The sequence below is a fragment of the Procambarus clarkii genome, chromosome 8 (assembly GCF_040958095.1).
Source record: "Procambarus clarkii isolate CNS0578487 chromosome 8, FALCON_Pclarkii_2.0, whole genome shotgun sequence".
Classification (NCBI taxonomy): domain Eukaryota; kingdom Metazoa; phylum Arthropoda; class Malacostraca; order Decapoda; family Cambaridae; genus Procambarus; species Procambarus clarkii.
In genome coordinates, this window is record NC_091157.1 from 16,917,242 (window position 1) to 17,048,191 (window position 130,950).

The 130,950-nt window shown below is 42.9% G+C and overlaps 4 protein-coding genes across 5 annotated transcripts; 1 reads left to right on the top strand and 3 right to left on the bottom strand.

Annotated features, from left to right (window-relative positions):
• Positions 1-23,405: 23,405 nt before the first annotated feature.
• On the bottom strand, positions 23,406-30,334 carry LOC138358916 (uncharacterized). 2 transcript variants are annotated; one of them, XR_011225625.1, is made up of 2 exons: positions 24,518-30,334; positions 23,406-24,128 (listed from the first exon to the last, which is right to left on the bottom strand). XR_011225625.1 is itself a non-coding variant. In XM_069317329.1 (2 exons), exon 2 carries the CDS (start codon positions 28,222-28,224, stop codon positions 25,261-25,263), a length of 2,964 nt encoding a protein of 987 aa, XP_069173430.1. In that variant the 5' UTR covers positions 28,225-29,452; positions 29,842-30,334; the 3' UTR covers positions 23,406-25,260. The 2 variants fall into 2 exon arrangements, 1 of the variants encoding a protein (XP_069173430.1); XM_069317329.1 differs by having other exon boundaries at positions 23,406-29,452; positions 29,842-30,334.
• A 4,270-nt stretch (positions 30,335-34,604) lies between these two features.
• Positions 34,605-37,648, bottom strand: LOC138359755 (nipped-B-like protein). The gene is made up of 2 exons (XM_069319413.1): positions 37,556-37,648; positions 34,605-34,925 (listed from the first exon to the last, which is right to left on the bottom strand). Exons 1-2 carry the CDS (start codon positions 37,646-37,648, stop codon positions 34,605-34,607), a joined length of 414 nt encoding a protein of 137 aa, XP_069175514.1.
• A 30,332-nt stretch (positions 37,649-67,980) lies between these two features.
• Positions 67,981-115,278, top strand: LOC123753186 (uncharacterized). The gene is made up of 7 exons (XM_069319417.1): positions 67,981-68,080; positions 71,662-71,885; positions 72,498-72,633; positions 75,425-75,567; positions 106,763-106,985; positions 113,511-113,810; positions 115,208-115,278. The coding sequence occupies exons 1-7, from the start codon at positions 67,981-67,983 to the stop codon at positions 115,276-115,278; spliced, it is 1,197 nt and encodes a 398-aa protein (XP_069175518.1).
• A 3,148-nt stretch (positions 115,279-118,426) lies between these two features.
• Positions 118,427-120,122, bottom strand: LOC123759231 (baculoviral IAP repeat-containing protein 8-like). Its single transcript, XM_045744106.2, has 2 exons — positions 119,777-120,122; positions 118,427-119,351 (listed from the first exon to the last, which is right to left on the bottom strand). The coding sequence occupies exons 1-2, from the start codon at positions 119,940-119,942 to the stop codon at positions 118,486-118,488; spliced, it is 1,032 nt and encodes a 343-aa protein (XP_045600062.2). The 5' UTR covers positions 119,943-120,122; the 3' UTR covers positions 118,427-118,485.
• Between the last annotated feature and the right edge of the window lie 10,828 nt (positions 120,123-130,950).

Below are 130,950 nucleotides of genomic sequence, written 5' to 3' on the forward strand. Positions count from 1 at the left end.
GTGTTAAGGCAAGAGTTATGAGGATGAATTAAGGAAATATCACGAGAAAAAAATCATTATTTCCCTAGAAAATAATGATAATATTACGACAATTTTTTATTAATATCATACAAAAATGAGGATGTTGAACCAAAGAATAAATTCAATATTTTAACAAATCAAAAATTAACATGATGATGTCAAGGAAAGTATAATAACAGCAGAAATTACTTTCACAAAAGAGACAAACAGTATGATTGAAATAATAAGAAATATGGTCAAAAATTAATACAAATACAGATATCAATTGGGTGGGACACATTCAGAAAATGTGTCTTGGTTAGATGAGGTGGATATGAGAGGGGTTTGGCGTCATCACTATGAGTGTCTAACTAACCATTTGAAGGAGTGACCTCGACTTGGATACTCACCCCCCCTTCCTTTCCCCCCACCCCACCCCACGAATGAACATTAACCCATTTCTTCCATCTCCACTCCCTATCTCTCTCTTCTCCCATTTATTACCCATTATCGCTATCCTATTCGTCCCGTCTATTCTTTATCACATCTCTCTGGCCTTCATGCGTTCTTCACTTACCATTTTTTCCCTGTTGGATGTCCCATGAATCCCCCATTTCGCTAAGTTCCCCTCATCCCCTAACCTTACTCTCCCCCTCTCTAATCTTTATCTCTCCTTCCTCTATCCCTCCTTCCCTTCCCCTATCCCAAGTGTCGGCCCAACCAATCACATCGCTTAAGTGGAGCAGATTCTCTTTTTCAGGTGAATTCCAAAAGAGAGATTCAGTTGGTCTTCCATTTTCCGTTGTAAGAAAGTTTATTGGCACAAGAGCGCTCGAGAGATGCACTAAGGGTGTATATTAGGGGAGGTTTAATCAGTGTGAATGTGCCTCAGGGCGATATAATATGGGGGCTACTGATTACACAACGATTTTTTGGAGGTTACGTCAAGTTGCTTTAGAATTTGCTTTAGAAGTATTTGATAATCTACTTAATGCTACTTAATTATAATGGATGAGTATCACGGGGAAGATCTTCGCCTCTCCTGATATTATGAATGATTTATGCAATGGATTTCGGTATGATATTCTTCTTATCTATTTATTGTTATCTTATAGAAGTAAAATTATCTTGATATATACGTTAACAAGGTTCCCTGGAGGAGACTGATTTAGTTCATTCATCTCTAGAAGATGTGTGCTTTTTGTGTGTGTATTCACCTAGTTGCATTCACCTAGTTGTGTGTGCGTGTGTGTGTGTGTGTACTCACTTAGTTGTGCTTGCAGGGGTTGAGCTCTGGCTCTTTGGTCCCGCCTCTCAACCGTCAATCAATAGGTGTACAGGTTCCTGAGCCTATTGGGCTCTATCATATCTACACTTGAAACTCTTTATCACAGGTGTGTGTGTGTGTGTGTGCTCGTAACTTTCTTTGCAGCCAACTTCCGTGTCTACAGTAACCAACAAACTTAGTCAAAGTTACTGACGGTCACGAAAGGTATAGCAAGAAAACGGTAGAGAATTGAACACCGATATCCTTGGTCTAAGAAGTTTGACAAAAACTTTGAAGAAAAACAAAAAGGGAGTAACATTGTGTTGAAACACAGTGGAACCACCTCCATTAGACTTGTTTATTAAGAAGCAAACAATTTGGTTGTAGAGATGATAGAAGCATAACAGATCAGACGGTGCAGAAAACTCCGCAATGAAACAAGTCTGAATTATGTAGAGGATCACATCATTGCCTTAAATAATGCTGGAATATTTGATAGGATTTGGCACTAAGGATTTGATAGGATTAGGCACTAAGGTCTATTCACCAATACTTCGATACGTCATTAGACAGGTAGACTATACCGTAAGTCATTAGGCGAAACTGAAGACAGTTTCACACATCTAAGACAATCTAATCCACCTGACAGCCAGGGTTACTTGAAGGATCTACGAAACCTATTTATCTTTCCACATACATGGAGGCTTTAAATTTATTAAATACTTTATGAACTCTACGGTATTAGGAGATTGTTTATAACGATAAGGACCTTGGAATGTGAATTTACAGGGATCGTAAAGTGTTTAATAACTGTAAACAAAGCCGCCATGATTATGGAAAGATGAACAGGCTTCGTAAGTGGTTGAGTAAATACTTGATGAATCCCGATCTTTTCTACAACTGTTCAAAGATAAAAAACAGCAAGAAATACCACATGTTATTATTACGTTATCTTGTATCTAGCATGCAGATGTTATCAAGCAATTACTAGATAGACGTTATCTTGTATCTAGCATACAGATGTTATCAAGTAACTACTAGATAGATATAACCGCATATCAACTAGTTATACATGTTATCTTTGCAAACACACACTAAGATACACACACACACTAAGCGATTTCAAAGCTCATTCAAAATTAGACCCAATTATGTACCCAATTCGGCAACAGGTCGACGCTCAAACCACAGTCACTTCAGCAGTTCAATCATCAGATAAATGAACGCTAATTACTCAAATGCTTTTCCTTCCAACCGGACACCAATACCGGCCCTGTTATCAGCTCCAGGACGGACCGAAACGCTGTGTCAATTCTTCATTTTCAGCTTCAAGTAATCAACAATAATAACAATAACAAAGTTAAACAACAACACCAAAATAAACTCATCAAAAATATTGAAAATTATAACTTTGTCAAAAACTAACGACACAACTGATTAAAACTTAGTGTAAAAGGTTGGCGTTGTAACTTTAAACAAACTCCTCAACTGGGCTTAACAGTGAACTGTTAATCAGTTGCCAAAGTGGCCACCTAGCTGGGGAGGGAAGAAAGCTATACTCTCTCGACGAGCTTAAGCTTAGCTGTGGGTTTAGCGGTCATTTTCCTGTCTTGAACTCGTTCTGAACGCACCCGGTATTTCAATATTGCTAAGATGTTGTCTGTTTGTTGATGGGTGGGCGAGTTTAAAGTTCTTTATGATAACCTCTTGGTGTATATGACTCCTTGTTGTGGTGGTTACAGATAGCTTGTTGATGTGGTAGTTCATTCTGGTTTATTGTTGTGGTCGTACCAGGTGGCTTGTTGATGTGGTAGTTCATGCTGGTTCATTGTTGTGGTGGTACCAGGTGGCTTGTTGATATAGAAGACCCAGCTAGTTGTCTACTGTGGTAGAAACTCACTGCTGTGGTAAATCCATCTACTCACTGCTGTGGTAGAACCATCTACTCACTGCTGTAGTACACCAGCTGATCTACCACCACCATATATCCATTTGTCGAGATTAAAAGCATTGACCCGACAACAGGAATATATAAATGAATAAATAACCAAATACTAGTGACGTTAACATGATATCGGAGGAATGATAGCACCTCTAGTATTTAATATATGATATCGGAGACAAGACAACTCCTGTATTATTTAATATGACTTCGTAGATAACACCCATATTATTTAATATAACACAGTTAAGATATGATATCAGATGTAAGATAACCATCATATTATGTAATACATAGAAGGTAAGATAACACTCGTATAATTCAATATACCGGAGACAAGTTAAGATGATATCGAATGTAAGATAACACCCGGAAATTTTATCATGATATCGCAGACAATGTAACAAGATATTTAACAAAATATTATATATAAGAACTCCCCGAATTATTTGTTAAGATAGCGCAGATATGATAACCGCCGTATTATTTATTAAGAAATACCGCAGTTAAGACTCCGTGTTATTAAGATATCACAGGTAAGATAACACCCACGTCTTTATTAACATTTCCCATCTGTGCTATTTAGATATATATCAGGTGAGATAACACCAGTTATTGAATTAGATATCGCAGATAATATTTACAGGGCTAGATATCCCTCAGACGATATCGCCATTTTGGAAACAGAATCAATATGCAATCAGAAAGATAACCTCACGGACGATAACACGAGTTAAATGACGCAATAAAAACATTTGCAAGATAACAAAGGAAAAGTAATACCAGGAAGATATTACCACTATGATAACAGTACTAATATAACATCAGTATTTTAAAATTCATTATGATCACTCAAGATAACATACCGGTGAGTATGATTACACCAGAATGATATCACCCCAGTAAGATAATACCAGCATATTCAACTACACAAAAAAGAGAACGGCAAAGTAAAAGAAGATAACAGAGAAATTCAACATGATAACAATAAAATACATGAAGATAACCGTAAAATACAACATGAAAACATTGTAATACAACAAGACGTTCAAAATTGCACCACGACGATAACAGTCAAATACAACAAGAGAAAACAAATACAAGATAACTAGGAAATATAACAAGATAATAGTGAAATGCAGCAAGATAACAGCAAATGCAACAAAGTAACAATAAAATAAAACACGAAATAACAAATACAAGATAACTAGGAAATATAACAAGATAACTAGTAAATATACCAAGATAACAGTGAAATATACCAAGATAACAGTGAAATTTCCAAGATAACAGTGAAATATACCAAGATAACAGTGAAATATACCAAGACAACAGTGAAATATACCAAGATAACAGTGAAATATACCAAGATAACAGTGAAATATACCAAGGTAACAGTGAAATATACCAAGATAACAGGGAAATATACTAAGATAACAGTGAAATATAACAAGATAACAGTGAAATATACCAAGATAACAGTGAAATATACCAAGATAACACCGAAAACAAGCACTGAGAAATGCGACAGAGCTAACTACTGAATTAAATTGTCAAGTTGGAGAAGTTACCGGGAAGTGGGTCGAGCTGCAACTCAGGTCTGGAGGAGTACCCGCTCCCTCAGTCTGCGGCGTGAAAGAAAACGGGAAGTAGTCTTGTTCACTGCAGCGTTCTCAGCGTGGAAGAAAACGGGAAGTAGCTTTGGTCGCTGCAGCGTTCTCGGCGTCAAAGAACACGGGAAGTAGCTCTGGTCCCTGCAGCGTTCTCGGCGTGGAAGAAAACGGGAAGTAGCTTTGGTCGCTGCAGCGTTCTCGGCGTCAAAGAACACGGGAAGTAGCTCTGGTCCCTGCAGCGTTCTCGGCGTGGAAGAAAACGGGAAGTAGCTTTGGTCCCTGCAGCGTGCTCGGCGTGGATGAAAACGGGAAGTAGCTTTGCTTCTTGACTAGATAACATTTACTATACAACATCAAGTCATTAAACACCTGACTAAGCAATGTTAAGTAAACAAATTGAAGCTATTAAACACCTGCCCTCATCTAAAGTTCCGTTATCATATCTACTATATAAGGATAACATAGCAGCAGCCATATGATAACTCCTATTAAGTCTATTAGATCAATCCTAGTAGGATAACTCCCGGTTTGTACCTCATTAAGATAACTCACGGTAGAGTTGGTTATCCAAATAATTTATCTTCCGGTTTGAGTATTTCCAGGCAAGATAATTCCCACAGAAAGTTATCCTGCAAGAAAACAGGAAGTTATCTTTCAATAAAACAGGAAGTTATCTTTCAATAAAACAGGAAGTTATCTTGCAATAAAACAGGAAGTTATTTTGAGACCGAAGGGTTGATTCCACCTCATTTTTTCTAATAGGTTAAAAAATCAAGTCATTTTGATATTGTGCAAGATAACGCCACGTAAGATAACTACCCAATATTTCAAGTAACTATAATAACTAAAATTCTAGCAGGATAATACGTAGTAGCATAACACCCAGTAAGATAACACCCAACAGAATAAACCAGTAGGATAACACCCAGTATAATAACCAATCAGGATAACTCCCACTAGGATACCTCCCAGTTAGATAACACCCAGTAGAATAAATCAGTAGGGTAACTCCCACTAGGATAACTCCCAGTAAGATAACAATAAGAATAAATCAGTAGGATAACAGCCATTAGGATAGTACCAAGTAGAATAAACCTGTAGGATAACACCCAGCAGGAAAACAGCTAGTAAGATAACACCCGGTGTAAGGTGTTATAGAGCTCATCCTTAAGGTACAGTTGAGCTCTGCGGCACAGAACTGAAAGATGAATTTTTGATGTGGATTCTGTGACCGATGAGGGACTGCAGTGTGGATTTACAGGGCGTGGATTAATTAATGGGGTCGGGATTTGAGATGCGAAAATTTTTGGGTTGGGGTTTTGTGGTGGGGTGGGGGGATTTATTAGACGAAGTTTCATGGGGTTAGGGTCTATGGGGGTGAGGGATTAGTGACTGACAGTCTATAGGATGAGGATTTGAGAGTTGTGGGAAAAACCTGCTGGGATTGATATAAGAGGAGACTACCAGGGACTTGTACTGAACTAAATTAAAAATTTACTGTCTGCAAATTAATTCAACTAAAATCTCTAGCTAGGGTTGTAAATCCTAGATCCTCTTTTCCTAATGACAAACTGTGGGCTGTAAGGGACAGGTGGGGTGAATGACTATGTTGATAGAAGTTCCAATCCACCTGTAGACAGGGATCTCACATCAGCTTGTATTTTATACAAGGATAAGATTTGATAAATTCAGTTATCTGACTGAACACTGGCTCTGTTTAAATCAGAGATTTAAACATACATAGTCTAACCTAGCACCATAACTTACAGCCAATAGATTCTTATACTATAAACAACAAATTAAATTGTAAAAGTATAATAAATGACCTTAAATGTAGTCTAAACACTTAACTAAGTACTAGATATTATATTCAATTAAATGAACTTATATGATAACTTAAAAATAACTAAGCAAGCAATTGATAACTTAATTTATATATTCAAATATATATGCAGACATATTCAATTTATATGATACAGTTAGCTTGACTGAATCTTTTCCAACAATATGGACACTTATGAGGTTTTTACTTATTGAGGCTGAATTCTTTTCTGACAGAATGGACACTCATGAGGTTCAGTGCTTGGATAAGATTCACAGCTACACTACAATTTTAATAAACTTACTGAAATGTGAGGCTTAGCCTCGCTTTTTGACCAACAGACAGATTTATAGGATATTAAAGTTACACAAGCATACAATTGGCCAATCATACACCAAATAACCTTCAATATACTTCTCTGCCAGTCGGGGTGCCTGTCTGACAAGTTTGCCAGACTGATTAACTCTCTTGTCGAGTTTAGGCACGATATTTTGCTACAGCGTTGCTGTATGATGATCTGGTAGCGTTGCTACGTGATTATCCTGCAGTTGCAGAAGAATGATTCGAGATAAAAGTTTATGAAGGAAGGTGGAGGAAACCGTGTCACTGATCTCCACTATACACTCTATTTTATGAATGTTCTAGGATTTTCCTTGTAGATATTGTCCAGGTACTCCCCCAGTTCTAGAGAGTATTCACTGGCGATAAAAAATATTAGATAAGGAGTCCTTGAGCTGGTAATGTTCGCTAAGGATCAGTCACTTGTTCACTCATTTGTAAACAAACGCGGAGTCCGCGAGGCATCGTCGTGGGCGCTTCTCGCCCCCCGAGATGCTCCTCTCTCTCCCTTGAGAGGTAACTTTCAATGAATATTGATTGATTATTTTTACAGTCTAGACTTATGATTAAGATAAGATGTGATTATAATATAATTAGATATAAGATTTAAAGATTATAAGTAGTATTTGTAAGTACCACTGAATCTTATTAAGGATTCGATTTTTAATCCTACCGGATGTTGAATCAATGTTCCAATAGTTTTTTAATTAAGAAGTCCTTCTAGAAGCTTCTGGATCCTTGAAAGATCATGTACAAAGTCACGTAGGCATCAAAAGGGCCCCTGTTGAGTACGTGTTCATGGTGCCATTGTCATCCAGGATCAAGCTATATAATGAATCTTTAAAGATTCATTATATGATTTTGATACATTTTAGATATGATTTTGATATGATTTAGATATGATATAGAAATTATACATTTCTTAGATGATTATTAGATATGGTGGGTACAAATTTCCCACATCTTCCAGAGGGAGAGAACTGGCACAGAGTCCAATACTTAGGACAATAGTAACCATATGTATTTATTTACTCTCCATTGGATTGATAATACAAGTGCAAATTTTGCTTGCACTTTTGTGCTGCTGTCCGTTGTGGACGATTGTGTCTGTTAGGAGTCTGTGGGTCTTGTGGAGTTAGAGTGTCTTGAGGTCTCTCAGGATCTAACTGCAGCTGGCTCACTGATTCCATGTGGATGAGTTTGTCCAATGTCTTCAGGGAAGTTGTTCCTTTAGACAGGATTTTGACTATTCTCAAAATCCCCTGACTATCTGGATGGACTGAGACAACTTTACCTAATGGCCAGTCAGCCCTAGGGCCATCACTGTCTACCAAGACAATATCGCCAGGTTGGAGATTAGCTATATTATGTGGGACGTTGGCCCCATAGTGATGTTCTCGTAGAGATGTAAGATATTCTTTTGTCCAAACATCATTCCATTTTTGGATTATGCTGGACAGATGCTTATACCCCTGAACCAACTCGCTCTGACCCACATATGAGGGATCTCTGATCTCATCATCCACTAGAGATGGTACTGGAGTCAGAAGTCTTCCATACATTAGGTGGGCAGGACTTAATGGCTCATGTTGAGTAGGATCCTCAGACAAGTAAGTCAACGGCCGGTTATTCACCCTTGATTCTATTTCCGTGATTACTGTCTGGAGTTCTTGAAGATTGATTTTCTGACGGTGTAGAGATTTTCTCAAGGATCTTTTTACAGTTCCTATTAACCGTTCATAAAATCCTCCATGCCATGGGGCTCTCGGAGGGATAAATTTCCATCTGCAATGACGCTGTTCCAGTGTGGAAGTAACTGCAGGATGGGAACAGATTTCCCGTAGACATGCTTCTCCAGCTACCAAGTTTGCTCCGTTATCTGAAATCATCAGCTTAGGGCATGATCGGCGTGCTGCGAATCTGCGGAAAGCTTGAATAAATGATTGAGCAGTCATATCGGGTGTTACCTCTAGATGTACTGCCCTGGTGGTAGCACAGGTGAACAGACAGATGTATGCCTTGATAGGTTGCTTATCTGCAGTCCCTGTTAGATATATTGCTCCTGTATAATCTACTCCTGTCGTTTCGAAAGGTTGTAGATGGACCACTCGTTCCTTTGGCAGGGGTGGTGGCCCTGGATAAGAGCAAGTTGTTGCATCGTACCTTCGGCATATCATGCAATTCTTCAAGATTGATTTGACTGACTGTCTTCCCTGAGGAATCCAGTACTGCTGTCTGATTTGTGTGAGTGTGTCTAACACTCCTCCATGTTTGATGATTTGTTGATGTGTATGCAACACAATCAACCTTGTGATCCAATGATTTTTTGGTAAAAGCCATGGATGCACGGTATCTAGATTGATATCTGCGTGTTTAAGTCTCCCTCCACAACGCAGAATGTTGTGATTTTCTTGGTCTATCCACAGACCGAGATTGTGTTTTAACTTATGTGGAAGATTTTCATAGTTATTCCCATAAGTTTCTCTCTGGGCTTGTCTTACCCAATAGATAAGTGCATCAGGAAAAGTGTATTTTATACCTTTTTTCCTGAGATAATGAAACACGTTCTGTGTTACATTGATTAATTTGATGAGCGAGGAGTAACGAGTACAATCCAAGACTGATATTTGAGCTCGCTGCCTGGTGGTAGTTATGGTTTGTGTCGTAATGACGTGTGGCTTTTGTTCAGGCCAACTACCATTCACTAACCATCGAGGCCCATGAAACCAAATATCTGCCTTTGCAAATTGTTTAAATGTCATACCTCTTGATAAGAGATCAGCTGGATTATCCTTTGTTGGTACATGCAACAATTGAAAGCCTGCGGAAATTTCTTTAATTTCCGAGACACGATTTTTTACATATGGAGTTGGACAGTTGTCGTTTCGTACCCATTGTAAGACAGCTTCATTGTCAGACCATATAATGACATCTTTGATGTTCATGGTAGACAAGACTTGTTTGATATGCACTGCTAAGCGTGTTCCAGTTAGCAGTGCTGTTAGTTCCATCTGAGGCAAAGTCCTCTTTTTTAATGGAGCGACTCTGGCCTTAGAGGTGATAAGATATGATTGATTAGAAGTCACTAAGTAAGCACAAGCTCCAAAAGCTTTGGCTGACGAGTCTGCGAATACATGTAGTGATACTTCCTCATTTTCCTCGACTATGTGTCTCGGAAAGATTATCTTTTCAACTAAAGTTTGTTCTTGAGCCACTTCCATCCAAGCTTTTTGTAACTGGATTGGTAGTGGATCATCCCAACCAACCTTAGCCTTCCATGCTTGTTGCACCAATAAACGCCACTTGATAGTCAAAGGATTTAGTAGACCAAGTGGGTCAAATACTTTGCTAACTTGTGAAAGCAAATCCCTTTTTGTAGTGATGTTGTAATTTACTGGCACAGATTTGATCGATATTGTGTCCGAGATTAAATCCCAATCCATACCTAACACCTTTTGTGATTCTGGTACGTGATATTCATGGTAATCTCTTGCTATTTGATTATTCAATGTTGCATTATTAGAGGCCCAAGATTGTAGTGGCATGTTGGCACCTTGTAGCTCCTTGTTAGCCTCTTGATATAATTGTAACAGTTCAGTAGTACTGTTAACTGTCCCTTGAAAATTATCTACATATAGATTTTGACTGATTTCAGTCTTACAGGGACTTGATGATTTCTTCAGATGAGTATCTAGAGTTGCTTGCAACAGAAATGGACTGCTTGTCGCGCCGAAAAGAACTGAAGAGAATCTGAAAGTCACTACAGGACTATTGACATCTTCTGGGTTCTCTACCCATAGAAACTTAGTGAAGTCTCTATCTTCTTCCTGCAAGCCAACTCTTAGAAAGGCCTTACTTATATCTGCTGAATACGCATATTTGTTAAGTCTAAACTTCAACAGTATGTCATACAATTTCTGAGTTAGACTTGGACCTGTTTGCAAACAATCATTTAGACTGGTTCCTTGGGGTCCAGATTTAGAGCTACAATTAAAAACTATCCGTAAAGGAGTTGTTTTTGATTCTCTCTTTACAGCCATGTGAGGTAAAAAATGGCCTGTTTGCGTATTGTCATGTTTCACGACTTCGATGAATTTATTCTTTAATTGTTGAGCAATAATCTCATGATAGAGTTTTAAATGCTCAGGCCTTTTTCTTAGCTTTGCTAGTTGTGCTTTAAATTGACTATAAGCCATGTGATAATTGGTAGGTAAGGTTTTATGGTTGATTTTCCATGGTAGCCTTACCCAGTACTGTCCATCATAGTACTGTACAGTTTCTAAGTATTGATTATATGCACAGACATCATCAGGACTTGGTTGTTCAGGAATTATTCCTATGGCATCAAGTTCCCACAATTGAGGTACAGATTCTAATCCATCATCAATCATGTGGGGGATTTTAAGTGGTGACTGTTCTTTGCCTAGTCATGCCACTATTACAGTTTCTGTATGATGTGATTTTTCAGGAGTTGAAGGTTCAAGATCTAGTATAGGTCCTGTCATCAATATGCCTCCTGCTGATTTGAGTATATTCATACCCATAGATTCTTCTGATCCCAGAATGAATCGATGATAGTAGTCAGCTCCAATCAGGATTCCGATATCCCCTATGAGGTCAGAATCGAGTAGAGGATCTGCTAATTGGATTCCTTTTTCTTTTAGGAATTTAATAGTTGCTGTCAGACCAGTCACTTCCATTTCAGTAGGAATTTTATCAACTACTATGGCTTCTACTGTCCTTTGGGATGTACCTAGACAGACATTGAGTTTTACTACTGGAAAGGTTCTACGACCAGAATTAGTAAAAAACCCTGATATAGATGTAGATACTTGCTTTGAAGATTTAAGTTGTAAATCTTCTGCCATCTTTTTACTGATAAAGGTTTTCTGTGACCCTTGATCAAAAAAGCCTCTAGTTGGAATACAAATTCCTTGATTGCATAGTCCTAGCTGTGCAGTAGGCAATATGGCTGTTGTAACAATTTCTGTATCCAAGTCGTTGACATTGCTCATTACTGTACAGAATTGTACGGCTGTTGTGGTATTATCATCTTTGGGCTTTGCCTGAGATGCAGGTTGATTATTGGAAGTCTGTGATCTGGATTGAGTGTTAATATCACCACAGAGTGCTGTGTGATGTACACTTTTATGACAATATTGGCAGTTTTGCAATGGAGTGTTACACTCACTAGTATCGTGCTTCCGTAGACAACGGATGCACCTGTTCAGAGATTTCAGTCGATCGATTCGACTGGCTCGGCCTTCATAAACTGTGCATTGATAAATGGTATGTGCTTCTTGATAGAATAAACATTTTGGGGCACTTGTAGCTCCTTTTGTCTTATCTGTCTTAGGAGCTTGGTTTCCTACAGTTCTGTTAACTGTGGGGGATATAGCATAAGAGCCAACATTATTCTGTTTCCACTTTGCAGAAGAGGAGTTTTGTTGCCTTGATTTTTGACTGCCATTCTGGACATTTTTGCTTTTGTCCGTGGATTCACCTTTGGGGATTTTTTCTTGAGATCTAAGTTTTCCTCGGCTTCGTAATCTTTGTACGTAAGCTCGAAGTCCATCAAAGATTTGGCTTTGTGATAAGATGTTGTTACAAGTATGTAACACTTGTAGGTAAGTAATTACATGCAAGTAGGTCATACAAGCATGTAACACTTGTACTCCTCCAAGGATTTCCTTAAAGGATGAATTGTATCTGTAATAATGTGTATCTACATTATTCATGATGTGATGAAGCATTTTGCTTTTGCTTTTTTTTTCTCGGCTTTGCCTTTTCTATTAAGTAAGTCTCTTTGAGATGCTTGATTAACTTCAGATTTTCTGAGGCTGCTTTCACTCCAGTGAAAGCATGAGATTAGGTGATCAAGACTATATTCTTGGATTAAGATAGTTATCTTAGATGGATGATAATATTTGTATTGACATTGTCAATGTGTTGTTAGCCTTTCAGATTGTGATGTGAGATTAAGATTGGTCTTAATCCCCAATTGTAGACTATTGTAGCCAAGTGATGATGACATTTGTCTATCACCTGATTTAAATGGTCTGTAGGCTGTAGATTCAAGTGATTTTTTAGACACTTTGTGTCCTTTTCTTTTCTGTTTCAGCTGCAGGTGGAATACTGTTAGTCATTTTGACCTTTTCCGAGTTTTGGAGATTCCGAGATTTTTCTCTTTTTTCTGATAAATATGTATGATGTTAATGTATTTTGATAAATGAGCTTTCCTGTCTACTTAGGTAATGATTCCAAAGATCGTCCTTCATTTCCTCCCTGGAATCTGGTTGTAGCAGGTGTTCAATTATCAAAAGTACTGTAATAATTTGATTTGTGACCCGAATGCACGAATGCACCAAGTTGGTAAATCTTGTAATAATTTTTTAAAAATAGTAAATGGCACTATTTTTGCAAAGTTATTACAAAATCTGTTACCATAATAATAGTTAGATAAAATACAGTAGAATGTCTACTGGTTTTACCTGTAATATAGGGTATGATATAGTTGATTATAGTTAGATTGTAATGAATGCTCTTACAGTGATGATAACACTTTTTTAAAGAATATTATGTAATGAGCAGCTCTGAAAATCAGTAGATTAGAGATAATGCTAGATAATACACTTAAATATATATGTAATGTTACCACAATGAGGTAGATAATGGTATTCTATGATTAAGATGCAGTGCAGTGTCTTTGACACTGATATAATTAAGTACTGTGGTTTCTTAACACAAAACAGTATCAGTTTGTTATGAATGCTTACTAGTTAATGGATATGGTGGCTTAAGCCACTGCAAACTATTTGTTTACTTAGATATATAGCTATGATAAATATTGGCTGATAGCTAGGTTAGGCTAGAATATGTAAGAATTATTCCAATGCAAAATCAAGAAGTTTCTTATGTATTTGGCACTGAAATATTCGGTAAACGAATGATCATAAATATCTAGGTATAAAAGACCATTATTATCTAGGTTCGAAGGACCATTAATGTGGGAAAAACCTGCTGGGATTGATATAAGAGGAGACTACCAGGGACTTGTACTGAACTAAATTAAAAATTTACTGTCTGCAAATTAATTCAACTAAAATCTCTAGCTAGGGTTGTAAATCCTAGATCCTCTTTTCCTAATGACAAACTGTGGGCTGTAAGGGACAGGTGGGGTGAATGACTATGTTGATAGAAGTTCCAATCCACCTGTAGACAGGGATCTCACATCAGCTTGTATTTTATACAAGGATAAGATTTGATAAATTCAGTTATCTGACTGAACACTGGCTCTGTTTAAATCAGAGATTTAAACATACATAGTCTAACCTAGCACCATAACTTACAGCCAATAGATTCTTATACTATAAACAACAAATTAAATTGTAAAAGTATAATAAATGACCTTAAATGTAGTCTAAACACTTAACTAAGTACTAGATATTATATTCAATTAAATGAACTTATATGATAACTTAAAAATAACTAAGCAAGCAATTGATAACTTAATTTATATATTCAAATATATATGCAGACATATTCAATTTATATGATACAGTTAGCTTGACTGAATCTTTTCCAACAATATGGACACTTATGAGGTTTTTACTTATTGAGGCTGAATTCTTTTCTGACAGAATGGACACTCATGAGGTTCAGTGCTTGGATAAGATTCACAGCTACACTACAATTTTAATAAACTTACTGAAATGTGAGGCTTAGCCTCGCTTTTTGACCAACAGACAGATTTATAGGATATTAAAGTTACACAAGCATACAATTGGCCAATCATACACCAAATAACCTTCAATATACTTCTCTGCCAGTCGGGGTGCCTGTCTGACAAGTTTGCCAGACTGATTAACTCTCTTGTCGAGTTTAGGCACGATATTTTGCTACAGCGTTGCTGTATGATGATCTGGTAGCGTTGCTACGTGATTATCCTGCAGTTGCAGAAGAATGATTCGAGATAAAAGTTTATGAAGGAAGGTGGAGGAAACCGTGTCACTGATCTCCACTATACACTCTATTTTATGAATGTTCTAGGATTTTCCTTGTAGATATTGTCCAGGTACTCCCCCAGTTCTAGAGAGTATTCACTGGCGATAAAAAATATTAGATAAGGAGTCCTTGAGCTGGTAATGTTCGCTAAGGATCAGTCACTTGTTCACTCATTTGTAAACAAACGCGGAGTCCGCGAGGCATCGTCGTGGGCGCTTCTCGCCCCCCGAGATGCTCCTCTCTCTCCCTTGAGAGGTAACTTTCAATGAATATTGATTGATTATTTTTACAGTCTAGACTTATGATTAAGATAAGATGTGATTATAATATAATTAGATATAAGATTTAAAGATTATAAGTAGTATTTGTAAGTACCACTGAATCTTATTAAGGATTCGATTTTTAATCCTACCGGATGTTGAATCAATGTTCCAATAGTTTTTTAATTAAGAAGTCCTTCTAGAAGCTTCTGGATCCTTGAAAGATCATGTACAAAGTCACGTAGGCATCAAAAGGGCCCCTGTTGAGTACGTGTTCATGGTGCCATTGTCATCCAGGATCAAGCTATATAATGAATCTTTAAAGATTCATTATATGATTTTGATACATTTTAGATATGATTTTGATATGATTTAGATATGATATAGAAATTATACATTTCTTAGATGATTATTAGATATGGTGGGTACAAATTTCCCACAAGAGTTAGGATTTATGCGATGTAAATTTATGAAGAGAGGATTTGTGGGGAGGGGGGTGAAGGTTTTATGGGTTTAAGAATTATGTAGTGATGAGGTAGTGAGGATTTGCATAGTTGGGTTTTTCAGAGTGAGAATTTTGAGACTAGAATCTGAATAGGGATTTACGGATAAGAATTTGCATGGTAGAATTTCCGGAGTGGATTTTTTAATACTTGAGATTTATAATATATGGATTTATAAAATGATGGGGATTTGCTTGCTGTATCTGCCAGGCGGTGATAAAGGAAGTCAGTGGGGGAATCTGTGAGGATTAACTGAAAAAATCCAGGGAAATTCAGCATCCTAACTGGGAAAGGATAAGTCTTCAAAATTACTGGAATTATTGACAGGTGTGAATACAACTACTGGTAGTAGAACGGTAATTTAAAATATGTTGACCAGACCACACACTAGAAGGTGAAAGGACGACGACGTTTCAGTCCGTCCTGGACCAATCTCAAGTCAATTGTGGCATTCTCACAATCCACTTGAGAATGGTCCAGGACGGACCGAAACGTCGTCGTCCCTTCACCTTCTAGTGTGTGGTCTGGTCACCATATTTTAGCCACGGTATTGTGACTCATCGCCTGCAATTTAAAATATATTTGGGAATTTTTTGCTGCCTATTCTTTCGCTGGAATTTTGAGCTGTAGGAGAACTTTGAATTGGGAGATTATATGACTGTTTAAGTTTATATGACTGTAATAGTTTAAGTGGCATTTTCGAATTGACCAGTTTTGTAAACTTTAGCCTGTGGAGTGAGAATTTTGAGCTGGATTAGAAATAAATTTGATATGGCATTTTTAGTATGTGACCGCGGAGTGCAGATCTCTCTTGAATTATGGCGACCCCGACCAGTTTATAACCGTTCAAACCCCAGACTCTTCCCCCTGCACAGCTGGGTGAGGTTAACCCAAAACATCTGGCCTCAAACCTTAAGAAGACAGATTACCAGACGTTCTTTCTTATAGAGTGGATCTTAATAGGGGCAAGGAAACCATTGGGTCTTCCCCGAGGGCAAAGGTAGGGAATCACCGGGTCACCAAGGGGGACGAAACCGCTAGATCTCAGGGGAAAGGGGATGAGGTGTGGGCCCCCAAAGGAAACAAGAACATGTTGAGGAAATAAGTCCGTGTTTTGGTTAGCGTTGTAATTCACTTATGGTTCTCTCCCACTTTACAACTTTCTCAAGTTTAGAAGACGTGATGGTGGTGGTGGAGCAGTTGGCGGGGGATTGGTGGAGATGGAGGGAGGGGGGGGGGAGGGAGGGAGGGTGAAGATGTGTTGGTGATGTTGATGCGGCAACGGGAGCGTTGTCAGAGCAGGTGTGAGTGAAGGAGTGCTGGTGATATAATTATTTACAAGACAAAACACTTCAGTAATAAGATACAAGCCACTTGCCTGACTGGCTATCATAGGTCACTTGACTGACAGGTTGTTATAAGACTCTTGACTGACAGTTTGTCAAAAGCTCTTTGACTAGCAGACTGTCATAGGCTCCTTGACTGATAGGCTCGCAAAAGCACTTGGACTGACACGCTGTCATAAGCCACTTGACAGCCTGTCATAAATCACTTGACTGACAGACTTTCATTAGCTATTTTAAATATTTTCAAAACATAATTTCACCTTTTATCCTGTTACAATTTCACTAAAAAAAACTGGGGAACGCCTTGTAGTACAAACTCGAAAATTCCAGCACAAATGAGTGTTTATAACACTTCTTATTGGAAATAGGCAGGATATATAGGCAGGATATAGGCTCCCTGTGGCCGTTTTGTTCTCCAGAGAGTTTTCAACAAAATCTTAGCTTTTTACAATATATATTTTACAACCTCTTTGTTTATTTTTTCAAAGAAAAAATATAGTAAATTATTGTTTTGTTGTTGTTGTTTGCTGGATATATATTGGGAAATTCTAAGAAAGATAAATAGATAGATAGATAGATAGAGAGAGAGAGAGAGAGAGAGAGAGAGAGAGAGAGAGAGAGAGAGAGAGAGAGAGAGAGAGAGAGAGAGAGAGAAAGAGAGAGAGAGAGAGAGAGAGAGAGAGAGAGAGAGAGAGAGAGAGAGAGAGAGAGAGAGAGAGAGAGAGAGAGAAAGAGAGAGAGAGAGAGAGAGAGAGAGAGAGAGAGAGAGAGAGAGAGAGAGAGAGAGAGAGAGAGAGAGAGAGAAAGAGAGAGAGAGAGAGAGAGAGAGAGAGAGAGAGAGAGAGAGAGAGAGAGAGAGAGAGAGAGAGAGAGAGAGAGAGAGAGAGAGAAGAGAGAGAGAGAGAGAGAGAGAGAGAGAGAGAGAGAGAGAGAGAGAGAGAGAGAGAAGAGAGAGAGAGAGAGAGAGAGAGAGAGAAGAGAGAGAGAGAGAGAGAGAGAGAGAGAGAGAGAGAGAGAGAGAGAGAGAGAGAGAGAGAGAGAGAGAGAGAGAGAAAGAGAGAGAGAGAGAGAGAGAGAGAGAGAGAGAGAGAGAGAGAGAGAGAGAGAGAGAGAGAGAGAGAGAGAGAGAGAGAGAAAGAGAGAGAGAGAGAGAGAGAGAGAGAGAGAGAGAGAGAGAGAGAGAGAGAGAGAGAGAGAGAGAGAGAGAGAGAGAGAGAGAGAGAGAGAGACAGAGAGAGAAGGAGAGGGGGGGAGTGGGACATGCATAGGAGAGGGACTGAGGAGGGGAGTGGAGGATAAGGAGAAAGAGTGGGATAGAAGAGACTCATCCTCATCAACATGACCTCAGGCTCATCCTGTTCTTTATATGATAATTACCTAATGCTGTTAATGAATAAAGTTTTATTCCTATTGATGCACATAACAGGCTCATGAAATAAACGGATCTTTAGGAGCAGGTTTCAAGTGAGCTAAGATAGGATTACAGCTCTTGCTTGCAGTTTCACCAGGTTCCTTATATGATAGTTCCCTAAGTGATAGTTTCAAAACGCATTCTCATGAAATAAGTCTCTAGGAGCAGGTTTCAGATGAGTTGAGGTAGGATAACACCTCTTGCTTGCAGTTTCACTAGGTACGTAAATAAACAGCCCTTATGAGCCCTAGTCTCAGTTTAAATAAAATAAAAAAGAGGGAGAGGTGGTGAAAGGAGGAGGGGGAACTAGAAATGGAGAGAGGTTAATGATTAAAAGACAGAAGTAGTGAGGGAGAGAAAGGGAGGGAAATAGAAACAGACAGATAAAGAAAGTGACACACAGAGAAAAAGACATACAGGCAGACAAACATATACACAGTCATCTAGACAAAGAGACACACAATCATTTAGACATACACACACAGACAGACGCAGACAGACAATGACCAAAGAACGGCAGGGTACAAATCTAATACGTTCTAATAATATATTTTTAAACAGGCGCAAACTGTACTGCACGTCTATGTTTGGATTTTATTTCCTGGAAACTCTGAAAAACCTACCACAAGGAAGTCAAAATCCATTGTTGGGCCAAGAAAATCCCCCACTGGGAAGACAAAATCCCCCACTAAGAAAAATATCCCCCACTTTAAACACAAAATGCACAGCATTTCAGGAATGCTGACTTAAATGATCACTGGTTGTTGTTGTTAGAGATTCGCTACCTGGAACAAAAAGTTCCAAGTAGCACTGGCTATGGTGAGCCCGTAGTTGATGACTGGTCTTCCTGCCTCAGAACTGGGGAGTGATTTCAAGGAAATTTATATCAGTGACAATCAGCAACTCTGACGTTGAGCCTAAGACATTAATCTCATCAGTAATTTGCCATTTAATGTTAATTTTTTATTTAGGTGTTTTGCTGTAAGTGGCTTGAAGTAGGCGTGAGGACACTTAAACTTGGTTTAAGTTCCTGGCGGTAACTTTGTGGAGGAGTGAAAGCTTTAGTGGGGGGAGGGGACATTAAGATTTTTCCAAATTGTAAGTGGATATATTTCCTTTGGGCAATTTAATATAATTACAATTTACATCCATGTTTTTATATTTTCAAAGTCATTTTCTTTAATGGTATGAGTATGAAGGAGGGGTTGTGAGGGCGTGGCTGTGTTGAGGAAATGAAGAGATAATAAGAGAGAGAGAGACTGGAGGGAGAAAGAGAAGACGGAAGAGAGACAATAGATGGGGAAGTAAAAGAGCAAGAGATGATAAAGAGAGAGAGAGAGAGAGAGAGAGAGAGAGAGAGAGAGAGAGAGAGAGAGAGAGAGAGAGAGAGAGAGAGAGAGAGAGAGAGAGAGAGAGAGAGAGAGAGAGAGAAATGGAAAGAAACGAGACCAGTGCTAATATAGCTTTAAATTCTTTTTTCATAGACTAAAATATATACCACAGCGTGCTGATTTATTTGGCCCGGAAATCTCTCTCTCTCACACATTCTCCTGCTAGCGACCCTTAACTACGCTATCGTTATCTTGTCCTAAATGTTATTGTTATCTTGTGATATAATAATAGTAGATCATCTAGTTTCCGTACGACCACTGACCATTAATTCCTTAATAGTGTCGACTTGCCTCGTTAGTTTTGACTTTTAACGAGCATATATTTGTTTATATTCTCTCACCTAGTATATCTCATATGAATGATCGGTGAAAAATAGTGTTACTCATTGTTGTGGGTGTGTGTGAAGTCCCTTAGACAAAGCTCTCTATATTCGTTAAAAGAATGACTTCACTTGAAAGCAGTATTCCCTCTTTGACTGGCATCATGCCACCGCTATCAAAATGGACCAGATTGATGACTGGCAATATAGAGACGCGACTTCCGGATAATCGAATCCATTGCCTGAGATTGGGGCGTTATTACTCTAAACTGCCCTGACTGGCTGATTAACATGGCCCAGTAACAAAGTTATGGAGGACCTGGCCTCGCTGACTTGCATCACCTGGGAACATTTCCTCTTTCAACTTGAGTCTCGGGGGCAAATACTTGGAGGAAAAGAAATCTAGGTAAAAACCTAACCTGACGCTAACTTAATCCAGCGTAACTTGACCCGAGTTTGAACGACCTCCTCCGGTGAGTAAAACAAGGAAGCTCTCTTGAACAAGACGAATATAAACATCCACTCCAAAAACAACAAATGATTGATTGTTTCCTGTAAACAAAGCAACTACTACAACCCCATTAACCTCCTGAGTTTGTTTAATAATCTCTACAGCTTTATTTGTGTTTGTTGGAATTGAATATAAAAGCCTTATGATTCGACAAAAAAAGAAAAAGGTAAACATACAAATCAAAGTCACAGTCAATCTTAAATTTACCGTTCGTGGGGCGACACTGATCATTCGTTAGTCGTTCGTGGTGTCACTACTGGCCACTTACTAGCCGTTCGTGGTGTCACTACTGGCCACTTACTAGCCGTTCGTGGTGTCACTACTGGCCACTTACTAGCCGTTCGTGGTGTCACTACTGGCCACTTACTAGTCGTTCGTGGTGTCACTACTGGTCACTTACTAGCCGTTCGTGGTGTCACTACTGGTCACTTACTAGCCGTTCGTGGTGTCACTACTGGCCACTTACTAGTCGTTCGTGGTGTCACTACTGGTCACTTACTAGCCGTTCGTGGTGTCACTACTGGCCACTTACTAGTCGTTCGTGGTGTCACTACTGGCCACTTACTAGTCGTTCGTGGTGTCACTACTGGTCACTTACTAGCCGTTCGTGGTGTCACTACTGGCCACTTACTAGTCGTTCGTGGTGTCACTACTGGCCACTCACTAGTCGTTCGTGGTGTCACTACTGGCCACTCACTAGTCGTTCGTGGGGGCAACACTCACCAGCCGTGCGTGAGATTGCGACTCTCACCTGTTGCAATATATTAAGGTAATTATCCAGCTTTATTGCGCTTAATTATATCCTGAAACCTGAGGCTGGCTAGTTATTTCACGAGGGAATGGTGGTAGGAATGATGGTTGTGGTAGGTATGATGGTTGTGGTAGGAATGAGGGGTGTGTTAATGAGGGTTGAAAAGATTATAACCACTATTATATCTGGTACTTTGAGTACTTTACTACCACTAATAACTTCCCACAAATACTGGTTTTACTGCTAATAATTAGTCGAATAACGCCGATGTTCTCACTCTCCCTACTACAAATAGCACTGCAGGTTCCAGCACCAATAATGCTGCTAGTGTATCTTCCTTCCCTGTGTACTAGTAGTGCTAATGCAAATACTACAAGCATCAGGGATGCAATTGCTACCTGTGTTGCAACTGATGCAATCACAACTCTTACTATTATCTTCCTCTATCGCCATTACTGGTAATAATACCACTATTGGAACGACAGTAACCACTGATGTTACTAATGATACCACTATTGCGAACGCTGCAACCACTATTGCAAATATTACTAACAACATTGCAACTATTAGCATCTCTACTGTTACTACTACCACAATCGTTACTATTAGTACTGTTCCTGCTGTTAATATTGTTTTAAATACAGGCAAACAATATAATCTAAAACTAGAAACAAATCAAGAGATATGCGACAAGACTTGTGCCAGAGTCGAGGAGTCTCAAGCTCACCACGTTAGAGAGAATAAGCAAAGGAGGAGACATGTTCACAACATACGAGATACTACGGAAAACTGATCGAGTGTACCAAGGTAACTGAGACGCATATGTGCTGAGGTAGGATAAATTAGATACACAGATATGCTAGAGAAAAGGCAGGAAGAATATATTTACACAAATTTAAAGAAATTGAATAATGCATTAGGAAGTGATGTGGTGGAGGCTGACTCCATACACACTTTCAAGTGTAGATATGATAGAGCCCAGTAGACTCAGGAATCTGTACATCAGTTGATTGACAGTTGAGAGGCGGGACCAAAGAGCCAAAGCTCAACCCCCGCAAGCATAACTACGTGAATACACACACACACACACACACACACACTCACACACACACACACAATAAAGATAAAGATTGGTAGATAAAGACAGTCTATTTAACACAAGGGGAACACGCACAAGGGGACACAGGTGGAAACTGAGTGCCCAAATGAGCCACAGAGATATTAGAAAGAACTTTTTTAGTGTCAGAGTGGTTGACAAATGGAATGCATTAGGAAGTGATGTGGTGGAGGCTGACTCCATACACAGTTTCAAGTGTAGATATGACAGAGCCCGATAGGCTCATGAATCTGTACACCTGTTGATTGACGGTTGAGAGGCGGGACCAAAGAGCCAGAGCTCAACTCCCGCAAACACAACTAGGTGAGTACAACTAGGTGAGTACACACACACACACACACACACACACACACACACACACACACACACACATACACACACACACACACACACACACACACACACACACACACACACACACATACACACACACACACTATCATAGACTGTGGGTTGGTTGGTGTTGTCGTCGTTGATCCTTCTCTACGGACAACCCAACCCACAACTCGGTAGAGTGCTTATACTAGGAGATCACCCTTGGCGCTTCTGGCTCTTGGAGAGGGGCTCAACGTCACACGTTTAGGGGATGCGGCTCCAACATTTAGCCTCGTTGTCACGTGCACACACCCACTCGAGCCGCTGTGACTCCCCACTCTCTCCTTATGAGATATGATCTCCTCAATCCCCCTATGACTTACTAGTATTACCTCCTACCCTGTCCACAGCAGTGGTTCGTGGTTCTTCCTCTCTCTCTCTCCTTCTTTACTACCTCCTGGGAAGCCTCACTAGGACAAGGGCAAACACCAGCAAATTGTGACACATTTACTGAACAAAGCACATACACAATACATACACACATATAATAATAATGAATCCTATACTCTATAATATCACAATCAGGTTGCACTCCGATACCATCAGAACTCTATTATCAGCTTATCGAGTGGTATCCTATCTCCTGGTTCACCACCTGATACTATTAACCTCCTCAAGTTGGTCAAGCCTACACACTGTTGCACCATCAACAAGATAACATATATATATAGAAAATCAGCATTTGAATGCAATAACATATACCAGTATAAATGTTCATTGATACTTCAGTATAAAAAACTCCTTGACATAAGAATGCCAACAGTCACTCACCTCTCACTGCGTCTTGCACGCTAATGACAACCAAACACTATCAACTCCCTACTAGTAATCCACCAGAACTTCCCCTTCCACCTCTGGAAGTTCACAACCCTAATATCCTTAGGTTCTTCCGGGCTTCACTACCAGGATCCTCTGCAGCTCCTCCCGGCTGCTATCATGAAGTTTCCTTGTGCAACTACGGTGCTTCACCCTTCTGTTAGGTTCTTCCACAGCTCTCTTGGCTGCTACACCACCTCTACAGAAGCACGTGACACTCCTCTTCACTGCTGCTTCTCCTCACAGCTCGAGGTCCTCTGCTCCACTACCTTTGGAGTCTCATCAATTACTTCATCTGCTGGCTTCGAAGTTCTCAGCAACTTCTTCCCCAAAGACAAACCTGCAACCCATCGACACTCCAATAAAATGTTCCCCTTTAACACATAAACCAAAAATAACCACACAATATGCTTGCCTCAAACCTCTATCTGTCCTCTACATACAGTGAGAGTGGACTCCCCCGTTTTGGGCGGGTCCATACTCCACCTCGCCTGCCGGCGGACCCCACTCACTGGGAGGGTCTTCCTCCGTCAAGAGCCAGGCTCCCTCAGTCTTCCGCCAGCGCTCAGAGCGGACGGACGTCGCTCCGTGCTCCTCCCTCTTCACTCTCCTATTTCAGGCTTTCTGCCTTATTAAAACATGTCTAACCTATAAATAAACATTGCTACTGTCGCTGGGCACACGACCAACTACAAACAATCACTATGAACTGGCGTTTATCGTGCTTACCACAGATTAATTGGTCGAGGGCGCTTTCCCTCTGACGGCGTCTGGTCAGGGCGCTCCACACAGCACACAATATTGCTTCTGGGCGATTTAATATCTCCTCGTCGACCAGGACTTGAGACCACAACGTTCCCAGCTCGATTCCACAGCTGGTACGTCTGCACACTTCTCTTCTCTTAGAGATATATCACTAGGGGTTCCCTTCTGGCGGGAGCTCAAACGGAGCGCGGCTTCCCCCTGCGATGTCTGGCACTCAAGTGAGGTCAAGGTCCTCCGGAAGCGAGCCTCACGCCTCCAGCAAAATGTCCACATCTCCTAGCCAGTCATTTATCTGTTTTCTTCTTCATTGCCCATAATCTCAAATTGTTCATTGAATCCACCATACCATTTTTCACATGGGTTATCACCTCAATATTTGCTAGACCTTCTAGTTAGGTCAGGCTTGCTGAATAACTCTCAAGAAGGGAGACTCGTTTCTCCTGCAGGCTGAGATCATAACACTCCCCTCCCCTTATTTTTGAGAGTTATTCCAGTGGCAAAGCTCAGGATAATACATCCGCCACCACACTGTCTCGTTCTTCCCCCCATATACTCTCTTAGGAGTCTGCAATTAATTCGTTGCACCTTGCAACATCTGGCTCACAACTCTCCAGGAACATGTTCTTCTCACAAATGATCTGACCTCTCTGGCACCTCTGGGCTAGGCTGTCCTCCTTGGACGCCTGCACTCCATTGGTCCACTCTACTTACTGTCTCCACCCTCCGTTTCCTCGTCTTCTTCTCTTCCCGTCCAGAGTCAGACATCTACTGTCTGTATCTCCTCTGTCGTCTTCATACTTCCATCTACTGCCGTTATACTTTCGTCTCCTGTCATCATACTTCACTTCCTCGTCTTCACTGACGATCCTCCCTTTTGTCTCCTCATTTATCCGAGACCTCATCCTGTTCGACTCCCATCGAGTCCTCGGCTTTCTTCTATTCCTCCATGCTTGCATCATCATCCTCTTCCCACACTTTTCACTTCTATACCACTCCATTTCTTCTCCTTCAACTCTTCTTCGTTCCCTAAAAGTTTCTTCGGGCACTATACTACATCCAACAGCACTCGACCATACATGTCGCTTTGCCTCTCCCAAAGTGCTCGTAAGCATCTCTCCACACATACTGTCTCTTCTCCTTTCATTTTCTCGGCTACTACTCTTCTTCACTATCTCTCCGCCACGTTTTCTGTGAAACCTGTCAACTCCTGACATCTCAAACAACTTAACTCCACTATCCCTATGCCTCTGTGCTCGTGGACCACTTGACGCTCTACTCTCGTCCTCTGTATGTCCACATCTTTCCTCATTCCTACTCAGCACAGTTGCATTCACCTTCCGACTCTTAATTTCAGCAGTCTGGGCTCTACTCAGGTCCGCTCTCTTCACATGATTCTTCTTCGGCTGGGTCATCCTCACTTTTGACCTCACCAAGACTTCATTTTCCTGGGCTGGACCTTCATCAAATAGCCATGCTATATCTACGTCGATATCTTCTACCGGTTTAATTGACACTGTCTCATCTTCTCCAGTGTCTTCCTCGTCGGCCACCTCTGCCTTCGTCACTACCGAGACAGGGTTTTCAATGGCTTGGCGGTCTCCTGACTCATCTCCCCGGATGTCAGTCAGGTTCACACTCTCAGGTGTCCCACCCGTGCCATGGCCTTCTGGGCACTCCTCTGGCACAGTCTCCGCTATGACTCTTGGCAACACCTTTGTCCCACACAAGTCATTTCCCAGGATCACTTGGACTCCTGGAATAGGTATGTCGGGGCACACTCCCAACATCACCTCCGCCGACACATATTCCGACCTTAGCTGGACAGTACATACGGGCATGTCACTCTCAGACAATAACCCATATACTCTCATCTTACTCCTGCCAGCTAACCGTCGACCATCCCCAATCAGGCTTCTCGCAATCAAGCTCTGATTAGCTCCGGTATCTCTTAAGATACCAACTTCTACCTCCGGTTGGCCTCTTATACTGATCCAACCTTTACTCATGAACGGCCTATACCTCTCGTTCACTAAGTTCGCTCTCTGTGGTTTGTCTCGGAACACATTAGTATATTTACCTCGGGGGTCACACATGGCCAGGGTCACAACTCTCTTGCCCTGCCGACAATCTCGCATCACGTGACCCAATCCGTTACAATTGTAACATCTCATCTGGGAAAAGTCTCTTCTATATGTACCAGAGTAGCTCTGACTCTGCCCACTCGTATTGGAGTTCCTCGGGCCAGACGTACTACTCGTACTCTGTGGAGCTTTACCGGACTCTTGATTCCCTGGATAACGATCAGTTTCTCGTTTAGCTCCTCCATCCTCACTTTCAGACGAAGTGCGCGACCTACTCTTCTGAGTTTTAGGGTACTTACTTTTATCTGCCCATTTATCAAAATTTTTCTCACCCCAGACTCTTCTGGGTCTCTCATAATTTCTTCCTCCCCAGACTCCATTGGATCTGCCATTGCTGCGTCTCGCCTCGCTTCTCACTCTGTTCTCCCTCAAGCTCTTGTATGCTTCAGTAATCATATCCGCCCTATCTGCGGCATCTTTCACCTCCATTATCCCTGCTTCTTGGATCTTGAACTTTGTTTCGGGATGCATCATCTCCAAGAACTTTTCCATGACCATCAGTTGCTTCAGGTCAGCGTAAGATCCAACTCCAGCAGCCTCAATCCACTTCTGGAATCGTCTTTCCAGATCTCTTGCTGTCTCAGCAAACGTACATGCTCCAACTTTGCTCATCTCTCTGAAGCGCTTTCTATAAGCTTCTGGGGTTAACTGAAACGAGCGCAATATGCTGCTCTTTACTGTGGCGTAATCCTGGCACTCTTCCAGTGACAATTGGGTGTATGCCTCCCTGGCTGCACCGGTCAATCTTAACTGGACCAGCTGGGCCCATTCCTCCTGTGGCCACTCCTTGATACTGGCTACTTTCTCAAAATGCTCGAAGAAGCTCTCTGCCTCTTCGGGCACAAACAAGGGAATGTCCTTCTCCCTAACCCTAACATCTGGTGGGTGTGATACCTGGGTGGTGCTCTCTGGCAACCCATGTTCAATCCTTTGCTCAGCCAAGGTTCTGTTCGCTTCTATCTGCATTTGTTTTGTTCTCTCTTTTTCTTTTTCGACCTCTAGTCTTGCTTTCTCTTTTTCTTTCTCTTGTTCCAACTCCAGTTCCCTTATTCTGGTTTTCTCTTTTTCTACTTCCAGTTTGGTTTTCTCTTTTTCTACTTCCAGTCTGGTTTTCTCTTTTTCCTTCTCGGCTTCATTTTTCATCTGGAGTTCTAATTTCATCTTTTCCAGCTGGAACTGTCTCTCCTTGTCCTCACGCTGCATCTGGAGCTCTAACTGGAATCTCTCCAAGCTCCTATTCCGGCTACTCCTGCTACTGCGGCTACTCTTGCTGCTCCTACTCGATCCCTGGGATCTCACGTCATCCTGCCCATCATCCTCCTTTCTACTTTCAGCTCCTTCCTGGGCTCCTTGTTCTGCCGCTTCACTTCTGGCTCTCAACTGCCTCAGGATCTCATCCTTCATCCCAGCTACTTTAGATGCTTTCAACCTAATGCCACATTTTTCTGCTATTTGTTTCAATTGATCCCTCGTGCAACCTTCTAAATCCTCAGGCTTGCCTGACTCCACAAACGCTTGCACCTTATCCATCTTGTCCTGTGAGTCTTCCCAAGAGAGAGAGTATACACCTGCGGTCACGCAGTTTATTTCAGCAAGGGTGTACAAATCCACTTTTGGACAGGGTGTGGGTGTGTCAGTTCACTCTCCCGGACAGGCCCCCAATTTATCATAGACTGTGGGTTGGTTGGTGTTGTCGTCGTTGATCCTTCTCTACGGACAACCCAACCCACAACTCGGTAGAGTGCTTATACTAGGAGATCACCCTTGGCGCTTCTGGCTCTTGGAGAGGGGCTCAACGTCACACGTTTAGGGGATGCGGCTCCAACATTTAGCCTCGTTGTCACGTGCACACACCCACTCGAGCCGCTGTGACTCCCCACTCTCTCCTTATGAGATATGATCTCCTCAATCCCCCTATGACTTACTAGTATTACCTCCTACCCTGTCCACAGCAGTGGTTCGTGGTTCTTCCTCTCTCTCTCTCCTTCTTTACTACCTCCTGGGAAGCCTCACTAGGACAAGGGCAAACACCAGCAAATTGTGACACATTTACTGAACAAAGCACATACACAATACATACACACATATAATAATAATGAATCCTATACTCTATAATATCACAATCAGGTTGCACTCCGATACCATCAGAACTCTATTATCAGCTTATCGAGTGGTATCCTATCTCCTGGTTCACCACCTGATACTATTAACCTCCTCAAGTTGGTCAAGCCTACACACTGTTGCACCATCAACAAGATAACATATATATATAGAAAATCAGCATTTGAATGCAATAACATATACCAGTATAAATGTTCATTGATACTTCAGTATAAAAAACTCCTTGACATAAGAATGCCAACAGTCACTCACCTCTCACTGCGTCTTGCACGCTAATGACAACCAAACACTATCAACTCCCTACTAGTAATCCACCAGAACTTCCCCTTCCACCTCTGGAAGTTCACAACCCTAATATCCTTAGGTTCTTCCGGGCTTCACTACCAGGATCCTCTGCAGCTCCTCCCGGCTGCTATCATGAAGTTTCCTTGTGCAACTACGGTGCTTCACCCTTCTGTTAGGTTCTTCCACAGCTCTCTTGGCTGCTACACCACCTCTACAGAAGCACGTGACACTCCTCTTCACTGCTGCTTCTCCTCACAGCTCGAGGTCCTCTGCTCCACTACCTTTGGAGTCTCATCAATTACTTCATCTGCTGGCTTCGAAGTTCTCAGCAACTTCTTCCCCAAAGACAAACCTGCAACCCATCGACACTCCAATAAAATGTTCCCCTTTAACACATAAACCAAAAATAACCACACAATATGCTTGCCTCAAACCTCTATCTGTCCTCTACATACAGTGAGAGTGGACTCCCCCGTTTTGGGCGGGTCCATACTCCACCTCGCCTGCCGGCGGACCCCACTCACTGGGAGGGTCTTCCTCCGTCAAGAGCCAGGCTCCCTCAGTCTTCCGCCAGCGCTCAGAGCGGACGGACGTCGCTCCGTGCTCCTCCCTCTTCACTCTCCTATTTCAGGCTTTCTGCCTTATTAAAACATGTCTAACCTATAAATAAACATTGCTACTGTCGCTGGGCACACGACCAACTACAAACAATCACTATGAACTGGCGTTTATCGTGCTTACCACAGATTAATTGGTCGAGGGCGCTTTCCCTCTGACGGCGTCTGGTCAGGGCGCTCCACACAGCACACAATATTGCTTCTGGGCGATTTAATATCTCCTCGTCGACCAGGACTTGAGACCACAACGTTCCCAGCTCGATTCCACAGCTGGTACGTCTGCACACTTCTCTTCTCTTAGAGATATATCACTAGGGGTTCCCTTCTGGCGGGAGCTCAAACGGAGCGCGGCTTCCCCCTGCGATGTCTGGCACTCAAGTGAGGTCAAGGTCCTCCGGAAGCGAGCCTCACGCCTCCAGCAAAATGTCCACATCTCCTAGCCAGTCATTTATCTGTTTTCTTCTTCATTGCCCATAATCTCAAATTGTTCATTGAATCCACCATACCATTTTTCACATGGGTTATCACCTCAATATTTGCTAGACCTTCTAGTTAGGTCAGGCTTGCTGAATAACTCTCAAGAAGGGAGACTCGTTTCTCCTGCAGGCTGAGATCATAACAACACACACACACACACACACATACACACACACACACACACACACACACACACACACACACACACACACACACCAAAAAAATGGTCCGGAATTTCCCTTCATTAATGGTGTGTAACACAATACTAATAATTTGCATATCAAATTCTGTAGCCGTTCTATCCCGGCAGTTTAGTATTCAGGCTAATTGGTCAGGAAGTCATCAAAATTCACAATAATCCCTCTAATTACGTAGCCAATAATCACATACCGAGAAACCTATATAAACAATTTTTTTTAACCAAAATTGAGAGCGAACCGATCAAAAAAAGTCTTGATATATATTCAGCTGAAAAGGTCGGCCCTTTTTTTCTGTTAACGCTCCGAGGTTGAAAGAAGTGACTTAATCGCATATTTAGTGGCCAAAACTATGCAAAGTTTAGGCCATAATACCGCCTGAAGAGTTTTATCTTGCCTTAAACCGAAGTTAAATTGTGGGTCGAAGTTTAATAGGTCGTATTTTTGAAGTAGGTCGAGTACCACCTGTAAGAAGGTGTTAATTGCGCGTAACTAGAGAACGGTTGTTCGCTGGGACGAGTCTTATTATGCGCCCTAACACTCGCTGCGTGATTGGTTCCGGAGCTGAGAGGCTGAATCTATAGAGAAAGTGAGTAATTATCAGCCAAAAAAGCGTTAAGCATATATTACAATATGACCCTTACATGTGGCTGGATACAAATTAAAAATCACAACCCTCCACCAGTATTAAGCCTATACTTACAAGTGAAGATTAATACAAGGAGGACGACACAGAAATTTGCGAAATCCTAAACAACAAAACAAAAACTATTTGAAAGTTAAAGACCTGAACACCTCTTTTCTCAGAGCTTTGGATACTATTTAATGTAACTGATATAAACACGAGACACAGACTTTGAAAGAGAAATTAACAATATGCTCCGCACACTCACTCTTGGGTCCTGGCTCCTGGAAGTCCATATTTATGAAGAAATGTCAGAGTAGCAGTATGATTTTGTGCAGTGTGGAGACATGAGATTCGATGCAGCTGAACTACTTCCATAGTCAGACACAGCTCCGCTACACAAGGAAGGTAACAGATCATTGGCACACATTCTAGACTGGTCGCGTTAACATGACACATACATACAGTTACTGAAAGACATTGATTAAGAATCAAGTCTCCAGGTTTATATAGAGAACAATAAGCTTCACAAATCCAGCCAATATGGATTGAGAGCGGGGAGACCTTGCCATTAGCCATGACAAGCAACGGTTGCATTAGAAGAATGGCAAAATGCAGATGTCATATTCACGAATTTTGCAATAGCATTTGATAAGTGTGACCACAGAGTGATTGCCCTTAAGATGAGATCAATAGGACTAAAAAGTAAAGTAAGGCTAGGGATATTCTGCTTCCTGACAAATAGAATGCAAAGAGTAGCTATCAGATAAACAAAGTTAAGTCCATAGATTGGTGAGAAGCTCTATACTTCTCTGCCACAGTCCCTGTACCACTGATGTTTCTATGGACACTTGATATGGACAAATATACAAGTCAAAGCTTCGTGTTATCTTTCGCGAATGATACAAAAATCAACATGATGATACCATGATGATTCAACATGGAAATTACTTATGTTCAAGACATTGAAAACTACAAGCCGATATTAATAAGGTCTTCTACTGGGCAACTAAAAATAGCAAGATATTTAACAGAAATGTCAAATACTTAGCAGTTATTTTTAGGACTGAAAAACAAGTTAGAACTGAGTCGAAATACAGGGTACAATCCATGAGCAGATCTACTCATAGAAGGAAAGCAACACGTAAAGAATCTGGGAATAAAGATGGTTGACGACCAGACATTTAGTGAACATAAGCATGTAAATATAGCGGCGGGCAGGAAAATTTATATGAGTTATTTTAAGAACATTTAAATCCAGCTTTTCCACCACGATGCTTACCATTCATACCAATTGAACTTTCCGATCATGAGTACTGCTCGGTACTCACTTCCCCTTTCAGGGCAGGAGAGATTTATGAAACATAGGGAATACAGAGAACATATATGACACGCATAGACACGATAAAACACTTAAAACTATTGAGACCGTCTCAAGGCTCTCAAAATATACTCCCTGGAGAGAGGACAAGAGAGGTATCACATAATATATACATGGAAGATACTGAAGGGCTTGGTCCCACATTTGCATAGTAAAATAACAACATACTGGAGCGAACGATATCGTAGAAATTGCAGAATAGACTGAATAAAAATAGCAAAATAGGTGAAGAGATGCCATAGGCACAATCAGTGAACACTGCATCAACATCAGAATTCCACGACTATGTAATATCCTCCCAGCAAACGTAACAATTATTGCCTGTTGGAAGGTGTCCAAGAGAAAATTTAACACTTTCCTTCAAGAAGTACCGAACCAACACACCAGGTTGAAATGGATTTGTGTGCCAGCGGGCCGCTCGAAGCAACAGTCTGCTTGGACTCCCAGAACCCACTCCATGTATACTCCACGAGGTTGAACAACTATTAGGCGACCAGAGAACTCAAATCCATCACGCCGGAAGACCGCCAACGGTTATCAAAATAACGCAAAAAAAAATAATAATTATTAATTTAATTATAGAGATTGGGATGGAGACTGAGGGACACACCCGGGCACCGCCGGTTACCTCACTGATCACAGAGGCTGTGATGAAGATGAGGAAGAGCAGCCCAAGAGGCCACGGGAGGAAGCTAACAGAAGCACAACTGAGTCAGAGAGATGTCAGCTTGCATTGATCTGACTAGTGGCGGGTGAGCCGGTGCTTAGGAGCTGGCGCTCCACCCTTCGAACACATCCAGGTAGGCGGTAGTAGTAGGCATCCATCAGTCTCAGGAGACTATGGATTTGCGCTCTGGTTGTCGGTCTGGAGTGGCCTCTCCAGGGCGCAAAGCCAGGGTAGGTTGATATGTAGGAGAAGCTGTTACCCATGCAGCAGGTCCCCTGTCTTCAGGAAGATATACATACATTTACACATACAGACACACAATTCAGAGGAATGCCACCAAACTAGTTGAGCTCATGGGACTGTGTCACGGCGGAGAGGGAATAGGAAAATATGCTTCATGTAGCAGGACAATAATAACGATTGAAGAAACATGATCACCATTTACAAAATACTTAAGGAGAACTTATTGGGTAGGAATGGAGACAGAAGTGAAAACGAAGTGTCGGTATAAGCCACATGCTCACTAGCCAGGATCTTGTCGGTGTTAGATCAGAACTGAGCTGAGATTTGTATTATCTTTTTTTCTACCACAGACGTGGCCACACATTTATAATGCTAACCAGAATTTATACATTTTCGTCTGTCCTTCATGGACAGGGTGAGAGATAAGATAAATATATAGTTCAGTGATTTATTGAACAATCAACCACAGAAGGTGATTGTAGTGCTTTATAAAAAGCTAATCTAACCTACAGACATAAATACATAGATACACAGAGTTACATCTGTCCTACGTAAAGTGGTCGATGTGTCTTTTACATAGTGTCTTTAATGTTCATTTACAAGAAGAAATGTAATTCTGATCAACTTCCACATATACTTTATACTTATACATACGCACGCATATATACATATATATATATATATATATATATATATATATATATATATATATATATATATATATATATATATATATATATATATATATAATATATATATATACATATATTCATATATAGCTTAAATGAAATAGAAAGTGAAGTGGGAGAGACACACACAATATGCACCTTTAAAAGTAGATGCAAACATTGAACGGTGAAAGGCGGGACTCAGGAACTGAAGGTCAACCCTCCCAAGCTCAGGTAAGGGAGTAATAAACACCACACAAGGATCAAACAAGCCTACATATTCATATACATATACATATACGGTGTAGAGAGGTACATATGCTGCCCCTCCTTCAGTCACTAATGCATGTTGTGGAGAAGTGATCTCAATTTGTTTCATTTCCTATCGAATGGATTATTTAATGTCGAATTCGATGTTTATTGTTATTCAGCATATATTAAAAGCTTTAAGTCAATGTGGATGAATTTATCATGACTTTAGAGATGTATAGTGTGGCTGTGTATAAACCTATATGGGGCTTATAGGGAGAGCTTTAGCTAATGGGCCCCGCCTTCCTGCCACCGGTCGTCAATTGCAAAAGCTTCCTGATCTCTTGCTCCAGGTTATTTCCTAGTCTTGAAACTGTGTATCAAGTTAGGCTTAACTCTCTGTCTTCCAGTTTATTCTCACTACTCTCACATTGGAGAAGTTTATTCTCACTACTCTCACACTGGAGAAGTTTATTCTCACTACTCTCACACTGGAGAAGTTTATTCTCACTACTCTCACACTGGAGAAGTTTATTCTCACTACTCTCACGCTGGAGAAGTTTATTCTCACTACTCTCACACTGGAGAAGTTTATTCTCACTACTCTCACACTGGAGAAGTTTATTCTCACTACTCTCACACTGGAGAAGTTTATTCTCACTACTCTCACACTGGAGAAGTTTATTCTCACTACTCTCACACTGGAGAAGTTTATTCTCACACTAAAAAAGTGTTCTGTGTGGTGGTTCTAAGGCTCAAGTTCCTCCAATGTTCTCTCGCCCTTCCTCAATTTATGCTAAACGGTTCAGTTCTGTTCATTTGATCAATGCCTCTTAAGATCTTATATGTCGTGATCATGACACCTATTTCTATTCTTTACGACTTCCTGTACGACCCACATAGAGAGATAGGGGTCAGGGGGGGTATGCAAATATAATTCCACTTTCAGTTTCCTATGTAAAACACTCCATCATCACAGTCAACCAAACGCCGTCATAGTTTCATAAAATCAAATTTATATTTATATGTTACATTCGACGAGTCAGTGGAATTCTCAGAATCCTAGAGAAGGTGTTTTCAAGGAAATACTCCTCACAAGTCCCACCACATCCCCCTATTTCCCCCCTGCTTTAGGTCTATACACAGAATTGTTCCCTCTGTCTCCTCCCCCCTTTTATCTTCTCCCTCATTTTCCCTTCTCGCCCATACCCAACCCCCCCCCCCTTCAGTCCTCCCCCCTCACACTTCTCATTATTAACGCTACTTACAAATTACTAATGTTTATCCCAAGTGTATTTGTTATTCAGTGTTATTTTGATATAATTCTTTACTATGTTTCTTATTCTGCTAATTTCTTATTCTCTTATTTTTCTTATTATCTTCTTATTCTCTTTATTTTCTTCTTGAAGGCTATGGCTCCATGCAATTGCACCAGAGGTGGTATATTATATATATATATATATATATATATATATATATATATATATATATATATATATATATATATATATATATATATATATATATATATATATATAATGTTTTTTTTAATTCATGTTTTCTTAAAGTTTTCTTAATTTATTTTTCTTAATTTATATATATATATATATATATATATATATATATATTATATAAATTAAGAAAAATAAATTAAGAAAACTTTAAGAAAACATGAATTAAAAAAAACATTATATATATATATATATATATATATATATATATATATATATATATATATATATATATATATATATATATATATATATATATGTTTTTTTTAATTCATGTTTTCTTAAAGTTTTCTTAATTTATTTCATTCGCGAGTTTCGGACCAATTTTCTTTTATTTTTCGTGAAATGGATTTCTTCTCATTTTTCCATTTTCATTTTTATTATGCTCTTGTGTTTTCAAGGTTTCCTATTTTCGTTGCTGTGTCTGTATTCTTTCATGTCCTGGTATGACTTACATTGTCTTTATTGCTTTTAATTTAGTTAAACACAGATATTCACACTTTTAATCTTGCTTATTCTTATACTTACACACACATATTTACACACACATGCATACACATACATGCATACACGCACATGTACACGCACACCCACACACACACACACACACACACACACACACACACACACACACACACTCACACACACACACACACACCCACACACACACACACACACACACACACCCACACACACACACACACACACACACACACACACACACACACACACACACACACACACACACACACACCCACACACCCACACACACACACACACACACACACACACACACACACGCCCTCGGAATTCATTAAAATCTTATAATTACAACATTTACTAAAAGACAGCAGCACGCAGAGGGAGTCGTTACCCTCACCAACACGTACAGCCTAATTGTCTCGTTTCCTCATTGACAACGTCTGATCCCCACCCCAGGATAACACGCTCTCTGTAATTGTCCCTTATTTACTAGATTGAAATAAATCAGATAACAGAGGAATTAGAGAGTATATGAAGGCAAAGAGCTTGTAAAAGCATGCAACTGATATGCAAGAATGTCTATTTTCCTGATCTATTATAAGGAAAAGAATTAATAGAACAGATCACTAAGTTAAGATGACCACATTCGCCCGTTTATCTGTTAGATATACTATGATACAGATGTGATAGCAAGCTTAAAGGAATTTACAAGAGTTCTGCCAGATATCAGCTAGACAAAGTTGGAATTGTCAAATCGCAATGCGACAAAGGTCTTTGCCAGGATTTATCAGGCGACCGCTTGCGAAACCTGTGTATCTTGCCTTAATCATGGCATTTATTAAACAGTTTATGAGCTTTGGAATTTTACAAATCAGGGTTAATTTATAATTTATATAGCTTTCGCAAGCGATTGCGTAGAGAGAGAGAGAGAGAGAGAGAGAGAGAGAGAGAGAGAGAGAGAGAGAGAGAGAGAGAGAGAGAGAGAGAGAGAGAGAGAGAGAGAGAGAGAGAGAGATTAGAAGTGCAACAAGCCAACATTTATTATCTTTCTTTCTTTCTCTCTTTCTCTCTCACCCCATCCCTCTTGTATTCTTTTTACACACACAGGCTTGCCGCTCTCACCCTATCCCATCTTTCCACACTCTGTGACTGTCCCTTAATCCTCTCCTCCCTTCCAGCTGATCCTGTGTGTCTATCCCTCCCACTTTTATAGTCTCTCTCTCGCTCTCCTATTCTCTTCTCCTCGTCCTACTAAAAATACATCACAAATGCAGCGCAGCAAACTTTCTTTTGCGAGGAATTAGCACCTCCCGAATGTGAGTTTTTTTGTTTTATACTCGAACTGCGATCTGGTTTTTACCATGATGTGGAGGGAAACTATTGGCGGCGTTCACAGGCGTGTCGCGCATGGAAATATCCGGGCAGTGCATTGATGACTTATTGGCCCATATTAGGCAGGTCCTCTATGTATCTCCAACTAAACTCATTTGCACGTATGACTAACCTACGCTTGAAATAATCAAGGTATTCACACGTCAATTATGTTAAACGATATTCTGTTTTCCACTAATTCAACCATTCTCTTTCCAAAACTAGTATTTACCCTGGTCATACACATTCGTACATAAACTAACACCCATATATTACCCTACACTAATGTGTATACAATACCATACACTAACATATATATATATTACCATACACTAACATATATACATACGCCATCACCTTAAAAAAACAATATTTGGAGCAGTTTAATATAGTAAAGAAATGCTATGCTATTTAACTCGATCATAACAAACACACTGTTATGTTATTGAACCTCAGGTATTAATTATATTCGTTAATGACCTTGTCATTTTAATAATTAGCGATGCAAGTAAATTCGAATAACTACGTTATCAAGACACAAGAGGACTGATCTCATCAAGACCTTAAACACACCTAATAATGTAAATAACATTTATCTAGATTACTTTTTAAAATGTCCAATGTAACACTCACAAGGGGCAACAGCTTCAAGCTCAACAAGCCATAATATAGAACATATAAACAGTGATGCTCTTTTTCATATAGGCAATAAACCCATATGAACACCTATCCGCCGAAACCGTCAATGTGAAGACAACATTCCTGTTCAAAATTTGGTTGAAAACAAAATTATCAGAAACAATTATGACGACGTTTTGCAAACAGGTGGCATCCTGTCCCCCATCGAGGCCACTAGATACGCAATAAATGAAGTTGGACATCTTTTTTTAAGTAGACGAGTCAGTAAATAGAAAATAGGAGACAAGACAATACAAATTGCAAACGACCTATTACGCCAAACGAGGCATATATATATATATATATATATATATATATATATATATATATATATATATATATATATATATATATATATATATATATATATATATATATATATATATATCTTTCTTTCAAATAAACCTTAGAGCTAGCGAGGTCTCACTGGGATTTTGTCGTACAGTTTTCATCAACGTTCTGAATGGATATCAATTCTCTTAGAAATATGCAGCAAAGAATGACAAAGTTAATCCAATGCGTCAAGGACCTTTGTCTTTACCGATCATAAGCACCAACCTAACTTTCCTTTGAAGGGCTTAGCACAAGGGGAGATATGACTGAAGTTTACAAGTGGATGAAAGGCATAGCACGAAGGAAGATATAAATGATATATTCAAGTGGGTGAAAGACTGAACTTTAGGGGAGCTAAGACTGAAGTATACTATTAGATGAAAGGTATAGCACAAGGGGGGAGATATGACTGAAGTACATAAGTGGATGAAGGACCCAACTTAAAGGGGAGATTGGACTGAATTATACAAATAAATGACATATACAGAAGTGATATACTGGATACAAATTAGACCTTCCTCGCTTGGGCCAGCTGTATATAGTGATTTCTTAGGGTGTTAAGCATGTATAAATTCCAGCATACATCAACACGGTTGCATTTATGATGGTTGCTCCGATATGCATATGCATTCAATATACAGCAACGTGTGTATATTTATGCCTATTCTGATATGCATATATTCTTGCGTACACTAACACGCATATATGCATGCATTCATTGATGAATATACTAACACGTATATGTTTTATGCTTACTCCAATATGCATACTCTCATGCATACACTAACAAGCACAAATACATTCATACCCCAACATACATATTTTCACATACATACAAACATACATACATATATACATACATATGTGCATAATATACACATGTAGTGTACGAATCATTCCATTTAACAGCCAAGGAGATTTTGATTCTTTTCAAATATTTCTTTCGAAATAATTCCCCCCCCCCTTATATATATAAGGGGGGGAATTATATAATGGAATTATATAATGTATAATGTCTTAATGTATTTTAAATCAAAATGACATATTCGACAAAAGCAAGTAAGTCAACTGGAGAGGGGAGCCGGCGGTGCCCTGGTGCCGGAAGCTCGTGTATCTTTACTATATATATTGTCTTCATCACTGTAACCGTGTTTACTATACAGTGTGTCCGTCACTGTACCCGTTCTTCGCCATTATAACCGTCTTCAATGCACACTATCATCTATCTCCCCGTCTAACATCTATCACTGAATCTCTATCTTCCTCTATCTCTCTATGTTTCTGTCTCACTATCTTTCTATATCTCGTTCTCTTATACCGCTATATCTTTATCTCTTTATGGCTATAACTTTATATCTCTCAACAATATTTATGGTACTTTTTACCGAACTATTCTCAGTTCATAACGTTAAAGTAGCGATAAAGCCTACGGACATTACGCCCCAGATTCCACTATGACCGCGCAATTTAATGAAAATCGCACCTGTGGGCAGTGTTACAAGGCTCATATTTCTTAAAGCATGTAACTTAGGCCTACCTCGACTAGCCCATGTCCGTCCCGAAACCCAGACCATTCACCCTTGTGTGAGGTTAGCCCCTAGCGTCTGGCCTCCTTCTCTGAATTGATATTCATACAGACATGTGTTCTATTTCAGTACAGATATTTGGGTGCAAAGCTTGAATGGTGCCCAAATTATGTAATCACTGTAGACTCTACGATCCCTCAAGGATTCGAACTTAGGCGGCCAAGGTTTCCCAATGGCTGGAGTAGTTGTTAAAGTGCTCGACAGCTATTGAGTAGATCCTAGTTTCGAATCCTTGAGGGGTCATATAATTTACAGTGATACATACAAATGCAAGCTTAGGACTCCTTCCTCCATGTCAGATAAGCTGTGAATCACAATAATGTGTGTGTGTGTGTGTGTGTGTGTGTGTGTGTGTGTGTGTGTGTGTGTGTACTCACCTATTTGTGCTTGCGGGGGTTGAGCTTTGGCTCTTTGGTCCCGCCTCTCAACTGTCAATCAACTGGTGTACAGATTCCTGAGCCTACTGGGCTCTATCATATCTACATTTAAAACTGTGTATGGAGTCAGCCTCCACCACATCACTGCCTAATGCATTCCATCCGTTAACTACTCTGACACTGAAAAAGTTCCTTCTAACGTCTCTGTGGCTCATGTGAGTACTCAGTTTCCACCTGTGTCCCCTTGTTCGCGTCCCACCAGTGTTGAATAGTTTATCCTTGTTTACCCGGTCGATTCCTCTGAGGATTTTGTAGGTTGTGATCATGTCTCCCCTTACTCTTCTGTCTTCCAGTGTCGTAAGGTGCATTTCCCGCAGCCTTTCCTCGTAACTCACGCCTCTTTTTCTAGTCTAGTGGCATACCTTTGGACTTTTTCCAGCTTCGTCTTGTGCTTGACAAGGTACGGGCTCCATGCTGGGGCCGCATACTCCAGGATTGGTCTTACATATGTGGTGTACAAGATTCTGAATGATTCCTTACACAGGTTCCTGAACGCTGTTCTGATGTTAGCCAGCCTCGCATATGCCGCAGACGTTATTCTTTTTATGTGGGCTTCAGGAGACAGGTTTGGTGTGATATCAACTCCTAGATCTTTCTCTCTGTTCGTTTCATTAAGTACTTCATCTCCTATTCTGTATCCTGTGTTTGGCCTCCTATTTCCACCACCTAGTTTCATTACTTTGCATTTACTCGGGTTGAACTTCAACAGCCATTTGTTGGACCATTCACTCAGTCTGTCTAGGTCATCTTGTAGCCTCCTACTATCGTCCTCAGTTTCAATCCTCCTCATAATTTTTGCATCATCGGCAAACATTGAGAGAAACGATTCTATACCCTCTGGAAGATCATTTACATATATCAGAAACAGTATAGGTCCAAGGACTGACCCCTGCGGTACTCCACTCGTAACGTCTCGCCAATCTGAGACCTCACCCCTCACACTGACTCGTTGTCTCCTGTTACTTAGGTATTCCTGTATCCAACGGAGTACCTTCCCTTTCACTCCAGCCTGCATCTCCAGTTTTTTCACTAGCCTCTTGTGTGGCACTGTGTCAAAGGCTTTCTGACAATCCAAAAATATGCAGTCTGCCCACCCTTCTCTTTCTTGCCTTATTTTTGTTGCCTGGTCGTAGAATTCAAGTAACCCTGTGAGGCAGGACCTGCCATCCCTGAATCCATGTTGATGCTGTGTTACAAAGTTCTTTCGCTCCAGATGTTCCACTAGCTTTCTTCGCACAATCTTCTCCATCAACTTCCATGGTATGCAGGTTAGGGACACTGGTCTGTAATTCAGTGCCTCCTGTCTATCCCCTTTCTTGTATATCGGGACTACGTTAGCTGCTTTCCAAATTTCTGGCAGTTCCCCTGTTGCCAGTGATTTGTTATACACCATGGAGAGCGGGAGGCACAGTTCTTCTGCTCCTTCCTTTAGTATCCAAGGGGAGATTCCATCTGGACCTATAGCCTTTGTCACATCCAATTCTAGTAAACACTTCCTTACTTCCCCGCTGGTAATCTCAAACTCTTCCAGTGGTTCCTGGTTAGCTATTCCCTCTCTTATCTCTGGGATTTCTCTTTGCTCCAAGGTGAAGACCTCCTGGAATTTCTTATTCAGTTCCTCACACACTTCCTTGTCGTTTGTAGTGAATCCTTCTGCCCCTAACCTTAATTTCATAACCTGTTCCTTTACTGTTGTTTTTCTCCTGATGTGGCTATGCAGCAATTTAGGCTGAGTCTTTGCCTTGCTTGCGATGTCATTTTCGTATTGTCTTTCTGCCTCTCTTCTCATCCTAACATATTCATTCCTGGCATTCTGGTATCTTTCTCTGCTCTCCAGTGTCCTGTTATTCCTATAGTTTCTCCATGCCCTTTTACTTTGCTGCTTAGCTAGCCTACATCTCTGATTAAACCATGGGTTTCTCATCTTCATTTCACTGTTTTCCTTTTGGACTGTGACAAACTTGTTTGCTGCATCCTTGCATTTTTGCGTGATGTATTCCATCATATCTTGGGCCGTCTTTTCCCTGAGCTCTGTTTCCCATGCTATATCTGCTAGGCATTTTCTTATCTCCTCATAGTTTCCCTTTCGGTATGCTAACCTTTTGGTTTCGGTATCCCTTCTCGAGTTCAATAACCCTTCTTCAATCAGGTACTCAAACACCAATACACTGTGGTCGCTCATTCCTACTGGGTCCTCAAAACTGATTTCTCTTATGTCAGAGTCGTTCAGGGTGAAAACCAGGTCGAGTCTCGCTGGTTCGTCGTTTCCTCTCATCCTTGTGGGTTCACTGACATGCTGGGTTAAGAAGTTTCTAGTCGCCACCTCCAGTAGTTTGGCTCTCCACGTATCCTCGCCTCCATGCGGTTCCTTGTTCTCCCAATCAATCCTGCCGTGATTGAAGTCCCCCATGATGAGCAGGTGGGATCTATTTCTACAGGCAGAAGAGGCTGCCCTCTCAATTATAGTGTTAACTGCCATGTTGTTGCTTTCGTACTCTTGACTGGGTCTTTTGTCATTTGGTGGAGGATTATATATTACTGCTACTACTATCCTTGGTCCTCCCATTGTCATGGTGCCTGCTATGTAGTCTCTGAAACCCTCACAGCCCGGGATAGCCATCTCCTTAAAACGCCATTCCTTTCTCATGAGTAGGGCCACTCCTCCTCCTCCCCTACCTTCCCTCTCTTTCCTTATTATTGTGTACTCCTGGGGAAACACGGCATTCGTTATGATTCCAGAGAGTTTTGTTTCAGTGAGTCCAATTACATCTGGGTTCACTTCTTGGGCTGTGTGTGTGTGTGTGTGTGTGTGTGTGTGTGTGTGTGTGTGTGTGTGTGTGTGTGTGTGTGTGTGTGTGTGTATAATTGTACATATCAATATACATACATGAACAAAATATTAATCTATATCAATGTATATATATGAAACAAAATTTAATGTTTACAGTACATGCATTTATTTCAACAGGTGGCGAAGTGAAAATGCCTTCAAAGATTGCTACTTTACCTGACTATCACCATCCTGCTCAGTCCAGGTATGTGCTACTTTGTGTCTTTTGTGGGTAAGGGAGACTTATTGTACTTTATAGTTTGAACAGGGAACGTTCTGTAGCGTGTTACGTGACGGCGCAAGTTATGTAGGGAACTCTCGTTTGAGTGTTACTTTGCTGTGCTGGTGCACGGAGCGCTGCTAGGGGTGTTAGATTAGTGTACTCTTTAAGTATTGAGCGTTAGTTTGAGTGCTACTTTGCTGTATTAAACGTGTAAGGATCGCTCATTTCGTGTGTTACGTTACTGTGCTCCTTGCACAGGGAACGCTCATTTACTTTCTTCATTACTGGGCTCTCTGTGTAGGGAGCTCTCATTTTGGGTGCTACTTAACGCTGCTCCTTTTGTAGTGAGCGCTTATTCGATCCTCTGTGTTCTAGTGCAAGTCTGTTTCCTGGTGGCCACAACATCTGGCTACTTGTCTTAAATTAAAATAGTAATACTTATTGAACAACTTCACTTGTATATATATATATATACATATATATATATATATATATATATATATATATATATATATATATATATATATATATATATATATATATATATATATATATATGTAAATGCATATAAGAACTCACACACACACACACAATTATATATATATATATATATATATATATATATATATATATATATATATATATATATATATATATATATATATATATATATATATATATGTCGTACCTAGTAGCCAGAATGCACTTCTCAGCCTACTATGCAAGGCCCGATTTGCCTAATAAGCCAAGTTTTCCTGAATTAATATATTTTCTTTAATTTTTTTCTTGTGAAATGATAAAGCTACCCATTTCATTATGTATGAGGTCAATTTGTTTTTATTGGAGTTAAAATTAACGTAGATATATGACCGAACCTAACCAACCCTACCTAACCTAACCTAACCTATCTTTATAGGTTAGGTTAGGTTAGGTAGCCGAAAAAGTTAGGTTAGGTTAGGTTAGGTAGGTTAGGTAGTCGAAAAACAATTAATTCATAAAAACTTGACTTATTAGGCAAATCGGGCCTTGCATAGTAGGCTGAGAAGTGCGTTCTGGCTACTAGGTACGACATATATATATATATATATATATATATATATGACATTGTCAGACCACGGAGGAAAATTGAAATAGGAATTTTCTTAAGTACTTTCGTATATTATTACACTCCTCCCGAAGTGTATTAATATACGAAAGTACTTAAGGAAATTCCGGTTTCAATTTTCCTCCGTAGTCTGACAGTCACGTTTGTATTCACGTGTTTATTTTCGTGATACACACACACACACACACACACACACACACACACACACACACACACACACACACACACACACACACACACACACATATATATATATATATATATATATATATATATATATATATATATATATATATATATATATATATATATATGTACTGCCATTGAACCTGCCATTGGACGACTCTCAGTGGGAGCAAGCAACCCTTTCTGTAAGACTCGGCGGCCTTGGTGTCCGCACAGTCTCCCAAATTGCTCTACCAGCCTTCCTTTCCTCCTCCCATGCATCGCACGACCTCGTCAGATATATTTTATCTGCAACCCTGAGAGATTCAGCAAGAATACACGATCCTGCTTTCACTGAATGTTCAAATCAGTGCGATGTTCTTGCAGCCCCAGCCACCATTATAGAGCCAACAAAACAACACAAACAGTCCCGCTGGGACCACCCTCTAGTGGAAAAAGTAGCTGATGCCATGCTCAGCGCCGCAACATCAGACAAGGAGAAAGCCCGCCTCAGAGCAGTGCGTGCCCCCCATGCAGGAGACTTCCTCCTGGCAGTACCCATGTCAGCAATGGGCACGCGCCTAGATCCAGAATCCCTTCGTGTAGCAGTGGCCCTCCGCCTTGGTGCCCCAATTCACACTGAATACAAGTGTATTTGCAACTGGGTGGAAGCAGACCAATACGGACTGCATGGGTTGCATTGCGGAAGCACAAAGGGCTGGCATGCAAGACACAATGAGGTCAATGACATCATCAAGAGAAGCCTCGTCTCAGCTGGGTGCCAAGCGGAGAGAGAACCTCGCATCCTAGGGGTCCAAAACCCGGATTTCCCCGCACTTCGCCCTGATGGCATCACCATATACTCATGGAAGGAGGGTAGACAGTTGGTGTGGGACTACACATGTGTATCCACCCTGGCTGACACCTATGTACACTTCGGAGCTGATCAAGCAGGTGGGGCGGCCAACCACAGGGAAACAGCTAAATCACTCAAGTACAGGCGACTGGAAGGTCAATACCTCTTTGTTCCCATAGCGTCTGAGACGCATGGCCCCTGGGGCAAGAGTGCCTTGGGATTTCTCAAGGAATTGGGTTCCAAGCTCATTGACGTCACCAGAGACCCAAGGGCTTCCAGTTTTTTGTTTCAGAGTCTCAGTGTGGCTATCCAGAGGGGAAATGCTTGCTGCGTCCTCGGTTCCTGTCCAGAAGCGGAGGAGCTTCAAGAGATCCATAACCTTTAGGCATTTGTCTTGTATGTTTTGTAACCTTTAAATACACAATGAAGAAAAAAAAAAGGGAAGGGGGTGGTAGGAGAAAAGCACACAGAAACTGTATTGGAGGGGACCTACATTCCCTCCAATGCGTTATGTGTGGTTTCCTCCGAGGCTATGGGTCCCCCTTCTTCCAGCCGGAGGTGGTACTCCCTTTTCTCTCTCTCTCTCTCTCTCTATATATATATATTATATATATATATATATATATATATATATATATATATATATATATATATATATATATATATATATATATATATATATTATGCTTGCACGGTCGAACTTCAGCTCATAAGCCCCAATTTTTAGCCATCGGTTGGTTAATACCGAAACTTGATTCCATCGGCAATCTTAAATTTTCTTATGAAAGTGATTTTCCATTGACAATGTACCTTTTAGCTCTGTGCTCGGGTTAAGATCTCAGTCATTTGGAAGAATGTTTCATTTCTCATTTTGCAGCTCCTTCACCGGAAATGGTGTTTTGAAGACGGTTGTGAGGCTCGTATGTACCTCATATCCTCATAGCCATTAGGGAATCCATTCTTGACAAGGACCTGTACCTCACTACTGCGTTCCTGGTCCACCTGCTTCCAACCGGAGCTGTATGGTAGAGCTTGGTTGAACCAACCTGGTTGAACCTGGTTACACCTGCGCTGGGGAGACTAGTACACCCTGTATACTTGTCTCAACACTGTAAACAGAGATATGAAATCAAACAATCGTTTCCTTGACTTACAACCAGGAAATGTAGTTTGTTGTCACTCTTCAGTTTAACAAGTTAACCTTTACATTTTTAATAAGTTAAGATCAACAGGGTTATATGTATACTGTGATGTGTATCCCACTTCTCAGAGTATACTTTTAGGACTCAAGTATATACTTGCTGGTTGTTTAGTAAACTGTTATGGTGGCGTTAACAACCCTCCAGAGGTAGGTAGATCTTAAGCCCAGCAAAAATAAACTAATTCGGCTGAAAGTTTGTTCTTAAGCAGTAGCGAGGACATGTTTAGGTGCCTGCATAACACTGTCATCACCTCACCTGACGTAGGTGCCAGGGTTGAGGTTAAAGTCAACGATTACTTCATTCTCCATGCCACCCATTCCAATACTTACCCATTCAATTTGTACCGATTCCAATTCTTACCCATTCCAATACTTACCCATTCCAATACTTACCCATTCCAATACTCACCCAGTCAATTCTTACCCATTCCAATTCTTACCCATTCCAATACTTACCCATTCCAATACTCACCCATTCAATTCTTACTCATTCTAATTCTTACCCATTCCAATACTTACCCATTCCAATACTCACCCATTCAATTCTTACCCAATCCAATTCTTACCCATTCCAATACTTACCCATTCCAATACTTACCCATTCCAATATTCGCCCATTAGAATACTCACCCATTAAAATATTCACCCATTTAATTCTTACCCATTCCAATACTCAACCATTCCAATACTCACCCATTCCAATACACACACATTCTAATACTCACCCATTCCAATACACACCCATTCCAATACTCACCCCATTCCAATGCTCACCCCATTCAAATGCTCACCCCATTCCAATGCTCACCCCATTCCAATACACACCGATTTCAATGTACACCCCATTCCAATGCTCACCCCATTCCAATGCTCACCCCATTCTAATTCTCACCCGATTCCAATACACACCAATTCCAATACTCAACTATTCCACTCACCCATTCCACTCACCCATTCCACTCACCCATTCCACTCACCCATTCCATTCACCCTTTAATCAACGGATACTATTCGGATCTTTTCCACCAATACCAAAATATCCTGTTATTTCCTCTAATTCTTATTAGGGATTGAACTCAGCACTTCTATTCTAACATGCAAATAAAATAATTTAAATTATCTATTTTTTTTTTTTTTTTTTTCAAGAGTACCACCTCTGGCTGGAAGAAGGGGGACCCATAGCCTCGGAGGAAACCACACATAACGCATTGGAGGGAATGTGAGTCCCCTCCAATACAGTTTCTGTGTGCTTTTCTCCTACCACCCCCTTCCCTTTTTTTTCCTTTATTGTGTATTTGAAGGTTACAAAACATACAAGACAAATGCCTAAAGGTTATGGATCTCTTGAAGCTCCTCCGCTTCTGGACAGGAACCGAGGACGCAGCAAGCATTTCCCCTCTGGATCGCGACACTGAGACGCTGAAATAAAAAACTGGAAGCCCTTGGGTCTCTGGTGACGTCAATGAGCTTGGACCCCAATTCCTTGAGAAATCCCAAGGCACTCTTGCCCCAGGGGCCATGCGTCTCAGACGCTATGGGAACAAAGAGGTATTGACCTTCCAGTCGCCTGTACTTGAGTGATTTTGCTGTTTCCCTGTGGTTGGCCGCCCCACCTGCTTGATCAGCTCCGAAGTGTACATAGGTGTCAGCCAGGGTGGATACACATGTGTAGTCCCACACCAACTGTCTACCCTCCTTCCATGAGTATATGGTGATGCCATCAGGGCGAAGTGCTGGGAAATCCGGGTTTTGGACCCCTAGGATGCGAGGTTCTCTCTCCGCTGGGCACCCAGCTGAGACGAGGCTTCTCTTGATGATGTCATTGACCTCGTTGTGTCTTGCATGCCAGCCCTTTGTGCTTCCGCAATGCAACCCATGCAGTCCGTATTGGTCTGCTTCCACCCTGTTGCAAATACACTTGTATTCAGTGTGAATTGGGGCACCAAGGCGGAGGGCCACTGCTACACGAAGGGATTCTGGATCTAGGCGCGTGCCCATTGCAGACATGGGTACTGCCAGGAGGAAGTCTCCTGCATGGGGGGCACGCACTGCTCTGAGGCGGGCTTTCTCCTTGTCTGATGTTGCGACGCTTAGCATGGCATCAGCTACTTTTTCCACTAGAGGGTGGTCCCAGCCGGACTGTTTGTGTTGTTTTGTTGGCTCTATAATGGTTGCTGGGGCTGCAAGAACATTCCACTGATTTGAACATTCAGTGAAAGCAGGATCGTGTATTCCTGCTGAATCTCTCAGGGTTGCAGGTAAAATATCTCTGACGAGGTCGTGCGATGCATGAGAGGAGGAAAGGAAGGCTGGTAGAGCAATTTGGGAGGCTGTGCGGACACCAAGGCCGCCGAGTCTTACAGGAAGGGTTGCTTGCTCCCACTGAGAGTCGTCCAATGGCAGGTTCAGGACTTTCACCAGCATGGACCTCAGAAGGGTGTCATACACATTTAACTTAGGGCTGCTGTAGGATGGAGAACATCTCAGAAAGTAGGTCAACTTAGGGAGAGACAGGCATCTTGTAAGGAGAAAGAGAGCATCATGGGCATCAATCTTGTCAATCCTGTCCTGCATTCTCTTTAGGTCAGTGATTTTTGCAGCCAGGACCTCCTCGATTGCTCGTGGGCCAATGGGGGCACCCAGGAGAGTACAGTCCGGTGGCTCGACAACGAGAATGTCTGGAAGAGCATTTTGTATTTGCCCAGTGATGTCTGGGTTGCGGGAGATTATTTCACATTTGGATGCATTGAGAATGAGGCCTAAGGCTGCTCCCTGCTCCTGGATTTTCCTTATATCCCCCAAAATGGTTTCCGGAGTTCCAGCTAGAGTGCCATCATCCAGGTACCAGATGTTTAGCTCGCTTGTCAGACTATCAGTGACCTCTTTGATAGCTAGGCAGAAAAGGAGGGGGGCTAAGGGGTCACCTTGTTGGACACCTTCACAGGAGTTTATTTCATGCTCCCCAAAAAGAAGCTTAGAGTCCCCACTGTAGCACGATCGGATGAATGGGTAAAGGGGACGGAAATGGTTGTGTACAGCCCTGAGGACAGCGTCTCGTCTGACTTGATTGAAGGCATTTTTGAAGTCAAGCTTTACTAGTGCCTTCTGGTCCGGGAGATCAACAATGTAAGCCCGCGCTGCATGTGCTGCAGCTTCACAACCTAGGGGAATCCCAAACCCGAGCTGATGAGGTTTCAGCAAGGTGGCTGCTTCCTGGCTGATAGATCTCACTGCAGCCTTAGCTACAAGGCGTCGGAGGGTGTTGCCAACGGCAATGGGCCTGATACCCCTATCCTTCTTCTTTAGAGCACAGAGTGCTGCTCCATAAAAGACAGGCCTGATGTCCTCAGGGATGCCGCCAGCCAAACACATGTTGGAGAATCTGGTAATCTATTTGCCTCAATTTTGGTCCTTCTTTTCCAAGCCATTTTATGGCATATAACGCCGATTTTGAAAAGGGATTCCAAAGGTCCTTTTTGCAGGGGCAACGATATGGGTTGAAAAATGTGTTGACATATTCATAGTATTATAACAAACTTCGTTAAAGCAGAGAGAAAAATTAAAAGCCTGCCAATAATGCTAGTATAAAATGCAGGTTTTGATAAAGACTTATATATAATTGAATTTCATATTTATATATGCAAGCCTGTTTTAATTTATGCTCTTAGTAGGAACCAGTGGTGGTAGATTTTTAGTATCTGCTTGGATAATATTATTATTATTAATAATTGTAATTATAGCTAATCAAATAATGATGATTCAAATAATTATAATATTTATTAGGATGATACTAACGAAAAATAATATGTCGATAATTGGAATTTTTTTTAATTCCTACTCAGCTTAAATTTTCATCATCACATCTATGTTTCTCCCTCTCTCCCTCACACACACACACACACACACACACACACACACACACACACACACACACACACTCTCTCTCTCTCTCTCTTTAACTATGGCTAGGCTACACTAGCAATGTCCCTGATGATCCTATTGAAATTGCAAGCAAGAGATGTTATCCTACACCAGCTCATCCTCTATTCCCCCTTGTGTACTTCTAGTACACTTCTAATACACTTCTAGAACACTTCTAGTACACATGTGTTACGGCCCTCTCGGGACGCAACGGGGTTCTTACTCTGATGTTGTTAGAGGAAGTTGTATCCGACCCCAAGCCAGTAGTGGCTTTCAAGGGATGTGATCCGTGACGCAAGAAACGTAAAGGGGGAAGGGAAAGAAAGTTAAGAACTTAAGATTATAATTACCATCACCTATAAATAATATATAAAAGAGTGCACAGGGGGAGGGGTATTAACACTGTACAGGGGAAAATGCACAAACGTCTTCTGCTGAAGACTCTTGATGCCGACTCTCGGTGCTGAGTCCTCGGTGCTTTCGTGGTCCCTCGACGAATCCTTCGACCAAGCTGAGTCTACCCCAAACACAGGCCAGCCAAAACACAGGTCCACTGGGGGCACCGCCGTGGAGGCCGTCAACCACACGTCCAGCAGGTCTGCTGGCAGGTTCCGGATCAGCAAGGCTGGTCAGGCCACTCCACGAACGATATAAGGGTAACGCCCTAGACAGGAGCCTCGCGTGATGCCACAAATCACTCTCCTGTCCTCAATACCCCAGTGGATAAACGTCTCCAGCAGTCGGTCCCGGGAACGACGATCCTTTCAACTGCCTCTTCACTGGCAGGGTAACACCACAGTGTTCTTCCGGGGGACGACTTCACAGCTGCTACAGCAAAGCACAAAGTATGGGGACGGCTGCCTTGGGTAGACTGACTCAACTTCCAACACAGCGGTCCCAGGTCGACTCTGCAAGCAGACACGTCATCAATAACAGGGACACTAAAACACCTCACTTACAGGCTCAGACACAAACGCCCACCTATCCACTCCATAGATGGCGCTGGTGTCTGAGCACCACCTCACCAGAGGTCAGCGGCGGCGGTATTGAGTGCTGAACGGGACTGGAAACTGGCCCTCGTAGCTAGTACACGTCGTCCTCACCAGGTGTCGTCGTCCGTTTGGAGGGGGTTTCGGGAGCTGACCCACAGATGGCGCGGTCGTCACTGCTCCGGGCTCGGACGCTGGATCCGGGTTCGTAACAACATGCATGTGTCCTTACACGGTGTAGCAAAACCAATTACTGCGGTAGCTGAAACAACACATCCTGCAACATCATCATATCCTCGACATATGATCGTCCCAGCTATAGCTGGCCCCAAAATGCATGTGTGATTATCTTTGAACGGTGTAATTAAATAACGGAAGTCTCCTCGGCTAGGCGCCTTCATTGGATAATTGCTTACTTGTGCCCATAGTTAGGCCTGAGTTAGGTAAGGTTAGCGGTTGTGATTCCATGAATGGAGCATTCAGACAGGAACACAGGAAGGGAGAAGTAATTGTTTCTAATCTGAAGTTCGATTATCATTAGTAGCAAGTCCTCTAAATTTCTTTACATAAACAGGAAGGAACTTCGCGAGATTGAAGAACTCTTGGTCAATGTTTTGCAGACGGATTGCTCTTAGGAATCTACAATTCAGTTTTCGACAACATCAAAGTCGTCGGTGTCTCTTCTGAAAAGGTGATACCTGTGGTTGACCATTAGGCACATTGCTCTCAAGTTAGGAGTCGAACCGGGAGCCTCGGGACTGTTTTGCCAGCTTTTGTTGTTGTTGAGAAGTCTGGAACCTCAGAGCTTTCGTAAAGTTTATGGGGGGAACGAGAGAGATGCTTTGGCTGTGGGATCTGTGGTTTGGTGGTGGTGGGTCGTGCTGGTGGGAGGAATGTGGTGTTTTCATTGTCTCTCTGTCTATCTCTCTTTCTTTCTCTCATTCTCTGCCTCTGTCTCTCTAACTTTACCTTTCTCATTTCATTCTCTCTTTCTCTCCTTCTCTGTCTTTGTCTCTCTGCATGTTTACCCTTTCTCTTTTCTTTCTTACGTACATTTTCTCTCTCACCCTTCCTTATCTCACTTCTCTCTTCAGTCCATCTTCATCTCTTTCTCGTCTCCTCTCTTTATTATTAATTTTCTCTTTCCCCCTCTTACCTCTCTGATCCCCCTTCTCCCTCTTTCATTCTCATGTGCTTGTTCATGTTCTTCGTCTCCTGGCACCTCTCTCATGTTCGTACTTCATCATATTCTTTCATATATATCCGTCTCACTTTTCCTTTTCACTTATCACTCTCTCCTATCTTTTCCTTGCCCTTTTCTCCTGCTCGAATCCATCTCTTACACTTTCATCCCTCCATCTCCTTTCCTCTTTTATCTCTCCCTTCACCGCCATGCTCTTCCCCTCTCGCCTCTCTCTCTCCCCTCTCCCTCCTCCTTCCTTCCCTCTCCCTCCTCCCCTCTTAGCCAACATGTCATCGTTTATCGAGTTATTATTTCCTTTTCCTCCGTCCTCGACCATTCGCTTCCGATGAATCGTTGTGGAACGTGCGCACTCAAACGTGTACACACACACACACGCACACACACACACACACACACACACACACACACACACACACACACACACACACACACACACACACACATACACTCACACGGTGCCAGGAAGTCGCTCGCTCATTCATAGAAATTTATTATACATTACTGTAGTCTGAGACGGAGGTTGGGAGTCCTCTCTCTCTCTCTCTTCTCTGTCTCTTTCTTACATTTATATATATATATATATATATATATATATATATATATATATATATATATATATATATATATATATATATATATATATATATATATATATAATCATTTTAGAGTAGCGAGGCAGGTCGAGAAAGTGAATATTAACTCAACTTGACACATGAGTGTTGAGTGAGGTGAGGTGAGGAGCGAGGGGAGAGGGTGGGAGGCGTGAGGATGACCCTTGAGTACAAAGGAGTCAACAGGTAAGAGATAGCGAGAAGGCCAGTGGTGGGGTGTGATGGGGGGGGGGGGGGGAGGAAGAGGAAGAGGTGATGATGCGGGGGATGTAAATGTTAGATAAGGCTGGAATAGACGAGGTGAAATTATGCTTGAGGTGAACTCGATTTAGTAAATAAGAGAGAGAGAGAGAGAGAGAGGGGGGGGGGGGGGGGGGTAGGGAAAGGACAACATCCTTACACACATGACCACACCAACACCACATAAACATGTAATATAATACACAACCAACACCAGTTCAGACTAGACTGCTAAAATGCCAGGACCTTTACCATCTATTCCCTCAAACGTACAAAAATGAACTGTTGGATTCGAAGTAAAGGGCACGAAAATTTATAAACCCAAAAACCATAGTTGTTCCTAGGCCTAGCACAGTACATATATGTACTATACATTAGGCCTAAGAGATCAGATACTAGAGAGATACTTGAATAGATTAAATGAGTTCAATAGACACATTTCCATTTTCTTAATGTATCATTTGTGCTAATTCTAACATATAAAGCGGGAACTTCTCTGAGTCTAACAGTGTATTTTTGTACGTTTGGGCAAATTGTCGTTGTAAGTACCGTCAGTGTAGCGGGATCCGCTCACACGAGCACTTTAAGAAACTTTATTATCTGTTAATGGGCGTGCAAGTGGAACTTTGGCCCGGAAGTGTGTGTCCAAACGTAAGGGCTTCACAGGCGGTGAGGCCCTCACACTCTACCAGTCCCAGCCCTCACACTCTACCAGTCCCAGCCCTCACACTCTACCAGCCCCAGCCCTCACACTCTACCAGCCCCAGCCCTCACACTCTACCAGTCCCAGCCCTCACACTCCTCCAGCCCCAGCCCTCACACTCTACCAGTCCCAGCCCTCACACTCTACCAGTCCCAGCCCTCACACTCTACCAGCCCCAGCCCTCACACTCTACCAGCCCCAGCCCTCACACTCTACCAGCCCCAGCCCTCACACTCTACCAGTCCCAGCCCTCACACTCTACCAGTCCCAGCCCTCACACTCTACCAGTCCCAGCCCTCACACTCTACCAGTCCCAGCCCTCACACTCTACCAGCCCCAGCCCTCACACTCTACCAGTCCCAGCCCTCACACTCTACCAGTCCCAGCCCTCACACTCTACCAGCCCCAGCCCTCACACACTTCCAGTCCCAGCCCTCACACTCCTCCAGCGGAAGGAAGACTTGTTTTTCCTTCATATATCCAAAAAACATTCCAATATAATATTTTAAATAGTAGGAGATACCAGGAGAATTGTTTATGAATGCCACTAATATATTTAAACAAATTCATAGTAAACAAAGACTATGGACTTTGAAAAAAATAACATTAAAATAAATATTTAAATAACAAAATATTTAAAAAAACAAAAACAAATAACTTGGGGGTGATTTGCTGCAGTTAAGAAAAAAATTTAGTTACAGAATATAATTTTTGTTGTAAAGGTGCTGTTGATAGTGTTTTACTGTTGTAAATGTTCTGTTGATACTGTTTAACTGATGTTGATGTTGTGTTCATAGTGTTTTTCTGATGTAAATATTCTGTTGATAGTGTTTTTCTGATGTGATGCAAATGTTCATTTGATAGTATTTTTCTTATGTAAATATGCTGTTGATAGTGTTTTTCTGATATAAATGTTTTGTTAATAGTGTTTTTCTGATGTAAATGTGCTGTTGATAGTGTTTTTCTGATATAAATGTTTTGTTGATAGTGTTTTTCTGATGAAAATGTGCTGTTGATACAGTTTAGCTAATGTTAATGTAGCTTTTCAGATGTTTTTTCTTATGTTTATGTAAGAGCATTGATGTTTACGATGGGTGAATGTGGCGTAGCTTGCTTATGGGTGTTTTTTGCTATGTTGAAGTTGGTTGACTGGATATGTCAGGTTATTGATATTAGTGTGTTTTGGTTGGAACTAATTATTGTGTGTTGTAATGATGGTAATTTTGTCATTGCCTTCAAAATCTTAGCTATCTGTAGCGTAAATATTTGACCGCTTTTTCGCTACTTTCATACAACGAAAATCTAAATTTTACGAGTGTTAATTATTTGGTTATATATTTTTTGGCTAGTGTGATTTTTTTAATTTCTTTGTGGTACATTGTAATAAATTCACAATGTAATTTTGTATTTTTATTTAAATTTTATCCAGTACAAAGATGGTCGATTAATGTAACCTTTTGTTAATTAATTATTCTCCAACGACAGGATTACAATAATATATTCACTGCCTTATTATTAGGAATTTATTCTCGATTTGCATTTATTTCTGTATTAATTCTTTATTTAAACAACTGTCATACTGAAATTATTTTGGAAATGCGGAAGCTGTATCTCCGGAATTATTATCCTGGAATTAAGAAACTCTTCGTTTGAGACGACCGAGTCTAAGGTCTACGGAGGACGTTGCAGAACATTGCGAAATATTGTCAATTGCAGCGTGTGTGCAATCACCTAGTTGTACTAACCTAGTTGTGCTTCCGGGGGAGTTGAGTTTCGACTTTTTTGGTCTCGCCACTCAACTGTCAATCAACCGGTGTACAAATTCTTTATACTTATGTGTGTGTGTGTGTGTGTATGTGTGTGTTTACTAGTTGTGTTTACTAGTTGTGTTTTTGCGGGGGTTGAGCTTTGCTCTTTCGGCCCGCCTCTCAACTGTCAATCAACTGTTTACTAACTACTTTTTTTTTTTTTTCTTCACACCACACACACACACACACCCCAGGAAGCAGCCCGTGACAGCTGACTAACTCCCAGGTACCTATTTACTGCTAGGTAACAGGGGCACTTAGGGTGAAAGAAACTTTGCCCATTTGTTTCTGCCTCGTGCGGGAATCGAACCCGCGCCACAGAATTACGAATCCTGCGCGCTATCCACCAGGCTACGAGGCCCCCTGTGTGTGTGTGTGTGTGTGTGTGTGTGTGTGTGTGTGTGTGTGTGTGTGTGTGTGTGCGTGTGTGTGTGTGTGAGTGTTTGTGTATGCGTATCACCTCTTTTATTTCTGTTTCATTAGCGTGTTCGCCATACATCCAAACACACATCCTGCTAAACCGGGTCGATTTAAATCCTCAATGCACGTGTAAGCTTAAACACCTGGGATTAATACATGACTTGGATTAAAGAAGGTTAGAAGTCACGTATATTCTAAGCCAGTCTTGTATTTTGTTATAGAAACTGAGTTGAAATGTAACACTGACATAGAAATCATGAAATTGCTCAGTTTTGGGGTAGTTATGAAATTGTTCAGTTTTGGGGTAGTTGTGTAGCTATTGAGCAGTTGTAGAGTTACGTATTTGTTGTGTAGTTAGTTGTTGTGGAGTTGTGTTGTTGTTGTGCAGTTATTGTGGGATCTTGTAGCTGTTGTGTGAGGTCTGTAGTTGTTCAGAGGTTATGAAGTTGTACAGTTGCGATGTAGTTTTAGTGTAGTTGATGTGTATTGTTGTGGAGTGGTTGTGGAGTTGTTGTAAAGTTGTGTAGCTTTTGTGTGTTGTATAGTTATTGTGTAGTTAGTTTGTAGTTGTGTATTTCTAGTAGTTATGTAATTGTCCAGTTCTGTAGGTGTTTAAATTTTGCAGTTGTGCAGTTTTAACAGCTGTTGTGTATGTGTGTAGTTGTTGTGTAGGTGTGTAGTTGTTGTGTAGGTGTGTAGTTGTCGTGTAGGTGTGTAGTTGTTGTGTAGGTGTGTAGTTGTTGTGTAGGTGTGTAGTTGTTGTGTAGGTGTGTAGTTGTTGTGTAGGTGTGTAGTTGTCGTGTAGGTGTGTAGTTGTTGTGTAGGTGTGTAGTTGTTGTGTAGGTGTGTAGTTGTTGTGTAGGTGTGTAGTTGTTGTGTAGGTGTGTAGTTGTCGTGTAGGTGTGTAGTTGTTGTGTAGGTGTGTAGTTGTTGTGTAGGTGTGTAGTTGTTGTGTAGGTGTGTAGTTGTCGTGTAGGTGTGTAGTTGTCGTGTAGTTGTTTTGTAATTATCGTGAAGTTTAAGGAAAGGGTATTACTTCTTATCCCCCCTTTCTTATTTCTCCCTCCCTCCCCTCCTCCCTTCCCTTCCTCCCTAACCCTCCCTTTATCCCCCCAACATTTGTCTGCTTCAGTTTTAACATTTTATTTTAAACCTCCTCAACCCCCCCCCCCTTCAATACCTCTTCCAGTACCTCCACTTCTCAATCCTCCACTTCCCTATACTAAGCTCCACCAACCACCTTCATAAAGCAAAAAAAAATTAAAAAAAATCTAGAAAGTTTCTTTAAAAACAAAAAACTTTCTTTAAAAACTAATCCCTAATACCACCCCCCCTCTCACCCCCCCCCCCCGCCAACACTCTCCTGGCAGCGTAATAACTTTGGTGGGTAAATTGCCTCGCAGGTAGATGTAACTACTGTAATTATTTCAGTGGATTTATGTCCAATGGTAGCCTTTAAGTTTATGGTTCATTAATCCCGCCCTAATCCGTCGGGGGGTTAGGGATTAACCTAGAAAATGGGCGGCTGTGCATCGCTACTCGAGTCTGCGCATAGTGAGCATGAAGGTGGGATTAATATATATATATATATATATATATATATATATATATATATATATATATATATATATATATATATATATATATATATATATATATTAACACACACCCACACACTGTGTGTGTGTGCTTTTGTAATTACTTTTGTCGTGTAATTGTTGTGTGGTTTTATTTTTTTTTTTTTTGCAAGAGAGAGTGAGAGGGGCTTTTGTTGCGACCGCTTGAGCATGAGTGCTGGAGGGATTTATTAATCTCTACCCGCTTGTGTTCGTGTAAGCTAACGTGGACTTCATGATTTCTGGAAAGTAAAGTCTTTTATTTGTGTGTTATTAAGTCTTGTTAACGAGTTTCAGCTCTATTGTTTTCTTTAGATTGAACGGTCTCCTTGCTTGATACAGGAGAACTGCTGCTTTTAGACTCCCTCAGCTGTATTAAACATGCTACAGGTGAACCACCTCTATCAAACATGCTACAGGTAAACCACCTGTACCAAACATGCTACAGGAGAACCACCACCACCAAACATGCTACAGGAGAACCACCACTACCAAACATGCTACAAGTGAACCACCACCACCAAACATGCTACAGGAGAACCACCACTACCAAACATACTACAGGAGAATCACCACCACCAAACATGCTACAGGTGAACCACCACTACCAAACATGCTACAAGTGAACCAACACTACCAAACATGCTACAGGTGAACCACCACTACCAAACATGCTACAGGTGAACCACCACTACCAAACATGCTACAAGTGAACCACCACTACCAAACATGCTACAAGTGAACCACCACTACCAAACATGCTACAAGTGAACCACCACTACCAAACATGCTACAGGTGAACCACCACTACCAAACATGCTACAGGTGAACCACCACTACCAAACATGCTACAGGTGAACCACCACCACCAAACATGCTACAAGTGAACCACCACTACCAAACATGCTACAGGTGAACCACCACTTCCAAACATGCTACAAGTGAACCACCACTACCAAACATGCTACAGGTGAACCACCACTACCAAACATGCTACAGGTGAACCACCACTACCAAACATGCTACAGGTGAACCACCACTACCAAACATGCTACAGGTGGACCACCACTACCAAACATGCTACAGGTGGACCACCACTACCAAACATGCTACAAGTGAACCACCACTACCAAACATGCTACAGGTGGACCACCACTACCAAACATGCTACAAGTGAACCACCACTACCAAACATGCTACAGGTGAACCACCACTACCAAACATGCTACAGGTGGACCACCACTACCAAACATGCTACAGGTGGACCACCACTACCAAACATGCTACAGGTGAACCACCACTACCAAACATGCTACAGGTGGACCACCACTACCAAACATGCTACAGGTGAACCACCACTACCAAACATGCTACAAGTGAACCACCACTTGTAAGCAGAATGAGCAGAATTTACATGGAGCAGAATGTAAAGAAACGTTAAAAAAATATTTTACGTTTTTTTTTGTTTGTTTTTTTATTCAAAGGATCATTGAATGTTTGGGAAAGAGTAACGATACTTTTTTTGTTTTGTTTTAAACTAAATGGTTCACAGAGTAGAACATGGAAGAAGGAAATTTTTATTCTGTGGGTCATTGTCAGGTTTTCGTGTCAACAGAGCAATTTATTATACAGTAGCAATCTATTATACAGGAGCAATCTATTATACAGGAATGAAAATATAGTCTCTCGCGTTCCAGGAGCATTTTTAAACACTTTTTTTTAATGTATAATGTTTGTGTCAATGGTGGCAGCTGGTCAACTGTCATGGTTGTTCATTATTGTCATGTTATGGTGGGTAATATTGCCGTAGTTATGGGAATAACAATGATAATAATATTTATAATTATAATTAATAATAATTAAAGAGCCGAATCCTTCAAGTGATATTCATCAATCATTCGACGTGGGCATGCCATAGACGGCACGTGTGCCAGAGGGTTGTGTATTCTCCTGTGTAACTACATAATGACAGTCAGAGGGTAAGACCAAAGGCTGGTGCTGATATAGATGATTGTAAACTTAATTTTTCAAAAGACAAAAGACGATGAATATATCAATGAAAACCCCATTAAATCTATTTTGATGACCACGTTGGCAAAGTTATTTTTGCTCCTCATAAAAGCAAATTGGTGGCTATATCACGGAGGTAGGAAATATATCGCCCTGTCAAATAAGTAAAGCAAATACAGATATACAACCCATTAATTAGCATATTAGGAGTAGAAGCTCACGATCCATTGGCTGGACTGTCTACATAGCCACTGTAGAGTGTGTGTGTGTGTGTGTGTGTGTGTGATGTTATTGAATACGATAGAAGGACCAGATCAATGATTCTCAAAATTTGTTTTCTCACTTTTATAAATATGGCCTGTCATTGTGATAGGCATTTCATTGATCCTGTCAACATTTTCCACAGCAAGGTTGAAGTGAATATAAGTTAGTTATGTATACGATTGCTCAAGCTAAGATGGTTGAGGAGAAGTATTGTGACCCTAGAGATAGCGAACCTTCTGCAGATTCCTTCCTTCCTATGTTCTTATGGTAGTTGGGGCTGTGTGCTACATCTTCCCTCGTGGTCTTCAAGATGGTAGAATGTATCTGAGTGACAGCTGGTTGGTAACAGTTAGTTTAAGATTGTTTGAGATGTAGTGCTCCGCCGATGTCTAATCTTTGATGAATTGTCGTTGTATCATTATATTTTGTTGTTGTTTCGGCTAAACCATCCACACCACTCCCACACATATTCCCACACCACCAGTACCTTGTACCACACTCTCAACACCTGTCATGCACGCTTCCCACACTCACAATACCTTCCCTCCACACACACTCACACACTCAAAATACCTTTCCAGACCTTCCCCTCACACTCCCACAACACCATCCCTCACACCCACAACACGTTCCCACACTCCCACAGTACCTCCCCCACAGAGTCAACAAGCCACCAATGGCTAACTGCACAAGGCTTGTAAGTCAACACACCGGCCCCAGAGCTCCTAGAATTAAGCAATTTTAGTGATCATGTTTTCTCTGTTCTAATTTAGACATTTCATGGCCATCACGCTGCTGGGGCTAATGACTAAATATTTCTTGGGAAATGTTTACAGTGTGAGAGATTGATGTGACTACTCTGGCAGTCACATCAATTTTCCATTCTACCCAAATATCTTCTACCATTTGGAGGGTGAAGAAACACTAGATCACTTAATCCTTCCATTTTAATCGTTTGACTTTTTGTCATCGATGTGACATCTTCAGGAGTACACTGTTGCACTATACTGAGCTTACAACGTTGTTGTTGTTTTAGATTCAACAACTTGGAACATAAAGTTCCAAGTAGCACGGGCTACGGTGAGCCCGTAGTGGACTTACTTGGCACAGGAGCAGGGCTGTAACTCTACATTTATAAATGTCTAGATTTTTCCTTGTAAGTGTAGAGTACACCTCAAACTACGATTCATCTAACCCCCTTAATCCTATGGAACGGCGAAGGATAGGGTGAGGTGATTGCTGCCTGACTCTGACTTCTAGCTGTCCACCAGGTCTTACATCTTCCCTTTGGGTCAATGGAGGACCATCAAACAGTTGTATGCTCGAAGTCGAATTCATCTGGATGTTGATTACTGGTGTCAGCTCCCGAATGAACACAGCGTCAAGCATACGAAGCCTCCTACGATAGTCGGTGTGTGTGATTAGTTGGATCGTAAGAGGCAATCGGCAGCTGACACCAGTAATTAACATTCAGATTAATTCAACCGTGTGTAATTACCTAAGTGTAGTTACAGGATGAGAGCTACACTCGTGGTGTCCCGTCTTCCCAGCACTCTTTGTCATATAACGTTTTGACACTACTGAAGGTCTTGACCTCCACCACCTTCTCCCCTAACTTGTTCCAACTGTCTACCACTCTGTTCGCGAAAGTGAATTTTCTTATATTTCTTCGGCATCTGTGTTTAGCTAGTTTAAATCTATGACCTCTTGTTCTTAAAGTTCCAGGTCTCAGGAAATCTTCCCTATCGATTTTATTAATTCCTGTTACTATTATGTGTGTGTGTTTGTTTGTTTTTTGTTGCTTACAGAGAGACAGACAAATTAAGAGAGAGATAACGGAGAGAACGAGAGAAAATCACAGACCAACTCACTCAGATATGGTGAAAACAGTTTGATGAAACAGGAAACAAATATCATTTGCTCTTAAAATTTTAGTAACAAATTCGATGCCAATAATAAAGCCAATTGACGACGATAATAATAAATATAATAACAATAATACAATTATCTGAATTATATTTTTAACAGGAGCAATGATAACAAACAGCAATAACCCAAAATATAACTTAATAAAGTCTTAAACTTACATAAACAAACTTACACGAGACACTCAAGTAAGTCATCAGTAAAGACAGTGCCAGAAGTCCCTGATGACAAGGGCGGCGACCTGTACCGCGGGACTCACAAAATGGTCCTAATAGTGAACAAATACTGCTATGAGCTCCTGTTGGGGCTCAGGACCCCCCCCCCCATCCACCCGTGGCTAGTGGTCTCTCTCTCTCTCTCTCATGCGGAGCGTCAAGTAACTCCACTTTTATCTTGGTAATTACAGAGCCAATCACTGATTAATATGGACACTAAGAGAGATTTTCGCACGCACACGCCACCACTTGTACACGCACATGGGTGTGTACACGCACACGCTACTACTCAAGGTTAAGAGGTGGTCCCATGAACTGAAGCTCAACCTTCAAAAGTATACACACACACACACACACACACACACACACACACACACACACACACACACACACACACACACACACACACACACACACACACACACTCGACCACATAAAGTTTTTGCGAACTCTTAAAATTCAGAGGATTATGGATCCAAACATCCAGGGGTGGGTGTACCAGGTAGGATCAGGGAGGGGGTGTATCAGGGGTGAGAGGGGGGGTGTCAGGGAGAGGGGGGTGTCAGGGGAGAGAGGGGGTGTCAGGGGAGGGGGGTGGGGGTGTCAGGGGAGAAGGGGGGTGTCAAGGGAGGGGGGTGTCAAGGGAGGGAGGGTGTGGTGTCGTCAGGGGAGGTGTACTGTGTTTGACGGTAATAAGCAGTGCGGGTGAGGTGATAATCCAAGGTTGTTGTCGTTTTAGATTCAGCAACTGGGAACCAAACCTCCCAAGCAGCACGGGCTATGGTGATCCCGTAGTGGACTTACCCGGCACAGGAGCGGGGATGTAATTCTGATGGCATAATCCAGGGGGGAAGTGAACCCTCTTACATGGTAATAAGCACTGTAGGTATACCGATAATCACAGAATATATTAAACGTTTTAAAAACATATTAAACATTTAAACATTATCGTTTTTAAAACGTCACTACCGTCAAGCAGGCCAGTGAGGGCTCCAGGGGACAGAGGGCGTTTAGCATCATATCAAAGTCTTACAATTAACCGATAAAACCTTTGATTTAAGGGAACAAAAGGAGAGAATCCAAAGCTAGCTTACAGTGGTGTTTACATTAATGTGAAGTGTTTGAATACATGTATATAGGAGCACTGAGCGACTGAGTTTAATATCAGCTTCGGTCTCTGTAGGTTAGGGAAGTAATTGTTCTCAAATTGGGAGCATTAACGAATCTTATCACTGAGATAGACCTTTAACACGAGAGAGAATAATCTATTCCTCCTAAATACTTTCTCATATTCTGGATATACAAATTATTGCCAACAGAACCAAAACATCTAACATAACTTAGGTATAAATATGCCAAACATTATAGTTGACCAGACCATACAATAGAAGGTGAAGGGACGACGACGTTTCGGTCCGTCCTGGACCATTCTCAAGTTGACAATCGACTTGAGAATGGTCCAGGACGGACCGAAACGTCGTCGTCCCTTCACCTTGAGGAACAATCAAGTCTCAAGGAACAATCTCAAGGAAAAGTCTCAGGGAACAGTCTCAAGGAACAGTCTCAAGGAACAGTTTCAGTCTCACCTCTGAATCAAGTTGTGTAGTGAAGTGTGGGGCTGAGGGAGGGGGGGAGGGGGAATGTGGGGAAAGGGGGAGAGTGGGGGGGAAGGGGGGGTTATGGCACAGGTGCTGAGACGGTCAACTGTAGTAATGGTGATGTTGCTCACCATGCAACATGGTGAAAGGTTAAATTTATCTTCACTTGTTGCAAAGGTGGACTGGGATGCTCTCTCTCTCTCTCACTCCCTCTCTTCTCTCTCTCTCTCTCTTACTACTCACACGCCACATAGGTGCCCAAGACAATTATCTCCAGCTAATCTGAGCTTAGCAACAATGCTTTGATGTCTTCTATATTTTATGTAAGGCATCTTGCCAGTGTTTACCTTGTGTGTGTGTGTGTGTGTGTGTGTGTGTGTGTGTGTGTGTGTGTGTGTGTGTGTGTGTGTGTGTGTGTGTGTGTGTGTGTGTCCCATCCGACCTTGCCCCCCCCCTCTCTAGTCTTCTTCCAAACACCCCTATTAGACCACACTAATTGGCCTCCCATTGTTATAACACCCCATCAACCCCCTTCTTTTTCCCTTCTTTCCCCCATTCTCTCTCACCTCTCCCCCCATCACTACCTCCTATCCCTCCCCCTGTCCTTCCCCCTACCAATCAGCTCCACACTCACACCGTACACAGGAGAGGGAGCCACGCTATTTTACCAACGTATGTACTAAGCAAACCAATTCGAGGAGCAATCATGCCACATTTTCTTGACATTTTCCGCGCCAGGAGGCAGGGCGCCCCCCAAACGAGACCGTGGATAAGTGGGCAGGAATAAACTTCATTTCATGGACACCGGTTCGAGCCTCTGGCAAGCCTAGAAGAGGCCTTTGAAGCCGCTGGTGGCGTTTGCAAGATCCCTGGCGCCTGGGGGGTATAGTGGCCCTATCCTTGCAGCCTCCTGTAAGGAGGAATATTGGCCAACATACTGGGATATGTTGGCCCACCTATGTGGGGCACATGTTGGCTCGCCTATTGGCGAGGTTATCCCACATACTGGGGGGATATTGGCTCACATATTGGCGATTTTGACCCACATTTTAAGGATTTTAGCAAATATATTGGGAATATTGGCACATATTTTGGGGCATGCTGCCTCACATATTGGGAATATTGTACCCCCCACATATTGAGATTAATGCCTCACATATTAGGAATGTTGTCCTGCATGTCGGGTTACATATATTCACCCACATATTGGAAATATTGGCCCACATATCGTGTTATATTTCGCATTTTTGGGTACACTGAACTTTCAGATTTTCTGGTAATAATTATAGTGACTCCCCCCTCCTCCCCTCACACTTGTAGTGAGCCACAATCCCTTCCATTTCCTGCCCCTTTCCATCATGGTTATGTCACGTTTCCATTCCATTTCTCCTCATAGTTCCCTTCCCTTCATAATGGGATGTTTGTCCATTTCCCTTTCCATCTCCCTTCAAACTCTTTCAGTTCTCCTAACTGCTGGGTTTAGTAAGGTAAAGAGGCACAAATAGGTTAATAGGAGGGGTTGAAAGAAATGGGTTTATTGGTTTAAAGAAATAAGGGTTATGTAGTTTAAAGAAATGGGGGGGGGGGATTATATGTAGTTTAAAGAAATAAGGGTTATGTGGTTTTAAAGAAATTGGTTGATAGTGATGAAAAAAATAGGTTTATGGGGTTTAATGAAATAGGTTTATGGTGTTGAAATAAATGGGTTAATGGGACTGAAAAGAGGATTCAGTGACAGATCTTCAAAAGGCTGAGTCCTTAGCGTAATTAAACACCTGTGAAGCCGTGTACTAATTAAAAGTATTTGGGTCGTATCACACAGTCGGAGACTGACCCAGCCCGGACTCTTCAGTTGTCACAACGTACCAAAAAATGATGTACTAAATTGGCAGAACCCAACCTGACCAAACCGTTGGAAGACCTTTAGCGTAGGAAACGTGATTGTGAGCCGCTATGTTTTACAGTACATTATATTTGGCCCGATTGTGTTTTTGATGTCGAAATAAGAAGGATTGGGAGGGGATTATTCAGGGGAAAGCGCCAAGCCATTACGACTTTATAGCATTTGGAAAGGATCAGGACCAGGATTTGGGATGGAACGGGGGGAAGGAATGGTGCCCAACCACCTGTGGACAGTCGGGGGATGGGGGGATTGAATGCCGACCGGCATGAAGCGAGACCGTCGCTCTACCGTCCAGCCCAAGTGGTTGGACAAGAGGGGATTGGGGAAGGGGGGAAAGGGAGTTCGATGTTCGTAGATGGGATGTGTCGATGGGGCTGACTAATACATCATTCACGAGTGGATGTTTGACGTTTGGATAACAAAGCACATGGATATGGAGAATATTCCGTGTGTGTGTTTGGACTTAAACCCAAATGTGCATGAAGGAGAGTGTGTGGACAGGTGTAAATATTAAGAAAGAAAGAGGAAGAGGAATACAAGATTAGGTTTAAATTGAATTCACGTGTATTAGAGGTAGAGAGAATGGTAGACATAGGAAGAAACAACTGAAATGGAAATATAAAAATAAAATCATATATACGTAAAATTCGTGGAAAATTTTGATGGATTTTTAGGATTATTCTCAATGACTCAACGTTGTAGGAAACAAAATATTATATATATATATATATATATATATATATATATATATATATATATATATATATATATATATATATATATATATATATATATATATATATATATATATATAAGCGGATAACTGGGAATGATACGGACGAGTGCTATAGTGCAAATTTTCAACTCCCTTTCTTACCCATAAAAATAAACACACCAATATAACCTGAATTCCTCAGGCCAACCTGTGTGTGCGTGTGTGTGTGTGTGTGTGTGTGTGTAACACCAACAACAGCAACATCAACAACAGTAACATCAACTGTACCCGAAAATACAACAGCAGCAACCAACTAAAACAAAAAAAAATAACGGAATAACATATAACAAAAACAGAGAGACAAATCAAACCAAAGCAATAAAACCCAAACAACAAATAAAGTAAAAAAGCAACGAAAACATAACAAATAAATCCAAAGCAACAAATAAAGCCAAAACAACGAAAACAATGGCATCAGTAGAAGTAATAAATGATGGAATAGCAAGAACAACATAAAAACATTTAAAGGAGAAGCAGCGACTGAAGCACAACTTGAGAGGCTCCTCGCAGGAGGAGAGAAGGAGGAAGAGGAAGAGGAAGAGGAAGAAGAAGAGAAGGAGGCAGAACAGGAGGAGAAGGAATAGAGAGACACAACAGCAACACCTCGTGGCCACAATATTGGAAACACCACAAACAGAAGAAATATGGGGGTATAGGAGACAGAGGAGGAGAACAAGAAGGGGAACACACGTCGAGCAAGTGAAGGAGGCAAAGGGTATAAAAGAGGGTAGAGGAGAGAGAGAGAGAGGAGGAGGAGACAGTGGAGAAAGAGAGATGGAAAAGAGAGGAGGGGGGGCAGAGAAAGAGATAGAGGGAGTTAAAGAAGAGGGACTTAGAGATCCTGGAAGGTTCTTCGAGACATACACAAAGAAGGGTGAGTATGGGGTAGATAGAAGGATGGAAAGGGAGAGGGAGAGGGAAGAAGGGAGAGAGAGAGAGAGAGAGAGAGAGAGAGAGAGAGAGAGAGAGAGAGAGAGAGAGAGAGAGAGAGAGAGAGAGAGAGAGAGAGAGAGAGAGAGAGAGAGAGGACCAGTGTGAGGGTGTCGCCGTGGACCCGCCGAGTGTGTCAGTAGTGAATAATTCTTGGTTGATGCGTCTCACAGTCTTCCGGTCCCGCCTCTATTACTCCTCTAGGAGAGGAAAAAGAGGGGTGGCAAGGAGGAAGAGGCGAGTAAGAGATTTCAGTGAAGAGAGAAAGAGAGAGAGAGAGAGAGAGAGAGAGAGAGAGAGAGAGAGAGAGAGAGAGAGAGAGAGAGAGAGAGAGAGAGAGAGAGAGAGAGAGAGAGAGAGAGATAGAGACACCCCTCACCTTTCCCTACCCTCCCTCCCATCCCTCAGTCCCCATCCCTTCACCCTCTCCTCTCCCTACCTATCCAGAACCCTACCATCCCCTCCCAATCTATCTATCCCCCCACTTCCTTTCATATCTCCTGTCCCCTTCATCTTAATACCGTCCCATCCACTCCCCCATTAGTCCCTCTCCTATGAAGCTCCTCCCCTCCCTCCCTCCTTGAGCCCTTCCAGCGCATCATCCCTCTTCCATCCCCCTCCCATGGACAGCACTTAGGGAGGGGGTGGGAGAGAAACAAGCACAATGAGTTATTGCCAGCATAAATCGAGGCTTAAGCACCTTGGCCAGAGTAAAAATAGAGTGGCTATTGAGCTGGGGGGGAGGGGGGAGATGGGGAGGGGGGGATTGGGGGAGGGCTGGGCAGGGGTGGCAGGGGGGGAGAGGGGGAAGAGACAGGGGGGGTTAGTGGGGGAGGGGCACAAGGGGTAATGGAACAGTAAGGTAGGGGGTATATTGTGAGAAAGGGGGTGAGGTAAGATTGGTGGGAAAGTGAGGGGTAGTGGGGAAAGTAAGGGGGGGTTAGGGGGGGGGAGAAGTTAAAGGAGGTGTCTGTGGGGGGAGGGGAGGGAAGGTAAGATTCGGGAAGCCAAGATTGGGGAAAGGGAGATGGGTGGTGGGGAAGAGGAGGGTAGTGGGAAAGGGCATAGGCGTGGGTAGACGAGGAAGGTAAATAGGTAACAGGAAAGGAGTGAGGATAAGGGAAAGTGGAGGATAGGGAGAAGGGAGGGAGGCAGGATGGAAGAGATGACAGAGAGGACTAAAGTGAAGGGACGACGACGTTTCGGTCCGTCCTGGACCATTCTCAAGTCGATTGTGGCCGTCCTTCTAAACACTTTCCCAACGTCAAAAAAAAAACTGTAGTACTAAAGTGCCCCCCTTATCCTAACCTACCAGAGGAACCAAAACAGAAAACGAGACAGTACGTCAATTTCGCGAGCCGCTACCAGTATCTAGTACGACAATTTTTGGCCGTAGGTAGAGTGTACGTCAAAATGTGACCTATTAGGAGGACGGGTTGGATTACAAACGACTGCTGCGAACTCAGTGAGTACTTTATTTACTCCAAGAAGGATAATATTTTCACAAAGTATATATCTTAAAAGAAATTCAGGAACACAAAATTCGAATTCTTTCTGAAAATATAACTGTCTTCATTCAAGTAATCAAACTGGAATTTGCTTCAACAATAAATTCTGATCCACTCAATGGATTCATAACGAACGCGGAATTTTCTGGTTTTCTGGCGTTGAGAGAGAGAGAGAGAGAGAGAGAGAGAGAGAGAGAGAGAGAGAGAGAGAGAGAGAGAGAGAGAGAGAGAGAGAGAGAGAGAGAGACCAAGCAAGGTCCTCGTGTAATTTATACAGAGGAGAAAATCCATCATACAGAAACTGAGTGCCGGATCAGATTTACACACACACACACACACACACACACACACACACACACACACAAACATCCGAGACGGTGATCGCTTCTCCGTCGAGTGATGTATAAAATTTGTAAGACAAACTTCAGATTTTCTTCTGCACCGTCAGGTCAGGTCAGGTCAGGTCAGGTCAGGTCAGGTCAGACGACATGCTGGCAAGACTAAAACGCTCACTTGGGCCGAAAATCACAATATAACTTAACATTATGATAACCTATCCCCTGAGGGAGAGGGGATATGTTATCATAATATCTCCTGGGGTGGCCCGGGGGGGGGGGGAGGGGGGATGATGGGGGAATAATTGTGTTTTATTTCATGTTTGTTTCATTTGGTCTCTGTCAGAAGGTTTGCAACAGCTTCGGGGAGGGGGGGGGGTGTCGTTAGCGTCAGTCTGTCAAGTTAAGCATTACTGCGTCTGGCGAGTCAATGGATTGGGTGATCTTATTATCCCCCTCTCTCCCACCGGCTGCTATTTACCTCAGGGAGTAACTTGATAACCAAACCAGCTTTCATTTCTACTGAAATTTCTTCCTAGGCTCAGGAATATGTACATCGGTTGAGTGACTGTTGAGAGGCAGGACCAAAGAGCTGAAGCTCAATCCCCCCGCAAGCACAACTAGGTGAGTACACCCCCCCCCCCCACACACACACACACACACACCCTGATCGGAGCTTTCACAAGTGTGTACAGGTGTTCTTTCACAAGTGTGTACAGGTGTTCTTTCACAAGTGTGTACAGGTGTTCTTTCACAAGTGTGTACAGGTGTTCTTTCACAAGTGTGTACAGGTGTTCTTCCACAGGTGTGTACATGTGTTCTTCCACAGGTGTGTACAGGTGTTCTTTCACAAGTGTGTACAGGTGTTCTTTCATAGGTGTGTACAGGTGTTCTTCCACAGGTGTGTACATGTGTTCTTCCACAGGTGTGTACAGGTGTTCTTCCACAGGTGTGTACAGGTGTTCTTCCACAGGTGTGTACAGGTGTTCTTCCACAGGTGTGTACAGGTGTTCTTCCACAGGTGTGTACAGGTGTTCTTCCACAGGTGTGTACAGGTGTTCTTCCACAGGTGTGTACAGGTGTTCTTCCTCAGGTGTGTACAGGTGTCCTTCCAACGACGCGTTATGATATCTTAAAATTAAAATTTAAGTAAACATTCGAGTTGACAAATTTCACTTTATAAGAGATGACTTCCTCGTAGACTCTTCAGTACTTCCGCGTGTTTCTTCAGAGAGGATGTGCTACGACAGCCGAGATTAATGGGAAGGAGAGTAATAAATCAGAGAGAGAGAGAGAGAGAGAGAGAGAGAGAGAGAGAGAGAGAGAGAGAGAGAGAGAGAGAGAGAGAGAGAGAGAGAGAGAGAGAGAACGAGGGGGGAGTGTAGAGAGGGCGCCATGGGCAAGCGATGAACCACTTCGATACGAAACCGAAAATCACGTTTTCGAATCTCTTTCAGAGCAGAAACAGTTTCAAAACCCATGCCATCAATGCAGGGGGACAGCATTGATGGCATGGCTAGGATACGAATGAGGATTTGATCTGTCTAATCTACTGTAGCGAAATCCGTCCAGTACACCCACCCACACACACACACTCTGACACACACGCACACGTAACTAGAGCCAACCAACACTGCACCTAGACAGGTTAACGCTCTCTAAACTCACGTGTAATCCTGCAGAGGTGAGACCATACGACAAGACGGTGGAGATCACGGAACTGGAGGTGCCAGAGTCGCCCAGGGCCGGAGACGACGTCACCCTCACCTGTCGCTTCAAGCTCCACGGCAACGGACACAACCTCTACACCGTCAACTGGTGGCGGGGCAAGGACCAGTTCTACACCTACAAGGGCACCAACCTCGACTCCAAACATGCCTTCACCTTTCGCGGTATACAGGTGAAAGTGAGTAGTGCAACCATGCTTTCTTGCCAACCATGATATCTTGTAACCATGCTTTCTTGCCAACCTTGCTGCCTTGTAACCATGTTGGCTGTCAACCATGCTGCCTTGTAACCATGCTGGCTGACAACTATCATTCTTGTAACCATGTTGGCTGGCAACCATGCTGCCTTGTAACCATGCTGGCTGACAACCATGATTCTTGTAACCATGTTGACTGGCAACCATGCTGTCTTACAACCATGCTGTCTAGAAACTCCCTATAATCCTTCATTGAGGCGACGACACTCCATATAAACCATCACATATCCACCACATTAGGCGACTACACCTCTATAATCAACCAATAAGTTAAGAAAATACTCAGAATCTTATACAGTGTTAGATAACGAGATCTGATCTCATTCCATTCCTTGCGAGGATCGCTTTCACGAAACTAATGTTTAGTGTTTTGATAACACAATATCGCTATTATTATTTTGTTCCCAATGTTTTCCTAGATGTCTGGTCATGTATTTATATACAAAAATTGAATATGTTTAATAGATAAAGCACATGTTTGTTTGTTAATAATTTAGATATACTGTCTTTCACATTCTCTCTCTCTCTCACTAGGAGGAGGAGTCGACGCGGGAGTCAGTTGTACTCAAGAACGTATCTGAAGACACTTCAGGGGTCTTCAAGTGTGAGGTGATGGGTGAGGGTCCCTCCTTCAGGACAGCCGTCAAGACCAAGGTCATGAATGTCATAGGTGAGTGATGGTGGAAAGGGAGGGGGAGATATAAGGATGGGAAAGGTGATGATATAATGGATGGGACAGTATATTAAAACAAATCAACCAAGAAATATGGCGCACACGACAAAACATGTTAAAGTAGAATTATATACTTTAACAATTATATACTGCAAAATACCCACATGACCAATGGGAACACTGTTGTCAAGTCACACTAGTACACTATAACAGTATCTTGAGAACAAAATGTCTCAATTTAAGACAATATGGCACAAAATAGGCCAACTTGGCCCTCTTCTCTAACATTGCAACATAAAATGCAATTGCTAAAAGGTGTCCGCTTCCCCCCCGTCCCCCATCTAAAGAAGGAAACTGAATTAATACCAACCCGGCCCCACACAATCAAGCAGTCCTCAGTCTGTGTTCCACTGGAATGACCCAATACAGCTAAATGACCGAGGGACGAGAAGCAACTATGGCCGGGAACTGGCCAATTCCAGAGTCCGGCTCGGCTCCGACCTTGGCACTCACATACATAGTTGGCATTGTTCATTTAAGCTGGTAGATTGGCACTCAGGGCAGGCCACTCTGTGCTATGGCTATCGTTAAGCTTGACTCCCCTGTTTCTACGTGTTTATGGAAGTCTGTCTGTACGTCTGTTTATAATGGTGTTACAGATCCGGCCGTCTGTCTGTGTCTCTGTCTGTCTCTGTCGCTCTGGGAGACGGGGAGGAGTAAGGCAGAGAGAAGGGCGTGAGGAAGATGATTGACGTGCAGTAAACAAAGGAAAGTGTGAGCGGGTGTTGGGAGAGTGGAGTGTGTCGGGGAGAGAGTGGAGTGTGTCAGAGACAGAGTGGAGTGTGTCAGAGAGAGAGTGGAGTGAGTAGTTGGTGAGAGAGTGGAATGTGTCGGAGAGAGCTTGGTGTGTGCCAGAGAGAAGTGACAGTGAGAGAGAGTGGAGTGTGTCAGAGAGTTGAGTATATCAGAGAGAGTGGAGAGTATCAGAGAAAGAGTCAAATATGTATTAAAGAGAGAGAAAAAATATGTCGTTAATTCAGTGATGGATAAATGTTTGGGATTAGAACCACAGAACCACGTAGGAATAAAGAGATTAATGTGTGCAGTAGTGGAGAGAGGAGTATGTGAGTGGTAGATATATAGTGGCAGAGATTGGGGGAGAGGGAGGGGGATTACATGAGTGGGAAGGGGGGGGCAAGGGGAATACAATATGAGTGGGAGTTATAGAGGTATATAGAGTGAGGTATGTACGTGTAAGGTGAGGGGTAGAGCCCGTGGGGTATATGAGCTGGGGTGTGAGAGGGAGGTGTAAACTGAGAAAAGACTGAGAGAGACAGACAGAGATAGAGATATTGATTGATTAGTTTATCAATAACTGACGTGTTCATGCTCTTACAATAGCACTTAGAGGGCAAGCACTTTCGTTTTGCCCTCTAAGGACGGAGCTAAAGACCTGCTTCACTACTTCAAGTGTTGCAGGTTATTGAGCTCTCAACCATAGAGGGTAATTTAGTTGAGGATTATAAAAAGGACACTTCAGAAATAATGCTAACCAGCATATATTATTTTTATCTTTCCTCCATAGACAGAATTAGAGAACGTTCACAACACTTTGTGCACTTTGGGACTCTCAACCACAGACAGTAATAGATGTCCTTTTTCAAGTTCAAGCTATAATTGCATCGCATATTACATAGTAAAGCTTTGATACAGCTTCAATATATCAAGTTTTCAAGTATTCAGAAGATATTTAGAGAGCTCAACATATCTCAACCCACGGGGGGGGGGAGGGAAGGGGGGCCCGAGGCGGAAGTCAGCCAATATGGAATATATTCTACGATATAATGTTCAGAACATATTTTTTTGTTACATTTTCACACCGTTGATAGTGAAAGAGAGGGATGAGGAGGATTATACAGATGAGAGGGATATGGTGAGGGGGAGGCGACGCTGGAGAAAGGGATGTGTAAAGTGCGAGAAGGATGTATGGGTGTTGAGATAAGGGTGTGTGTGTGAGTGTAGGACAAAAAAGGTGCATTAGGTGTAGAGTGGGGTGTGAAGCGATAGAGAAAAGGGTGCGAGAGGAGATGCAAGGGACGCTGTAGAGAGGTACAGAATAGTTCATCAATTAACCTCTTACTCCATAATAACAAGATGAGCAACAGCACACACACAGTACACCCAAACACAGAGATATTTCACAGTGAAGAAATCCACAAGGGCCGTTACGAGGATTCGAACCTACGTCCGAGATCATCCCAGAAGCTGCCTTAATCGACTGAGCTACGACATGGTCAAAATCTCTGTGTAACAGAGATATTCCATTCCGGGATTGACTTCCCATTCATTACCGATACCTTGAAACTTTTATGTATGATTTTTGTTTGGGGGGGGGGGCGTGAACATCTAGTTACACCTAAATGAATAAACTAGCATTATTATTCATCCCCTGTTGTGGAATCTCCCATGGTTATAGCTCAGTGATCTAGACAACCAGCATTTCATGATAACTATTGAGCGTAGCCTCTCCGTTTATTAAGATATTTTAACAAATTCATTTCGCAAATTAATCAAATACCAAAAGGGCCTCGTTAGTGCCCACCTAATCACCAAGATTGCCACTGAACTCTTACCTCAACCATCAGGAATGACACTTTAAAAACCTTGCTGTATAGCCACCTAGCCATAAATTATCTTACCGAGCCATATGGGTGTCCCCTTAAATCTTAATCCATTCATGCAGAAAGGCTCCTAACCACCTATCCCCCCCCCACCTATCCATCCCCAGTGCCGCCGAGGACCGTGGAGGTACACTCCTGGGCCGACCCGGACCCGCCCACCTACCGTGCGGGTGAAACTATCCAGATTAACTGTACGGCTAGAGGCGCCAAGCCCAGAGCTCACATTATGTGGGAGATCAACGGAAGACCGGTGAGTTGTGGTGAGTTGGCGGCCATGGTTGTGGTGAGTTGGCGGCCATGGTTGTGGTGAGTTGGCGGCCATGGTTGTGGTGAGTTGGCGGGCCATGGTTGTGGTGAGTTGGCGGGCATGGTTGTGGTGAGTTGGCGGGCCATGGTAGTGGTGAGTTGGCGGGCCATGGTTGTGGTGAGTTGGCGGGCCATGGTTGTGGTGAGGTGGCGGGCCATGGTTGTGGTGAGTTGGCGGGCCATGGTTGTGGTGAGTTGGTGGGCCATGGTTGTGGTGAGTTGGCGGGCCATGGTTGTGGTGAGTTGGCGGGCCATGGTTGTGGTGAGTTGGCGGGCCATGGTTGTGGTGAGTTGGCGGGCATGGTTGTGGTGAGTTGGCGGGCCATGGTTGTGGTGAGTTGGTGGGTCATGGTTGTGGTGAGTTGGCGGGCCATGGTTGTGGTGAGTTGGCGGCCATGGTTGTGGTGAGTTGGCGGGCCATGGTTGTGGTGAGTTGGCGGGCCATGGTTGTGGTGAGTTGGCGGGCCATGGTTGTGGTGAGTTGGCGGGCATGGTTGTGGTGAGTTGGCGGGCCATGGTTGTGGTGAGTTGGCATGTTGGTGAGTTGGCGGCCATGGTTGTGGTGAGTTGGCTGGCCATGGTTGTGGTGAGTTGGCGGGCCATGGTTGTGGTGAGTTGGCGGGCCATGGTAGTGGTGAGTTGGCTGGCCATGGTTGTGGTGAGTTGGCTGGCCATGGTTGTGGTGAGTTGGCGGGCCATGGTTGTGGTGAGTTGGTGGGCCATGGTTGTGGTGAGTTGGCGGACCATGGTTGTGGTGAGTTGGCTGGCCATGGTTGTGGTGAGTTGGCGGGCCATGGTTGTGGTGAGTTGGCGGGCCATGGTTGTGGTGAGTTGGCGGGCCATGGTTGTGGTGAGTTGGCTGGCCATGGTTGTGGTGAGTTGGTGGGCCATGGTTGTGGTGAGTTAGCGGGCCATGGTTGTGGTGAGTTGGTGGGCCATGGTTGTGGTGAGTTGGCGGGCCATGGTTGTGGTGAGTTGGCGGGCCATGGTTGTGGTGAGTTGGCGGGCCATGCTAGTGGTGAGTTGGCGGGCCATGGTAGTGGTGAGTTGGCGGGCCATGGTTGTGGTGAGTTGGCGGGCCATGGTTGTGGTGAGTTGGTGGGCCATGGTTGTGGTGAGTTGGCGGGCCATGGTAGTGGTGAGTTAGCAGGCCATGGTAGTGGTGAGTTGGCGGGCCATGGTTGTGGTGAGTTGGCGGGCCATGGTTGTGGTGAGTTGGCTGGCCATGGTTGTGGTGAGTTGGCGGGCCATGGTAGTGGTGAGTTGGTGGGCCATGGTTGTGGTGAGTTGGCGGGCCATGGTTGTGGTGAGTTGGTGGGCCATGGTTGTGGTAAGCTGGCGGGCCATGGTTGTGGTGAGTTGGTGGGTCATGGTTGTGGTGAGTTGGCGGGCCATGGTTGTGGTGAGTTGGTGGGTCATGGTTGTGATGAGTTGGCGGGCCATGGTTGTGGTAAGTTGGCGGGCCATGGTTGTGGTGAGTTGGCGGGCCATGGTTGTGGTGAGTTGGCGGGCCATGGTTGTGGTGAGTTGGCGGGCCATGGTTGTGGTGAGTTGGCGGGCCATGGTAGTGGTGAGTTGGCAGGCCATGGTAGTGGTGAATTGGCGGGAAATGGTTGTGGTGAGTTGGCGGGCCATGGTTGTGGTGAGTTGGCGGGCCATGGTTGTGGTGAGTTGGCGGGCCATGGTTATGGTGAGTTGGTGGGCAATGGTTGTGGTGAGTTGGCGGGCCATGGTTGTGGTGAGTTGGCGGGCCATGGTTGTGGTAAGTTGGCGGGCCATGGTTGTGGTGAATGGATGGGGAAATGTAAACCGCATTGAGCGATTCGATATTGAATTTCGGTTGTTATTCAGTTGGAGAGTGAGTGTTATGTGTTACTCATCCTCTTCACGGTGAGTAAACATAGCAGTTTTAAACCGTTACTCAGCCCCTTCCCTGTGATTTACTCATTGGTGAGAACCTGTGTGTGGATGATGAGAGTCACATAATGTGAGTCTGTTGAGTAAATGTATTATGGAAGGAATGTGTGTGTGTGTGTGTGTGTGTGTGTGTGTGTGTGTGTGTGTGTGTGTGTGTGTGTGTAATTACCTAAGTGTAGTTACAGGATGAGAGCTACGCTCGTGGTGTCCCGTCTTCCCAGCACTCTTTGTCATATATTGCTTTGAAACTTCTGACGGTCTTTGCCTCCACCACTTTCTCACCTAATTTGTTCCAACTGTCTACCACTCTGTTTGCGAAAGTGAATTTTCCTATATTTCTTCAGCATCTGTGTTTAGCTAGTTTAAATCTATGACCTCTTGTTCTTATACTTTCAGGTCTCAGGAAATCTTCCCCATTGATTTTATCAATTCCATTTACTATTTTGTATGTAGTGATCATATCACCTCTTTTTCTTCTGTCTTCTAGTTTTGGCACATTTAATGCCTCTAACCTCTCCTCGTAGCTCTTGCCCTTCAGTTCCGCGTGTCTTTGCACCTTTTCCAGTTTGTTGATGTGCTTCTTAAGATATGGGCAACACACAACCGCTGCATATTCTAGCTTTGGCCTAACAAAAGTCGTGAACAATTTCTTTAGTATATCGCCATCCATGTATTTAAAAGCAATTCTGAAGTTAGAAAGCGTGGCATAGGTTCCTCGCACAATATTCTTTATGTGGTCCTCAGGTGATAGTTTTCTATTTATAACCACCCCTAGATCTCTCTATCAGAATTCTTTAAAGATTTCTCACATAATATATAGGTTGTGTGGGGTCTATGTTTTCCTATTCCACATTCCATAACATGGCATTTATTACCATTAATTTCCATTTGCCAAGTGGTGCTCCATATACTTATTTTGTCCAGGTCTTCTTGAAGGGCATGACAATCATCTAAGTTTCTTATCCTTCCTATTATCTTAGCATCATCAGCAAACATGTTCATATAATTCTGTATACCAACTGGTAGATCATTTATGTAGGCAATAAACATCACTGGTGCAAGAACTGAACCCTGTGGTACTCCCTTTGTGACACTTCTCCAGTCCAATACATTGCCTCTGATCACTGCCCTCATTTTTCTATCAGTCAGAAAACTTTTCATCCATGTTAGAAGCTTACCTGTCACCCCTCCAATATTTTCCAGTTTCCAGAAAAACCTCTTATGTGGAACTCTGTCAAAAGCCTTTTTTTAGGTCCAGATAGATACAGTCAACCCAACCACCTATTTCCTGTAATATCTCTGTTGCTCGATCATAGAAACTGAGTAAATTCGATACACAGGATCTTCCAGATCGAAAACCATACTGTCTGTCTGATTTTATATCATTTCTCTCCAGGTGTTCTACCCATTTAGTTTAATTATTTTTTCCAATATTTTGACTATTACACTTGTCAATGATACAGGTCTATAATTAAAGGGGTCTTACCTGCTTCTACTTTTGTAGATTGGAACTATGTTAGCCTTTTTTCACACATCAACTACAACTCCTGTAAACAGGGATGCCTGAAAAATCAGTTGAAGTGGAATGCTGAGCTCAGGTGCACATTCTCTCAGAACCCATGGTGAAACTCCATCTGGACCAACTGCTTTGTTCATATTTAGCTCCTTGAGCATTTTTTCCACTTTCTCTCTAGACACCTCTATGTGCTCTATGTTGTTCTCTGGAATTCTTATTGTGTCTGGTTCCCTGACGATTTCATTTTGTACAAACACACTTTGGAACTTTTCGTTTAGTGTTTCACATATTTCCTTTTCATTTTCCGTGAATCTATTTCCCATTTTCAACCTCTGAATATTATCCTTTACCTGTAATTTGTTGTTTATGAATTTATAGAATAGACCTGGTTTGTTTTACATTTGTCTGCAATCCCTTTTTCAAAATTTCTTTCTGCCTCTCTCCTCACTGCCGTGTAGTTGTTTCTCGCATCTTTGTATCGCTGGTATGTTTGGGGGTTTGGCCTCTTCCTGTATTTATTCCATTTTTTGTGTCTTTTGGTCTCTGGCCCTCTCGCAATTTCTGTTGAACCAATCCTGTTTCCTAGTTCTGCATCTCTGTATTGGAATAAATTTGTTTGTGCCTTTATCATATATTTCACAAAACGTGACATACATCCCATTCACTTCCTTGCCTAGCAACACGTCTGTCCAATTATACTCACTAAAAATTTTTCTAAGGGTGCCATAATATCCTCTCCTAAAGTCAGTTTTCTCAATTGCATCAACCTTCTTATTTTCTTCCAGATTATAATGCATTGCATACTTTATTCCCAAAAAGACATGGTCACTTTTACCCAAGGGAGGAAGATACTGAATGTCATATATTTCTTCCTCCTTCCTGGTAAATATTAAATCTAGCATGGAGGGAACGTCCCCTTCCCTCATCCTCGTAACTTGTTTAACATGTTGATGCAAAAATGTTTCCAGGATGAGATCTACAAATCTACAGGTCCAAAAATCTTCTGTTTTAGCTTCATATGCTTCCCAGTCTATGGATTTCAAGTTGAAGTCGCCGACTATCAACAGTCGTGATCTATCATTATCCGCTCTCGCTATGATCTCTCTCATTACTGTTATAAGACCTTCTCGTTTACTATCTAGCTCCTCCTTTGACCATGTGCTGCTTGGCGGTGAACTTTATGCATTCATGATCATTAGTTTATCATCCTCAGGGGAGATCTGTAATGCTATTATGTCAACTTCTTGTGGATTGGCAGTCATTATTTCGTTCACCTTTAGGTGTTCTTTCACCAGCACAGCAATGCCACCGCCTTTCCTAATTTTTCTGTCCCGTCTCCAAATTGAGTAGCACCTTGGGAATATGACCTCATTTAAAATAACATCTTCAAGTTTTGTCTCCGTGAGTGCAACAATGTCTGGTGTCTGCAGCTGTATTACATTACTTATTTCCAGTATCTTCGATCTCACTCCATCTATGTTGGTGTATGCAATCTTCAGGAACTTGTTCCCCCTATTCTTATTTTTCACTCCCCCTCTCTCTAATGATTTTGTTGGTTTGCCTTTATGTACCACTTTACTGGTCTGCCTACCCCTAACACTTTGTAGAAAAAAGAATGGATTTCTTCTTCATTCCTGCTCTCATTTAAACGTTTTGCCTCAGCGAGGTTCAGTTTCAGCTTCTCTCTATCTTCTTTTGAAAGATCTCGTCTTAACGACCACACCTTCCCATCCTCATCACTTTGTAATTTTCTAGCGTTCCTTAGTACTTCTTCCATCTGTTTGGCACCATTTAGGGTGATCCTCAAAGGTCGATCTTTCCCTTTTACATATCTGCCTATTCTCCTGTAGTCGCACACATTCTCTATGGTTGTAAGACCTTCCACGAGGCCAACAATTTTATCTACTACTTTTGCTTCTTCTACAGCTCTTTCTGACCTAGATGTTATCTCGTTTTCTTTGCAGCTAAAAATGATCAGGGACTTACTCCGATCAACTGAGTTTTGCACCAACTTCGGGTTAGATGCCAATTCTTTTCTCACTTCTAGCCTAATGTTTGTTTTATCTTGTTTGCTGCAGTGTTTGACTTCTTTTACTGCTTCTTCAATTTTTTCCTTCTCCTTGGCCACTTGTGCATAGGTGAGTTGCATATCTTTCTTGCACTGTTCTATTCCCTGTGTAACTTCCTCCATCTGTGCTGACAAAAGCTGTTTCTCCTGTTGAATTTCCTTACCTAACCTATTGTAGTCATTTATGTTTAAATTTACTTTAACTTCTTCCATAGCTATTTTTAAGAGTTTGTTTTCTTCTTCCATGGCTATGCAATTTGTTTCCAATTGATTCTTATCCTTGCGCAAGTCTTTGTGTGTGTGTGTGTGTGTGTGTGTGTGTGTGTGTGTGTGTGTGTGTGTGTGTGTGTGTGTGTGTACTCACCTAGTTGTCCTCACCTAGTTGTGTTTGTGGGGGTTGAGCTCTGGCTCTTTGGTCCCGCCTCTCAAACGTCAATCAACAGGTGTACAGATTCCTGAGCCTATCGGGCTCTATCATATCTACACTTGAAACTGTGTATGGAGTCAGCCTCCACCACATCACTTCCTAATGCATTCCATTTGTCCACCACTCTGAAGTAGTGTAAAGTGCGACTAGAACCGCGCGCACCACCTGCCCAGGTGGCTCTATTAGAGTCAGCTGGGCAGGTGGTGCGCAGGTGTCTAGTCGCACAGGGTTTTGGGGGGAATTTTCCCGGAAGTTTAGCGCGTGTCGGACGCGTGTGAGCGTCCTGTGTTTGGGTATGTGGTCAGGAAAGAGGGGAGGTCATGTTGTTGGGTGGCAGGTGGTGAGCGTCGCTCTAGTCCTCAAGGGTTTTGGGGGGATTTTCCCGGAAGTTTGGCGCATGTCGGACGTGGTCTTGAGTGGGCGGTGAGCAGGTGTATCGCGTCGCTCTAGTCGCAGCGCGTCGCTCTAGTCGCAGCGCGTCGCTCTAGTCCTCAGGGGTTTGGGGTGCTTTTTCCGTGTGTTTGGGTATGAAAGAGGGGAGGACATGTTGTTGGGGGTGTAGGAGAGTATGTGGGCTATGTGCTATAGTAAGAAATACAAGGAAAAGCGTTAAATATGTATGTGTGTTTGTCATAGACTTAATCCTGTGTGACGATAATAGTTTGATGATAGTAAGGTAAGTAGAGGTTGAGGGGATCCAACATAGTGGATATGTTGTTTGGGGTGTGGGAGGGGGAGGGGGGAGGGAGAGGAGAACCCCCATACCTGAGAGGAAAGCCTTTACGTCCATTAGTTTCCCCCCTACAGGAGGCCGTAAGTGTTGAGGGGTAAGAGAGAGAGAGCAGCACCCTCTTGCGGAAGTGGCCCATTGCCTTAAAGGCTTTTCGATGTCTTCAGAGTTGAGTGGAGATGTTCATCCCACCGCGACTTCCCATACACTGCGATTCCGGTAAGGAGGGGAGCGAGGATCATACTCCGCCAGCAGGGGGCCCTCACAGGCAGACCCTCACCTGCCAACCATCAATCACTCCCACCCCTCATCCCCCCCCCCCCCCGCTCCCCATACTATCAACCATTGTTCTGTGCAAACCCTTTTAGTATTATTTCTGTTAATATGTGTAAGCTATATCGTAACGTGATCAACATGGTGAGAGCAATAAACGAGGGAAAAGAAAACACATTATATATAAATTTATTTCTTTATTAAACACTTAAGCGATTTACAACGATAATAATAATAATAATAATAAGACTTCTTCTTGGTGGTTTAGCTAGCAGACAGATGGGGAAAGGCTTTCATTCAGTCCATCGAACCTTCCCACCACGCTAGTCAACCAGCAAATCTGTAGAATGGGTTTAGGTAGTAGACAGATCGATTGGGAGTCATTCATCCACTCCAACGAACCTTCCCGGCACGCTAGTCAATCAGTCAATCTGTAGAAAGGGGAAAAGGTTATAAGTTTTGTTGTTGTTGCCAATGTTGTAAACATAAATACAGACATTATTATGTTCATCATTCAATCCTAACATAAAGTATTACTCACCGCACTATCATCCTAGCCAACTTCGGCACACAACGTTTCACACTCAGCATCACTACCGTTTAAGCAGAATGTTTGCTTACACACAGGCATTTTGATCTGAGCATAATTGAATTTCAACACTTTTTCATCATTCTTGCGAAATTGACCATATTTAAATGCTTCATCAAAGTGAAGCAGGGCGGTCTCTAAGCCTAGTCTGCAAAAATGATATGCAAAATAAATGGCGTAATTCCAACAGAAGTAACTATTCAAGGATTGAATCCTTTTCTTCATAATATATAGGGTATAGTCTTGGAAGTAAGACAAACTCTTGGAAATATCTTGAATAAGATCCTATTGCAGGATTGGCATAGCTGTCTAGTATAACTATCTCGCTTCTATCTTCATCCTTATTTACATAGAATGTTATCCAATGCCCCATTTTATTACGAGAACCAGACTCCAGAGTGTTGATTATGAACACCACAGGTCTTTTTTTATGTATTTTTATCCATATTTTCCTTACGTCATCAGCTAGGAAACATCCTAGATAGTCTACCTTATCACCTAAATTACTTCTGATAGCCTCATTTATTTCCAAACAATTCATATTAGTATTTTATCCTCGCGTATCGCAAATAACGCAATGATCCGCGTTAATGCTGATCACACCTGTTGTAGACCCGTAAACTAGAATGACTTTATTTCTAGCCACTCCGCGTTTAAATTCCAAAGCAATCCGCAGATTACCACTTTTTTCAATCGGGATGGTGTCATCGATATCCTCAGGTTGTAAATTAAAGGCCAGTATGGTTCCACCATTCACATATGTGTCATAAGATAATATATTGTCTTTATCGAAGCCTAAGGCTTGTAATGCTGTGTAATACAACTTGGCGCAGTTATGAGGGAAGTCGCCCCCAATATTGACAATATTAGTGCTATTCTGCGATATTAATACTTTACTAAGCTCGCAGTTTTCCAAATAACGCGGGTTGCGATTATATGCACCAGACACCGCCTCCATATCAAGGATGATCATATATAAATGTTCTGGTATAACAGTCCACCACGGCTGGTCCATTGTTATCGAGCGCTGACCAGTGCCCAATATATACGTTTTGTATAAAGTTTTATTAAAAGTATACGTAATAGGAGAGTTGTTCTGCACCATGGCTTTATTAACGGCTACTAATCCTTCAGGGTATGGCAATACACGATCCACCCATAGACGTGTAGACTTGATATTGTATTTAAAATTCGCGTGTTCATTATCGCTGAGTATAAGCCACTTATCAGGTTGAAGTTCGAGCCGCACCCTGATGTCCACATTATCCAAAACGTATTCACTAACGGATGTGACATCCAGCATTAGTTTAAAACAAGTATTCACACCACTCGTTTTCATATCAGTCATCCGTTGCTTCTCACCAACCGAGGCGTTAGTGAAATAACCAGCTTCAATTTTACCAGGATCGACGCGGTTAAAAAACTGTGACAGTTTATCATAGCGGTTAGCCTTACACCCAGAAATCGTAGATAATAACTTTACGTATGACCAGAATAAGAATAATGAGCTGGTTTCAACTACTGTTTCGTTTAAATACACAATAGCGGATTTGAATAGTTTGCGATAATCCATTCACCAACGAAACGTTTTTAGCGTCTCCTAAAGGCGTTATTCCATCTTCTTCAGTTAGATCAATAGACAACTCCAAAGCTATAGATGATAAATCCACCAGTTGACCATTCACTCCCTTGATGATGAATTCCAGATAAGTGTCTGTAAACTTATTATTGACCCCAGAATTCACAGGTAATACATCCACCGTTTGTCTGCTGGCAATTGTTGATTCTACCAATCGAGGGGAAAATACTTTAGGAAAGGCTTCACTAACAGCAGCTGTATAGTGTTCTAATGGCACCTGGAGGCCCAGAGCGTTATATCCGGCCATGTTCGCGCTTTAGACAACACCAACCGAGTGAGAAGAAGTTATGACAACACATCATTATATTTCGCTTTAGTAAAACGTTTGATGTTTACTAATTTTTTTGTTTGTTTATTCTTTTTCTGCACTCTTCCGCCTATCATTTGCTTCCCCACTCCTTTCAATGTTTCAATTCCGCGTTTCTTAAGAGATTGTTTGAAAGTTTGTTTGTCATTATTAATGTCGTCTAGTACGTTCTGCCCCAAGCTAAGCGCAGCCGGGGCCAGAGTCCGCATGATAAAGGGCGCTGCTCGACGCGCTATCCCGCTTAAAAAGGAAAATATTCCTCCTCCACGCGTATAACGTCTACTGCTGTTCAAAATCCGTATATCATCAGTCCCACCACCTCTAGGAGGGGTTAATAGAATGTATAATTCCTCAACAGAGGGGGGAATAAAGTGGACACGCATTTCTCCGCTTGTTTGAGACGAATGAGGAGTGGCGGGAAAGCGTTGGTGTTATATACTTCCTGCAACGGGGCGTACATGCATTCTGCTATGGTGCACCCGCGTTCATCAAAATGTATTGGGTTACCATCTTGATCCCTAATAGTGATGCTGACGCTGTCTATCATGTTAGTGTTAAGACGCACATATAGTTTTTTATTGTTGCTGTTATCACTTCCATTTAGGGAGATTACATCCAAAATATTTACAGACTGGTTTCCATATCTAGTAGAAGAGATTTTATCGCAATAAACACACAGAATATCAACTCCTCCTCTAGGCATTGGCGGGAATAGAGATGTGTTAACTACACTCGAGGCATACTGACGTTTTGCGAATATGTCATATTCTATTTCTGGAACTACGCCCAACACTTTCCCAAAAGCGGTTCTAAATGATAATGTAACTCTACTGATGTTTTTATGCCCCGTTGCAGAGCTAATATTCTCATCACTAATCACAGTAGTGAACTTGTTTCGATTGGAGGAAGAATCATATTTAATAAAATGCGTTCCATATTTAGCTGAAAATTGTTTTAATGACTTTCCTAAAAAACTCAGTTTAGCATTACTTGAAAATATAGCCTCTATTTCTGTATTAATTTCTTTTATAGTTCCAGTTAAAACATCAGATGATAATATATGCTTTGAATGCATGTATTTCCCCTCACCCACTTTCTCATACGTAACGCCTACACGTATATATGCCTCGGGATTATCACGCTTAATAACGTAATGTGAAGTGGGGAGAAGTAATTTTTGTAGACACATTTCATAACTCCTCCTGGGATCTAATTCTAGCTGGTTAAACAATCGATTTTGGAAAGATGCGGGGATGTTATTGGGGAATAAATGCGTATCTGATACACTGGTGGCGTATATCACGTGAGTGTCCATCGCTCTGCCTCCTTAGACTGCTTTTTGCCTAGTAAAGCCATCTACACATTACATGCTCATTTATATACACTCACCTGTTAATATACGATCCAGGAAGCATTCCTTTTACCGTGAGGATCAATCTTGACAGTTGCCTTTCTCTTAACAGATGGAGGCTCATACACTTGACTGCTTGCCGTAGTATTACGGAATAAATCTCGTGATGTAGATGTTAGTGTGAAAAACAGTTGAGCAATGGGGAGTTTATCCGGTAAAAACACAGATTTAAGCACAGTCATTTTATGTATAATATCATTAATTATATGTATGCCAGATACTGGAGCCAATACATTTCCATTCAGATCCCAACGAACGATACCAGTAGCATCATAATGGTTTAGCAAGGATCTTGCATATTCATGATCTCGCACTTTCAACTTCAAATCTATTAAATGTTTTATGGAAGGGTTGGTATGCAACTGAGGATGAGGAGGTGGTTTGACAGTAAGATGTCGAGCAACAGCTTTCACAGTGGGGTAAGCAGGGCTGTGTGCAGCTTTCCGGTTGTCCACTATTTTACGCGGTACGAGATAAAAGGCTTTCATTTTACTTACTTACTGAACAACCGTGTAATTAAACTAGCTGCAATTGGTAAAATCATGGATAAAATACTGCCTCCTCGTTTGCTGGTTAATATCCGTTTCTTAGTTAACACAGAAGGTTTCTTACAGGCTAGTGATCGAATAAGCAATTTATATTTTTTCAACTTTTTAACGACCTTGTCAGGCACGGGCAATTTTTTTTTTTAAAAGTTATTAAAAATTTCTGATAAACAATTTATATGTGGTTTCTTCAATTTTTCAATCAACTGCTTTCTCGAGGAATACTGAAGTTTTGATAATAGTTGGATCAATTCCTTGTATTTATAAACTAAGGCCTTCTTCATTATAAATGTAATATCTCAGCAGCATCAATCCATTGATCGAATGATCGATCATAACCTGCGTACCTAACTTTATACTGGAGTTTGCCAGAGACTCTGCGTTGTCCCAATACCTTCTCAATATTAAAGGTTTGAGGCAAATGTGTTGGTGTTAATTCTTGTTTATAGAAGCCACCATCAATTTCTTCCCCATTCAGATCTTTTAGAAAGTATAAAGGGATGTGTTGTCTCCGATCAATGCGTGTAACTGTAAAGATCTCGCCGGTGTTCTGCTGCTTAAACCCTTTCTTAAACTTGGAAATGCGATCAGATAGAGTGATGCGTACTGTATCACCAACACTCAATCGAGGAATGACAGCTCTCTTTGATTTGCTCGGGCTTTTATACATTAAATCAAATTGTTTGGCGTGTTCGCTGGGCGAGGATAGAGCGTGCACCTCCGTAGGTGTCTTCCCCTTCAATCCTCTGTGTGGGGTTAAATTATATGTTTTCACAATATCTGGTAGAGCCTGCATGTATTTTAAAGTGTTGTGCGCCGTCATAAACTTGTAAAGTTTACCTTTTAAAGTACGTATGAACCGCTCAGCGATTGAAGCTTTAGTCTCCTGAGAAAATACACTATATAACTGTACTTTCCTTGCTGCCAGCATTTTTTTCATAGTGGCGTTATAAAATTCTCCACCTCGATCAGAATTAATTTTGCGCACTCCCTGAGAATGCGGTGAATCTAGAATTAAAGCTAGAGCTTTACTGGTGCTTTTCCCATCCTTGGCGCGTAAGGGTACTACTTGAGCGTACCTGGAGAAAATATCTACACATATGAGTAAAGATTTCACTCCGTCATTATGTTTGTCCAATAAACTCATCTCGGCCAAGTCTATAGCTTGAAATAGTCGTGGTTTAGGGCTTAACACCCGACGCCGAGGGAATTTATGTGGTTGTAAATAATGCAACGTATAGGAGTCAGAGCTTTTCAGATAGTCCTTTACATCGGCTAGAGTTATACTAGAGTTAATTAATTTTCGGCCTTATACAATTTCTGTACCCCTCCAAGCCCCCCGCTAGATGAGGGGTCGTTATATACTCGTTCCAGTACATCTTTCTTGCTCACCATTGGTAAACTATCTCATAGGGCGGTTCGTGAACAATATTACCGCGTAATGTTATCGTAGATGGAGTGTTCGAGCTAAGATCTACTAGCAAATAGCCGTAGGGTTGGCTAATAACTTGCTTATATAACTCTACAAATTTCTTTGAATCCACTTTCCCAAATATTTGTCGTCCGAGTGTTTCAATTTGTGACACGTCTCGCGATTTAACCAATATGAAATGAGAAGCATTTAAACTAATATTCCTCGAATATTTACCAGGAAAAAATATATTTTGAGTAATCAATATGACGGAAACCGTGAAATGTCGGCCCCTAGTAAACATGTCTGATACGATTTTTGAATTCGCAGACTCTGTAAAAAGGTCATCATAGATTACTAAGATATGCGAGTCATTATCTACTCGCTCTTCCACAGGATCAATAATGGTTGAATGCTCGATCAGCTTCCCTTTAATTTGTGGATCTGATCGTAATTCAGAGTAACCTCCTCCGCATATGATTATTGAGGAGAACTTGTGTTGATACTTCCTTACAAGTTTACTGCACAAGTAGGATTTTCCGCTGTTTGAATAACCAGCAATAATAACACGAGATGGTTCTCTGAAAATATCTAGATGTTCCGCATGGATTATATCATAGGAACTGTCCATGATTAATGCTTCGTTAAGACTGCTAAAAACTAAGGAACTGAGGTGGTATTTATACAAACATAGTCATTTACAGGTGTTTATTCACATATTTTATGTACAGCAACAACATTTTTAAAACTAAACATAGTTCTTTTAGTTCACAAACAATAATATTAAACATCCTATTTTAAAACTAATCATAGTTCTTACAGTTCACAAACAATAATATTAAATATCCTATTCATTTAGTATAAATAGTTCTAGTCATATGGAGCATCCATCTTAATACGACCTAACAATTGTACAACATAAAATCTAGCGAGGGTTGAATAGTTTCTGAGCTGTAGCATCGCGTTTGCTCCAGGGACGGAATATTGGGTGGAGTCTCTGTGCTTGCTCTACTTCCTCCTCCATAATCACTTCTTCCATCTCCTCCTCCTCTCTCACTTCTACATCCATCTCATCATCATTGTTATTGGGAATATCAGGATGACCATACGCTAGGGACTGTGTGGGGCTTAAAATGTAGCGTTTATCGTCAAATGCTGACAATCCTCTGCAGGTAGTGCGACATGTACAAATCTTTCCTTGCACGTTGCGTATAGATCTCGACACATACCTGATTGAAGTGTTTGTTTCAAGAGTGTGTTGAAATGAGTCATGTGAGAGTTTCTCTTGTAGATGGTATGGTACGCCCTTACACTTACAAGTGTGCTCCCCATCATGTGTGGTGAACGAATATGTTTTAGGTCTGAGAGCAATTAACTGGTTAATAATCTTAGAGCCTATTTCAGACTTGAGCAATCCTAGTTCACCTTCTCGCGCTTTAGAGTAGGATGGATGTGTGTCATTAAAATTACTAAAATCCATACATTCGAAGAGAGGAGACTTATTCAACTCTTCAAACACATCTTGACAGTCGTGTTTAATGATGAAAGAGTCTGTGTCTGTATATAACAGACTCGCTTTATCCCCGTACGCGGGTTTGACAACATCATACCAGAACTCATAGAGTCGCCTCTTAGCAATTTGAAGTATATGATAACCCAGATAGGTAGAAGTGTTGACTAGGAGAGACTTCTGCTTGATAGTACATATCACACGATCCTTACTTAACAAAAGACTCCGCTTGAAGAATGGGTTTCGAGCATGTTTCAGGAAATGACTACGATCTGTGACCAAATAGTGTTTGTTCCCATATTTAGATACATCTGTGAGACTCTTTCCATATATAGAGTTTGATACGAGTTTGAAAGCCTTTTTTTTATCGCGCATTTGGTACTGGCACGTTCACGAACATTGGTTTCACTGAAGTCTTTAAGGTAACTCTCCTGCTCGAATTCGTAGATGTCATGAACTTTAGCTACTTCTAATCCAATGCGCATGAGTAACTGTAACAAGTCCAGACTAACGAGGTAGTCTTTCTGAGGAAGGTGAGAAGCAATTAATTTAGTTTTGTGTTTGGCAGCCCGCGACTTTCTTCTGTAAGAATATTCTTACTGTAGGGTGAAATGTGTTCCTCAGTAATGCACGTATGTGAAAGAACTAGGGGCAGTTCATCTGTATACCTAGCTACCTCAGGTCAGACCTGCAGTGTATCACACAACACCCAATATCCCTTGGACCCGTCACATGGGATATTCTTCAAACCTTGCTCTAGCAGTACGTCACGCTCATTGTGTGTCAGTTTCCGAATCCCCCCACGAGGGAGCAGTTCAGTCATACACGCCCCGTAAAGACTGTTAAAATCTAAGTAAATGATGTAGCTACTATCTTCCCCTAGATCTAAGCCTGTGTGCTGGTTCTCCACATTCGTGTTCTGTCTCGTTACACTGGTGAACCAACCTCGGAGATTCCGACGAAGTAAATCATATAACAATGGGTCTGACACAACATCAAGTTCAACTTTCGATTTAAGCAAGAACGCATCCCAAGCAAATGAGGGTAAAGGAATGTAGTGTGAAATGTCTAATTTGTAGAGAGCAAGCATGGTGTCTCGCCAGACTGTGAACACATCAGCTAGCAATCCTGTGTCCACTTTGAGGTAAAGGAGTAGATACTCCCCTATGTTGCGACATTTGGCCAAATCAAAAATTTCTAAGGCTTGTTTATAATCTGTTTCTGACAACTCTTCGTCTTTTAGTGTATTGTAAAACTTATCACGAGAAGGGAGTTGTGGTTCATCTAACACACTCATAGAGGATAAATAATCATAGCAGAATGATTGTTTACCCTTGAGTAGTTTTGGGATGGCCGCTTTATTTACACCTTTTAACATAGCCAAAGTGAATGTGGTAGGTTTCCCACTATCAATATGATCCTTGGCTATTCTTCCTAGCGAGCCGTTGAGAAGGGCTAAACTATCCAAAAATCTTAAGTTGTTCACATCAACTTTCATAAATTTAAATCCATCTTTAGCTAATATATCTATTTCACTTCCTGGTCTATCTCTCATCTCGTTTAGGATTACTCCTAAATCATAGGAAGCGTTGTGTGAAAAAGTGTATAGGAACTTGTATGAATTTATACATTGCAAATTACATCTATCACAGTAAGCTGCTTGATAATTGTGGAATCTTACTGTGTGGTCGTGATGACGGACTTTGATTACATCTTCTCCGTTAAAAGGTACATCACAGAGTTCACAGGCTGTTTTTACCTCAAATATTGCCTGCTGTTGCTGAGACATGTGAAGTTCATAGGATACTAGCCCCTTCTTGATTCTTGCCCATGACGCTTCTAGCGTGGTTATAAAGTGATTGGCCGCATCTTTACCCAAATAAGTATCTTTCTCAACAATATTCTTCTGTCTGTCAGTGATGATGCACGCATACGCCACTGCGTTGTGACGTGTTTCTATCATTCCCTTAGGGTTCGAGCGGTCTAACATGCACTCAAAGTCATAAAAGCACATGTGACTAGGACCATATCCCCGTCCATAGTTACGGAAAGTAATCTTCCTCTCTGGCGGGTAGAATTTGAGTCTGATGTACTTTGCATGTACTTTCATGACTCTGCATGCTATCTGCTGGGAGTGATATCAAATAACAATGACAAAAGCTCTGATGACTTGGGATGCGATCTCCATGATCTCGCATATTACGTACATATTGGTTAAAATCCTTAATTAATACTAAGTATTGAGCTTCCAACATCAGCAATGGTATGACGTCTGTATACCCACCTCTTCCCTTCCTAGCTAGTGTAATGTAGTGTCGTTGTCGTCTAGCATTTTCATCTCTTTCTAGTGAATAGATGAATATACTGACTTTATTCATTTTCTCTACCTTGTGAATATCCTCGAATGTTACTGCAGAATTGACATCAGCTGGCCAATTAATGTGTCTGAGACACCAACTAGCATTCACAGATCTAGCGCGGATATTACCTAGGTGCATCCCCTTAGCTAAACATTTATAAGCTGCAACACACTGCATAAGGCAAATATCAGCCTCTCCCTCTGGATTGAAAACCAATTTTTTTCCACGCAAGCCTTCAGGATAGTCTACATGCGAGCCTAATTTTATCGGGTGTTCAATCCGACCACAGTTAATGTAAAACCCGGTGAGCCGCTCAACCAAGACATTGGACCTCTCCCTCTCTTCCAGGCACTGGGATATTTTCCCGGTCAATTCGTCAGCCCAAAAATCAATAAGAGTTTCTACTTCCTCTAGAGTAATTCTTCGCCCCTCACCTCGTATGGGAAAGCCGTCGTTATTTATAGGATCCAATAGATTATCCTCCCCGTCTTGTTGTACATTTAAATTCCGCACAATTAGAGTGATGTCTGGGTAAATTAGGAGGAATGGGTGTTGTGGAAAGAAAAGGGCGCGTATCTCATTAATGAAAAAATCCCTGTATGTTCTCAGATAGAGTCCTGGGGAGGTGTTAACATGTTCTGGTATGGAGAATGAAAGCCGAACATAACTGCCGTTATAGTTATCAATTCGATCCAGTAGCTGAGGTTGAATTTCTAGGGCAGGTGGAGGAGATGGAGAGAGAGGTGGTGGGGGTGATGGGAGAGGGCTGGGAGGGGTGGGGGGTGTTGATAGCCCCCCTCCGACATGAATGGGCGACCCTGCACGGTCAGCTATTACGGCAGACGGTGCTAACAAGACAGAATTGACAGATGCTTGGGAGTCAAGGTCACGGTCTGCTGAGCTGTCGTCTGAGTCACTGTCTGTGATGCTGATGTTAATGACCCTGTTCTCACCACTGCTGCTGCTGCTGCTGCTGCTGCTGCTGCTGCTGATGCTGTTGTTGCTGCTGCTGTCGTACCTGTCGCTGACTGATTGGGGTATGGGGCTGGGGGAGGAACGGGGGGTTGAGTGAGCGCGTGAACGTGCCCTCCCCTCCCCGTGAGTTGAGGGGTGAGAGCCGGATGTGGGTAATGTTTGCTCTGCTGTGTCACTCTCACTGCCGCTGCTGCTGCTGCTGCTCTCAGCGCTGCTGGATGCCAAATCTATGCACAGCGGTGTGTCGTCTGTAAAAAAAAGAAAAACATATTATCTCTAGAAAGAATGAAAGCATATATATATATATATATATATATATATATATATATATATATATATATATATAACTTTAGAACACTTTCCCACCAGGAGACTCGAACCCTAGCCAGCACAGAAGCCTTCCAGCAACTGGCATAACAGGTACGCCTTAACCCGCTCCACCACCTGCTCAGACCCTTAGCACTAGAGCAAGTGAGGGGTCATTTGTACGTTTTTTCATCCAGTCCCTGTTAATATGGGAGAACACTGTGTCTATGCTTAAGGCACAACTCTCCTAAACACGAGAGTGAAGTATACAGCTTTAGAACACTTTCCCACCAGGAGACTCGAACCCTAGCCAGCACAGAAGCCTTCCAGCAACTGGCATAACAGGTACGCCTTAACCCGCTCCACCACCTGCTCAGACCCTTAGCACTAGAGCAAGTGAGGGGTCATTTGTACGTTTTTTTCATCCAGTCCCTGTTAATATGGGAGAACACTGTGTCTATGCTTAAGGCACAACTCTCCTAAACACGAGAGTGAAGTATACAACTTTAGAACACTTTCCCACCAGGAGACTCGAACCCTAGCCAGCACAGAAGCCTTCCAGCAACTGGCATAACAGGTACGCCTTAACCCGCTCCACCACCTGCTCAGACCCTTAGCACTAGAGCAAGTGAGGGGTCATTTGTACGTTTTTTCATCCAGTCCCTGTTAATATGGGAGAACACTGTGTCTATGCTTAAGGCACAACTCTCCTAAACACGAGAGTGAAGTATACAACTTTAGAACACTTTCCCACCAGGAGACTCGAACCCTAGCCAGCACAGAAGCCTTCCAGCAACTGGCATAACAGGTACGCCTTAACCCGCTCCACCACCTGCTCAGACCCTTAGCACTAGAGCAAGTGAGGGGTCATTTGTACGTTTTTTCATCCAGTCCCTGTTAATATGGGAGAACACTGTGTCTATGCTTAAGGCACAACTCTCCTAAACACGAGAGTGAAGTATACAACTTTAGAACACTTTCCCACCAGGAGACTCGAACCCTAGCCAGCACAGAAGCCTTCCAGCAACTGGCATAACAGGTACGCCTTAACCCGCTCCACCACCTGCTCAGACCCTTAGCACTAGAGCAAGTGAGGGGTCATTTGTACGTTTTTTCATCCAGTCCCTGTTAATATGGGAGAACACTGTGTCTATGCTTAAGGCACAACTCTCCTAAACACGAGAGTGAAGTATACAACTTTAGAACACTTTCCCACCAGGAGACTCGAACCCTAGCCAGCACAGAAGCCTTCCAGCAACTGGCATAACAGGTACGCCTTAACCCGCTCCACCACCTGCTCAGACCCTTAGCACTAGAGCAAGTGAGGGGTCATTTGTACGTTTTTTCATCCAGTCCCTGTTAATATGGGAGAACACTGTGTCTATGCTTAAGGCACAACTCTCCTAAACACGAGAGTGAAAGTGGTGAACACTTTCTCCTGGTGGGAAAGTGTTCTAAAGTTGTATACTTCACTCTCGTGTTTAGGAGAGTTGTGCCTTAAGCATAGACACAGTGTTCTCCCATATTAACAGGGACTGGATGAAAAAACGTACAAATGACCCCTCACTTGCTCTAGTGCTAAGGGTCTGAGCAGGTGGTGGAGCGGGTTAAGGCGTACCTGTTATGCCAGTTGCTGGAAGGCTTCTGTGCTGGCTAGGGTTCGAGTCTCCTGGTGGGAAAGTGTTCTAAAGTTGTATACTTCACTCTCGTGTTTAGGAGAGTTGTGCCTTAAGCATAGACACAGTGTTCTCCCATATTAACAGGGACTGGATGAAAAAACGTACAAATGACCCCTCACTTGCTCTAGTGCTAAGGGTCTGAGCAGGTGGTGGAGCGGGTTAAGGCGTACCTGTTATGCCAGTTGCTGGAAGGCTTCTGTGCTGGCTAGGGTTCGAGTCTCCTGGTGGGAAAGTGTTCTAAAGTTGTATACTTCACTCTCGTGTTTAGGAGAGTTGTGCCTTAAGCATAGACAGTGTTCTCCCATATTAACAGGGACTGGATGAAAAAACGTACAAATGACCCCTCACTTGCTCTAGTGCTAAGGGTCTGAGCAGGTGGTGGAGCGGGTTAAGGCGTACCTGTTATGCCAGTTGCTGGAAGGCTTCTGTGCTGGCTAGGGTTCGAGTCTCCTGGTGGGAAAGTGTTCTAAAGTTGTATACTTCACTCTCGTGTTTAGGAGAGTTGTGCCATATATATATATATATATATATATATATATATATATATATATATATATATATATATATATATATATATTATGAGGTGAGAGAACAGACTAGTGGGAATTAATATGTTTAGAAAATAGACTGAAATAAGACAGTATTAACTTACTTATGTCCTGGTGAAGGGGCAGAGCAGGTGTGAGGCTATGAATCATTAACGTAGTGCTAACTGGGCGCGATATGGTCTCGTAGCCCCCCATCTGTCCGCGAGTGAGATCTGCTCTCCATAGCTCCGTGTGGGAGGAATGTGGTATAGACTCGATGATGTCTATCTGTTCCCTCCGTCGATTGAGGTAGGGATTATAACCTGAAATGGAACAAATGATATTCAGCACGGGTGAATGGGGAAAAATATGTTTATTATGCATGTGTGTTCACTTGCAACGGGATGAAATACAGATACGAGAAGTATAATTTTTATATGCTACCTACGTTTATGTGAAGTTTCATTCCGGCGATGACCTCCTCGCGGGGCGGGTGAGCAATAAGGACACTTCACGGTTTTGTAAACTGAAATTGGAAAGAACATATTTAACTGTGTGGAATGTAATAGCCCGAATGAGTAAATATTCTCACACTATAGTAGTTTACACACGCGATATTTCACCTGTGGATGCCATAAAATGAACTTTGGAATATTAAATAAGAATAACACTCACGGTTATCACAGAAAATCTGCTGACATCGCTTGCATTTGATGTCATAATGTCCTAGGGGCGGTTTTTCACAGCTTGCACATTGCAGCCGACACAGTTGATTTGGTGATGGAATATAAAACACTCCACATTTCATGCAGGCTGTAGAGCTTCGTCTTTCCATGACGCGGAGCTGTATGGTGAGTGTGTGCAGCGGATGAAGTCTCGCACGGAACTAACGGCGCGTTTGTGTGTGAGGGGAGTGAAATGCCCCGGGTCAAATGAGAAGTGATTGATGGCTGACAGGTGTGGGTCTGTCGGCAGGAGTATGTACCTCGCTCCCCTCCTTACCGGAATCGCAGTGTATGGGGAGTCGCGGTGGGATGAACATCTCCACTCAACTCTGAAGACATCGAAAAGCCTTTAAGGCAAATGGACCACTTCCGCAGGAGGGGTGCTGCTCTCTTTCTCTCTCTCTCTCTCTCTCTCTCTCTCTCTCTCTCTCTTACCCCTCAACACTTACGGCTTCCAGTAGGGGGGAAGCTAATGGACGTAAAGGCCTTCCTCTCAGGTATGGGGGTTCCCCTCCTCCTCCCCCACCCCAAACAACATATCCACTATTTTGGATCCCCACAACCTCTACTTACATTACTTACTATCATCAAACTATTATCGTCACACAGGATTAAGTCTATGACAAACACACATACATATTTACCGCTTTTCCTTGTATTTCTTACGCTACCACATACTCTCCTACACCCCCAACAACATGTCCTCCCCTCTTTCCTGACCACATACCCAAACACAGGACGCTCACACGCGTCCGACACGCGCCAAACTTCCGGGAAAATCCCCCCAAAACCCTGTGCGACTAGACACCTGCGCACCACCTGCCCAGCTGACTCTAATAGAGCCACCTGGGCAGGTGGTGCACGCGGTTCTAGTCGCACTTTACACTACTCTCTGACACTAAAAAAGTTCTTTCTCATATCTCTGTGGCTCATTTGGGCACTCAGTTTCCACCTGTGTCCCCTTGTACGTGTTTCCCTTGTGTTCAATAGACTGTCTTTATCTACCCTATCAATTGCCTTCAGAATCTTGAATGTGGTGATCATGTCCCCCCTAACTCTTCTGTCTTCCAGCGAAGTGAGGTTTAATTCCCGTAGTCTCTCCTCGTAGCTCATACCTCTCAGCTCGGGTACTAGTCTGGTGGCAAACCTTTGAACCTTTTCCAGTTTAGTCTTATCCTTGACTAGATATGGACTCCATGCTGGGGCTGCATACTCCAGGATTGGCCTGACATATGTGGTATACAAAGTTCTGAATGATTCTTTACACAAGTTTCTGAATGTCGTTCGTATGTTGGCCAGCCTGGCATATGCCGCTGATGTTATCCGTTTGATATGTGCTGCAGGAGACAGGTCTGGCGTGATATCAACCCCCAAGTCTTTTTCCTTCTCTGACTCCTGAAGAATTTCCTCTCCCAGATGATACCTTGTATCTGGCCTCCTGCTCCCTACACCTATCTTCATTACATTACATTTGGTTGGGTTAAACTCTAACAACCATTTGTTCGACCATTCCTTCAGCTTGTCTAGGTCTTCTTGAAGCCTCAAACAGTCCTCTTCTGTTTTAATCCTTCTCATAATTTTAGCATCGTCCGCAAACATTGAGAGAAATGAATCGATACCCTCTGGGAGATCATTTACATATATCAGAAACAAGATAGGACCGAGTACAGAGCCCTGTGGGACTCCACTGGTGACTTCACGCCAATCGGAGGTCTCACCCCTCACCGTAACTCTCTGCTTCCTATTGCTTAGATACTCCCTTATCCACTGGAGCACCTTACCAGCTACACCTGCCTGTCTCTCCAGCTTATGTACCCAGCAAACAATTTTAGGTTGCCACAACATATCTGGAAAGTATTTGAAAGTATTGGAAACGTTTGTTTTATCGTATCAGATACGATATTGTGTGTGGACTTAAATAGGTTTCCAAAACTTATAACCAAGACATATGTATCTAACACTAATTTGAGATGTTGTGGCAACTTTACACTCCTAACATGAGTCATTCATAATCCATTCATATACCAATATGAATCTCATATGAAAGGTTTGAGCCAATAATCTGAACCCTTTTTACATCTTTGTGTTTAAAGTTAAATTTCTTGAAATTAAATTATATTTTATATTATATTATTTTTATTATATTTTATATTATATTATTATTTTCAATTTAAATATTAAAACCAATTTAATGGTAAAAAAAATCTAATAATTTATATTTCTTTTATTATTTACTAACAATTATAATTATTTACTAACGGAGAGAGGGGAGGCTGTACGGCAGAGAGTGGCGGCTGTGGCGGACAGTGGCGGCGGTGGCGGATAGTGGCGGCGGGCGGACAGTGGCGGCGGCGGGCGGACAGTGGCGGCGGGCGGACAGTAGCGGCGGTGGCGGACAGTGGCGGCGGGCGGACAGTGGCGGCTGGCGGACAGTGGCGGCGGGCGGACAGTGGCGGCGGGCGGACAGTGGCGGCTGGCGGACAGTGGCGGCGGGCGGACAGTGGCGGCGGGCGGACAGTGGCGTCGGGCGGACAGTGGCGGCGGTGGCGGATAGTGGCGGCGGGCGGACAGTGGCGGCGGGCGGACAGTGGCGGCGGTGGCGGATAGTGGCGGCGGGCGTACAGGGCGGCGGCGGGCGGACAGTGGCGGCGGGAGGACAGTGGCGGCGGGCGGACAGTGGCGGCTGTGGCGGATAGTGGCGGCGGGCGGACCGTGGCGGCGGTGGTGGACAGTGGCGGCGGGCGGACAGTGGCGGCGGCGGGCGGACAGTGGCGGCGGCGGGCGAACAGTGGCGGCGGCGGGCGGACATTGGAGGCGGCGGGCGGACAGTGGAGGCGGCGGGCGGACAGTGGAGGCGGCGGGCGGACAGTGGAGGCGGCGGGCGGACAGTGGAGGCGGCGGGCGGACAGTGGAGGCGGCGGCGGACAGTGGCGGCGGCGGGCGGACAGTGGCGGCGGCGGGCGGACAGTGGAGGCGGCGGGCGGACAGTGGAGGCGGCGGGCGGACAGTGGAGGCGGCGGGCGGACAGTGGTGGCGGCGGGCGGACAGTGGTGGCGGCGGGCGGACAGTGGTGGCGGCGGGCGGACAGTGGTGGCGGCGGGCGGACAGTGGTGGCGGTGGCGGACAGTGGCGGCGGTGGCGGACAGTGACGGCGGTGGCGGACAATGGCAGCGGTGGCGGACAGTGGCGGCTGTGTCTGGCGGGCGGTGGCGGGGTCTGTGATGAGTGGTGGCGGCTGGCGGTGGTGGGTGGTGGCGGCGGTGGTGGTGGGCGGTGGTGGCGGTGGCGGCGGCTGGTGGTGGCGGCGGTGGTGGTGGGTTGTGGTGGTGGCGGCGGCGGCTGGTGGTGGTGGGTGGTGGCGGCGGTGGTGGTGGGTGGTGGTGGCGGCGGCGGCGGGTGGTGGGTGGCGGCGGCGGCTGGTGGTGGTGGGTGGTGGCGGCGGGTGGTGGTGGGTGGTGGCGGCGGGTGGTGGTGGGTGGTGGCGGCTGTGGTGGGTGGTGGCGGGCGGTGGCGGGCGGTGGCGGGCGGCGGCGGCTGTGGTGGGTGGTGACGATCGGCGGTGGGGGGGGCTGGTGGCGGCTGGCGGTGGCGGCTTGCGGTGGCGACTGTGGCAACGGGCGGTGACTGCTGATAGCGGGCGGTGGTGGCGGCTGGTGGCAGGTGGTGGTGGCGGTGGTGGCGGCTGGTGGTGGCGGCTGGTGGTGGCGGCTGGTGGTGGTGGCAGCTGGTGGCGGTGATGGCGGCTGGTGGTGGTGGCAGCTGGTGGCGGTGATGGCGGCTGGTGGTGGTGGTGGTGGCGGCTGGTGGTGGTGGCAGCTGGTGGCGGTGATGGCGGCTGGTGGTGGTGGTGGTGGTGATGGCGGCTGGTGGCGGGCGGTGGCGGGCGGTGGCGGCTTGTGGCGGCTGGTGGTGGCGGCGGTGGTGGGTGGTGGTGGTGGTGGTGGGTGGTGGTGCCGGCTGTGGTGGGCGGTGGCGGTGGTGTCGGCGGCGGCTGTGGTGGGTGGTGGCGGCGGTGATGGGTGGTGGCGGCGGCGGTGGTGGTGGGTGGTGGTGGCGGCGGCGGTGATGGGTGGTGGCGGCGGTGGTGGTGGGTGGTGGTGGCGGCGGCGGCTGGTGGTGGTGGGTGGTGGTGGTAAGTGGTGGCGGCGGGTGGCGGTGGTGGGTGGCGGGTGGCGGCTGGTGGCGGCGGGTGGTGAGTGGCGGTGGTGGGTGGCGGTGGCTGGTGGCGGGTGGTGGTGGGTGGCGGTGGCTGGTGGCGGGTGGCGGTGGCTGGTGGCGGGTGGCGGCTGGTGGTGGGTGGTGGCGGCTGGTGGTGGGTGGTGGCGGGTGGCGGGTGGCGGTGGTGGGTGGCGGTGGCGGGTGGCGGCTGGTGGTGGGTGGTGGCGGGTGGCGGCTGGTGGTGGGTGGTGGCGGGTGGCGGCTGGTGGTGGGTGGTGGCGGGTGGCGGCTGGTGGTGGGTGGTGGCGGCTGGTGGTGGGTGGTGGCGGGTGGCGGCTGGTGGTGGGTGGTGGCGGGTGGCGGCTGGTGGTGGGTGGTGGCGGGTGGCGGCTGGTGGTGGGTGGCGGCGGGTGGCGGCTGGTGGTGGGTGGCGGCAGGGTGGTGGGTGGCGGCGGGTGGCGGCGGGTGGCGGCTGGTGGTGGGTGGCGGCTGGCGGCTGGTGGTGGGTGGCGGCTGGCGGCTGGTGGTGGGTGGTGGCGGGTGGCGGCGGGTGGTGAGTGGCGGTGGTGGGTGGCGGTGGCTGGTGGCTGGTGGCGGGTGGCGGCTGGTGGTGGGTGGTGGCGGGTGGCGGCTGGTGGTGGGTGGTGGCGGGTGGCGGCGGGTGGCGGCGGGTGGCGGCTGGTGGTGGGTGGTGGCAGGTGGCGGCTGGTGGTGGGTGGCGGCGGGTGGCGGCTGGTGGTGGGTGGCGGGTGGCGGCGGGTGGCGGCTGGTGGTGGGTGGCGGCTGGTGGTGGGTGGTGGCGGGTGGTGGCGGGTGGCGGCTGGTGGTGGCTGGTGGTGGGCGGCGGGTGGCGGCGGGTGGCGGCTGGTGGCGGCCAGCTGGGACACACCCTTCTCCACTGTAGGTCTGAGTACAACTAACCATATGTCTCTCTCACCCACCAGAACAGTGTTGCCAGCTTGCGCTCTCAAAATGTTTCCTTCAAAGATTGTATATTATCTTTGAACAACAAGTTTGATTATCAAGGAAATAATGCATATATTATTGTCACATTAATACTGTGCAATATCTTATTACATTCCTGCTAAATAATTATAATTTGAAACAGGACAAAAAATCCCACATATATATAAAAACCAACATTAGAGATCACGAGGCCTAGGCCTCGCCTGTGACCACACATCCTGCCTCCCTGGCCTGCTACACTCACACACCTCACACTCTTAACTCTCTCATAATCACTCTCACTCTCTTACTCTGTCACTCTTACTCTGTCACTCTTACTCTCTGTCACTCTTACTCTCTGTCACTCTTACTCTCTGTCACTCTTACTGTCACTCTTACACTCTGTCACTCCTACTCTCTGTCACTCTTACTCTGTCACTCTTACTCTCTGTCACTCTTACTCTCTGTCACTCTTACTCTCTGTCACTCTTACTCTGTCACTCTTACTCTGTCACTCTTACTCTCTGTCACTCTTACTCTCTGTCACTCTTACTCTCTGTCACTCTTACTCTCTGTCACTCTTACTCTCTGTCACTCTTACTCTCTGTCACTCTTACTCTGTCACTCTTACTCTGTCACTCTTACTCTCTGTCACTCTTACTCTGTCACTCTTACTCTCTGTCACTCTTACTCTCTGTCACTCTTACTCTGTCACTCTTACACTCTGTCACTCTTACTCTGTCACTCTTACTCTCTGTCACTCTTACTCTCTGTCACTCTTACTCTGTCACTCTTACTCTCTGTCACTCTTACTCTCTGTCACTCTTACTCTGTCACTCTTACTCTGTCACTCTTACTCTCTGTCACTCTTACTCTCTGTCACTCTTACTCTCTGTCACTCTTACTCTGTCACTCTTACTCTCTGTCACTCTTACTCTCTGTCACTCTTACTCTCTGTCACTCTTACTCTCTGTCACTCTTACTCTGTCACTCTTACTCTCTGTCACTCTTACTCTGTCACTCTTACTCTGTCACTCTTACTCTCTGTCACTCTTACTCTCTGTCACTCTTACTCTCTGTCACTCTTACTCTGTCACTCTTACTCTCTGTCACTCTTACTCTCTGTCACTCTTACTCTCTGTCACTCTTACTCTGTCACTCTTACTCTCTGTCACTCTTACTCTGTCACTCTTACTCTGTCACTCTTACTCTCTGTCACTCTTACTCTCTGTCACTCTTACTCTCTGTCACTCTTACTCTGTCACTCTTACTCTCTGTCACTCTTACTCTCTGTCACTCTTACTCTCTGTCACTCTTACTCTCTGTCACTCTTACTCTCTGTCACTCTTACTCTGTCACTCTTACTCTCTGTCACTCTTACTCTGTCACTCTTACTCTGTCACTCTTACTCTCTGTCACTCTTACTCTCTGTCACTCTTACTCTCTGTCACTCTTACTCTGTCACTCTTACTCTCTGTCACTCTTACTCTCTGTCACTCTTACTCTGTCACTCTTACTCTCTGTCACTCTTACTCTGTCATTCTTACTCACTCTCAGTCACCCTTACCCATTCATACTCACTCTCTCACTCTTACTCTCATACTCTTACTCTCAATTACTCTTACTCTCAATCACTCTTACTCCCAATCACTCCTACTCCCAATCACTCCTACTCTCAATCACTCCTACTCTCATTCTTACTCTTACTCTTACTCCCAATCACTCTTACTCTCAATCACTCTTATTCTCATTCTTACTCTCACTCTTACTCTTACTCCCAATCACTCTTACTCCCAATCACTCTTACTCTCAATCACTCTTACTCTCAATCACTCTTACTCTCAATCACTCTTACTCTCATTCTTACTCTTACTCACTCTTACTCTCAATCACTCTTATTCTCATTCTTACTCCTACTCTCACTCTAACTCCTACTCCCAATCACTCTTACTCCCAATCACTCTTACTCTCAATCACTCTTACTCCCAATCACTCTTACTCTCAATCACTCTTACTCTCAATCACTCTTACTCTCAATCACTCTTACTCTCAATCACTCTTACTCTCACTAACTCTCAATCACTCTTACTCTCACTCTAACTCTCAATCACTCTTACTCTCATACTCACCCTTACTCTCAATCACTTTACTCTCACTCTTACTCATTCTGTCACTCTTACTCTCACTCTTACTCACTCTGTCACTCTTACTCACTCTCAGTCACTCTTACTTATACTCACTCTTACTCACACTTACACACTCTCTGGCACTCTCACTCACCTTCATTCACTCTTACTCACTCTTACCCACTCTCGCTCACTCTTACTCACTCTAGTTAATAAGAACACGCCAATATAAGACAACAAAACGTTTTCAGATTCGTTCTCACCACTTTCCAGCAACTTTTAAAATTTATATAAATTATCTTAGGGAATAATACATAAATTATATATTTAAACATGATATTAGTGTTTAGTGGAATGCATAAGGAGTCAAATTGTGTTAAAAAGAGCGATTTTTAGAAAATTTGGAAAACTACTTTTTTCTGTTCATATTATAACTAAATGGATTTTAAAGGTTTCACTCAGCCAATATATATCATTCACAATTTATTAATGAATTTTACAAAAAAACACCATAAATTTTATATTTAAACATGTAAAAACTATTTGTTTTACATTTGGAAGAAAATAATTGTAGAAAAACAATTTATAATTAAACCTTTGTGTTTGGATTTTTTGAGTAAAAGTTTCTCAAAGGCTCTCCTGCACCATTCTCAATGCAAATCATTCCCACACCTATGGGAAGAGATAGGCGAACGTTGTGTAGATGATTTGTGTTTGCTGGGTACCAGCCTCTTATGCGGTACTGTGTCAAAGGCTTTCCGACAATCCAAGAATATGCAGTCCGCCCATCCCTCTCTTTCTTGCTTAATCTTTGTCACCTGATCATAGAATTCTATCAAGCCTGTAAGGCAAGATTTACCCTCCCTGAACCCATGTTGGCGATTTGTCACAAAGTCCCTTCTCTCTAGATGTGTTACCAGGTTTTTTCTCACGATCTTCTCCATCACCTTGCATGGTATACAAATCAAGGACAGTAGCCTGTAGTTCAGTGCCTCTTGCCTGTCGCCCTTTTTGTATATTGGGACCACATTCGCCATCTTCCATATTTCTGGTAGGTCTCCCATCTCCAGTGACTTACTATACACTATGGAGAGTGGCAAGCAAAGTGCCTCTGCACACTCTTTCAGTATCCATGGTGAGATCCCATCTGGACCAACAGCCTTTCTAACATCCAGATCCAGCAGGTGTCTCTTGACCTCCTCTCTCGTAATTTCGAACTCTTCCAAGGCCGCCTGGTTTACCTCCCTTTCTCCTAGCACAGTGACCTCACCTTGTTCTATTGTGAAGACCTCCTGGAACCTCTTGTTGAGTTCTTCACACACCTCTCTGTCATTCTCTGTATACCTGTCCTCGCCTGTTCGAAGTTTCAATACCTGTTCTTTCACTGTTGTTTTCCTTCTGATGTGACTGTGGAGTAGCTTTGGTTCGGTCTTGGCTTTGTTTGCTATATCATTTTCAAAACTTTTCTCTGCTTCTCTTCTCACCCTGGCGTACTCATTCCTGGTTCTCTGGTATCTCTCTCTGCTTTCTGGTGTTCTGTTATTTCGGAAGTTCCTCCATGCCCTTTTGTTCAGTTTCTTCGCTTCCATACATGCCCTATTATACCATGGATTCTTCTGTTGCTTCTCGGATTTTTCCCTTTGGGCCGGGATGAACCTGTTTACTGCCTCCTGACACTTTTGGGTAACATAGTCCATCATACCCTGTACAGACTTATCTCTGAGGTCTGTATCCCAAGGTATTTCACTTAGGAAACTTCTCATCTGTGTGTACTCACCTATATGTACTCACCTATATGTGCTTGCAGGATCGAGCATTGACTCTTGGATCCCGCCTTTCTAGCTATCGGTTGTTTACAGCAATGACTCCTGTCCCATTTCCCTATCATACCTAGTTTTAAAAGTATGAATAGTATTTGCTTCCACAACCTGTTCCCCAAGTGCATTCCATTTTTCTACTACTCTCACGCTAAAAGAAAACTTCCTAACATCTCTGTGACTCATCTGAGTTTCCAGTTTCCACCCATGTCCCCTCGTTCTGTTATTATTACGTGTGAACATTTCATCTATTTCCACTTTATCAATTCCCCTGAGTATTTTATATGTCCCTATCATATCTCCTCTCTCCCTTCTTTTCTCTAGTGTCGTTAGGTTCAGTTCCTTCAGCCGCTCTTCATATCCCATCCCTCGTAACTCTGGGACAAGCCTCGTCGCAAACCTCTGAACCTTCTCCAGTTTCTTTATGTGTTTCTTCAGGTGGGGGCTCCATGTTGGCGCGGCATACTCTAAGACGGGTCTCACGTAGGCAGTGTAAAGTGCCCTAAAAGCTTCCTCATTTAGGTTTCTGAATGAAGTTCTAATTTTCGCCAGTGTAGAGTACGCTGCTGTCGTTATCCTATTTATATGTGCCTCAGGAGTTAGATTAGGTGTCACATCCACTCCCAGGTCTCTTTCTCGAATCGTTACAGGTAGGCTGTTCCCCTTCATTGCGTACTGTCCCTTTGGTCTCCTGTCACCTGATCCCATTTCCATAACTTTACATTTACTAGTGTTAAACTCCAGTAGCCATTTCCCTGACCATCTCTGCAGCCTGTTTAAGTCCTCAAGGAGGATCCTACAATCCTCGTCTGTCACAACTCTTCTCATTAATTTTGCGTCATCTGCAAACATTGACAAACATGTGTGTGTGTGTGTGTGTGTGTGTGTGTGTGTGTGTGTGTGTGTGTGTGTGTGTGTGTGTGTGTGTGTGTGTGTGTGTGTGTGTGTGTTTTGCAACAAGTGTTAATAATATATGTAAATGAGTAAATCATGTGTTTAAACACTTTGTAACATTATGTCTTTCCATCTCATTTGTCCTCTTAACCTTCCTCCCTCCCTTCTGTCCCTCCATGACCCCCTCCCTCTCATCCTGTCCCTCCCCTAACCCATCCCTTCCTAACCCCTCCCTCCCTGACTCCTCCCTACCTCATTGTCTCTCCCTACTCACACCCCCTCAGGTGAGAGATCTCAACGTGGTGAAGTATGCAGACTTCGAGGACCACCGAGGGAGAGTGACGACCACTCTGGGCCTCCGCTGGATGGCCCCAGAGTACTTCCACAACAACATGGCCCGGGTCACCTGTCGGGCAGCTGTGGCCGGCCACTCCACCACAGCATCCAAAGATATTTATCTCGACCCAGCATCCAGCGCCGCCTTCAACCATCCGTACGGCTCCGCAGGTGGGTGAGAGTTAGGTTTGGGTTCCCAGGGTGGGTATGGGTTGCCAGGGAAAGAGATGGGTTGCTATGGGTACGTATGAGTTCCCAGGGTGGGTATGGGAGGAGTGTGTGTGTGTACTTTGGTCCAGATGAAAGGTGTGGAGGGTAGTCCACTGTACGAATGAAGGCTAGCTCAGAGGGATTGAATGGGTTGACGAGGGTTGATGGATGATGCTGTGATGGGGTTTTCACCTGGTTTTACATTGAATGTATTTTGTACTGTGGACGTAGTTACATTGCGACTGGAGGTTGCTTTACTGTGATTAAATTTTTATTTTTATTATGGTTAGAAGCTGTTTTACTATGATTAATTCATAGATTAATTCATTAGAGAAAGTTTAGATGTGATTAGAGGCGGTTTTACTGTGGTTAAGAAGAAGTTTCACTGTGATTGGAGGCAGTTCCTTACTTTAGCTAACCTTGCTGTCACTGGGTCTGTTTTGATGAGTTTCAATTGTTTTCTCTATGAAATTTAAGTCTTGTGTATGTTTAGATCATTTTACATTATGAGCAATATTTCCATCATTAGTGTCGTAAACATCATGTTAATACAATGACTGTAGTCACAGCTGTCAACATCATAATACAATGACTGTAGTCACAGTTGTCAACATCATATTACAATGACTGTAGTCACAGCTGTCAACATCACAATACAATGACTGTAGTCACAGTTGTCAACATCATATTACAATGACTGTAGTCACAGCTGTCAACATCATAATACAATGACTGTAGTCACAACCGCCTTCACTATCATCATCTTCATGCCCATGGCCACATTCATCATTTATTCTTTGATTGCCTCGTAAATCCCTCAACACCTCTTTACTTCAACATCAATAAACAATTGCATCACCCAGGATAGTATAGGTGTGGCAGGTTAATTAGAGTAATCAACCCTGGGAAACGTAACGTCTGCAGGCACTGAAAACAGAGTATTTCGCCAATTACTCTCCTCCCCTCTCAATTTAGGCTCGCTAATTAGGTCATTATCCAGCTGTTAATTAGGCCTCACACACACCTCCACGTGGTTTATACCAAACGTTTTCCAGATATGCAACGAGAGAACCGGTAACAGGATTTGATATGCAAAATATAATTCAAGATGCATTAATAATAATTGACGGAGTGATAACACTATTTCATTATCATGGGTGATTTCCACTAAGAATATGTAGACTGGGACGGAAGGAACCCTTGTGGTGAGACTGAAACATGGAGAGGAAGGCTTTTGCTGCTATTGACTAGATTAGATGCTCCCGGACGCAGGTTCAAATCCTCGTCATGGCCCTTGTGGATTTGTTCATTGATTAGATTGTTTTCTAAACCAATGTGTCAAAGAGCAAACAGCTGGCACTCAAGGGGGGAAAGAATAGGGGCGTGGGTCAAAGTAAGGCAGCCTAATTATCAGGAGAAAGTGATAAGCCAGTATGACCATATAGCACTTGGAAGGAATATAGCACATATAGAAGAGATGATACAATATCCAGTCACTCTAACCACTATATGTCACACTCGGACTCTGAACAAAATGAAAAAAAAAGTAATGTCGTCGCTCTACCGACCAGTCAATGTAGATTGACTATGTTGAAATGGGTAAAGGAATTCCAATCCTTCAAGTGCAAGAGAGAAAAAAAATTAGATTAGCGGAAGAGATCAGAATTGAAAGTCAACCGGAGTACTTAAGTCGTACAGTGCACGACTGAGACCTGCACCATTCCTGATAAATATCAAAGATTAACTGTGCAATCAAGATGCAACATGTCAATATTACTCAAATGGCGGGAATATGATGGGATAAATTATAACAGAAGAATGTTACGAGTGCTTCAGAAGGACCTGACATAACTCTAAGAGGTGGTGAAAAGTGGCTGCTTGAATCTAATCCAAGCAACTGGAAGGTGATGCGATTGGGAAAGAAAGTTAGAAGGATTTAATAACATTTCACACGATGAGGGGAGACGACTGCCTGAGGAAGACAAGGGGAAACAAATCGAGGAACTAGCGAACTGTTCAATCCTCTAAGAACATCAGCCATCTAACCAGAGGGCCAACAAATTTACAATATAAAATTATCAGCACTCACGAAGCTGTCGAACATTCGTGGAGGTTTCAGGGACGTAGACAAGGTCCCTGAAACGTGGTCCTGAATAATAGTCGTGATTCAGGACTATGTTTGAGCCACGCTAGCTAACCTATGTCGCCCCAGCCTACAATCCTCACCATAAAACACAGGCCGGAATTAAAGGAATTTCAGACTGCTCAGTAAACAATTAAGAACTGAGCAGTTGGAAGAGGCTAAAAAGAGATAAGCAGGCGATGAGTCACAATAACGTGGCTGAAGTATGTTGACCAGACCACACACTAGAAATTGAAGGGACGACGACTTGAGTCGACGACGACTCACAATCGACTTGAGAATGGTCCAGGACGGACCGAAACGTCGTCGTCCCTTCAATTTCTAGTGTGTGGTCTGGTCATCAAAAAGAGATAAACCTCACTACACTGGAAAAAGAGGCGTGACAAAAGCGAGATTAACACAACAAACACCGACAAAATATAGAGAAAACTGCGAGAAAACGAAAAAGATTTAATAAGACAATCATCAGTGTAATAGTGAGCACGAGGAATAAACAAGAGGATGAAACAACAGAGGCATCTGACAATGCACAAACAACAAGGCTCTATTATATACACAGTCAGACCATCACCAGAGATATCCTCACCAACAACACCAAAATAATTGACGGATACACACAAAAAAAGAGATTAGACATAGCCGAAGCACTACATATCAAATACTCATCCAACTATCAACACCCAACTAACACTTGAATGCGTCCTACCATCAGCATGACCAAGGCAGTTGTTTCCGGTCACACCAATTGCCTCAGCCAACCAGAGCAAGCTTACTCACCTTCCTCGACAGCGTAACCAGCATGGAATATATTTACAACTTTTTCTGTTATAAAATTGCAACAAAACGTGTCCTTTAGCGAGACGCGTCACGATATTAAATGTGTAAAATGGACTTTTGAATAGTTAATGTTTCAACTTTTCTCCTAAGCGAAGTAGAAATAGAGAATATTCCTGCAAGACTCAGTTATCTAAACCTCTCTGGGCGCTCTAAAGGTCTTCCACGACACCAGTGAGGATCAAAGATCTCTCTCTCTGGAGTGCTCCGAGTGCTTACGGCGTCCTGGAAGTGCTCTCTGGATCTCCTGTGTGCTCAGGGATCCCATAAAAGCCCTGAGTCCCTACGGGAGTTCTCCCGAGTGCTTAAGGCTTCTCAAGGTGTCGCAATGCTGATTCAGGTTAATGCAGGCTAATCAGTCACATTAGTCATTAGTGTGACTAATAATACACCTGACATTAAGTCAGTTGTGCTCACGCTGCTTAATGATGTCATGGGCTGCTTGGGTTCGCCGGGAACACCTCAGGAGCCCTGAATGTGGGTCTTGGGTGCCTGAAGATGCTTAATGAAACACTCTTCTTGGCCGGATTCTGGGCATCAGTCACTGATCTCTCTACTCCTATTGCAAAACGATTGGACATTCCATTGGTTTCCTGTTTAAAATGTGAATCCTAGTTTTTTCCAGTTTGTGCTTTAGGCATGAGTGAGAGGTTCACCCACTCGAGTTCATTAGTAGGGGAAACTGAGATCGGCTTTAAGGGTCAAAATACTTAGGACTTAGTTAAATCATCTTGGGTGAAGGTAGACCCAAGGAAAAAGTCTTTGATTTCAGGTAATTAGCGTTTCAAGCAAGAACGAGGTGGTGGTAGTAGTAGGAATGATGGTGAAAATGGTGGTAGTGGTGGTGGAGCAGGGTGTTGTAGTGATTGAAATAGCCGTAGTTGAGATAGTGGTGGTGCAGATGGTGGGGAGGGGTGGGGGGGTTGGATCAGGTGATGGTGATAGCAATGGTGGCGCAGGTGAAGGTATGGTTAGTGATGGTGATTGGTAATGGTGATATAGTGAGGGGAAAGTGGTGGTAGAACTAATAATGGAGATTCTCATACTTATAATAGCGGAACTAGTAGATGGCGTTCTGGCAGAGACAGCGGTGGTGGTGATGGTGATGGTGGTGATGGTGATGGTGGTGATGGTGCAGGCTGTAGACAACTCTGCTCCAGTGTCATTTAAACTCTGTTTCACTGTTAGTAGATCTCTGTACCAGCGTCAGTAGAGCTCTGGTCCAGTCTCAATAGAGCTCTGTCTCTAAAAAGTTTCTCTATTAGCCTGCCCATCCCCTGACTGTCTTCTCATATAAGTGGAGATATCATATTTATAAGTTCAAACGTGATATCTGCATCCTTCGGTGTTATTTTACTGACCTGGTGCCTCTACCTAGTAGCATTGTAACGGGGGGTGGGGGAAATAGCTCTCTCTTGTCCATTATTCCACCATTCAACTCTTGTTCCATTATTCCACAGGATGCATTCGACAAAGTTAACGCAGTGTATTCTGTGTTGAAAACTGACACTTTTCTCGTAGATTTTTATTGTTATTCATTAGCATTTTGTGTATAGATAGGCCTCCGTTAGGTTAGATGTTTAAAGATTCCGTCGGCAATGATTGGCGTTGATAGTACTTTGTGAAGGATTTAAAGACGTGATTAGAGAACACAATCGTGAGCCGAACACCGTTGAGATAAAACTCGAATGTCGCCAATTGTTAGTCAAGTCGAATGTTTTGTCGGCTGAATTAACAAGCATTTTGGCCCTTGTTCATGAAGACGAGCTGCAGAAATCAGTTGTTCTATAACTTGAGGGGACAGGTGGTGTTCTATAACTTGAGGGGACAGGTGGTGTTCTATAACTTGAGGGGACAGGTGGTGTTCTATAACTTGAGGGGACAGGTGGTGTTCTATAACTTGAGGGGACAGGTGGTGTTCTATAACTTGAAGGACAGGTGGTGTTCTATAACTTGAGGGACAGGTGGTGTTCTATAACTTGAGGGACAGGTGGTGTTCTATAACTTGAGGGACAGGTAGTGTTCTATACCTTGAGGGGCAGGTTGTGTTCTATAACTGGTACTGGTAATGTGGCCAAACAACACCAGGGTTCGAAACAATTAACCAAAGGTCATTCAACTAATAACCAAATTTAATGAATGAAAAGTGTTTTCGAAATGCATTCTAACAGTGCATCGCCCTCTTCCTGTAATCGAATCATTCGTCGCTATATGTTTCACTCGAGTGTTGTAAACACGGCAAATTTCCACCACAACCACGACACAAAACCCAACCTACCCTACATCTAGCAATACACCAAATGGAAATGTATCTAATAATATATGTATATATATTGGAGAAAATACATTTCCACTACACTGGTTGTGAAAATAGGCGAAGGAGTCTGACTGGTCGGTCGCGGGTTGGATGGGTATGCCGTCTAAGTACTGGTTGTGGAGTCTATGTTGGTGATTCCAGAATTTAATGGGGTGGTTAAGTACCGGATCGCACACGGTATGTTCACTGGAAAATCTACCTGTACTGTGTGTGGTGGTGTGGCCTAAGTGTGCGGTGGTGTGGCCCTCAGTGTGTGGTGGTGTGGCCCCTCAGTGTGTGGTGGTGTGGCCCTCAGTGTGTGGTGGTGTGGCCCTCAGTGTGTGGTGGTGTGGCCCTCAGTGTGTAGTGGTTTGGTCCTCAGTGTGTGGTGGTGTGGCCCTCAGTGTGTGGTGGTGTGGCCCTCACTGTGTGTTGTGTGGTTCTCAGTGTGTGGTGGTGTGGCCCTGAATGTGTGATATAACCCATATAGAGTCCCACCTGAGCTGCCGTAGGGTGTAGACGTGTCGTCTGACCGCTCCGGCAGTTTGGGGAGGTTGCAATTTTCGCCAGCAGGGGGTGGGTGTCTCTACCCTCCCTGCTGTCCCTGCCTGGTGTTGACGTGGCGCTTTTAAGATGAGCGGCCATCTTCCCGCTGTTGAGAGGGTAAACTCCGTGGGTTTGGAGTTTACCTGCCGTGCAGGGTATCCTCTCATTGAGCAGGTCATGTGTGACGTGCTACATGTCCCGGTCGAGGAGGTCTACGGGGTTGAGCTGGTGACTGCTCGCCGAGTGATTATCAAGTTTGTGCGTGATGAGGCGTACCGTGGATTTCTCCGGCGGTACGAGGGCCGTACCTTGATGTTGTTGGATGGCACTGGTTCAGTGGCCATATCTGATCGGAGTGGTGCCGTGACGTATGTGAGCGTCCATGGGGCCCCCATGGAATTCCCTGAGTCCCTTCTCCGGCGTTTCTTCCAGAGATTTGGCTCCGTCATCAGTGTGAGGATGCACAAGCTGTCTTCTGGAAAATATGCGGGGTTGAAGACGAACATTCGTACCCTCGGGATGCGCCTGAGGTCGGACATTCCATCCTCTGTCCGACTTTTAGGGTACTACGTGCGGGTGTATTATGCCCGGCAACCCTGTACTTGTTTCCGGTGTGGCATGTTGGGGCATCAGGCTGCCGGATGTACTGCGGATCCGGTTGCTCCAGTCAACTTGTTCCGGGAAGAAGATTTCCCCCCGCTCCCTCTGGAGGAGGTCTTCGGGGATGAAGAGGTGAGCGTTCAGTTAGCGGATGCGGCTCCCCCTATGTCGCCGGACGTTCCTCCGGTTGTTACAGACTCTCCTCCGGGTCTTGCAGTGCCATCGGATGGTCTACGTGCTCCTGTCACTGTCTCCGCTGCTCCTAAAGGCCTTCCTAGTGATCATTGTGACGCGCCGCCGCCTTCTCCCTCGTCTTCGGCTGCTGCGCCTGGCCCTGTGTTCTCGCCTCAGGTCCCAGATGTGCTGGGTACTGGGGTGGCTGCGGGGCCTCCTGCTGTGTGTGGGCCAGTTCCCCCTGTGGTGGAGGCTGCTACCGTTCTGCGTCGGGCGTCGGTTCGTCCGGCTGGTGGGACCCGTGTTTTTGGGTCCGCTTCCGGCTCTGACGATCTCCGGCCGGAGCCCAAGCGTTCCAGGCGTTCGTCGTCTGCCTGGGCCGATGTTGGGGAATTCGGTGACTGTGGGTCCTTGGGAGTTGACGGTGTGGAACCGGTTGTGTCGCTGTCTCCACGGTTGGTGGTGGCAGAGGTTCATGTGCCTGCTGATGCTGGTGCCCAGGTCTCGGGGGTGCCTTCCGTTCCTTCTCCGCCTGGGGATTCTCCGCAGTGGGAGGTGGTAGCTCCCGCTCCCAGGGAAGGTGTGGTTGCTGGTGCTGGGCGTGGCCTGGTTGTGACATTACGGAAGGATGCGCGCCGCCCTGGTTCCCTGCAGTCGTCTGGTGGTGTGCCTGTGGCTGCTGGTGCCCTGGTGGTGGTGTCCTATGTCCAGCCCCCTCTTGTGAGGGTGTGTTGGGGACCTGGGGGACGTGTTGCCGGCGTCGGTGATGCCACCGGTTCACTGGTCGGCGATTGCTGAGTTACTGCTGAATGACGAGCCGGGGTAATTTCATGGTGGGGGTGTTCCCTTGATGTGGGGGATTGTGGAAGTTACTCGCGTCAGGAGTGATACCATTTGGGTCCCCTGCTTGCGAGTGTTTGTAGCTAGGGTTCCGGATGATATGGCGTCCAAGGTGGGTGAACGAGACCCTTGGGGGTGGTTACGTTGGGAGGCGTTCAATGTGCGTTTCCCCCGGGCTTTGTTCCCGGGCAAGTATGTCCGCTGATTGGCAGGTGTTTTGCAGTGTGTATTCTCTTCATGTATTACCTTGTTGTATTGTGTTTTCTTTTTAATTTTCCCTTTGTTTATATTTATGATTTGTTTGTGTGTGCATTGTCTTGTGTTATGTTTCATTTTCTAAATTTTGATGTGTTTTGTTGTCGGTCCTTCTGGCCGGTGTTTGTTTTTGTTTATTTGCTTACATTGTATTGCTTGTTTGTTATTGTTTTTGTTCTTTAATTTGTCTTGATGTCTGCTGTTCCTCCATTTTTGGTAATTATTGGCCTGTGCTGTCGGTCCTTCTGGCCGGTAGCTTCTGTATTTTGTTTTTGTTTTCTCTGATATTTTATTGTATTTATTGTCTTTAACTTGCATGCTTGCATGTAAAAATAAAAACAAATAAAAAATGTAACCCATATATGTTATTTTAAAGCGTATATATTTTTTTGTCAATTGATGATTATGAGAGTGATCTCGTCCTTAAACCGCTAGGTATAAGGACGAGGTTTCATGCTAATTACCGTTTTCATACTAATTATGCGGTGTAAACAGGCCTAACACCTTCTCCTGCTGCTGATGATGATAATTTAACCGGAAATTTCCGAATTAAGCGAAATATCTGACTTTTTCCGACCTATGTGGCTCACAGGCCGAGGAATCATCAGTATACCACCGAGTCATTTCACTGAACCACCACCCGAGTAGTGAATAAGGAGACAGATTGAGGTAAAAAAAATTTCAGAAACGGTTGGGCACTTCCATGCCGACTTGACCCTGGCGGGCCAGATCGTCCATCCCTCTTGTTTTGGGTGGTTAGGTTAGGGCACAGTCAGCGCGCTCCTGGCTGGCTGGCGGTGGTGGGGTGGTGGTCCCCCCTTGGGTCCCGGGGGGACAACCACCCATGGTGTACCTGAGGAACTGGTGCCCTATCCTAACCTGTTTTTTGTTACTTTTTGTCGCCTTGCTTTAAGATGAGTCTATTGCCTCAAGAAGGGGGTCTCTACTTATGAGAGGTACCGAGGATGAATGTTCAATAGTTGGAAACCAAAAAATACACTGGTGAAAGGCGTATAAACGTTTTTGGAGTATTTTAATGGCCTGAGCAAAAATGCACGATTTGTCCCGGGGGTGTTACGAGAGTGCTACGGTATCAATTTGGGGGCCCTTACTTTTGAATGGATCAGAGGGTGAATGTTCAATAGATTCAAACCAAGAAACACAGTTGAAAGCGAATATAGAAGTTTTTGGAGTACTTTAATGAGGCTATGACTGAATAGTATAGGGAGCCCTTGGGCACAGCTCCATTTTCTGTAATGGTCAGAGGTGGATAACCCCAGTGGGGGTCAAGCATACAAGGGGGGGGGTCTAGATTCCTTACAAAGACCAAGTTTGGATATATAGGTGTAGTAAGCCTTATCTTGAATTTGCATGATACTGTGGGGTACATTGACATGAAGGGCGAGTCATAGAACAGGATCTGCATGTGAGATGGGTCATATTGGGGTTTTAAAGAAGTTAAGATAGCTTTAAAGAGTCCTGTGTGCTTGATAGTGGGGAAATGTTCAGTCAATAATTCTCGTGTTTTGAATCTGAATGAGGGGTCCTAGTTTGCGTTCTAGTCGTAAAATGAGTTCCTTAGTATATTTGCTTTGGAAAATGAGCTTTCAGTACTCTATATAATTTGAAATCAGGTCAAGAAAGACATGTTTATGTGCGGGAAGGGTCAGGTTGGAAACTGTTTATTTCAGTCATCCCCTCTCGGCATTGCTCCGTTTTCTGTAGCTAAAGTAAAGATTCCATTTTCTGTGGTATTCAGTTGAATACTGGTGAAAAAGGCATACTTGCATTTGTATGGTTCTAACCTGTTTATAGATTTTATAGATATATTTTTCGGGCCTCAAATTAGATTTTAATATGAAAAATAGCATCAAATGTATGTCTATCTTTTGTAATAAACGTTACAAGCATTAACAATACCTGTGATATTTCATAGCATACGAAAAGAAGTTTAAATAGTGGGGCCTCAGCCATATTGTGTTGGGGTTTGACACTTCTAACATTAATTTGACACTCTTAAATATACTATAAAGGAAAGTAGTTGAGTGGTTTAAGCAATTTAATACGTATTGGGGTATTCTGTATTAAATTTCATTTTTTAACATAATAGTTTTCAGCTATTGTGGTGGGGGCCCAATAACTTCATATAGCGCAACGACTGTCGCTATCTGTACTTAGTTCCCCCTAAACTTAAAACAGTTGCACAATCTTACTTAAACACATTGCTAAACTCTTATACACAAACAAAAACTCAATTTTTAACTTACACAAATAAACCCAGGGCTTTCACATTCGCGCAAAATACTTAGTCCCCCCTAAACTTGAACACTCACAATCTTACGGTGCTTTAATTTCCAAAGCCTTCCAAACCTGCACTGGGTCCTGCCCAGCTGACTGCGGCTGGATGGATTACAATTGAGCCAAAAACAGTTGGTCAGGGCGAGATACGGCCTCATTTTTAGAGACATTTACTATAGCAAAAGCTTGAACGTCGAGAACTGGATGCGGGCCTGCACGAGAGTTGTTCTTGGCACTCAAATGTTTAGAGATTAAAATACATAGAATCTGCAAGAGCCCACCCTAAGTCGCTCACGCGGCCAATAGACATGTTTTTCGCCCAAATGCATTTATTTAAAATAATACGTCAGATAGAAAGAGTTTCGCATTGCTATTATATTTACCTTATAAAGCCTCTTTATAAAAATGATATGCCACTGCGTATTATGATTGTTTGAGAATAAATATTGCATAAATACTTACACGATTTCATAAACAAAAAAAAACTTTTAATGAGCCATGGTTGGAAGGCTTTATCATTACCGTAATTACAAACTTTTAAAACTAACTAAAAATATATGTCTCATAGAGGAAGATTTATTCTTCAGGATATATATTATTTATTAATTAAGAGTTTCATTCTGTATAAAAAATGAAAGTTGCCAATATTTTCAAAGCTCTGGCCACTAATTTTTTATAAAGGTTTTCCAAGGGAGTAAATCTTGCTTCCTCTCTTTCTCTCAAATGTTTCCTCATTTGCACAGGAGCAGAGCAACCTTCATGCGGGCCCTGGTTCAGTTCCCCAACGTCCGAGCTAATGGACATTACAAATTTCACTAAATGATGCAGTATCTTAGCTGTCTCTCTAATTATAAAGGTGTTAATCTTTTTTTTTTTAACCTTTGAGTGCTAGGTCTCAAAAAGGTTCTTTACCTCAGAAAGAAAGAGAGAGAGAGAGAGAGAGATTCTATTTTTGTCCATATTCGAGCGGAATGTTGAACAACCTTCGTGCGGGTCCTGGTTCAGTTCCCCAACGTCCGAGATATTGGACATTACAAATTTCACTAAATGATTCATTATCTTAGCAGCCTCTCTAATTATAAAGTTGTTAATCTTTTTTATAACCTTTGAGTACTAGTTCTCAAAAGGTTCTTTACCTCAGAAAGAGAGAGAGAGAGAGAGATTCTATTTTTGTCCATATTCGAGCGGAATGTTGAGCAACCTTCGTGCAGGACCCGGTTCAGTTCCCCAACATCCGAGCTATTGCACATAGCAAATTTCTCTAAATGAGGCAGTATCTCGCCCCCACCCCCCGGATCAATGATTTTAGGGCAGTAAATAAGCAATTGCAATCTAATCCCCCCCCCCCAAAAAAAAATACTGTTCATGAAAATGTGAGCTTATTTATACTAATTTATGAATATAAAAAAACAACTCGACATTTGTACAATTTTTATTTACATAAATAAATTAGTCTCTATGCCTTTTTTGTCTTCTTAGGAAATAATCGGTCGAAGGACATGCGAAATGGTGCGTCTGCAAATGGGGCAGTTTCTCATAGATACAAGACAATTACTGCATGTTACCATATGTCTGCAGGGCAGCAGTACGACACTCAACGCATTGTTAAAGCACACCTTACACAAAATATCAGCAGCCCAAGACGTTGGCGTAGATGTGTTCATCACAGTTTCAACATGGGATGTCGCATCAAAGTCTGTGGCCTCTTCGCCAGTTTCAACATCCATTTCATTAGCGACTATAGTCGTCTCTTCCGCCTCTGTTTCAACAGGAGAAGGCAAAGCCCGCAAACCAAGATTAGTGCTCATGAACCCGCTCATTGATCCAACAACGTCGACATCCATTTCATTAGCTGTGGCGACTGTTTCCATGTCAGAGGGCGCGGATTGCCATTCCAGATTCGCAGGCTCTACCCTACCTTCCACATCCTCATGATGAATTCCCCTTAAACCCATTTCGGCTTTAGTGCTCTCTTGCATATAACACAACATTAATTCTATACATCTGGCCTCTGTAACAAACGGTAATAAATCTTTGGTGCTTTTGAGATATAGCCTTAAGGCAGGTCTCACACAGACATCAGGAAATCCAAAATGTTCAATTAATGCTGGGAAAAAACCCAAACCTTCCATCAGACCAGTTAAAAGATGTTCATCTATGGGTTTTATAGTTCGACGCTGGTAAGATTCTCTAGCATTCTTAATGAACTGTGCATCCTTTTTAATGTTGACAAAGGTGCACTCAGGATACCATTGCGCGTGCAGTGTCCAAGGGTCGTCAGCGGGTTCCCAATTACGAAAACCATTCCCACAGAAAAAGCAGCGCATGTGGTCACTTAGGCCTGTAAATTTAAGAAAAAAAATATTCCCATTCATTATTATTATTATAGCTCACATCCGGCAATGTTGTAATACAAAAACACACACACGCGCGCGCACACACACACACACACACACACACACACACACTTCCCGGGACCAAAGAGCGAGAGCTCCACCCCCGAAAGCACAATTGGGGGAGTAAACACACTTTTTTTTTCAGATATATACAAGAGTTGTTACATTCTTGTACGGCCTAGCATTTCCGGCAGGTCCCTAGAATACAATCCCCACCTCGAAGAATCGTTTTTTACAACCAAGTACCCATTTTACTGTTGAGTTAAACAGAGGCTACAGTTAAGGATTTGCGCCCAGTAAATCCTCCCCGGCCAGGAGGATACACACGCACACACTAAAAATAACAAAAACTCCAATAATATTTGTTTACCACAGAAGAAAAATCCTGATTCTGCCAATTCGTGAGATGTTTGCTTGACACAACCAGTCCTGCTGAGGTCGAATGTTTCCAAACGCTGTTTGTATGTTGCCAAGCCTGGATATCTAGGTTTAGCGTATGGAATTACCCCCAGAACCTGCAAATCATCTCCAGTCATTTTAGTTTCTTCCTCGCGGGGTGGGGTCTCTAAAAAAACAAAGATGCTCCATCACATATATGCATAAGACACAGGTTCTAAGTCAATTCTTTCAAAAACAAAAAAAAAATAAAGAAAAATTATTTGAAAAGACTTACTGCGTTTATACTTATTTTTTTTTTTTGTCCTCCCTCCACATCGCCAATACTAATTATTCACAGATAAACTAGTAAATTATATTTATACAATATACTCACGATCAGATGTTACTATATTCTTTGGTTCGAATAGGGGTGAAAAGAAATCCAGCCCATATTCGAATGCCAGTTTGGTGATTTCCAAAGGAACGTTATTGTCCTTTTCGCCTCTTATGAAGGAACAATTTGGCGACACTTTCGCATGCCTACTACGGGGCGTATCGCCCTCAATCCAAGCATGCACAACTTTACAACAAAAGGCGCAGGAACAATGATCCGCAACTCTCAGATAATAAAATCCTTCATTCACCAGGTCTTGGGGGTTTAGCCACTCGACAGGCCAATTTATAAAGGTGTCTAAACGCATTTGGGCACATTTAAGACTGTCCCTGGAGTAAAACGTTTTAGTACGGGAAGGTTCCATTGTGCACTGGTGCGACACTGGCGAATGGAGGCAAGATCCTAGGCTATATATTGCCCGTCCTTTCCCTCCCCGAAATAAATGTCAAAGATCGCTACATATGTGCTAGTTTCTTTTTTTTTTTTTTGGTTTGGCAATTCTAGCCACCGCTACTCTTTTTTTTATGGCATAATTATGAGGAAACAGGGAAAGGAAAAAATGACTCGCAAATGTGCTAAATCATGTTGCATAATGCAGTGAATTAAAAAAAAAAAAGATGGCAGTTGGTAGTCTAGGAAAGGTGACCAAGTACTTATTTTTTGTGATAATTATCGAGAAATGTCATTAACTACATAAGGTATCCCTAATGTCAATAAGTTATCACAAACCTTCCAATAATGATGTGGCCTCCATGACTTTATATATATTTCATTAAGGGAATATGGTCTGACTATGGTTCTTTCATGGGGGGGGGGGGGAACATTAAAAAAAAAATTGTAACATGTCGCACTGTGTTTGACCTTTTCTGCTTCTGAAAAAAAAGGTTGCCAGTGTTTGGGTATTAAGCTGACGTATATTGATATTTTATGGCAAGATATTTTGAGATACATATTGCGCTATTTGAGGTGGTTTTTTTTTATACTAATTAAGTCAGTGAAAAAAAAATGTTCCTATGGGCTTCTTGTTGGTCGAGGCCCTTATAATAATAATATAAATATTTGCTCAGTACGTGGTAACTTTTACACGCACTAGCAGGGATGGAGATATAAGGGCGCAAAGCCCCCACGACGAATATTCGCAGGGTCGACACAGGGCGGTTGACTAGGCTTTATCCAAAACATAAGGGAAAGTAAAAAAAAAGAAAGATGGAGACGTGGCTGGAAACGCACACCGGATATTTAACCGATGAAGAATTTTGCAATAATGAAACTTGCATTGTGTATCCTGTAAACTGCATATCTTGCGTCCCGTACGGGATGGCGAAGGACATATCAGTGAAATACAAACACGCAAGCGCCTATGGTGAACGCAGGCCTTTGTATAATCTCAAGAGATGTGTTCCCCATGATCGCCCAATTCCCGGTTCAATTCATGTCTCCAATCGTCGAGCTGAAAATCTCCCCTGCATTATTGCTGCTGCAGTGCAATATGGTATAGGGGCGCCTGTAGAGAACAATGAGATCGCCAAGTCGCATATAGAAAAATCCAAAGATCGTGATATGCTCACCGGATTAAAAGAAGATACAACGCAAAATCGCCTCATCTATTTCAAAAAGGCTATAGAAGCCATAACGAGATTCATCAAGTCTTCTCCGGAAATCGCACGAGTTGTATTACCTGTGGGTATTGGTCGCACCTGTGTTCAAAGAGATGAAGTTTGGGAGGAAACATATCTTCCAATTATCGAAGATCTGTATAAAAACTTAAAACATTACGATGTTAATGTTATATTGGTGCGTAATGACCAGAGCTCCAAGGAAAAAAAAAATGTCCCTGGCAACTCTATGATGCGCAGTTGTCCCCCGCGCCGGCGTGAAAAGTGTATATAGACCCCCTTCCGAGTCACTACCTCACAAGCCAGCACTATGGAGCTCCCCTCCCTGATTAGCGACTTTGCCTCTTTGCCCATCTATAACAATCGTGATTGTCTGCTCTATGATTTGGATGCAACAAGCGTGCAGTTGAGCGAAATGGTGTACACTTTATGGGAACGATACCCCTATGCTCGATTGCATCGGAAAAACCTGCCGTGCAAAAATCGTGCTGTTAGAACTGATAGAGATATCCCCGGCCTCATATTTGTTGGCGAAGCACCCGAATTCTGCAATAGGATGGATGACGACCCCTATGAAAGTTATGCTGTTTTACCGCACCTTATTGGATTAATCACCCAGTTTACCAACGGTCCAGCGACGCCATCTTCTTACAAAAAGCCCAGGTACGAAGCATGGAGTTTGGATGAGCATTTTTATGACGGCCTGAAAAATGATACCGAATACCAAAGATGGCGTTGGTTTGACAAAGCTCTGCGAAAAGCCATTGAACATATTCTTCAGAGAAGCCGAAGAGGACAAGTGGGAAGGATTATTTTCCCATATGGGTTGGGCAAGGCTTGCGGGCAGTATCTCACAAGTGGCGAACGCAACATATGGGAGACTAAATATTTCCCTGTGATGTGCAAATTAGCTCAGAAACTGCAAGAACGTGGTATAGACACTTTAATGATATGTCCTGTAAATAATGACACGCCAACTCGCTCTCCAACCCATGGCATCTTTAGACACAAGATTCCACGTATGGCCATTCCACCTGTTTCTACGAATGATAAAGACTCTGTTTCTACTGTCGGACCTGCCGCTGACGTGAGAGAAGACGGGTCAGCTGTCGTGGAAGATGATCCATCTACCGGCGCCATGTCTGTTACTGTAGGTGATGAAGTGCTCACTATTGTGGAAGACGACGACAATGAAGACAAAGAGAAAATGGAAATGGAATATAATGAAGATGAGATTAGAAAAGCTGTAGAATCTATATTGTAATATTTCATACAAATTAAACCACAAAAAAAGAAATGTTAACCTGTATTTTTATTTACTTTTCCTAATTTCTCTCTACACACACACACACACACACACACACACACACACACACACACACACACACACACACACACACATTTATTTATTTATTGTTTCCTAATTTCTCTGTACAAAAAGAAAAAACTATGAATTACATATTATAAAAGCCTCTAACAACTCTATGTGACAAGGTGTATATAAGACGAAGGTTATGTTAAAAAACCTTTTTAATCGCTTCGAGATGTGTTCCAACTACATGCGAGCCAAATTACGGAGACTCAAAGATTCTATTATTGAAGTGGATTTCCCCAACGATGATATATTTAAACCCGGGGACTGTATTGTCTATGATCTTCCTACCCTACACCAGTTTTCTAATGGTTACTCCCAACAGCTGTGGGAAAAATATCCTTATGGGGTGGTTGAAAAGAAAATATGTCCTGAAACGCTTTGTGCTGTAGTTACGGATCGTGACACTCCAGGAAATATAATCCTCTCCCCGCCACCAGAACCTAATGTGCAGCCTTATCTCATAGCCCTCATATGTCAATATAGTGTAGGTGCGTCTATTGAAAATAATGACATTAACCAATTTCATATTAAGCACAGTAAAGATATTGATTTAGTAGCGGGATTGCGGAGAGATACAACTATCAACAGACGATGGTGTTTTAAAAAGGCCGTGAGTCGCATTATGAGCGAGGCCAAGAGTAATAATTCTATCAAACGGATAGTTATGCCATTTGGTATAGGCTGCAATTCTGGGGTGGGTTGGTCTAGAGCAGGTGAAGAAGAAGAAGAATGGCTGGCATCTTACTACCCTACACTGGCTCATTTGGCCCATGTAATGAAAAAATGCAAAAAAGAATTTGTGCTGGTGCGTCCTAAACAAGATGGAGCAGGGAAAGGTCAAGTACCGCCACAAGTAGTGAAAAGACCATCGAGTAAAAGGAGGAACCTTAGATCTTATTACACTAACGACAAATAATAAAAAAGTGCTTGTTTTTTTTTTTTGTATATGTACTCATAATAAAATAAAAAATTGTATAAATGTCAAGTTTTTTTTTTATCTGTTAAAGTAGTTTTTTAAAAATAAGAGAGAGACCTCATCACTTATTCACCCCCATGACAAGTACTCTAGCAAATACTACCTGACATTTTTTTTTTAACATATTTCATCTTCAAGGGGAGTGTGCAATAATAATAATAATAATGATACATGATTTTTTTTTATTTAGGTAAAAAACACACACACACATATATATATATATATATATATATATATATATATATATATATATATATATATATATATATATATATATATATATATATATATATATATATATATACAAACAAAATAATGTTCTGGTTGAACAGAGTTTGGGTTGGGGGACAAAGTCTCGGGATTTGGGGATAACCCCCCCCCCCCATCAGGCCACCCGCACATTGTTCCTGTAGTATGTCCCCTTTGCATCATTAGTTCCTAAGAGTTATCTTGTGGGTGGAGCTTTATCTAGATCTGCCTTAATGACTGGATGCAAATTTTCCCTCCAATAAACCTCATCCTCTGGCGCAATTTCCTCAGCTTCGGAGGTGGAACAATAATCCCCATAATCCCCAAAGAAAATTTCTCTAAATGCATTCTGCGCTCGAACTTTGTCATGATAAATAAACCAGTTTTCACGCTGTTTAAAATCAATCCCCGCAAACTGTTTTTCTATTTCACCTTGGGCTTGCACCCACTCGATAAAGTTGGGTATTCCATTATACGCCACATTAATCAAGCCTATTCCTATTTCGACAGGTAGTCTTATTTCTGTTTCGTCACAAAAACCGCCATATACGGTCTCAACGGCGTTAATTTTTTTGGTTTTCTGTCTTTGAACATGTGAGTCTTCTAAATCTGCGCCTTCATACTGCTTTTCAATTGCCGCCAAAGCCTTGACGCGTGCGATGAACTTGGGCAATTCCTCATACTCCACGACGCAATGACCTCGTGAAATAAATACCAGGGGCGATTCCCTGCATTGCATCTTCCTCTTTTCCTCAACATCTACAGCCTGATGGCCGAGCTCTGATAAAAGATATAACAGAACAAATTAATTACATACGCCCATAGAGAGAGAGAAAAAAATCGTTGAACTTTATTGGATTTCTTTTAGATTTAAATTTTAACTACTTGGAACGAATTATCAATGAGGCACAAACCATGACAAGTCCTGTAAAGTATTAGGGTTTATGCATACCATTTATAGTCTCCATCACAGCTTGGTCGTATGATCTCTCACTGAGAACCCCACACCCACCCCAGCCAGATATAGGCCGAGACCTCCTGAACTTGCTGCCAGGGGTCGCCAGTTTATTTGTTTTTGTTTTTTATCTATAAGTTGGAATAAATAAGCTCGTATTTCCTTGAACGTTTTTTGACAAAATTCTTGATGTGGGAAACAAATACTCAAATGTGTGAGGGAAAGAAAATGCGCGAAGAGGCCATAATGGTCCTAAGAACACACATTCTTTCCACAGTCACTGATAAGTCGCCGGCTGGATGGATTGCAATTGCTTATTTACTGCCCTAAAATCATTGATCCGGGGGGTGGGGGCGAGATACTGCCTCATTTAGAGAAATTTGCTATGTGCAATAGCTCGGACGTTGGGGAACTGAACCGGGTCCTGCACGAAGGTTGCTCAACATTCCGCTCGAATATGGACAAAAATAGAATCTCTCTCTCTCTCTCTTTCTGAGGTAAAGAACCTTTTGAGAACTAGCACTCAAAGGTTATAAAAAAGATTAACAACTTTATAATTAGAGAGGCTGCTAAGATAATGAAACATTTAGTGAAATTTGTAATGTCCAATATCTCGGACGTTGGGGAACTGAACCAGGACCCGCATGAAGGTTGTTCAACATTCCGCTCGAATATGGACAAAAATAGAATCTCTCTCTCTCTCTCTCTTTCTTTCTGAGGTAAAGAACCTTTTTGAGACCTAGCACTCAAAGGTTAAAAAAAAAAAAAGATTAACAACTTTATAATTAGAGAGGCTGCTAAGATAATGAATCATTTAGTGAAATTTGTAATGTCCAATATCTCGGACGTTGGGGAACTGAACCAGGGCCCGCATGAAGGTTGCTCTGCTCCTGTGCAAATGAGGAAACATTTGGGAGAAAGAGAGGAAGCAAGATTTATACCTTGGAAAACCTTTATAAAAAATTTGTGGCCAGAGATTTGAAAATATTGGCAACTTTTTTTTAAACAAAATGAAACTCTTAATTAATAAATAATATATATCCTGAAGAATAAATCTTCCTCTATGAGATATATATTTTTAATTAGTTTTATAAGTTTGTATTTACTTTAATGATGAAGCCTTCCAACCATGGCTCATTAAAAGTTTTTTTTTGTTTATGAAATCGTGTAAGTATTTATGCAATATTTATTTTAAAACAATCATAATACGCAGTGGCATATCATTTTTATAAAGAGGCTTTATAAGGTAAATATAATAGCAATGCGAAACTCTTTCTATCTGACGTATTATTTTAAATAAATACATTTGGGCGAAAAACATGTCTATTGCCCGCGTAAGCGACTTAGGGTGGGCTCTTGCAGATTCTATGTATTTTAATCTCTAAACATTCGAGTGCCAAGAACAACTCTCGTGCAGGCCCGCATTCAGTTTTCGACGTTCAAGCTTTTGCTATAGTAAATGTCTCTAAAAATGAGGCCGTATCTCGCCCTGACCAACTGTTTTTGGCTCAATTGTAATCCATCCAGCCGCAGTCAGCTGGGCAGGACCCAGTGCAGGTTTGGAAGGCTTTGGAAATTAAGCACCGTAAGATTGTGAGTGTTCAAGTTTAGGGGGGACTAAGTATTTTGCGCGAATGTGAAAGCCCTGGGTTTATTTGTGTAAGTTAAAAATTGAGTTTTTGTTTGTGTATAAGAGTTTAGCAATGTGTTTAAGTAAGATTGTGCAACTGTTTTAAGTTTAGGGGGGACTAAGTATTTTGCGCGAATGTGAAAGCCCTGGGTTTATTTGTGTAAGTTAAAAATTGAGTTTTTGTTTGTGTATAAGAGTTTAGCAATGTGTTTAAGTAAGATTGTGCAACTGTTTTAAGTTTAGGGGGGACTAAGTATTTTGTGCGAATGTGAAAGCCCTGGGTTTATTTGTGTAAGTTAAAAACTGAGTTTTTGTTTGTGTATAAGAGTTTAGCAATGTGTTTAATTAAGATTGTGCAACAGTTTTAAGTTTAGGGGGGACTAAGTACATATAGCGCCAGTCGTTGCACTATATGAAGTTATTGGGCCCCCACCACAATAGCTGAAAACTATTATGATGTTAAAAAACGAAATTTAATACAGAATACGAACAGATTCCCAGTACGTATTAAATTACTTAAACCACTCAACTACTTTCCTTTATAGTATATTTACGAGTGTCAAATTAATGTTTGGAGTGTCAAACCCAACATAATATGGCTGAGGCCCCACTATTTAAACTTCTTTTTGTATGCTATGAAATATCACAGGTATTGTTAATGCTTGTAACGTTTATTACAAAAGATAGACATACATTTGATGCTATTTTTCATATTAAAATCTAATTTGAGGCCCGAAAAATATATCTATAAAATCTATAAACAGGTTAGAACCATACAAATGCAAGTATGCCTTTTTCACCAGTATTCAACTGAATACCACAGAAAATGGAATCTTTACTTTAGCTACAGAAAACGAAGCAAAGCCAAGGGAGGATGACTGGAATAAACAGTTTCCAACCTGACTCTTCTCGCACATAAACATGTCTTTCTTGACCTCATTTCAAATTATATAGAGTACTGAAAGCTCATTTTCCATAGCAAATATACTAAGGAACTCATTTTACGACTAGAACGCAAACTAGGACCCCTCATTCAGATTCAAAACACGAGAATTATTGACTGAACATTTCCCCACTATCAAGCACACAGGACTCTTTAAAGCTATCTTAACTTCTTTAAAACCCCAATATGACCCATCTCACATGCAGATCCTGTTCTATGACTCGCCCTTCATGTCAATGTACCCCACAGTATCATGCAAATTCAAGATAAGGCTTACTACACCTATATATCTAAAATGGTCTTTGTAAGGAATCTTGACCCCCCCCTTGTATGCTTGACCCCCACTGGGGTTATCCACCTCTGACCATTACAGAAAATGGAGCTGTGCCCAAGGACTCCCTATACTATTCAGTCATAGCCTCATTAAAGTACTCCAAAAAGTTCTATATTCGCTTTCAACTGCGTTTCTTGGTTTGAATCTATTGAACATTCACCCTCTGATCCATTCAAATGTAAGGGCCCCCAAATTGATACCGTAGTACTCTCGTAACACCCCCGGGACAAATCGTGCATTTTTGCTCATGCCATTAAAATACTCCAAAAACGTTTATATGCCTTTCACCAGTGTATTTTTTGGTTTCCAACTATTGAACATTCATCCTCGGTACCTCTCATAAGTAGAGACCCCCTTCTTGAGGCCCTAGACTCATCTTAAAGCAAGGCGACAAAAAGTAAAAAAAAACAGGTTAGGATAGGGCACCAGTTCCTCAGGTACACCCTGGGTGGTGGTCTCCCCCGGGACCCCAGGGGGGACCACCACCCAACCCCGCCAGCCAGACAGGAGCGCGCTGACTGTGCCCTAACCTAACCACCCAAAATAAGAGGAATGGACGATCTGGCCCGCCAGGGTCAAGTCGGCATGGAAGTGCCCAACCGTTTCTGAATTTTTTTTACCTCAATCTGTCTCCTTATTCACTACTCACCCGCATTTCGACGACGTGCATTTTAGTCTCCAGATGAATTTACTGCGATTTAAAAGGATTTCTGCCATTGAATGGATCTAAGATTCGGATTGAATCTGACACTCAGACTCGTCTCGTCCACACATATCTAAACCGATCCTATATCTCCTTTTGCCGGATCCAACGACGGCCTGGCTTCTTTTTTTGGAGGTCTGAGTTCAATCCCCGATTGTCCAAGTGGTTAGGTACCTTTTCCTTCCTCTGTGCTAGTTTAGCTGCTTGTCCTCGTTTACCTTCCAAGTGTTGTATAGTCGGACTGGCTTAGAGCTTTTTCCTGAGAACTAAGCTTAGAGCTTAACTTATAGCGCCTTAGCTCTAAGCCTAGAAAGCTTAGAGCTCTTTCCTTTCACCTTATCTACCAGAGATTGCCACATATGGAATCAGCTGTCTCTCAACACTAACTCATTGAAATACACTAACTCATTCGTTGTTCAATCTCCAATATATATATATATATATATATATATATATATATTGGATATATATATATATATATATATATATATATATATATATATATATATATATATATATATATATATATATATATACAATATATATATATATACAATATATATATATATACAATATATATATATATACAATATATATATATATATATATATATATATATATATATATATATATGTATTATATATATATATATATATATATATATATATATATATATATATATATATATATATATATATATATATATATATATATAATATGCATTATTGCATCTAACAAGTGTCATTGCATCTTCCAAGTTGTTCCTAAAAGATGGCGCCAATTAAGCCGTGAAGATTACGTAACAAATTTAAACTTCCAAGTATCTATGCAATTTTCAATCATCATTACAACTCACAAGTATAATTACCTGCAATTTCCTTCGAGACAACACAACGAACTCTTCAACACAGTCACACACATTTATCCCGGGGTGGGGGGGTCAAATGGTCTGTAGAAACTGAGGTCAGAGGTCACGATGTCTCCTCTACCCAAATCACCAGTTGACTGACAGTGAAGAGGTGGGACCAATGAGTCGAAGCCCTTGCGGCACCCCACAATGATCCTCGACGTTTAATGAACGTTGTGAAAACGTTTTCGTTACGTGTGGTTGAACCCCCCCCCCCCCCCAAGTCACTAAAATGATTTAAGTACTGTACATCTTAATTTGACGTTGTGGGAATACTACGTCAAAATACGGTGTGTTATGCGAGAGAACAGACTAAAAATTGGGATCATATGTCAAATTATGAATTTTCATTAATGTTGTGATGTTCATGTTCTCTGTATCTCTGTATTTGCTTTTCTTAGACAGTTATTTATTGTTCTCGTAAATGTTTGTGTGTACTTCTATGTTCTATCATCTATTACTATGTAATTCTGTTCCATCCTCCCATTCCCTTTATTTTCTCTTCGCTGTTCTCCTCGTCATTTCTTTTCGTTTTCCCACTCGCTTTCTCACTCTCTTCCCCCCATCCCACCCATCCCCCTCCCCTCGGTGCCCCACGACTGATCAATCCCTCCCATCCCCCTCCCCTGGGTGCCCCACGACTGATCAATCCCTACCATCCCCCTCCCCTGGGTGCCCCACGACTGATTAATCCCTGCCATCCCCCTCCCCCTCGGTGCCCCACGGCTGGTCAACCCCTCCCATCCCCCTCCCATGGGTGTCCCACGACTGATCAATCCCTGCAGGTGTTCATGTGTGTTGCTCTCTCCCTCAGGACGTCATCTGCCAACCACTTGGAGGATCCTGAGCCTCGCCGTCCTCCTGGGGGGACGGAGCCTGCTCTAGGAGGAGGACGACCACGGAGGAGAAGGAAGCGGAGACAACAACAAACAGAAAGGAAAGACGAAGCTATAGGAGAGAAGAAGGCGGGAGACAACGGTGGGAGTCTTCACACGGAGGAGACCTTCTCCTTCAGCGCCCCCGTCGCCGCCATCTTCAGGAGACAAATGACTGTCGCTCTGCCCGTGTTTATGACAACAAATGA

Bases quoted from the DNA above. Each gene is read 5' to 3' on its own strand.
- LOC123759231 (XM_045744106.2), bottom strand. From the start codon at position 119,942: ATGACTGGAGATGATTTGCAGGTTCTGGGGGTAATTCCATACGCTAAA. The intron at 119,352-119,776 runs GTAAACAAATAT...TTAAATTTACAG, and splicing joins ATCAGGATTTTTCTTCTGTG to GCCTAAGTGACCACATGCGC.
- LOC138358916 (XM_069317329.1), bottom strand. From the start codon at position 28,224: ATGGATAAGGTGCAAGCGTTTGTGGAGTCAGGCAAGCCTGAGGATTTA.
- LOC138359755 (XM_069319413.1), bottom strand. From the start codon at position 37,648: ATGCACTGCCCGGATATTTCCATGCGCGACACGCCTGTGAACGCCGCC. The intron at 34,926-37,555 runs GTATAAAACAAA...AAACTTCTCCAG, and splicing joins AAAACCAGATCGCAGTTCGA to TGTGAGAGTAGTGAGAATAA.
- LOC123753186 (XM_069319417.1), top strand. From the start codon at position 67,981: ATGGAAAAGAGAGGAGGGGGGGCAGAGAAAGAGATAGAGGGAGTTAAA. The intron at 71,886-72,497 runs GTGAGTAGTGCA...CTCTCTCACTAG, and splicing joins TTCGCGGTATACAGGTGAAA to GAGGAGGAGTCGACGCGGGA. The intron at 75,568-106,762 runs GTGAGTTGTGGT...ACACCCCCTCAG, and splicing joins GGGAGATCAACGGAAGACCG to GTGAGAGATCTCAACGTGGT.